Raw genomic sequence first — 141032 nt, forward strand, 5'->3', positions numbered from 1 at the left:
ATTGTACTGCGCCTAAATATTAATTTGTTTTCCTTTTCTATTAACTAAAATTTTCCTTTTCTTGATAAACTTGTTCATTTAATTATTTTAAGTAAAATAATACTAAATCGTCCAAATTCAAAAGTAAAAAATGATAATGACACGATGTATAAATAATAAATTTTGGGACTACTGGACATTTTTCTTTGGACTTGAGTTATAGAAAATTGGAATCATACGTGTTAAAACAAACATTGCCAACCCCATACTTTCTGTCCAAGCAGGGTATTGCTGCCAGGATTGCCGGGCTCTAGCTCGGCAATCAGGCACTTATTGGTAGTAAAAAATCCTAAAAATTGATCGCCATTCGAGACACAGGCAAATCTGTATATGATTATAACCAAAAGGAAGTGAGAAAACAGTGAAGCTTTTGGAGATAAATTTCACATATGACCTGCAATATCACCCTGTTAAAATGGATAGTGACAGAAAGCCTGTAAACCTATAATTTAGTGTCAAGGTTGTTAGTAACCGACATTATTTCCACAATTAGTCGCGAAAAATTATATGTTGATTGAGATTTATGATAAGAGAGAAAGCCAAGGAGAAGAGGAAGAAGGGAAAAGGTGGCAGACAGAAAAACCTGTACAGGCCATGCCACCAACTTAGCTGCGTCTGAATTAGTTCTGGCAAAGATATATTTCCATCTCTCTTGTCAGCCAGCTAATAAGAGTCGTATAACGCTAGAAAAGATTATGCAAGTAGAGACCCCATTTTTGCATAACGGAAACGTGCACAACTCAATCAAACAACAAGATTTCAGTGAGCAGCAGATAGGAATTTGTAAAACATAAAAAAGGGAGAAAAAAATTGGGAAAATTGATGCCTGTCTGTCTGTGCAGGGCAGGAAGCTGCCGAGCCAAGGTCTGGAGATGAGGATCTGCCAACACCAGCCACTCCTACCACCACCCGACCCATTCCTTTATTACCCTCCATTTCCCAATGTGTAAAATTTGCATCTTTGTTACAGAGTCCCATAACTAGGAAAGATATGTATGTCTTGGAAATATTGTTGAAAAGCAATTTATTATATGGACGGTGTTAAAATTGGCAGAGCTGTTTGCCTAAACTGCACAGATTTCTTGAACAGGTTGGTTTTTAATTTTGCTCAGGAGACGACTGTTGCTTTGCTTTGTCATGCAGGTTTCCTTTGGTTTTTTTACCATCTTTTGGTTTTCAAGTGAATAATATTAGTGGGAGAAGAAACTAACAAGATTTTCTTCTGCAAGTATAATTGAGGAAGCAAAACAGCCTGGACCGTCATGTTGGAATCTTCAAATGAAATGTATTCACATCTGAGATCAATACACAAATAAATCATAAAGGATAATATTTAATATGACTTGACATTTCTTATCTACATTTCTTTACTCTCTGTAATTCTCAAATAAAAAAAAAATCATCTATCACGTATAAATTCTCTCTCTCATAATTTTAACTGTTAAGACTTACTCCACATATATAAAACCTGATACTTGACCATCAAGAATCTCTAGCACCAAAACCTCTTACTTTTTAAAATATATTTATCTTTAAAATTGCGTACCACTTACCATGAGTAAATATAAATAAAAACCTTTTAGAGATTGCTAGAAAATTTCTAAATATTTGATGTGCTCTATTCCTTTAACCTAATGTCTGCACCTGCCTTAAAATCCTCCTGCTCCAGAATCTCGTTGAAGAGCCACTGAGTCAATCTAGAATTACTCTACCTGCAATTGCATCTTGTTATAGCAAATCTCCTCTTTCGTGCGTCTGATCCCTCGAACCATCACCTCTGCATTATTGTTCATGTTTCATGATCGTATATCATGATAATTCTCTGACCATAACTCTAATACAATTTGTTGATATTTTCAAGAAGAAACATACTCAATACCGAGATCAACACACAAATATAATACACAAGAGACAATATTTGACATGGTTCAACATCTTTGGCCTACATCCACGAACGAGAGAGAAGAATCCACTATAACCATAGAGATTGCAAAAAATACAAAATATCCAAAAACAAACACTAAATCCAAACCTCAGAACAAATCTAATTTCAGGCTCTCTAGTGTTGAAACTCAGGGAATAAACACTACCCCGAGGAACCCAATGTTTCCCTCACTCTTTCTCACATTTCTACAATTGATCTACGAAACAAAACTTATCTCTCACATAGAGATTACACCTCTCTCATAATTCTATGGTCAAAAAGAATCTCTATTGACTAAAACCTCAGACCTATTAAGTACATTTATCTCTTAAAGAACTTAATCACTAAATAATTTTCAACTAATAAAATTCCATCAGAATCTAAAATTGATTCTTAATTAAAATTTGGGTCAAATATCCAATATATATATATATATATATATATCAATCACCCCATTTGGTCAATTATAATGTTACCGTTTTGAAATTTTAATCAACTGGTAATCATAAAAGGGAAGATAATATTACTAGTAAAATGTTTGTGAGCTACTTAGATTTTTAGTTGATGAATTTATGAGGTCATACAAAATAAAGCATGTCTTTCTTGTCTATCCGTACGTACATGTGCAGGCACAATTCACACATAAAAAAATATTTTTTTCATTAAACATTTTGAAAAGAAAGCAAAAGAGAACAAACTAACGAGATTACAAAAAATCCAGAAACCGGAGAGAAGTAGCTTTCAAATCCCAAACTTAATATATATATATTTATTTATATATATTTGACATTTTGGTTCATATTTTCAAAAAGAAGCTTTCAGTTTCAAACTTTTCTTTTCTTTTTTTTTGTGTTTTTCCTTTCCAGTCTAGAAAATGGCAACTTGTTTTTGTCATCCAACACTCAACTTAAAGTGCACAATCAGATGCACTCATGTGCTTTTCCTCAGGGAAAAAGGAAAAGGCCTGCCAATTGAAATTTCTTTCCTCCATTGATCCTGCTGTCCAGTACCATCTTCTTCTTGTCCAATGACATAATTTGCTTCATCTCCCTGAGGTGACACGTGGCCCCAGGTTAGTGGATGTTGCACCCAGAACTGTTCCATTCCACTCATTATTTTCCACGAAGACTTATATTTCAGAATCAGATGAATGGACTGCTTTAATCCCATGTTCTGATGCCCACTTTACATACCTTATTATGGAGTGATTTGCATTCTGATTACCAATTAATTGGATTCAGTCGAAGTTTCATCGGTACTTATCGGTGAAATTTTATAATAGGAACTATTTGTTGGTAAAAACATTAATTTTAGCAGTGAGCTTACTCGAATTTTAATTTTAAAAGCAATGAATTAATTAATTAATTAAATCAATTGTTGTTTTATTATTAGCAGCAACCCAAAAAGGAATTGCATACAATACATTGATTTTCCATGTCTCTCTTTGCTTTGACTCCCCCAGCAGGAAGCGACATGTAGCACGTTACCCGATTGTGCTTTCCTTCAAGATTGTAGAATCCCTTTTTCCATCTTATCTTTTTCTTTCTTTCTTTTTTATTTGTTTTTTTCTCTTTTCAATGGTTTCAGAAAGTTGGAACAAATCAAGGGCCCCTTGGTCTCTCCCAAAAACAAAAGCATAAATTTTGAAATATATATATATATATATATATATATGAGTTTCATGTACTAATATGTATAATTGTTCACCATTCATTCAGTCGGTTAGTCCTTTTGACCTTTTCTTTTCCTCAACCAATTGACCCTACCCTTAACCGCTAAATCAAATTTCCAAGTACAAAATGATGTTAGCATTGTGCTTTCAAAAGTTGTGTGCTCATAATTTTCCTTTTTCGCAATCTTATTTTCACATTCTTTTCTTTTTCTCTACCAGATAATACACACCTCCGATTATAGTAACACGGTTTATTTCATTTCATATATTATTCATCAATATAGTATTACGGCTTTTTTTTTATAAGTAATGGACAAATAAGTGATTGAGACAACATTTTATTGGCATTAACAATCTTTAGGGTGACACTAGTTAAGTAGCTAGTTGACACAAACCGACCTATCCTTAAATGAACTTTTTGTTGATGATCAATGTCGAATACTGAAAAAGCATGCAAAGAGAGAGAGACAGGAGGGCTTGGAGGTGACCTAAACCTAACCTAAAACCGCGTTTGAGAAACATTAAATCCACTGCAAAACAAATGATCAAGAGGGGATATGAAGACAATAAGAAATGGTACATTTTGGACGTGGACAAGCACACAATTATTTGTGAGACTAAGCTAACGTGCATACCCTATTTGTAAATGTCAACCATGTCAACATTTACTATTGTTAGATCTAGAAAGGTTCCATGCATGGAGGCAAAATGTGAGAAATTCTCAATCAGATTTTTCATAAAATTAACTGAATGTATAATAGAGTTTTTATACTCTGTTAACCAACCAACTAAGCTTAGAAGGGAAAATTAGTTAAGCTTAATTGGATTGACAACTCTTTTATCACAAGTTAGAAAGTAAAAATGAAGTAACTAAACTAGATAAATAAACATGAGTCACTTTGTTTACAGTTTTGACATTGAACCAACCATGTGACAAACACGTCTTTCTTCTTCACAATCTTACTTTGTTTCAAGCTATCCCAGACTCAAACTAAGCTGCCATTTCAATCTGTAACCAGTCATCCTAGCTGATACTCCCCTTTAAGATGCATGTGTATATTATGAACATGCATCTTGCCAAGTAGTTTGTGGAACTGCTTTGGTAGCAAGGCTTTGGTAAACAAGTCTACAACTTAATCTTCAATTGAAATATGAATAGGTTCAATTACTTTGTTAGGCACCTGTTCCTGTATAAAGTGATTGTCCATTTCAATATGCTTAGTACGTTCAAGGAAAATTGGATTTTTTTACAAATATAAATGGTTGATAGGTTATCACAATAAAGCTTGACTGCTGAATCTTGAATCACTCCAAATCTATTAAAAGACTTTTCAACTATATCACTTCACAGCAAGTTAAGGCCATTGACCTATATACTCAACCTCAATTGCGCTACGAGCAACCATTGTCTGTTTCTTAGATTTCCAACTTATTAATAAATTTTTAAGAAAAATTCCATATCCAGTTACTGATTTTCTTGTGTCTGGGCATCCAGCCTAGTCACTATCACAATAAGCAGATATTTTTAAGTCTGCATCTAATTTTATTAAAACTCCTTCCTCTATGAAAACTTCAAATACTTCAAAACTTTGTGTGCTACAATTAAATGTTCTTCAATAGGCTTGTCCATGAATTGAGGCAATACTTGAATATCTTATGAGATGTCTGGCCTTGTGAAAGTTAAGTATCGTAGCTTCCCTATCAACTGCCTATGCCCTGTGGAATCCATTCCTTTATCTGTTTCTCCTATTTTCTTGAGTTTGTGATTATAGTCCATTGATGTTGTCACTAGTATGCTACTAAGTAAACTATATTCTTCCAACAAATCTAGTGCATACTTTCTCTGATATAAGGAAATTCTTTCATGAGACCTTACAATTTCAAGCTGTAGAAAATACTTTACTGTTCCAAGATCTTTGAGTTTAAATTGTGCACTCAAGTATGCTTTTGCATCAACTGTTGCCTTAACAGAAGTCTGCCTACTAGTATGTCATCCACATAAATCAACAGGGCAACAAAATCACCTTCATTTGTATGCAAAGCAAACAGTGAATAATATGATAATGATTGCTTTAAACCATATTGTATTAATGAAGTAGTAAACTTAGAATTCCACTACCTTGAAGCTTGATGGAAACCATATAACGACTTTTTAGCTTGCATACTAATTGAGTACCAAGTGGACACTCCCTCTTAATAGAAAAAACTTGATGCAGTTGCACATAGATAGTTTCTTTCAGGTCACCATTGAGGAATGCGTTATTGACATGTAATTAAGACAAATGCCAAAGTTTTGTTGCTGCTAGGGCCATAAAAGTGTTACTATAGTTTGTTTAGCAACATAACTAAATGTTACTTGATAATCAAAGCCTTCCCTTTGGTTATAACCATTAGCAACCAAGCATGCCTTGTACCTTTCCACACTACTATTAGCATTCATTTTGACCTTGTGTACCCACTTAAAGCCAATAGCATGAGAATTAGGAGGTAAAGGTACTATTTTTCATGTACCATTATCTTCACAAACTTTCAATTAATCAGTCATGGCATCTTACCAAAAAGAGTACTTAACAACTTCATGGTAGGATATAGGCTCAAAAAATTGTGATAAAGCTACAGTAAATACTTTGTGTGCAGGAGATAATTGGTGATTTGACAAATAATTGGTAGTAGGATGAGCTGTAACATGACTTACATGAGAAGGCAAATCAATTTTATAAGCATCTAAATGCCTAAAAATTTGCTTGACTCTAGTACTTCTTTTGAGATTAGTAGGATGATCATCCAGTATAGATGAACTAGAAAGAACAGGTTCTATGACATTGTCTTGAGCAAGTGAATTATGCAAAGAAACATCACACATGGTTGGTGAAACATCATTTATAGGTGAAGTAGGTTGAGAAGAAGATAATTCATCAGGTATTGAAGTTGGTAGAACTGAAGTGGTGAAATTGAGGTCAAGAAGACCAACAAAAGAGTCATGCATACCAACTATTTGAAAAATGGAAGTTGATCTATAGTTTGGTTAAAATGCTGGAATGGAAAGATATTTCATGAAAAACCACATTCTTGGAAACAAAGACTCTATGTGCATCAATGTCATACACTTCATAACCTTTGACACCATTAAACTAGCTAAAAAAGACACATTTATTAGCTCTCTTATCAAACTTGGTTCTATATTGTGTTAAAGTGGAGACATAGCATAAGCTCCCAAAGACTTTGAAATAAGTATAATAGGGTAGTTTATGAAAAGACACTCATATGGTGTTTTGTAATGGAGAATTTTAGAAGGTGTTCTATTTATAATGTGTTGTAGTAAGAACTGCATCCCTTAAAATTTTATAGGTAAGTTAGACCGGAAAAGAAAGGCCTTAGCCATAGCAACAAGGCGTTGATGTTTGCATTCAACAACACCATTTTGCTATGGTGTTTTATTGCAAGACAAATGATGTATAATGCCTATTGAGTTAAAAAAATCAGTAAGTCTGAACTCCTTACCATTATCAGACCTGATACACTTAATAGTAGTGGAGAATTGTGTTTTGACAAAATTATGAAAATATTGAATGATGACAAATATTTCATATTTGTTTCTCATTAAAAACAGCCAAGTAAAACTAGTACAGTCATTAAATAAAGTAAAAAAATAATGATGACCATCAAGAGTTGAAATTCTATATGGCCCCCAAATATTAGAAAATAATAATAACCATCAAGAGTTGGAATTTTGTATAGCCCCCAAACATTAGCATGTAAAATTTCAAAAGCATAGGTTGTGTTTGGAGTATGGACAAGAAAAGGCTTTTTTTTTTTTGTTTTGCCATAGGCAGACATCACATATCAAATTTTGTAAACAATGAATTTTAAGAAATTGTTCATGTGGTACATTTATTCTGTAAAGTGGTATGTGATCAAGCTTAAAGTTCCACACATTAAATTATTTTTGAATTGTTTTACAACCATTAACCAAGACTGAAGAAGGAATTTTACAATCTTGTCAATGTTGTAATTGGATAGATATTGATCATCTTGTTTGTCTTGAATGAAATACAATCCAGAAAAGACCTTAACAACTCCAATATCTTTCCAAGAGGTAAGGTCCTGAACAACACATGTATTAGTGAAAAAAAAAACACCATTCTTTTTTGAGCTAGTTAACTTGCTAACTGACTCAAGATTGAACTAAAAAGAAGGTACATAGAGAGCATTCTGTAAAACTAACAAAAAGGTTAACCTGATTGTCCCTACGTCTGTAACAACAACTTGAACATTATTAGGCAACTGAACAAAGCAATTATGCACACGGTGGGCTAAACTAAAATTATCTAAACAACAAAAGATGTGGTCACTAGCACTAATATCCATTATCCAAGAATTTGGTTTTATTAACATTAAAAGCACGACTATGATGATTGAAAGGCTTTTGAACTGTGCTAGAACAAAAATGGCTAAAAAGCAAACATCCAATTGTAGAATTCACTAGTGAAGGTTGAATCTGCTAAGTGTTTGACAAAATGTCTTGACCATAGTCACTATTAGAATTACCATCATTAATGAGTGCCATTAACTTGTGAAGCTACTGCTTGATAAGAGACATCTGTGACTTGGAATTCGTACCAATAAGATCATTTTCTTGGCTTGATTGAGCAACCTTCTTTACAGATGAAGTGAACATGTAGCTGCAACACTATTGGCAACAAGATTGTTAGCAGCAAAGTTGTGTTTCTTAAAATTTCCTTTGCCCTTAGTAAACTTAAAGTCTTCTAGAAAACCAATAAGCCTAAAACACTTATCTTTCAGATGACCCTTTTTGCCATAATGTGAGCAAGTTAGATCTGATTTTCCTTTACTTTTGCTATTTGCAAACATTACCATGGTAGAGGATTCAATTATTGGACTAGATTAAATTAACAAGCTTTTCTGATTCTTTTTTTTACAACACCAAATTATAAACCTTATCCAAAGTAGGAAATGAATCCATTATAATAACTTGAGACCTTAAGGATGAAAAAGATTCATTCAGTCCATTGATGAACCTAAACACCATATCTTTCGTATACTAATCAGAATATTTTTTAAAGCATATTGTATTGCATTCACCACATTCATATTATGGCAAAGGTCTGTAATTCTTAAGTTCTTTTCAAATTCCTTTAAGCTCCATGAAATATGAATCTATAGACTTATTTCCTTGAAAAACGTTGCCAAGATTATATTGAAGACTACACACCCTAGAGTCATCTAGTTGTGAAAAATTTTGCCTCAAAGTATTCTAATCATTAGTTGTAGAATCCATGTAAAACACAGTAAATGCTATAAGAGGTGAAATAGACTCTAATGGTCAAGCCAAAATCAAGTTATTACACCTAATCCACACTATAAATAAAAGATCCTTACTGTCCGATTTAGATATGGTTCCATATAAAAAGCTTACTTTATTTCTGATCGAAAGTCCTAACATAAAGGACTTACTCCAGGCCACATAATTGCTTAAAGTAAGTTTAGGATTTATCACAATTGATCCATGATGATTAGTGTGATGAAGATAATAAGAAGATTGAGTGTCTTCAACAAGTGATGTTGAAGATTTCTAAGTTAATATGGTTTCCATTATCAATTTCTAATCTCAAGATCCAAAAATATCAACATAAACTAGATTCAAGATTCGATCAAGCAAACAAATAAAGATGCTAGACAAGTAATCGAATTTGCCAATTCAACAATCTTCAAACAAATTTTAAAGAAAAGATAAAACTGAAAATCATACCAAGAATTGTAGCTTCCTGCTCTGATACCATGTTAGAATTAGAGAGTTTCCATGGAGGCAAAATGTGAGAAATTCTCAATCAAATTTTTCATAAAGGGAACTAAATGTACCATAGAGTTTTTATACTTTGTTAACCAACCAACTAAGCTAAGGAGGGAAAATTAATTAAGCCTAACTAAACTAACAACTCTTTTACAACAGGTAAAAAAGTAAAAATAAAGTAACTAAATTAAATAAATAAACTTGAGTCACTTTATTTACAATTTTGACATTGAACCAACCATGTGATAAACTAAGTTGCCATTTTAATCTGTAACTAGTCATCCTAGCTAATAACTATATAAATATTTTTACTTTGGTTAATTTTTATTTAAGATGATTTCTCTTAATTCATATGTTAATTTTTTTACATGATAATAAGATCACGCGTTTTAAATTATTTATATCATATTATATTAATTATCACAATGTGAATTCTATTTTAATATTTAAAATATAATCTTATATTTAAACTAATTGAATTGAATTTCAGAATTGGAATTTTTTCTCCTTTTTGGGTGGGGTTGGGGAAGGAGAGGAGCATGCATGGGAATAATGAACGTTCCCTCGTTTATTGGTTAGGACAAAATTTTTGCCTCTGTAGAGATCTTTTTGGGAAATTTACAACATATTTATTCCTTACTATCACTCAATTTGTCATTAACTTTTCATAGAGCAGGGTAGTACGTTTTGTCTCCATAGATATCCATAGGTTATAGGTCGACTTAAGTTTTTTAATTTCGTGAAGGAATATACTTTCTCCATATATTTGGAACATTAATCTCCACTGTTTTTGTATTAATTATTAATTCTTTCTTAAGAATTTAGGTTACCATTGAATAAAGGGAATAGCTTAATTATAGTCTGAATTCGTATGTAGTACTAGCTCATCATTCCACAACAATTTGTTTTGGTACAAAGAGTTAAAAAAAAAAAACTGAAAGATACTAGAGCAAAACAAAGCTAAAAGAACGAAAAAAGAAAAATAAGACAGAAGAAAGGAGGATGACAATTATTAATTTTACCAAAAGAAGCAATAATGTTTGATATTATTATTATCCAAAACTGTGTGCAACACACATGAAAGCGGTGGGTAGATAAGGATCTTTTCAAAGTTATTTGGCAAAGAGTTGTTGGCATCTTGCAGCAAAGAAGGGGATGCTCTTCGCTGTGGCAGAAGAAGACAGAATAAACTGTTGTGGTTTGAATTTCAAGTCCAATATTTCCATATCTTACCTCTATATGGGGAGATTGATCACTTTCCCCTCTCTCCCTTGTGCCCTTTTCAATAGGGTGTTTACACATGTCACACTGAGACAAGTATTAATTGTTTTCCTTGTCATGGCCATCGACTCATCTATTCCATGTCTTCTTCCACTTGGTTTTTTTTTCTTTTTCTGATATCATACTGATCTAGATTTTATTTCCTGCAATGTTTTTTTAAATATATAATAATCGTATATATATGTATGCATGTGTGTTATATATCATTAAAGTTTACATGTTCGTACGATTCATATAGGGATTATATATGAGAGGAGAAAATCAGTGTTCTGTCATGGCATATAGGTGCGGCGAGAAAAGGTTAGAAATTAGCTAGGCTAGGTTTGAAGGTGGAAAAACACCTTTGGAAATATCTGCATTCAAGCATGGTATAGAAAAGCCTGATTTCGAGGTGCTTTTGTAAGTTACTAATCCCTTTATACCGAATATGGCAAAGAGGGCCTTGATGCTAATTTCTTAAGACTTGGACAGTTCTGAAAAAGCAAAGAAATAAATGAATAAATAATGCCGGGATTGACTCTTGACTTTCATGCATGGAACCGAAAGTTTTCCTTTTGTTGCGAGGGAGGGGGAGGATTCATACATTTTGGGTTCAAACCCCATGCTAACACTTTCGTCTTTTTCATTTAAAGCTTTAAAAATATATATTGCTCAAGTTTTCTTTTGACTAAATATGTTTTGTTCATGGAAAAAGTGATCATGCAGCAAGCAAGCAAGCAAGCATGCATGAATGCATCCATGCATTTCTTTTCCTTTATGACTTAGACTTTCTTTGGTAAAGATTGGGATACGTAAAGCTAAATTGGGTCATGGTGAAGCTCATAATTTAGTTTCACTTGTCAAATTTGAATCTCAAAGCTTTTTTTCACCATTTCAATTACCCACTCTTATTTTTTTGTAGGGTTCAATTCGATTACTTTGAACAGAAGCTTAATTTTCATTTAGCTTTAATTGTTATTTTGGAATTTTTGGAAAGGATTTGATGGAAATGTAAAAGAGAAGGAAGCAATTTGGGATTTGCATGATTAGGTCCAAGAAGTATAGTTTATGAACGAATGCATGATTATTACTTAACACAATTGAGGAAAAGGTTAATAAAGATTCTATTGACCCTACCTTCCCCACAATCCATAACTAAACCGTTTCCCATCAATAGTTTATTTGACAACTACAGTTAGAGTTCGTTTTAGTCAAACTTAATCACAATCTTTAATTAACATGAAATTATTAGACGACCATTAATTAATCAAGCTCGTGAAGTTTTATTCTTATAATCAATAATCACTCGATTTGAAGAGATCCAAAGCTCGATATTTCAAGAAAATTATAAACAAACATTGCTTAATTTAAAAATAAAATCAAAAAGACGACCGACATCCGTCAACCTTCTTGTAAATAATTTTCTTTTATTAGATACTTGAAGTGGAGGGTAACTATAACTTGATCGTAACCTAATTCAAACAATGTCTTAATCCTGACTACATACTTGAAAGCAACCTTGATAGTGTTTTGACATTTTGTGAAACAAATGGAGAGAGAGATGCCGATCATTTCGCAGGGAGAAAAAGAAAAGAAAAACGTAGTAAGCAATAGGGTGGACACGAAGAGAAACCGATATGGTTTGGTTCAGGATCAATGTCCCCTGTTTTTGGAACACATATTGGCAACTCTTTGGACTTTCCATCATCCGCTGCTCCTCCCAGATGCTTCTACTAAACAAAAATGAAATATCATCATCACTTGCACTCAACCCTCCATCGCTTTTATCTGGTGGATTCTATAATTCTTGGGCGGTTTATGATATAATGAATGAGATTGGTAACTGAAATTGTCGAGTTTAATTGGAAAATGGGATTAAAACATGAATTATTATCTTATACACCGTCCGTCTACGTAACTCTAACGATAATTTTTCATTTAAAAAATTAACTTGAATGTATTTCAATAACTAAGAGTACATATATCTAGGAAATCATTAGCATTTCCTACACAATTTGCTTAATGGTATATCAACTATAAGAGAGTTTTGGGGGTTTGATGACATTGAAGATCAAATGATACAAGAGCATGCAAGAATGATGCTCCTAAAACTTTGTAGTCACTCATCACATGGCAAGAATTATGCAACTTTCCCCATAGATTAAGGGAAGGGGAAACCTTTTTTGAGGGAGAGATTTGAGTATGTTTGGTTTGCAAGATATAGAATTTTTTTTTTCTTAGTGTAATTGCAGGGAGTAGATTCTAATCATAAACATCATCCCAATTTCCAAAATGACGGCCATTGCTGTGGTCCAAGGCCATGATCAAACATTTGGCAGATATATATCTATATATATATAATTTCTTATCCCCTCTTTGTATAGCTTCCTTTCATGTCTACTTCCACAAAACATTATTATTCAGGGAGGTCTTGAAGAAGAGTGAGATTCCCGAATCAGTGGCCAGGGTGAACAGTTTCTGGTATAATTCCATTTGGACAACATAATAAATTTTTAAAACAATACTATGATGAAAAAGGAAGGAGACAAGCAGACTTTCTTTATTGAATGGCAATTGTTTGGTGTGCTTTTAAGTTGGAAAACTAAGAAATTTGGGCTTATCAAAGACACTAATTAAGTTAAAAACTGAATTAATCCTTTTGTGTTCAACTTCTACATTGTTGGTCAAAGACATAATGCAGATGCCATTGGGATTCCAAATTTTTAATGCCTTTTTTTGTTTCCCTTCACTACTCTTCACTCATTGCCTTATCCAACACTAATTGCTCCCCACACCTTCCATTGAAAACCCTGCAATGGAGTAATGCTGGCTGTGTGTGGGACCTTTGTTGGCTCCTAACCAGGGAGCTAGCTAGTACTCACTTGTTCAAATGCAGGTGTTAAAAAAACAAAAGGAGGTCATCAACTATGACTGAGGCTCTACAAAACCTTCCAATACCTAGTTTTTCCACCATGCTATCATGATGAAACAGCAAATGCTTCAAAGCACCATGGCCATCACTTTGGTATACAATTCCTACTTTTCTCTCCAGGCTATGGCTTTCAATTTCTCCTAATATTTAATTCTCTCATAGTTAAGGAATTAACTCCAACTCACCCTATTACCCTCTTAATTAGTTGTTTAATTGTCAATTTTCTATTTGCATTTTTCTCAAAAGGGGTACATTTGTTTGAAATAAATTATTAGGGTAGTTATTAATTTTGATTTTTCTTCCTTATTTTTATTTTCTGACCCAAGATGCATTTTGGGTATAGGCCACTAAGTAAAAGGTGGGCCTATCTCTGCTGAGGTAATGGCCACACAGTTCACTCCAAAGGCATATTTTGCTGGTAGTGACAACAAGGTGGATCCATGCCTAAAAGCAATCGTCATGCCAAGTAATTAACCTGTAATAAAAAAGTTCTATTAGAAAAAAGAAAAAAACAAAGCAAGAAAAGTTGTAAGAACAAAGAAATATGGAACTGCTGTCTGACTAGGTTTTGGGGTCCCATTGTCATCTCCCCTTTCACTGATCTTGTCCTCCTTTTGGTTGCTATTCTATGTTCCATGCTCACCCGTTTGTCTATCTCCCCCTCTCTGCCTTTCAGGTCAGAACTTCATGTTTAAAATAACCTTAGCTCGAAACACAAGAACCAGCAGCAGCACCAACAACATCAATTCAATTTCAATAAAGAATATGCAGAAATTAACTGGCCTCAATCATCCTTTTTTCCTTTCATTATTTTAACTTTTACTGCTTAAATTTTTCTTCCCATGCAAGAATTCAATTAGTTTTCTAGGATTCCTCAGCGTTGTGCTTAAAAAACATGATGACCAGTTGAGGGATATCCCATGTGGATCAATTCAAAAGGCATGCATATGAATATAAGATAAATATGACCTTGAAATTTAAGTAATGTCCTCATTTCTTAAGCCTTAGTTGGAAAGCTACCACACCCACTCAGACTTTGATATACAGCCCATCATTCCTTTCCACAATCCCCATTAGAAAATTAAAAAAAAAAAAAACCCAAAAAATAGAGGAAAAAGAAATGGTTACTAAATGGCTTAAAGGCAAGGTTTCCATTGGATCTTTTTCTTTCTTTCTTCCTTTTCTTCCTTCCCTGTTTGTTTTGATTAATATGAAGAAAAGTTGCCACTCATTCATTGCAAAAAGAAAACTAAATAAGGACAAAGGGAATATATGTTGAAGCAATAATATATATACATATAAGCTATGAAAAGATTAATACAGGCTCTGTTACTCAGCCTCAAACATGAAATCATGAAAACTTAAACTTTGTTAAGTTAATATAATACATCAGTTCTCTTAGGCTTCAAGTCAAAGGTTATGGAGTTCAAAAGTTGTGAATCATTAAGCTCGCAAATATTTTGTCTTTTGGTGGATATTAAAGTACTGATCTATAAAGCCTGCAACTTAAATATATATAAACAAAGGCTTCGCAAATGCACTATGCATTTGCACACGCATATAACTAAGTGATTCTTTAAGACTAAAACTCTTGATGCCATTGTCCATTTTCCAATGATATTTTTCTTCTACCCTTGCTAAAGTATAGCTTTGGATATAGGTTGGCAAAGTCAAGGAAAAGAGGGGGCCCGGAGGTGGGGGGGAGGGGGTGGGCGGTGAATGAAGTCTGTCACGGCTGTGTTGATAGGATAGTGAGTTTTATAAAGCCCATGGGTTCTGGCCTCTGGACCATGACCATGACCCAGAATTAAAATTGAAAAAAGGCTATGTTGGAGCTCTCCATGGACCGAAGAAGGTGAGGTTTTCCAGCCCCAAATACTGTCTAACCTAATAAGGCTCATCTGACGGGCTTTTATCATCCTTTGGGCTATGTATAGCTCGTTTTTCCTCTTCTTCCTGATGAAGAAAAGCCACAAAGGGTTCGGTTTAAGAGAAAAGAAAACGGAATTTCGGCTAACGAGCAATATTTTATTTGATCAATTAAGTATTGAAACCGAACTAATTCCTATCAAAGGTTAAAAAAGACTACTACGAGTAAACAATTGACAGTTGTTGCCAAAGACATTGTGAGAGTGTGGTTGCCTCCTACTTCCAGATTGGATGCTAAACCCTTATCAAATTTGAATTATTGTATACAATGTACACATTGATTTGATGATGCTATTCTCTTATCTATCTTCAACTGTAAAATCAGGTTCATTCGGCTTTTGCAAAGAGCCTAGTATGTCAAAGTCGGTTCCACACCGCATACTCCCACCTCTTGATCTGGTGCTTGCCGCCAGTTTTGCTGCGTATGAGGCAAAGCCTGAGGCTACTGGAGGAAGTGGCGGTGCACCCGTTTGTTCTGTTGCTTGTTCAGGTGAACTGGCTGCCATACTCTCCCATTTCTTGAGCTCAGCTACCCCTTTCCGTCTCTTATAGCGAAACCAGGCTGCTTGTATAAAGCATGCAGCCCATGTCCTCCATTGATGCGAGTGAAATCTGAATGTGTGCCTAAGTTGCTTGCTATGCAGTCTGCGAAACTGGGCGGCAACAAATTTCAAGTCCTCAGAAACAAGAGCAAAAGCTTCCACTTCAGTGATAGCCTTGACGGTGCGTGTAGACGATGGGAGGACAATATTTGGACGAGGGTCCAAGGCCCAAGTTAACAATTCCTCACCACAGAAATCACCTGGACCGATCCGGCTTGAATTGAAGAATCCTGTGCGTCCACCGTTGGTAGTGAAGGAATCTAGGTGGCCTCGGACAATGAAAAGCATCTCATTTAGAGGATCACCTTCACGAACAAGGCAAGTGGATGGGGTACGGAGACATGGTTTAAGCCTTTCACAAATTGCATCTAGCATCCGATCATCCATCAGATCAAAGAGTGGCACCTGTTGTACATTTACAATGAAAGTTCATAACCCCCATTAGTCCTAATTCAAAAGTTGAATAGAGAACTTGTCAAGAATATATAAAGCAAAGAGAGATAGTATCCTACTTGTCGAACTAAATCAAGGCAGAGGTGGCGTTTGATGTCTCGGCGAAGATCCATAGGGAGACTTTTCAGAATGGCTTCCTCATCAACACCCCGAGTTGCAACCCACTTGTATTGATCATAACTTCGAACACTCTGCTTTAGTTCATGAGGAAGCTGCCTGTGATGCATCCATTGTTCCGTATCAGTCCTCCTAATCCTCCATTCTTCCAGTCGAACAGTAGTAGATTGGAGATACGTCTGTCAATGTAAAAGATTAATTGAACAAACTACGACAATGGAGTATAAAAGAACACAGTTCTTCCAGAAGAACGATTAAGATGCTCTTCCAACAGGCATATCCTCCACATAAAGTTATGCTCAAACTGAAGGCGGAACAAAGTTCCCGGCTGTGTTCAAATAAAATCATCCTACTACATAACTGGAGGACTTACTTGCATATTTCCAATGAGAAGTGCAAAAAGCACTAATCCAACAATAGCAATGATGATAGCAAAAATTATTTCTCCAACATAAGTGCTTGTGAAGAGCCCCTGTCCCAATGAGCTGCAAAATGCAACAGGAAAATGCTTCCACTTCCACATACTTGAATGAAATGAAAAAATTCCTGCAAACGAAAGAATCAAATAAGGGTATAGAAAGACAGAATGAACACCTCATAAAAGTTAGGAATCCTAAACTGCATTGCTTAACCAAGTTTATCCAGTTCTGAATCGTATCTAAGAACAGTCTAAGCGTCTACTGCTTAACAGTCACCAGATGTCCTAAGAAATTTGGTGTAAAAACGGAAGTTTGAATCAGATTGTTTCTTTTTGTTCGACAACTACAAGGAACTGTCCTTTTTGTTCATGGCAGTTATAAAGCATCATTAACTTCTTCAAATAAAAATTAACAGGGATAACTATCTAGCTTCTATGGTATTTACCTCAAATTTCTCAGCCCCCACCAAAGGCAGTAGAGGTACTTCCTGATGAATCCTTCTGATGTGACTCCGAATTGTAATGCATCAGCATAAATGCCAAACGGGAAGAAATCACTTCTTGGATCACATAGGCCTGAGATATTGCTTGAATTGAACCAAGCAGCTCTGGCAGGATCACCAACAAAGCTGCAGTCAAAAAACTCATAGCGGCAATCTACGATGGGAAGACTACAAACTTTTCTCCAACATTCTTCTTGCCGTTCAAGTGATAAGAGGTACCAAGAGGCTCCTAAAACCTTTTTACAAACAGGGGAATGAACAGATTCAATTCACACGCAGTAAAATATACAAGTAGAATAAAGTGAACTGATTGTACTTTCAGGCTTTGACAATTATTTGATCAAGCTAATAAAGGACTTGATGATACAGACACCGGATCTTGATGTATAGAGAAAATGCAGAATGGCAAGAGCATTTTGATATAAAAACAAAAAACACTCTTGTTTATACAAGTTCCCATCTGAAAATCACAGCGTGTTAACATACATGACTTGCCAGCATATAGAGCATCAGGTTATAAGCAGCCCCTGCCCATGCTGTTTCTGTCACAACCCCTGAAGTCTTGATAATTTGAGATGAAAGTGGAAAGATAAGGTATAGCCTCAGGAGATACTGGAATATGATAATTAGGCGAACAATATTTTTCGTAGTAACCATGAATGAACCCCTTAATTTGGGGATTACAGCCCAAACCAAAACCTGCAATGTGGAAAACCAAGTGTTATTTCTAATGAGAACTGTAACCCTATAAACTTGTATGAACATTCATGAAATTTAAATCCATGACTATTTTTAAGTTGATGAACAACTTTTTGTTGTTTAAATTAGACTAGAACATTTTGAGGACAAAAAAAGAACCCAACATTCAATTTAATCACTTGCATACCTGTGGAAGGGGTTGTGCAGCGATTATATCAAGCCAGAAATCTTTGTGCAGGTACCTTGAAGCAATCTTTGTAGGGTCTATGACTAGTTCTCCTCTCCCAAACACACGAGAGGATGGAGCCACATAAGCTGTTCGAAATCTAACAAAAATCTGAATAATGTAAAAAGCATCAACTACTGACCGAGTAACTGTGAGATCAATTTCAAGAGGTAGAGAAACAGTAATGCACATGCTCTTCTTAGCCTGTGGCAGATAAAAGAACAAAGGGTCTACAAAAAGAGATATCAGACAAGCTACTAAGAAAAGCTTGTTCCATTTGTTTATGTCAGGCCCTCGAGGATCCAATATTGTCTTCTCCACTACCTCGTAGTCTTCTGAAAATACCCTGGAGAGTTCTTTCTTGTGAAAAGTCTTGCCAATTGCAGTCTTCTCAAACGTTTTGGTTCGCAGCTCAGGCACTTGATTGCAATTCATCTTGCTCATAAATTTTGAAAGATGACCTCCCTTGGTGGATGTAAAAGTGGTCTTCTCAGGATCATTTTGAAATCTGAAATTGATATCAGAAGATTTTAGTGAAGAATTTGATCAGCAATCATAAGTAGTAATTCACATTAAATTTTTTTTACACTACGACTACAGGAAAACGAAAACCAGTATCCTTGGTTTCAAAGCACTGAAAGAAGAAAGTAACGCAAAAAGCATCAGGCAAAACAGAACTGTAAAATCTTCTGAGAATAGTTAAAGTGAGTGGCAGGACAGACCTTACAGATTTTGAATTACCAGAAGCCATTGCTCTAGCAAATAAACTGCTGTAGTTTCAATCACTGGATATGATCTGTCATGAACAATTACAGAGCACTGAGCACTAAAACCAAGAAACTATCTCGTACTTAATTTGTCACCAAGGAAAAAAAATGCCTAAGAAAATGTATAGCAACTTCCATAAGTTAAAAGCACTGCTCCTCTAATTTCGTAGCAACTTTTGAGCAAAACTTTTTTGTTCCATTGGCGAATTAACTAGTCAAAAGGACCCAATTATTTTATCTGCGGCACAACAAGGTTCATAGAAACTCATCATATTGCCTTCACTTCAGGCGAAGAATGGCTGCTGAGCATTCATGTGGGCTCTATCATGAAATAGCATGAGTCAAGGAACAAAAAAAATAATAAACAGGACCACTGAATTGACCTGACCTCTCGTATTTTTTAAAGCAAAAGTATATTGATTTAACTGTAGCATCATTGACAAAAAGTTCTCACAGACTTGATGAACTTCTCAGTTGATGGTTGACATCATCAGCATATAGTCCAAGAAAGGACAAAAGGTTGGCAATTGTCATAAAGATTTCGAGAAGAAAATCAGGAAAAAAAATAATATATGGAAGCCTTTAAACCAAACTCAAAGTTAAAGACTAATGAAGAAAAAAGACAAGCAGTAGCAGTAGCAGTCGCAGTAGCAGCAGCAGCTATAAAAAACACGATTAGGCATGATAACCCCTAAATGGTTCTAGAAAGACAGGAGGAAAGAAAACGTTTTGAAGTTAAGTAGCCATCATACCATGCAGTCCCAGAACTTTTGGCTATATTTCTGCTTGTCCTCCTCTGATCCTCTCTGCTGAAATCTTTCAAGTTTCACGCCCAACTCTGAAATCTAAAAGTTAAGTGTGAACAATGTAATGTTTAGGATAGATATAGTAAAAATAGAACGAAGGAGGGCATATATATGGAATTGGCATGAAGCTGCAGTTTCACATTCCAAAGTTTAGACTCTTGCTTTTGAGTTTATTTTGGTTAAGCAACACACTTCCTGGTTTTTTGTCTCTTTCAAAATGCAAAGTTTTTCCATATTACGGAGTCATATGAAAGTGGCACTCCCCTATAAAGATCCGCCAAGAGAAATTATTTGAAGCTGTTGAAAGTTGGGGATGTTAACCAAAAGTCAGAACATTTGGATTGACAACTTATTATTTGTTAATTCCCTTCAAAGTATTAAACAGTTTATGTGGAAATATATGTATCTAGGATCCAGCTAAGAAGACTAGAGTAGACTGCTTGTTTGTTTGTAAAGAAAGAAAAAAAACAAGCAGGTCGCACATGGGGGTTGACTATGTTGATATTAGGACAAGGAGGATGAGTTTAACACCTTGCTAGAAAGCATAACGTTGGTTTGGTTCTCTCCATTTGTGCAGCATTGAGACAAACAAGTGAATAAAATCTATGAAAGAAGGACAGCAGGTCGTTCTACGTTGACTCCTACATTACAAGCTTTCCCAAGTGGCTATCCTAATTTTGCTTTCCATTTTGGAAAATTCTTGCTGCCAGAGAAAACAAATTTAGATTTGATGGACCTTAAGAGCAAACATTATTATAAAGTGGAAGAATATTGCATATTCTTAGAACTCAAGACCAGGAAAAGTCCAAAAAAATATTAACTATTAAGCAAAATTCAGAGTGGAGGACATTGAAGAGCTGCCTAACAAGAAACCAATTGAAAAAAAGAAGGGGAAATGAAAGACATGTTTACTCTTTGCAGTAAAGAAGAAAATTTATAGTAATCATTCAATTGATTGAGGTGGAAGCAGTAAAGAGACGCATCACAGTTTCATTTGGGCATTCCCCTGGCGAACGATTGCGTAGACACCATGAATCTGAACCTTAATGGATTTCAATTTCTTTGTAGCACAATAAAGTTGAGTGGGGTAGGTACCAAATATTTACTATGGTAAGCTTGGAGTTGGAGTAGAACCAATCTTCACTCTGGCTATGAGTTCTTTGTTTCTAGACATTCAAAAAAAGATAATTATAAGTAAGCATTAAAATCTCAAATTATAGGTTTAACACTTTTCTGTTTTTTGGTATCAGAGACAGATATGGTGCTCCTCCAACCTTCAGGGTAGGATATGGTGCTCCTCCTTCATCAAATAGTATCAAAAAAACAAGTCACAAGTAAGGTTGAATTAAGTTGAGGTAGATGACCCAATATGGTATTGTTCTCAATCCTTTTATCTGATGATAATTATAGGAATCACATGACCACTTTTGGACTCTCAAGAGGAGGTTGGTTTTTTGTTGTATTACAGGTCGAACAGTGGTGGATCTGTGTTGCAAAATTAAAGCAGTTTAATGGCAAACGGGTCTAAGCGTGAACAAGCAACGGCCAAATAGATTGCATTGGCGATCAGCAAAACCGCAAAAATTCACAAGAAAAACCTGTCTTGACATGCTATGGCTACCCAAGAGTTTATCCCCTTCCTGATTCAGGTCTGAAATCATCAAAACCACAAAACCTAAAGTCCTCCCCATAACTACAAGGCATGAAATAGCTGGTAATGCATCAGCATATACCTCCACAAAAACGTGTGCCAGAGTTCTATAGAGAACAGGAAAACAAAAAGGAAACCAACATGCATTAGTGGATATCGTTGTTCCTTGTGAGATGATCAGCCCATTAATGGGGTGCATAGAAAGTGAACCTGGGCATGAGGCAAGCCCACTCTAACGAGTTCCATAGCATATAACTATCCAAATTCCAAAGTCCAAACAATATGGAACTGCACTGAGCGAGGGGCCTAACATTGCTAGAAGTTCTAACCTCTAAAATGAACCTACCCAAGTCCAGTGTAGCATGTCCTCAATAAAACCCCAACCCGATATGACCCAATCATTTGAGCTCTTCTCCCAAGTCCCGAGCCATGGTCACCATCAGATCGTTGTTTTAATCACTTTGATATAACTTTTTTGTCAAAAAAACGATCATTTTGTTATACCTAACCTTGGAAAAATAGAATGACACATCTCCACACCCCACGAGAAAAGGGTTGTAAAGTTTGCTGCCACATCATTGTGCATGGAGGTCTCAAGCTTGAACAAGTTTCAAGCTCCCAATAAATTCATATTGCTCTCACAAATTCAAACATCTACAAATTTTAGAATCTAGGTTGTTATGTGACATTTCCAGGTTTAGCTTTTCCTGTAGTTAATGAACAAGCATAGACCTTCCAGAGCAGCATATACATACAACGGAGCCAAACAAGTCAATAATTTGAAGCAACTCTATCCAGTGAGGCAAAACATTAGGCTACATGTCAGTTACTGAATCATGATACTTAGAACATACAGCGAAAATATTTCAATGGATATCATTGGCTCTTTCCAATCTAGTGCGGAAGTCGAAAAGAACAAATGCAGCTGGTACAAGAAGGATGTTTGCAGATTCCCAAGAAGAGCACAAAGTTGCAACCGCCAGCTTCCAGCTGCATATTCTAGGTGTCCCTGATAAATAAGAATAATAAATCTTAACAATGCCGTCCAATCAAAACTTAAACTACTATAAGAAATGAACATTTAGCTCAAGACCAATTTTTCTAAACAAATAATTACTAGAGTCTATAGAATAAAACAAAAGGTAATTGAGCTTAACATAACATTTACATAGCACATTTTCAACCTAGAATGTGTGGATTCGTCAGATAAGATAAAGGTCAACAAGTAATTTCATGTGCTTTAGCTTGGAAAACCAAAGGCAAAGATCCCCAAGTACATGATGAAACGTAAAAATAGGAAGATAAATTATGGAAATAAAAATTCATGATAAAGAAAGTACAACATTGACCAAATGTAGCCTGGCAAGCAAATATTTTATAACAAAAAACCAATTAAATACCCAAAGACTAAAATTCATACCCAAAGAATTTTAGCAGTACTAGTATGAAACATTCACACTCAAAATTGACGCCTTGGCCTAGACTCTGCCACAGAGACTCGAATTGGTCTGCCATCCAAATCCTGCACCATTCAAAATTTTGAAATAATTCACAATCATTAATGAACTTATTAGATTCCTGGAAGTAGCAGTTTTGTACAAAATCATGCACATGAGAATTGACAGGTGCCCGGCATAGAATTATAGAAGCATGAATGATACTGAAAGTATAAATTCACCAAATAACCTATCTTATATATTCTATCACTTCAGTTCCATGATGCAGTAATTGATTCCATATAACTACAGGGATTCACACATAAAAAATCAAGGCAATGATCAACTTACAACACCATTCAAGGATTTAATGGCACTGTCAACCTCTTCAGCAGAATTGTAAGTTACAAAGCCAAAACCCCTTGATCTTCCACTTTCCCTGTCATAAACGACTTTCGCTTCCACAACCTTGCCTTGCTCGCTGAACAAGGTTTCAAGTGCTAAATCATCAACACCCCATGAAAGGTTACCAACATAGACACGATTTGAAGCACCCAAAGCTGGAGCACCTCTTGACCCTCTAGGAGAAAATTCTTCCCTACGAGGAGGAGGAGGTCCAGAGTTTACCCTCAATGCCCTCCCTTCCAATTCCTGCAACCAGTAAGTTCCTTATGATAAACTGCATACAAACTTCAGATAAAGACTATAGATTCATTATGTCTTGATGATTTTTATTGGGTGTTAGCCTAATACAGTCAAAACACGTTTACCCCACCCCCCCACTCTTTTCCCACCCACTCCACTATGCTGCAAAAGAGAATGCGGAAGAAAATAAAAGAAAGAAAGAAAGAATAAAGCTGTTTAGTTCTGATATTGATCAAATACATTTGCAACAATTGGTTTTAAAGCAAGAATGTGATGTCACCTCTCAAAACTGTTCTAATAATGACAATGAAGAAAATCAACATTTGAATGTGCTCCAAACCAGAAAAGGATAGTCGCATTTGTCTAAATAGAGATGTATAGAAAGCGAATCCAATTGCAAAATGTGCAAAGTACAATAAGTTCATAACACATGACACCAAAAAATGACTTACATAGCCATTGAACTGTTGAGCAGCAGCTTCAACTTCCTCAGCTGTGGACATGGTTACAAAACCAAATCCCCTGCTTCTCCCAGTTACCTTGTCATAAATCACCTGACAAAAGCAATCACTTCATCACATCAAACTGGAGACCATTCTGTTCAACTTTCCAAATGATTAAAATGATATGATAAGAACATACAGCTTCCATTCAAATCAAAGCTAAATTAAATCACCAAAGAACAAGTTATTTCATAACCCTTCAATTAGCAAAATGTCTTTTTCAACATTCAACATTCATCTCGAAATAAATTTGGAAAAAGAATACTAAAAACTCTTCCATAATGCCAAAAAAAAAAAGCATTGTTAAACGTACTGCTAAAATTGAACAGTTAAACAATAAGGTCCATATTGCTTTAATCCAAATAAATTCTTAATTAAACTACCAAAGAACAAGCATTTCTCTAAAGATTCATACTTTATATCATGATTAGCCTTCAATTACGCAACAATCCATTTCAATTTTTCAACAATCAATTCCAAAACATAATGAAAACAAAACAAGTAGAACTCCTTGAGAAATATAAACTCGGCAAATTACTAGTAAGAAAATAGAACCAAAAGTACCTCAACCATCTCAACATTTCCAGCACTTTCAAACAAGCCAGCGAGCTGGGCACTGTCCACGCTAAAAGGAAGATTACCCACAAAAAGTTTCAAGTCCGGGGAGAAACTAGGAGCCTCTTCTCCATCATCACTTCCAAATAGGTCTTCCTCCTGACCATACTCAGATGAAATGGCAACGTTTCGAACAAACCTAGAAGAAGAAGACTTCTTGGTTAAAAGCTCGAAGCTTTGAAGAGCAGAACAGAATAGAGGCTTTGCATGGAGCTTGTGAGAAAGAGAGAAGACGGAAAGTGATATGGATCTAGGGTTGGATAAAGATAAGGTCTTGGGATTGAGAGATGGGAGAATGAGAGATAAGGCAGATGTTGCAGACATGGCTTCCTTTCTTGTTAGCCTTTGCTTCCGCTTTGGTGAAAAGATAAGGTTTTTGAAATGGAAAGAAGGAGGGTTTAAGGGGAAGGGCTTCGATTAGATACTTACAAATACAAGAGGAATTGAAAGGAGAAGAGAGGCAACTTGCCTCCTGCCGCCCGTACTTTGGATTAAATGTTATGAGATCTGAACCGTCAGATTTTGTTGTCAAGAGATTAGATTAGGGTAGTAGATATTTACTGATAGTAAAGCTTTGGGCTTTGTCGGTTTCCTTCTCTTGCTGTTTTTCCTTGTCTCCATTTGATTCATAGCTTTGGGGCCTCAGGCCTAAAAGCCCACACAAAAGGTTACAGTTTTACTTGAATGGGCTCTGTCCTGTCCTTTGAGATGGCTCAGCCAACTGATTTTATGGGTTCAGGATGTCTTCGTGCATTTCAGGCCTATGCAACGGTTTTTCTGAAACGTTTCGTGCTCATGTCTAGTGTTTCCATGTTCATGTTCTTGCCCTAAGGTTGTTAACTTTGTTGCTATTTAGTTTAATTTCAATCATATTCTCCAACATTAAGAATTGTAAGCATGCTGGCCAAAATTTCACAAGTAGACTCATATTTTCTCTATATATAATATCAAATTTATTATATTTACTTACAAAATTACTAATAAAATTATAATATTAAGCATAGAGAACAAATCGATTTCTTTCCATTACTTTTCAATATACTCATCATCACTACTTCTATATGTAGCATTTATTCTATGTATTGTAAAAGCTATACATGTGAATAATGATTAAAAATATAAAAAAAATAATAAATATAAAAATATAGAGAGAACCAAACATATATAGACGTAAAAGTATTATTTATAATGATTCATTAAATTTTTCATTGTATTGTACTTGAGTTCAAACTCTGCACCTGTCTAGATTTTGTGTTCCTAAATTCCAAGGTTGAGCTCGAATTGGAACAGTACAAAAGAGATTAACACCAACCAGAGCTAATCCAAACATGAAGGGTCTTGTGGCTTTGTCTAGCAGGTATGCAGACCACAGAATCAGATTCAGCTACACATGACATGATGGTCTAGTCGTGGTGCATTACATTAAAATTACGTGGATTACATAGGATGAGTGATAGTACACTTGAAAATTTTAGTCATTTCAATACAGCACGCAACACCAAATTAAAGGGGTTGCCTTGCAACAATAAAAATGTATAAATTTGCACGATATCTTGTCACCATCTTGCGTATTGTAGTCACCGTACATATCGAAAGAATAAACCCATAAAGAGAAGAATGGCAAAGATCAAAGGCCATCTCTTGTTAACCTGATTCTTCTCAAGTCACCTCCCACCGTATCTCAATGCATATCACTCCATTTTTGGAATTGATAAGATCATACTTCTCGTTGATGCGTCCATTGTGAACCACATCATTGAGATTGATATCCACATGCCCCAATGATTCCTAGAGAAAACCACAGAGATCAGTGACTGTCTAGCATTGCAAGTACAGGAAAAGGGAAAGGTTGATGCCCCAACCTTCCGTCGTAGGAGACTGAAGTGTAGCCGCTTGCTTATAACTTCAATATGGATCATATCTTTCAAAGGTGCCTCTTCTAGTACAAACTGGAACTCTTCATTCCAACATGGATCCCTTGTTCTCTTGACCAGCTAGATGAAATTAAAGCGGGCCAAACAATAATAACTTGACCGTATTAATGTATATGAAAGCTTGTCTTTCTAACTTATGATGCTACATAGTCCTATGTCTGTGTACTTTGGGGTGTCACTTTCAACCCCTCATGCCATGTAAATGGAATTTGAGAATATATAAAAGTTCAAACTGACATATATATAGTATGGAAGGAAGCTATATATTCACCTTGGATTTCTTCTTTTCTCCTTTGAAGATAATAACAGCATAAGGGTTATTATGATACTTCCCTTCAACACCCTCAGCTCTTTGGAGGATAACTGAAAGCAAACCGGCTCCACAAATAGACCCATCATGTTTGGGTAGCCTACCGACACCACTTTCATTACTTGCGTATCTGTCCAAAGGTCCACTAAATCTTTCATAATCCTCTTTGAAAGGATTAAATGTCATCTGCACCACTAGCTGTCCTCTAGGTTTCTTGTTTTGAGGATCATTAGGATTTGTATTCTTGACTAAATCAAGTGAGAACTCTTGCGTTTCATGAGGGGCGAGTAATCTTAGTGGAACTACTTGCATTCCCAACTTATCATGTGTCCCGACCTGTTAAACCAGACAAAATCATTGCTAGTGATCAACAAAATCAGTTACATTAGCAAAGCAAAAAAAATGAGGTTGGCCTCGATATCAAATCCCGCTTAGAGTCTTTCGAGTCGAGGGACCCACTTATTGACAAATGTTTTAATCAGCAAAGGAACTTATCCTGTTTCATAGCATGTGCATTATTATGATGTTTGATCACATTGCACTTTGATAAAAATAAAGCAGAAAAGCATATATCTCAAACACTCCTTGCAATGAACTTCTCCAAGGAATATTTAGGGAGGTCATTCTCATAAAACAAAAAGTGACAAGGATCAACCTCACAAAATCACCTCCAACAACTGTGTTGATAGTTGTCTGGAATCATTACTTTAAATTTCTATAAACCATGTTGCCAAAACCTCAGTTAAATTTTCACTCAAGACAGTGCAGAAGTAACAAAAGGTTTAGTTTCTTATGCTGCCAATTCTAGCTACTGCAACTGAAAATATATAAATATATGAGTTATAAGAAACAGATAATATTAGACCTTTTCCCAATCATAAACATGCAGCTGAAGGACTTGAGACTGTGGATCCTTTACTGTAAGCTTGAAGTCCTCATTCCACAGAGGGTTGAGGTTCCTCATTTTAATAGACGTTTTCTTTGCCGGGAGCCTTTCCCCACTAAGGCTGAGTTTCACATAAGGGTCAGAGGATCCCAACAAGTCCATCTTTAAAAGTTTGAGCGCCCTAACAACCTTCACATGCAAAATGCCTACAGGCTTCTTCGTAGCTCCTCTATGCAGATGGGAAAAAAATAATCAAAGAAAAAGGTGAGTGATATACAGAATGGAGCTTGAAACTAAGAGGCATCAATTAGCTGTGTTGACAACATAACAGTTAAAGGAGGGTGCAACAGATGCTTCTGCTTTAGAACCCTTATCTCAGTAAGTAGAAATTAATTGACAGACTCTAATAGTAGTGAATAGCCAAGAAATAATGCAGAATCATATATCATTTTCTAACAATTTGACTGCACAGAAAATTAAAAAGGATAGGCATAGATAATCCACACAGAAATTAAGAAAGTAAGAAGATATAGTTCTCTTTTCCCGAAAGGTCATTTTCTTAGACCAAAGATCTAAGTCTCATTGGCTTGTATATCAGAACTAAAATCTAAATTTGATATCTATTATACATCATAGAAGAACTTACACTGAACCATCAAGAATCGGTATTTCAAGAGTTTGTGGCCAGAGATACAAGCTAGCAATTTGTTTGCTTATCATTTCCTGCTGGCAACATAAAGTTCATTGCACTAAGAATCTGAGATAGTGTATGCTAAAAGCAGATCACACAAGGTCTTGTATTCATAACCATACTTTCTCAATTTCAAAATTAAAGACTATAGTGTTTTCATTGCATATGCAAAAATTAAAAACAAAATTCTAAAAATCAAGCAAATGCATAGTTAAAAAAAATTAATGTAATTCGTTGATCGGAAGCCCTTAATATACACAAGTGTTCTTTTCAAATAAGTATTGTTGGATCTTAACAATAGCCATATATGAAGTACTTTCATGGTAAATGCAATTGCATCACTAGGTTTTGGATAGATTGCCTTTTTAGGATGTAAACATAAGCTTCTTTACTTACTTTTTTCTTAACTTAAAAGTTATTATGAAGTTTTTATAAAAAATAATAATTTTTAAAATTAAATTAAAACTGTTTAATAAACTATTTAGTAAAATAAATTATGTAAACTCTAATTTTAATTAAAATTACATAAAAAGTATTCATGACATCTTCAATCACTTAATAAACTAAGTAAAATAGGTCGGCTTTAAACTTATATACGATTTCAAATGTTAAAATCAAACAAATTTATACAAAAATGAAATAGCTCTCAAACTTTATATAATAGCAATAGTATTAGATTTTGTTAATCTAGCAAGCAATTGGATCATGATACTTCGATTCTTAAAAAAAAAAAACATGTATTTTACAGTAAAATCCCTTTTAATGAAGAAGGAAAAAAATATTTAAATAATATATAAATATAGTTTTGAATTTGGGTTTTTTCTCTTAATCTTTATAAAAATAAAAAAATTATAAATTTTACTATTTTATTTCTCAATCTTTTATTTTTTTAATAGTTTTTGTAAAGAGAAATAGATGAGAGTGAGATCGTGATTTACATTGATGAAAGGTGATTTGTAGAGAAAAAGAAAAGAGAGGGAGATCGATTAAAAGAGAATAAAGCTGACATGCTTTTTTTAAAAAAAAAAAAAAAAGTTCACAAGAGCTTTCTTGAAGCTTTTTTTAAAATTTTATTCTTTAATTGTTTTTTAAGAATTTCTTAAAATCTTGTTTGGTATGATTTCTGTTTTTAAAAAATAAATAAATTGAAAAAAAAATCAAACCATAACAAACACTAAATAACTAGCATGTGCAGTTAGTAACAGCTGTTCACAAATTAGCATGGCTTACAGGGTACCTTATGCTATCAAGTGAAACTGTGCCCAAATAGAAATAAGATAAGATTAAGAGATGTTAGGTGAACTGGTGGAACAATACAAATTAAAAAGTCAACGGGAAAAAGGTGTGTATAGTTTATCTGTTCTTTTCAAGGCTCAAGACAGAACTAATGGTTTGAATGCTCTATTTTACTCTTTGGTTATGACCATTTTAGCAGTTTTGCTATCAATTGAAACTTCAACTATAAACAATTAAAGTTAAAATATCTAATAAAAAAAGTCAACTTCTAGTTGGTTGTGCTGCTGGTCTCATCTAAGTGATTGATCTGGAAAAGGTAAGCAATCTACCAGAAATCAGACATTTGGCAATCCTAGAAAGAGTAAAGAGAGATACATGACACCTGAATATATTGATACAATCCTGGAATTGCCATAATATCAGCTCCCAATAATCTCAATCCGAAGTCAACTTGCGGCTGCATATTTGTTTAATCATTCATTCATCAAAGCTGGGTATTATAAGAGTTTCACTTCACTTGAAACTTTTAACTGGAAACCTCTAACACAAGCACCAAATAGAGTTCAAAGTTTTACTTTGTCAAATTTACATTACCAGTTACCTTCTCCATCAAAGACATTGATATTCTAGTGAAACAAGGGAATGTTGGCACCAGAGGTTTCAAAGCTATCCGAGGTGCAGCACATATTTGTACATCCAATAGCTGAGAACAAGCATGGGCACATTTTTAAGATACATCTAATGCAAGTACAAAAATTATAGTAATTAATATATTATCTAGTTCTACCACATGAGATGCCTGAAATGCTATCAATAAACAATGAAGAAAAAAAAAACTTGAGGTAGTTGATTCAGGTACTGTGATGACCTTGCTGCATTTTAATATCAAGAAAGAAATGTAGCTTATCTGGAATTTGTTGAAGACAAGGACTTGAGTCAAATGCTATTAAAATCGCAATGGAAAAACTTCAACATTTGTCATTTCATCATCTCAAGTTCTCAACACCTACTACAGTTAAGATATGGTTTAGAAACTCTTCTAACCTGAAGTGTGATTTTAAGCGACAATAAATTCAACACCAGAGTGATGTCAGGATTTCCAGCCCATCTAAGCACAGGCTCAAATACTAGTTCATTTTGATTGGTTTCGACAACTTTGATACCTGCCAGTTTGATGAATAAGATATCATAATCCCAATGAAGATCCAAACTCATACATATCTTTAGGATCATGACTCAGAGATAAAACTGTCTTATGCATTGTTTTGCAATTGGCACACCTCCCATGCTGGTATATTTTTATGTTTTATTAGGTAGAGTACATCAGCCAGCAGAATGGAATGGAAAGAAAAACTCTAAACACTAGGCTGTAGATTGTACTAATTAGATATTTCATCATCCCTTTGGAGACAATTCTTACCATGAATTGTAGGAGGAATAGTTCCAAGTCTCAAACTCTTAAAATATATGGATATTATCTGAAGCTTGCCAGTGTACTCTGCAAATATGGGCTCCACCGTGCTTCTTATAATACCACTAATTGCCTAGGAAGAAGTATACGCAAATTCTATGTTAATTGAATAGTTAATGATCAGTACCATTCCAGAACTTGAATGGCATTGTTTTATCATCAGACGACTTCAGTGTTTTCAAAGGAAAAAAAAATTGTGTTTCTGGACTCATCACCTTACTGAGGAAAGGCCACATGTCGGAGATAAACCTATTCAACCAGTCAATCTGCTCTTACAAGGATTAAAATTTAATAAAATCAAACCAAGAAAAACTGAAGAAACAAATGCTATTGGCAAAGCATGAACAGAACCAATCTTAGAACTCACTCGATCATAATCAGGATGCTTCATCCAGGAAGGAATCTCAGGCAAAATATCAAGCAGAGAGCTGGTATCCAAATCATGAAGTGGCCGGATTATTGGATCCTGCAAATTTAGGCTTAGAAACATTGCTCCTAAAGATATCTCAATGTTTTTTTTAAATTAGATATAGTGTTCCATCCATCAAACTCTAACAACATATCTATTAAGTTATACAAAAATATTAAAGAATAAGGTAGAATGCTTCCAAGAATGAGCTAATAACATGACTCAAATAGTTATTAAGCTAATTCAACTGAGAAACTGAGGGCCCGGGTTGGGAATGACATAACTAAAGCAAGGGCAGAAAAAGTAAAAGCAATAAATAACTCAAATGCAACAGTAAGAAAGGAAAAACTACTGAGGGATGGGGGAATCAATACTGGGAAATGTGATCAGGTACTTTCACCAAGAAAAATACAGAACATATTCGTTGACTTCTCCCAGAATGATTTGATTCGTCAATAGATCACCAAATGAAAGTTGCCTTTTACCAAAATGTCAACACAAAGAAGCATTTGCAAGAAACATGAAGATTGAAGAACTCCTTTATAAAGCCAAAAACCCAACATCAAAAAAGGCATCAAATCCAGCATGAAAGAGTGGATATTCGATAATAAAGGAAAATAAGAAATCCCCATCAAAGAATGAGTTACCTTTACATCTGCAGGCTCCTTGTATATGAACAAAAGAAAACCAATTAAAATACCAATGGGAACTCCAATTCCAAAGCCAATAATTCCTAGTAAACAACCCACCAATCCCATCATCACCTTGGATGAATCCTTTGACTACATGAGTTTGTGAGGGAATGCAGATCAAAAAAAGAAAGAAAGTAAGGTTAACAGTTTGAATGTTCAAAGAGATTGTAGTGGAAATTTAATATAAAACGTTGCTTTTTTGGCATAAGAGGACGTAGAAAGTAGCAACGAAAATGAAATCGGAAACTAACGGATGGTGGCGTTGCGGGAAACCGCCAAAACAGAGTTTCGTTATCGAGTACCCGCGTCAAACGTAGAGGCATTTTAGTCAATACACTATTAATTTTTTTAATCATTAAAAAAACCTAAGCCAATAACCAAAATAATTCAAAATTCCATAATGGGTAATAACATGAATTCGATACAATGTAGCCAACTTCGTAAAGTTACTCAGATTTTGCTGGATGAACATTCGAGTTCAACACAATTATTCTCCAGTCAAATTTGAGTTTTGTAATACTTAGTTTTGAGTGGTTCACAAATTTTATCGAATATTTTTAATAATAATATATATTACATCACATATTTAATTAATTGATTGACATATAATTTTTTATTTAAAAAATAAGATTCAAATTTATATTTTTTTAATTATAAAAAATAAATATAATATTTTAAAAAATCTTAAAATATTTATCAAAAATTAAATAACTTTTTATTTTTTATTACATAATTAATTAATTATTATTAATTAAAATATTATTTATTATTCTATACTACATGTCATTGATATGGCATACAAAATTTTTACTCTCCACCATTAGTGTCACGTAGATCTAAAACAACAAAAGATATTTTAATTAATAGTAATTAATAAAGTATTTATTTTAAAAACATATTTGATTCAAAATAAAAATATAAAAATTTGATAAAATTTAATAAAATAATAATATTATATTTATTTATCTATTTTAAATATTTATTCAAGTTTTAAATTCATGTTGGAGTTTAAATTAAATCGAGTTTTCAATTTTTTTAATCAAGTCAATAATCATCAAATTTAATTGAATAATTTGATTAATTTTTGAATAAAACTTATATATATAACAAAAAATTAAATCAAACTAAAATCTCAAGTTTTTCAATTGAATCAATCCAGTGTAATTTCGTTAACAACCCTAACCCTTTAGGAGGCTAACCGTACAACACCTAAGTTCTAAATTTGACACAAACCCAATATTCAACCATCTAAATCTAATTTAAAAAAATTATTTAATCAAAATTCAACTAGGAAATTTGACTCATCCAATCACTGTCTCCCAACCTTGTTTGGGTTAATTAGTTGGATCGAAAGTGTTTCACGTGACCCAATGGAAAAGCAATAGTGCGTCAAGTCAATGGTGGTGTTGTGTTCAAAGGGATTAAAGAGGCAAAGCTAACGTGGCACGATTTGTTAACTTGGTCACAATCAAATGGTTGTTCTCCTTCCTTTTCTGAATCAGCTTTGGTCACGTATCTTTTATCTGATTTCTGCCTTTTTCAATTTCCTCACATGAATTCCTTGTATCTAGCTTATAGGGGTAATGCTATCATTTCAAAGTCAATTCAATGTATGCTTATTTGGACTTCATGGATTTATTAGAAGCACTCTTATATTATATGCTGGTAAGTGTAAATTCGGCTTCACCCAAGCAGTCACAGTGTACGTAACATCATAAAATTTGATTTTACTGTAAGATCATTAAATAAGTATTAATATCAGTATTTGATTAAATTATTAGTGTAAGGAGTCGATTTTCTTATTTACAAAACATAAAAGAGTCACACTTCTAAACTTAACTGCTTGACAGGAGATTATAATTTGTCAAACGGTATGAGAAAATAGGAATAATTGAATAACCGTAAACTTTAAACATAACGGGTTTAAATGTTTTATTCAGACCATTAAGCTAAATTTTTTTATTATTGAAAAGAAATATTGAATAACCGTCAAAGTTATATATAAAATATAGTTTTTTTTCATGTTTGTACATGTTAATTTTACCAGATTTTAGATATACATTCCACAATTTAAGTTTATAATATATTCAATCAATTTGAAGTATGTCTACCAAATGTTGAAAACATGTTTTCAATAATTAAATACTATTTTTTTAAAGATTTTAATTAAATATTTGAAAATGTGTTACACATTTTTAATATCAGATATCATTTTGTGCAGGATTGAAAGTGGTGAAGAGAAGTGATGACCGTCACCTCTTAATTTTTAATTTTAAATTGTTAATGAAATTAATCCGATCTATGACGTTGTATGATTATTTTTAAATCATTTCTCATATGAAGTCCTAAGTCCAGCACTCATCTTATGGCATTATAAACTTATAGTTTAAAGTTTGAGTCTTCCAAATCTAACATCTTTAGATATCTTATATCCTTAATCAGTTCAAAATTCAATAATCATGATAAAATAAATTAAATCCAATTTGCTAGTGACACGTTTGATGGAAATATGTAACATAAGCATCATATTTAAATTGATTTTTTTTATTGTTTTTGGATTCTTAATTAACGAGTAGGATTGAAGGGGTTTTGAATTTGATAAACTTGACCCTTAAACTGATTTTGTTTGTTTGATTTTTGATCTAACATCATAAGTTTCTTCAAAGATGTGAACCACTCATATTGGTCCAAAAAACCTTTATCATTTTAACAAAATAACCATGATTCTCTTTATTCATAAATTAAAAGGAGTTAAAAAGATTCTCACTTGCCTTTTTTGTTCTTGAAATTTTCTCTTTTTTTTTATCTAAAGTAATTCTAGAATGTTTCACATGTTAATGGGTCATTTAAGAATAACAAATCAAAATTAATGACATGAAAAAGAAAAAAACAAAGGAAAGAATTAAACAATACTTGAATTGTTTAAGTTTAAACAATTAAAGATGCAATGAACCAAAGGCATGGGGTGGGGTTACCATTATTAATCATGATTAAGTTCATAACATCCCCTCAATGCTCCCAAAGTCCCAAAAATCTCAATCTAGTAAACAAAGATAGACAAACTAGATTCTTGGCAGTTTGGTGATCTGGACCCTGTTGCCTCTTTAGAGATTGGTCTCCCTTAAACTGCCAAAATTCATTCAGAAAATTGAGCGAATTGTTTTGTGATTTCAATGGTAATTGTTCTGTTTAAAAATGGCTATTAAACCCCCCCCTCCCCCACAACACCCCCCATCTGCTGAAATTGAATAATTAATTTAAACCGGGATTGTACCATCAATGTTCATTGAACATGTTCATCTTGCTTACAAATCTTGGTTGCTTGCTTCAGTTTGTCACGTTTACATGTTTGATTATTTTATATGTATTAATTTTATTTTAACTTGCACATTGAGAGGAAACAAAAACAGAGTTACATACAGGTAAACTGTAGCTGGATGCTTTGAATTCCCAAGGACTAGATCAGGCTGGCCTGTCCAGAGCGTTGGAGAGAAGAAGAAAGATGGTACTGACTCAGCTTTGCTGCTGCCTTTTTCTTGGGTCCATATCAAAATTATTATTACTATTATTATTTCTTTTTTATTTTTAAAAATAAAAAATAGTAATAAAATAACTTTTCCGTGGGTGGGTTAAGCAATTATAAACCTTATCACTTGAGTTGGGTGTGAGACTAAAATGGTACTGTACCTTTGTCTGCTGCTTTCTTTTCCTTCTCTACCCCAAGTTGCCCTTTCTCTCTGACTGAAACAGAATCATAACTGCTTAGCTAAAGGATGTTAGATCCTAAGTTCTTAGGTACCAAAGTACCCCTCAAGTCAGACTTTTAATTATTATTATTATTATTATTATTATTTTCACATTCAATTATTTTCATCTTTTTGACCAATTCATGTAAATGCAAATCAATACAACTTTCATATGAGTATAGTAATTAAATATAATTTTAAAACTAATTAAATTTCATAATTTTAATAAGAAAAAGTCTTTAATATAAAAAATAAATAATTACGAAAGGTTTTGCTCATCTTTTTATTTGAGTTTGACACTTCATGTTAGTTATTGTGTAAAAGTAATAGTATCATAAATAAATGTATTTATACAAACACATTACATTTATTGCACACAACTAACTTTTTTAATCATAATTAATCTATTTAAACACAAAATTAAGTTTTTTATAATATCAATAATTTAGTAAGTAAATTTAAACGAATTACATATACTAAATAATATAAAATAACTTAAATTTATTTAATTTTGATTTTATTTGTGTCTAAAACTACAAGTCTAAACTTAATAATTACCACCGTCGCTTTCCGCCACTTTGAACCTAAGAGGATCAAAATGTCTAACGCTTTGAATTCCTTGTCTTCCACAAATATCATCGTACGGTTTGAGTTAAACCTTGCTCTTATCAAGTGTGAAGGGAAAAAAAGAAAAAAAAGAAGTGAAGCTGACTATTTTTGCAATTGATAACGCCAAGATGGATAAACATCGAAAAAGGCTATATACATGTCTACATGTAACATGTACAACGTTTGATCATTAGGCCATTTTAAGGGATTCGATGGGGGGGTTGGGCGGGGGGTGGGGGTTGTGGACCCCATTTTTAATTAAACACCATGTGCTTTGATCACAAAATCAAGATTGGTAGTATCTTCACAAGTCAAAACAATAATGCATCAGCTAATTTGTCTTCTAAGTTATGTCTTTGGGTTCGGTAAGAATTACCTTATTTATTCCTTTCCTATTTATTTGCTGTAATAAATCCAGTTTTTCTTTTAAATCTTTTCATCTGTCTTAATTTGGGGTGTTTGATTATTACTAATATATATATAAATATATATATGTATAATTTTTCTTCTAATGTATAGTACAAATTCAAATGTGGAAAAAAGTTTTAAACTTTTTTTAGTTACTAAAATTGGTATCTTTTCTGTGGTGTTGCTATGATGAGAAAATCTTTTGCTTTGATTAATTACTTACTCAAAATGTAACTGTATATATATGTTATGTATCAAAATATCTACAGGATTCCAATCTTAATTAGGTATGTTTCTTTATTAATTACTTGTATTGGATAATTTAATTAAGAAAAATATCTTGATCTTAATTTAGAGTGTTATGAAAGTTGGAAAAATCTCGGTTTATTTACAATGAAAAAAACTTGTTTTTTAATTTACATTTTTGGGTTCTACAAATTAATCCTTTTTTTTTCAAAAAAGAAAGAAACCCATTATTCTTCAAATTATTTCAAAGAGGTTTAAGTTATATAGATTTGAAAATAGGATTCCAAATGGCCAAATCAGTAAACATGAGCAAACCAATTGAAGTCAAGAAATATATTAAAACCAAAAAACTTAATCTATTTTCAAATTAAAAAAAAATTCATTGAAAATGACTTTAATAAATAATTCACATTCAATGGGAACAATTTAGTACGAACCATCTATTTTTTATTCATTTTTTTAAATTTATGCCTTAAAATAATAATAATTAAAAGAAAGGGAATAAATCCTATGGAGGCGTGATAGTGCTAAAAAAAAGCCAAAAAAACTTTGGTTGGACTCAATTATTGTACATTTTACAAGTCAAAACTTGCATATTTCATCCACCATTATCATCTACTACAATTATATTTTTTAAAATATATCTTATTTTTCTTTATTATAAAATTCGATTGAATAAAAATAAATAATTTTCTCTTATCTTATAAATCTTTTTTTATGGCATATATTTTAAAAGACTTTTGAAATTAAAAAAAAGGAAAAATATAAAAAATAATACTATGATATTTTAGAGGGAAAAGAAAAGAAATGAAAGCATCCCTGTCCGTCTGTGGGGTTATATATATATATATATATGCACACACAAATGAAAAGGCAGGGAAAACGTTAACGCTCTTTTAGACCTTAGCCTTTCTTCTTCTGTCTTTAACATAAAAATTTGTTCTTTCATTTTCTTCTCTTTGATTACTACAAGTAATATTTTTCTTTTTAAATCTTTATTTCCTCTCTCTTCAACATGGCTTGAAAAGAGCCCACACCCTTGAAATATATAAATATATATGATCTATCTTTATCTCTCTCCCTCTCTCTCTCTCTCTCTCTTGAAACTGAGCTCTCTTTTTCTTTCTGTATATCTCTGTTTGTGAAAAAAAAAAAAGGCAATAGAAACCCCCGTGGTTTCATCAAAAAGCCCCTCAAGATCTACTTTGTTAAAACCCAAACTTTAGATAGAGATTGCAGAGAAAAGGATAGCAGATAAGGTCCAGAAACAATCTTCTCATAAACTTTACCACTAGGTAAAACCCAAAACATTTCTTTACCATCCACAAAACCCTAATCAAATACTAGTTTTATTTAGCTTTGGGTAGCTTCTTTTTTGTTTTTTGTTTTATTTTGTTTTGTTTTTTTTGGCTTTCTGGGTTTTCTTCCTTTATGTATAATCCACCTTGGAATTTGCGCAAACTGTTTTTTTTTTAATTTTCAAGTTTTTGAGCTGAATCAGATCCATGGAACTTGATTTGTATAATTTTAGCTTCCTGGGGGTTTACTTAATTTTTTTTTTTTTGCTTTTGTGTGTTTTTGCTTTGCTCTGTGGTATTTGAGTAAGATCTGAGCTGGGTTTTAAGTTTAAGGTGTTTACATATGCATTTTTTGTCTCTGGGGGTTTTGGGGATTTATGCTTTTGGATGGAGTTGTTATTAGATTCTTTGTTCTGGTTGTTTATTTTGGTTTATGTTTCGTTCTGGTCTCTGTTACTATTGATTAGCATTAATGGTGAAACTTAGTTTGGAAACTGAATTTGTGATGCCGTTGAATGCTCGCCAGGTTGAATTAATTCACTGTGCTTTTTGTGAATAACCTAGTTTACTATACCGGTTGGCAAAACTTATTAGGCTCACTGTACGTGGACCCTCTGACGATTTTGTCTCTTGATTTGGATCATGTATATATATATATTTGTTTTAAAGCTGGACTGAATGGCTTAATTGTGATTTTATACTATAGTTTAGTTAAATTTATTTTAGATGTTGATTTTGGAACTTTGATTTCTCTGTCTTGTATTTATGTTTAAAGTTTGATGTTAGTTTAGTTTACCCAGTTTGACTGATTTGAGTCGGGTTTTGACTTTGCAGGTGCCTAAGAGGAGGAATTTCTTTGGATTAATTGTTGTTTTCTCTTGGACTGCAGCTTAGAGTTTCTGTCATTTTATGCTGGTTCAAGCTATTGGTAGAAACCCTGCATGAATTTGAACGGTCAACTACTCGTAATTGGTAGATGACTGGGAAATTGCATAGGTCCACAACTGTAATGTGTTAGTAGATTGGATTGGAAGCAATAGATTGACATCTCATGATTGCATCTGGGTCTGGAATTTTGCTGTGTTAGCAGTCACCATAGCACTGATTGTGTTACAAGAGGCTATTAGGATTTATCTGGGAAAGTGCATTTTTAATGCCCGCTAGTACTGCAGTGCCAGGGCTACTGTTAGATGTACATTCCTTTGCTAGCAAGCTTAGGAGAAAATGGGGTGGACTGTTTGTTTTATCTTGGAAAATCTTGTTTAGTCAAAGAAGTTGCTGATGTCCTGCTGAATGTCTTCTGATGGGTAGTATCATGCCTCAGGTGATTCAGTCCTGTGAGCAACCATGTAATTGTGTAGCTTGTTGAGCATCAGAGGTTCTTTTGCTATTCTGAAAAGTTATTTAAATTCTGTATTGCACTGGAACTTGCATATTGTCTAAATTTCGACTTATCAACATGGAAGCTGAGATGGGGAATGCTAATCACAAACCAGCTGTTCTTCATCGGCTGCTCCCTGCTGCTTTACCTGTTCTTCTAATATCAATCGGATATGTTGACCCTGGAAAGTGGGTTGCAACTGTTGAAGGAGGTGCACGTTTTGGTTTTGATCTGGCAGCCCCCATGCTTCTTTTTAATTTTGCCGCCATTTTGTGTCAATACCTGTCAGCTCGAATTGGTGTTGTCACTGGAAAAGATCTTGCTCAGGTACAGTTCATTCTTTTCATGTTTGTGCTTATTGTGAGATTTTTTTTGCTTATCGTTGTTTGGTTGAATTAGGTTTTGGATTTCTTTATGAAGATCATCGTTAATATTTACTTTATTTTTTTATGATTGTTTCATGTGATTTTATCACTTATAAAGAAGAGAGAGGGTTAGAGAGCTTGTACCAGTATATTCTAATGAGTACTGTCTACAGCAAAAAATTTGTGACATATAGGAAATGGGAAAATATTGGAGAACAATATATGTAGAAGACAGAGCCAAGTTGGTTCCTTTTAATTATGGAACATGATAAAACACAATATCTTAGACAGCCTATTTACTCACCTACTTATAAAAGTGTTCCATAATAAAACACAATATCTTAGACAGCCTATTTACTCACCTACTTATAAAAGTGTACAAAAGTTAACAAAAATAAGTAATTATAATTGCAAATATAATTTTTTTAATTATTTTCCCACTAGATTAAGAAGCGTTCGAGCTCTTCTTTAATGAATGAATACTTATTTATTATTTTATCTACAATTAAGTGCTTATCTATAATCAAACACATCTGCACGTATGTGCTTAAGTGCGTGCGTAGGATAGGTGTGTGTATTTTCATGGATACCTCGATACTTATTTTTTTATTTTTGAATTTTTCTGTTGATGACAGATTTGCAATGATGAGTATGATAAGGCCACTTGTATATTCTTAGGAGTTCAAGCAGAGCTTTCTGTTCTTTTGTTGGACCTTACCATGGTAATTTGTTTCATTGATGAGCTTCCACAATGCTCAGCTGCCTATTCCAAATTATGATGGATCTAAGGCAGCTGTAACTTTTGTTTTTCACTTTATAGATATTTGTTTTATTCTCACAACAAATGTCCTCATTTTACCAGGTTTTGGGGGTTGCTCATGGGATTAATCTTCTCTTCGGGGTGGATCTATCCACTGGTGTTTTTTTAGCTGCTCTTGATGCTGTTTTATTCCCAGTTTTTGCCACCCTCCTGGTAAGCTGAACTGCTTCTTTTAATGCACAATCTCTTGCTTGCAACAACATCAACAATCTAATCAGTTTTTAATATTCAGGACCACTGCAGGGCAAGTTTCCTATGCATGTATGCAGTGGGCTTCATATTGCTTTCTTATATTTCTGGAGTGCTTATCAGTCAACCAGAAATTTCTCTTTCCATGACTGGGATGCTGACAAAGTTGAGCGGGGAAAGTGCATTTGCCCTGATGAGTCTCCTTGGAGCAAGCATTATGCCTCACAATTTTTATCTACATTCTTCTTTTGTCCAGGTATCTCTTACTGGAATGTATATATGTATGTACATGACTCTAGCGTGTGGCCCTCTTATTTTTAGTTTCAATGGATTGTGAATCCTATATAGATTGGAAATTGTTTTCACTATGAATTTGATAATCTTTTTTGACAATACTTAGATTCAGAAGCCATGTTAGAATCTTTGCACATGGATGATCCCCTTGTAATTTCTTGACTTCTTACATTCTTAATCAATGGTGTTTGTATTTGTATATGTTTTAACCTATGTTATCGATAAACATGTATATTTATTTTGTCATGCTTGAAGGTTTTTTTTTTTTTTTTGTATATTACGTTTTTCTTTGTTTCTTTGAATTTTTTATTCATTAAGCTAAATTGAACTTTAAGTTTGGCAAAGAATAATTTTCATATTGAGACAACAGTATCTGTGAGAACTTCATATCCAATTGGAATGTCTCTGCTGTAAAAATACCACTATCCACCTGAACAATTATCGGACCCAAATTCATATAATCTTTTAGCGGGTGTATATATGAAGGGGAAACAACACTAAAATATATCTGATAAGCAAGCAGTTGATTCTGGCTTAACTATGCTAATTTTCAACTTGATTTTTTCTTGTCAAGTCTTATGTTTTTTTTTGAGATTTTTAGCCTTCATTTTCTTGTCTAGTAGAAAGATATAATTCTTCAGTCCACTTGCTGTTGTCATAATTGCTTTAGCCTGAATTTGTTGAATGGTAGCATGTTTAGAATACGTGAATTTTACTTTTGACTGCATGTATTTCAAAATAATTGGTAATACGGTTTCTTCCAGTGTTCTTTCTTCCTGTTTACCAGTCACTTTTTCTAGATTATGTTGCATACCATGTTGTATTTGGGGTGTGGTTTTGCAAACAGTAAATGAGGTGGACTCTTGCCCATTGTTTGCTGGTACATGGAGTTTTTGCTGCTTTACTAGTGTTTTTGTTAAATGGCTGGGTTTTTTATACTTATGGCACCATTTTCAAATGTAGGGTACGTAATATTTATTACACCATGTTTAAATTTTATAGGCATACCATTCTCAGACTGTGGGGCAAATTAATGCACCTTATCTATTTTATGCTGGCAAACTCATTTGGTTTTATTTTATGCTGGTGCAATTTTTTAGAGTTTTAAGTTTTAATGTGATTCATTGTCAACTTTCTGAAATTTTGTTCTCATGTTCACAGCAGCATCAGGGGCCACCAAATATTTCTAAGAGTGCCTTATGTCATGACCAGTTATTTGCCATCTTATGCATCTTCAGTGGTATTTATCTAGTAAATTACGTGCTGATGAATTCAGCTGCAAATGTATTCTACAGTGCAGGCCTTGTCTTGGTTACTTTTCAGGATGCAATGTCACTAATGGAACAGGTTTTTTCTCTTCTTGATAACCTATTGATTATAATGGCTTTTAAGAATCATGCTCAAATATTTATTGACATTCAATATGCTGTTCTATATGTGGATATTGATATATTCTTCTTACAAATGATTTAAACAGGTGTTTAGGAATGGTGTACTGCCCTTAGTCTTTTTGCTGATTATGTTCTTATCTAATCAAATCACTGCATCAACCTGGAATCTTGGTGGGCATGTTGTCTTGCATGATTTCCTTGGTCTTGACATACCAGGTTGGCTTCATTGTGCAACAATCAGAATTATAGCAATGGTCCCAGCCCTTTATTGTGTGTGGACTTCCGGAGCTGAAGGGATATATCAGTTGCTTGTCTTCACTCAGGTTGTGGTAGCTCTTCTGCTTCCATCTTCAGTGATCCCCCTGTTCCGGATTGCCTCATCGAGACCAATTATGGGTGTCTATAAGATTTCTCCAATTGTGGAGTTCCTAGCGCTGTTAACGTTCATGGGGATGCTGGGCTTGAAGATAATTTTTGTAGTAGAAATGATATTTGGGAATAGTGATTGGGTTGGTAATTTGAGATTGAATGCTGGGATTAGCATGTCTGTTCCTTTCATTGTTCTTCTTGTTACTGCTTGTGCATCATTTTCTTTGATGCTTTGGCTAGCGGCTACTCCTTTAAAATCTGCTAGTGTCAGAATTGATGCACATGTATGGAAATGGGATTTGAATAGAACTGTTCCTGAGGCAGCTATAGGGACGGAGGAAAGTGATTTAAGTGAAACTAGATATCATGGAGAGGAACCTGTTAATAGGCAGGAAAGTTCATCAACGCCAGGGAAGTCTATTCAGAGTCATTCGGATTTATCTTTTACAAACTATGATCTGGATTTGCCTGACACAATTATGGAGTCTGACCAGGAAATACCTTTGACTACTGTTAATGAGAACTCTTCGAATAGTCTATATCCTAGCCCCTCGGTTTGCTACCCGGAGGAGTCAGCATCCATAATTGAGTCAGCTGCAACTCTAGTTAATGAGGTAGCAGATGATGATTTGTCAGGCACTAAGACAGTGACAATTGAATCAATGAACCCTGTGGAGAAAACAGTGAGTTTAGAGGGAGATCTGCAGATTGAAAAAGATGATGAAGATGGAGATACTTGGGAGCCTGAAGAGCCTTCCAAACCTCCTTCCGGAAGTATTTCCTCTTTGACACCAGATGGTCCTCCTTCATTGAGGAGCCTCAGTGGGAAAAGTGATGATGGAGGGAATGGTATTGGGAGTCTCTCTAGATTAGGTCGTGCTGCAAGGCGTCAATTAGCTGCCATTCTTGATGAATTTTGGGGGCGATTGTATGATTTTCACGGGCAACCTACTCAAGAAGCAAAGATAAGGAAACTAGATGTATTATTAGGTGTTGAAACAAAGCCACTGAAAGTGGATACTGCTGGGAAGGAATATGGTGGGTATTTCCCTTCGGTGGGAGGAAGAGGATCTGATCTGCTCATTAGTTCAAGTATGTATGACTCCCCAAAGCAACTAAAGGTGCAAAATAGTATTGATTTGCCGTATGGGTATTCGAGAGGATCTTCATCCTTGTGGTCAAATAACAGGCAGTTAGTGGATTCTTATGTTCAGACTTCAAGCCGTAATGTTGATTCTGGTGAGAGGAGGTATTCTAGTTTGCGTGCTGCACCATCTACTGATGCATGGGATTGTCAGCCAGCTACAGTACATGGATATCAGATTGCATCTTATCTCAGTCGAATTGCTAAGAATAGAAGCTCTGATTGCGTGAATGGTCAAATGGAGTTACCAGCATCACAATCTCCTGCCCTCGGCCCTACAAATTATAGAGATCCGCTGGCTTTCACATTAGGGCAAAAATTGCAAAATGGGATAACTGCTGTTCAAGCCCGTGGTTTTCAGAATGTTGCAGTTTCTAGAAATAGTCCATTACAATCTGAAAGATCATATTATGACATCAGCTCCCTTGGACCTAATGATAATTCTGGGATATCAGTCAATTCAAAGAAGTATCACAGCTTACCAGACATATCAGGGCTTTCGGTTCCGCATCGGGATTTATACATGTCTGAGAAGAGTGCTCAGTGGGACAGTTCCATTGGATATGGGTCATCTGTTGGTAGGACAAATTATGACACACCTATGTATCCGAACACTGGGTCAAGGGCTGGAGTTCCATTGGCCTTTGATGAGGTTTCTCAATCAAAGGGTTATAAAGATGCTTTTCCCTTACAGTTGAGTTCAAGTTCAGACACTGGATCCCTTTGGTCTAGACAGCCTTTTGAGCAGTTTGGTGTGGCTGAGAAAAGACGAACTGCTGGCATCGAAGCACTTGGAAGTGGGCTGAACTCAGGAACCTGGGATACTACTTCTGGAGTGGATTTAGAGTCCAAACTTCTTCAGTCTTTCCGACATTGTATAGTAAAGCTCTTCAAATTGGATGGGTCTGACTGGTTGTTTAGACAAAATGATGGAGCTGATGAGGATTTAATTGATCGTGTAGCAGCAAGGGAGAGGTTTCTTTATGATGCTGAAGCTAGAGAGATAAACCAGGCTGTTCACTTGGGTGAACCTCCATACATGTCTTCTGAAAGGAGGTATGGTTCTACAACGAGTGACGAGGCAAACTTAGTCAACGTTTCAATTTCATCAGTTCCTCATTGTGGGGAGGGCTGTGTTTATAAAGCGGATTTGGTAATAAGCTTTGGAGTGTGGTGCATTCACCGGATCCTTGATCTGTCACTGATGGAAAGCCGACCAGAGCTGTGGGGAAAATACACTTACGTGCTTAATCGTCTCCAGGTATATTTTTGTGTACTCGCTTCCTTGCTTGTTGATGCATGCATCAGTTGCTAAAATTGTCAACTGTTCCTCTATCAGTTTAATATTAAGGAGTGAGTGTTGTTGGCATGGTAGAATTACATGATTGGTTTATTTTTTCAAAATCGTTATGTTTGCTTCATCTGTTGACTTAGTGATCCAGATTAGTCTGGCTTTGCAAACAGTTTGGTAGGTTGAATTTTTCATACTTATTTCATCATTCTTGTCTTCAGTTAGCGGGAATTCCTTTCAATGACTGGCATTATTGCAAAAAATTTTGTACCTTGTGTGCCCTTAAGAAGAAAACTTATTTTGGTTGGTATTAATCCCGATCATGCAACTTTATTATATTTGTTGTTGTAATCATTACTTCAATTTAGCAGTGCATTTCCTTTTGCTTCACAGCTATAGCTGTTGTTTATGATGCATATGTAGGTTTCCTCATTGCAAAATTGATTTCAAGTGTCATTACACAGAGCCTAGGCCTGATCTGATTTTGGAACTCTTTTTTTCCTGGGCTGAAGACTCTACTTTTTCTGTTGGTTTGTCCTTTATTTTGATGACCTTAAAAAGTGATCTTTCCTCATTAACAGGGTGTCATAGACCTGGCATTTTCAAAGGCTCGAACCCCAATGACCCCATGCTTCTGCCTTCAAATCCCCGGGGAATATCAGCAGAGGTCAAGTCCTCCTATTTCAAATGGAATGTTGCCCCCAGCTTCAAAACCTGGCCGGGGTAAGTGTACAACTGCTGCTACGCTCTTGGAAATAATTAAGGATGTGGAGATTGCTATATCTAGCCGGAAGGGTCGAACAGGCACTGCTGCTGGTGATGTAGCTTTTCCAAAGGGAAAAGAGAATCTGGCATCTGTCCTTAAACGCTACAAGCGGCGATTGTCCAACAAACCAGTTGGCACCCATGAGGGGTCTGGGTCACGAAAGGTTCCAACATCGTCTCCAATGTTGGCTTCTTACAGTTCATAGCTTTCATTCCAGTTTTCCCTCTTATGGCTTCACTGTTGTTGAGCTGTTTGATTTTGAAAGGCAGCTCATACGCTAGCTCACTTCCCACAGGACTGTCAAAACCAACCGCCCTGCCGCCCTCCTTCGCCCTCCACTCTCTCTCATGTGTATTAAAAGTCCGCGCTGCAAATTGAATATCCATGTATGTTATATATTTACATAGGATAAAAGTTTACTGGATGTGCAATTGCAGCAGAATTAAAGAAAATGGGTTGACGAAAGGTGGAAATTGATCTTAATAGCAAATGTCATTCTTAGTTTTTAAGTCAGTCTGTCATCTCACTTGGCTTACTCTGTAACGGTACGGGGCTTGCGTTTGCATTGTTATATATTTGAACTGAACTTGTTGGATTATAGCTCTAACTTTGTCTCCCAATCGGAAAAGTTTTGTGGCCGAAATTCGGAACGCGGATTTTAACAACTTACCTAGAAGACAAAATTTAATAAATGAAAGAGGCCACGGATCGAGACCTGTGGATGGTCACTGACCTAAAAGGCTACTGCGGGGCCCACAGCTGCGATTGTTTGCATTTTCTAATCATTCATTTGCTCCTGCTTATGTTTATCATCATTCAATCACAGATTCATAGCATTTCATACCCATGATGCATCAGCTTCCACCACTCTCTGTTTAAAAGGAGAAGACAGTGCATCTTCATCGATTTCAAGAGGTACATAGCCCCTTCCATTGAAATCAATCTTAGTTTACTCTTCCCTTTGCAAGATGGGTTATGTTCTTGTCATAACTTTTCCATTGATCCTGCTCGTCTTGATCCTAGCCCTTGCATTTTATCTTCTGGGTAGAGCACAGGGCCGAAGTGAAAGACCTCCCCAGTACTTGGGGCCACCTGCTCCTCCGGCTTCAGCCTCAGCTCCAGTCTCACCTCCGCCACCCCAAGGAAAATCATCCGAGGTCTAAAGTTGCAGAAAAGTTTGCTTGTTTAATCAAAGTAACACTCTGGGTTTCGTCTGTCTTTGCTTAATATGTGATCATTTCCGCATCAATTTCCAGTTTCCACTGTATAATTTTGTAAAGCATTTGGAATGGCAATTAAATAATTTAATCGATAAATTCGTGCTAAATTATATCTGATGCTCCTGTATACTGCAATATTCGCCTGGTGAGTTGGTAGCCACGTGATGGTCACTGGTTATGTAGACATTCTCAAAGTGCAAACACTGAACATGTATAATTGTCAGAGTTTATTAAATTTATTATTTTATTTATAATTAATCATACAGCGTCTTAGTCTTTAATAATAAAACTTTCATTAAATGATATTTTTAAATTGAATTTAATATAAACTAAATCTGTTCGTCTCATCACTTGTCTCACTTAACGTGAAAATAATCTGTTTTTGATTGTACTATCTAATTTATAAATTAACTGATTTATCAATGATATTTGTGCGTGTCTGTGACAAGTATGAACAAATATTGAGTATCTTAGAAATATAATTGAATATTTTTGGTACAAGTCCCATTATCCTTTTTAAACACACTCATTCATATGAAATTTGAGTTCAGATATGCGCCTCCATCTGTTTTGGGGTGACTATGGTTTTATTATTATTATATAATTTTATTATTATTTTTATTAATTAAAAAAAAGACTCCCTATCTGGGGAGCCCAATTGGAGCACCCAGGTGCTCCCCTCCCTTGGAAGCACAGATCTCGTGCTTCCCTTAATCAGTGCTCCCCTCCCATCCCCTCTTTGGTGGGTTTTTTTTTTAAAATATAATTATAATTTTTTAAATTAATAAAAAAGTATTTTAATTTTTTTTATAATTTTTGTTAATGATGTTTGTATTTTTAAGTCAAAATATTTATTTTAAAAATTAATATAATTTTATGTAATTTTAATTAAAATTTATAAAATAAGTATATTTTATTCTCAAATCTATAATCTTAGTTTAATCAGGATAAGAACAGCAACAAGAAAGCACAGTAGCATGACCAGACATACTAAAAAAGGAAAAAAATTAACTGAGCGGAGAGAGGAATAAGTTGTATCGTGGACAACATTAGTAATTTCACTTCCAAGACATTGTAATGATGTTAGCCTCAGAGCTTTTCATTGCGCTGGTCGAGAACAGGAAAGACTTGTCCTCTCTCGACTGTTCATTTTTGGCTCTTCAATTCTGTACACTCGCATATGAGATATGTCTATATCAGTCCGTAACCATGACCGACAGACACAAGTACCATTCCACCGCTAACTCAGTAAATTCATTCAGCCTTAGCATTATGAATGCTCCTGGTAAACCTCAAACCTGTTGAAGACACTGATGATGCACAGCTTCAAAAGCCCTGGATTAAGTTGATTCCCACAGTAGAATTGAAGCTCTAGGCCAAGCGGGTGCTTAACATTATTCACAAATTCAAAGAAACGTAACACCCCTGAGGCTTTGAGATCCCAACAATTTGCTCTGTTGACAATTGGTGTCAATTTAAATTAGATAATTTTATATATGGCACGATAATATAATACTGATTTAAATGTGTTTGGATTTAAGTTGATAATTAATATCAATTTAAATTTGATAATTTTGTATATGACATGATAACATGATATTGATTTAAACATGTTTAGGTTTGTTAATTGTGTTTCGTGTATTAATTGTGCACACACGATTAAGACATACACAATTAATACACGAATAAATTATGTTTTTACCGTATCAAACTTACTTAATTAATTTAATACACGATTAATTAATCGTGTTATCATATATATATGTATAACTCGTGACTCATTTATTATCTATTTTTAAATTATGTTAACGTGTTAAGTAGATATGTTTAGTACACGGTTAAAACTCATTTATTGATCTATATAAATATTAATATTTTTATTATGATTAAAATTTATTATTATTAAATTTTGTTATATTTGATAAATGTTATAAAATTTATAATTTTTTGTTATAAATTTGAATAATAGACTTATATTTTATTAGTTCTTAATTTTTTTATATAATTAGAGAAAAAGAGATTTGAACCCTACTATTTTAAACAAGAACCAATAAATCAAATGCTAATGGTATGGGCAAATACGCTAATCTATTTAACTTTTGATTATAATTATACGCAAGTCTATTAGTATTCCAAATGATCAGTCTATCTTAAAAAAATTCTTTTACTGAATATATATGTCTTGCTATTAATTAATTGTTAATATTTTTATTAATTTGATTATGTAATAATATTTTTAAAATAATTTTATCTTTCATTAAATTTAAAAATTATCACTATATAAATTATAATTTTTTATTTTTTTCTCTGTATTTAAAAAAAAATTCTCTCACAGGCCAGCTACCTTGCAGTTGGATCTGGTCGAAGAATGCCAGATCTAGCCAAATTGAGAGAGTGCCGATCTAATGCTCTCCAAAGGAGCACAACCAGCATAAAGTTTTTGCAAGTAAAATAAAATAGAGTTTTAGCCTTACTAAAACTACCCGATGCGAGCAATCCTATTTGAACTTGGAACTTTTCACTCGAACTCCCTGTGTGGTCAGGCGGCTTGTGCGTGTCCTTTTGAGCATCCCACTGTGTTGGTCGAGTATGAACGACTCGCTTGAGTTTGGCCCAAATTTGAGCCAAGCTTCTTGGTGTGGCAAATTTTCGTCCTAATGGACTGTGTCCGAGGGGCCCGTGGCCTTTAAGCGTGCGTCGTTCCCACACAAGACCTTTTGGTGTGCGGCTTGTGTGTGCGAGGTCTTCTGAAGTGTGGGCCTCCAAGTTGAGGTTCATTGGTGCGACACTATCGTGTATGCGGCCCCTTCTTACTTGGTCAGGTTGTGCGTGACTAAGTAGCGTGCTACCCCCTATCTCGAGGTCAGGCTGTCTACGAGTAATGCGGCTTGTGTCCGCATAACTGACAATCAGGCAAGCTGTTGAAACACGCGGGTTCTCCATGCTTCTCACATGTGCGTGATGTTCTCGTCGGTAGCCTCGTGTTGTGCAATCTTTTTGTGCCGCTACAGCTCATGCGTGCGCTTAGCACGTTGTGCTAGTATGCCAAGCCTGTTGTTCTGTTGCCTGATGCTGGTGCTACTTAGACATTCAAATGTTGGGGTCCTTGGGGATATCTAGCAACTCCCTACTACGGATGGCTCGCTCACATTCGTCTACGAGCCTCCTAGTCCACTCGTCTGTGGACTGATAAGATCATCTTGGGGCTGAGAAATCCCTATAAGTGCTAGTGATTCGACAATCCTTGTAGGTTGGGCGTGCTACGGATTTGTAGACCGTGACAAAAAGTCATGAGTCATTTCATATGCACATAACATAATAAAAAAATCACATAACTTTATCATTATATTACATTATTATTTATTATAATATATAAATATATATAATGTGATTGAAAATGATAAATAATATTTTGATTAATAAGTATTAATTTATTATTAATTATAAATATTTATTTAATTTAAAATAAACATATAAAATTTTGACTAAATGTAAGTTAAATTTTTTTAAATAATTTAAGTTAAAATTGTTTTAAATATTATATTAAACATGTCTAACTTCTTTTAAAAGAAACAAAATGTCTGATTTCATAAATAAAACCGGTGACAAAGACAGAGATTTTTTGAAGGCTCCACTGATAGAGACCAATAATTGTTGTAATTATGAGTCCTCTCTTTGTCTTAGTTTTTTGGCTCCCCTTTTTCAAAGTATTTTTATGTTTTCTTTCACATTTTTACCATGTTCCGTGCGTTCTAGCCATGGCCCATACTATTGCTAGTTTTTAGGTTTTTAATTAACATAATTTTTAAAAAATTCTTATATTATTTTAAAAAATTTAAGTAAATATTTATTTTTTTATTATATTCATTCAAATTTTATATTTTTATTTTGAATCAAATATACTTTTATGAATAGTGATGACTTAGTAAAAATGTTGTTTATTATTTGATATCACAAAATATTGATGTGACATGATGACATATCATAATTGATGATAAGATGATATATTGACAATTTATAATTGATGATAACGTGTTATTTTAATATAGTATGCGGACATAGTATATAACATTTTTACCTTTTACACTAATGCCATGTTAATAACATAGAGATATAAAATAACAAATGATATTTTAATTATTAATAATTAATTAATTATTAATTATAAAAATTAATTTAATTTCAAATAAAATACAAAAAATTAGTTAAACATCATAAAAAAATAAAAATTTATTAAAATAGTTAACATACTTTTTAAAAGATTATGTCTTTTTAATTCTCTCTCTACTTAACATGATGCAAAAGGAGAGAAGATAGTACCACCGTCTCAGACTTGACTCACATGGTTAGGCAAGAATGTCATACCAAAAGACTTTTAAGTTTGAATTTCTTTATATGATTGGAAAAACGTGACAATCATATTTAAAAAATCTTGTTAAAAATGGGTTGTTTTATCTTCTCGAAAAGACGAAAGTATATAGTTTTTCATTTGTCTTATCGAGATTTATATTTTAAATAATATTAACAAAAATTTACCAATACTTTAATTTATTATATAAAAACGAATTTGTTATGAATATTTTTGTAAATATCCATTTATATTATCTATATCTAGATTTGATGTAAATTAGATTGGATTAGAATTTAATCTATCTAATCCCTAAGTGTTGTCTTCATCTTGTAAATTTAATCTAGATAAGGGGTTATTAGCCTATAAATAAGCCCCTTCACTTTATTTGTAAATATATACTTGAATAAAATCTTCTTATTCCCTGTAAATATTTTCTTTCCCTCTAAATACTTTCTCTTATAGTTGTTCTTTTAGATTTATTTCATAATACGTTATCAGCAGGATCCTCCCTGATCTCTCAAGTTTTGGAATTATTATATTTTCATCATCTTCAAGCTTCAAAAGTGGAATTATTATATTTTCATCATCTTCAAGCTTCAAAAGGGTTCCAGTGATTGGGTTTTGATTTCTGGTTTTAAAGAAAATCAGGTAAGTGACTTGATATCTCTTTAGTATTTCTATTCTCTTAAAATCAATTTTAATATGAATTTTACTATTATGTTGTATATATTATATTTTGTCTCTTAATTTGAAAGTGAATTTGCTATTATATAGCTATTAATAAAAAACTATGAATGTCCATTTCCTGAAGTGAATGTGACAAATGAGCTACTAATAAAAATTATGAATGTTCATTCCTGAAGTGAATGTGACAAACAAGATACTGATAAAAAAATTATAAATTCGTGCATTACTTGAAGTGAATGCGACATCATTATGGTCATAATCATGAATCCATCCATTCTTTGAAGTGAATGCAATATCATTTAATTATGATGGTCATAACAATTTAATATCATTTAATTATGATGGTCATAACAATTTACACAAGCACTATTTTAATTATTATTTTATCACCACAAGTGGATGGATATTTTATTATCTGAATTTAAGAATAATTTCATCAATAGAAGTGGATAGATAATTTTACCATAAAAAATAAATGGATGCCTATAATCCACCAGAAGTGGATAACCCATCATGTGTGAATCATCCACCAAAATTGGAAGTATATTTGTAACCTACCACAAATAGATGAACACTTTCAACGTATCAAAAGTAGATGAATACCTTAACCCACTAGCCCACAAGAAGTGGATAGCCCATCAAGAAGTTGATGAATAGTTGTAACCCATTAGAAGTGGTTAAATAATGAAAAGAATAAAATGAATATAGAAAACATATTGCTATTGATGTGGCATAAAAGATAATTGGTCATGTACCTGTTGTACGTCTTAAATTTTATCAAACATCACTAAAAATTGAAACATCTTGTGATAATTTTAATCATAGCTAAGTTGATATCGTACATTAAGATATTTTTCCATCTTGAAAGAGGAATTGATTATATGATTGGTAATAAATATATCTATTATTTGATTTTCTTGTCCTCAAAAAGGAATTGATCATTTGATTGATAATTGAAATATCTGAGAATGAACTTAATAGTAATTGGTATATTTAGTATAACTATATTATGAAGATGTTTTAATATGTTTTCCTTATATTTAAATGATATGTTCTTATTATGCATTTTAATTCTATATTTAATATTCTTTTATGTTAACTTGCAAGTTTCTTACTGTATATATTTTATTCTATTGAAGAAAATATGGATATTGATCTTGTTAGATCTAAGATCAATAATGTAAATATATATCTAACAGACATTGCTACAACACACACTATATTTAAAGATAATAAATATTTCTCCTACTTGACAAAAAAAATTAATGTCATTTCAATATCTGGTAGTACAAGATTAATTGGAAGTTTCAGAAGAGTTAATATTTTACTACCTTGAGAAATAAACTAATAGAGGATGTATTATTTTCTATTAAGTTTCAAAGAAGTTTATTAAATTTTAAAGATATTCATTTGGATAGATATCATATTGAGACAATAAATGAAAAAGACACTTAATACCTCTATATTACATTTATTATCTCAAATAGAAAGTATGTGTTGAAAAAAAAAATACTCGCTTATTTTTAGAATTAAATTATATAAATATTAGAATAATTAAAACTCATAGTAAATCAGAAGTTTACTAAGGATTTTAATGTTTGGCATAACCGGTTGGACCATCCCGGATCAATAGTGATGATAAAAAATGATTAAAAATTTTTATGATCATTCATTGAAAAACTAGAAGATTTTTCAATTTAAAGAATTTTATATGTTGCTTGCTCTGAAGGTAAATAAATTATAAGGCTATCACCAGCTAAAGTTGAGATTGAATTCTCTACGTTTTTGAATAATATTCAAGGATATATATGGATTTATACATCCATCATGTTAACTATTTAGATATTTTACGATTTTAATCGATGCATCGACTAGATGGTCACATGGGTGATTATTATGAGCTTGCAATTTGGCATTTGCAATCATTCGTTTGCAAGCACATCTTCCTAATTATATCATCAAAATTATTTGTCTTGATAATGCTGGTGGATTTACATATCAAGCCTTTAATATTGTATATTAGTTGGAATAACTATTGAGCAACCTGTTGCTTATGTTCACACACAAAACAATCTAACATAATCATTTATTAAATACTTCTAAATAATTGCAAGGCCATTACTTATGAAATTTAAACTCTTAATGTCTACTTGGGGTATGCCATTTGGGATGCAATAGCATTTGTATGCATCAGGCCAAATGAGTTATTATAAAGAAATTTTGAATGTACGGTATATGTTTCAATTATTTCATCACAACTCACAAAGATAGGTCCTCAAAAGAGGTTAGGAATATATGTTGGATACGAATCTCCATTTGTAATTAAATATTTATAATTATTAATAGGAGATTTATTCATAACAAAGTTTATCAATTGTCATATTGATGAAACAATTTGTCCAACATTAGGGGGAGAAAAATAAGCAGCTGTAAAAGAAAATTTTTTAGAATGAATATCATTATCTAGTTTTGATCATCGCATAAATTAATATGAACTTGAAGTTCAAAAGATTATTTTTTTGTAAAATATAGTAAATCAGCTATCAGACGTATTTATTGGCCTAAAAGAATAACTAAATCTTATCTACCAGCTGCGAATGCTCCTATTAGCATTAATGTCCTTATAGGATAAGGCACGCCAGAAACTTGGAGATCAAATAGTTCTAAATATAAAATCCTTGAAAAATAAAATGAGTAAAATATTTAAGATGGTCAAAAAGAGAAAGTAGAAACTCTAGAAGAGACCCTTGACATAATTGAAAAAAAATTCAGAAGAAATTCAAGTACCTAAAATCAGTGAAAATAAAAAGATCTCAATAAATTATATGATAATGGGAAAAGATGGAACCGGTAAATAAACATTGACTATATTTTGTATATAATATAGAGTTCAATATCATGAAAAAAAAAACAAGGATCTTGAACTTTTATTGAAGAATGTAAACATAGAAAAGATTGGCCAACGTGGAAAAACGCAATTAAAGTAGAATTGAATTTAATTACAAAACGTGAAATTTTTGAGCTTGTAGTCTATACATCAAATGATGTAAAACTAATGACATATAAATAGGTATTTGTACAAATATGAAATGAGAAACATGAGATTACGAAATATAAAGTACGGCTTGTCGCATAAAATTTTATCCAAAGATTTGGTATTAAATATGAAGTGATATTCTATATGGTGGATGCAATTACAATTCTATATTAACTAGTTTGGTAATAAATGAGAAAATTAAAATACATTTAATGAATGTAGTTACAGCCTATTTATATGGCTCACTTGATAACAATATTTATATAAAAATCTCTGAAGGATTTAAGTTGCCTAAAGCACAAAATTTAAATTCTTGAGAAATTTACTCGATTAAATTAAATAAATCTTTATATGGATTAAGGCAATCTAGACACGTGGTATAATTGTTTTAGTGCATTTTTATTGAAAGAAGGCTATAAAAATAATTCTATACACCCATGTATTTTATAAAAGGGTTTAGATATGAATTTATTATAATTGCTGTCTATGTTGATGACTTGAACATTATTGGAACTCTTGAAACGTTATCAAAAGCCGTAGATTACTTAAAGAAAGAATTTGAGATGAAAGATCTTAAAAAAACAAAGTTTTGTTTGGGTCTTCAGATTGAACACTTGATAAATTAAATATTATTGTCCATCAATCTAATTATATAGCAAAAGTGCTAAAACGATTTTACATGGACAAAATATATCTATGAGTTCACCAATGGTTGTAAGGTCACTAAATGTGAAAAAAAAAAAAACCCTTCCGACCTCGTGAGGATAATGAAGAACTTATTGGTTCTAAAGTACAGTATCTTATTGGAATTAAAGCACTAATGTATCTTGCTAATAATACATGACTTGATATATCATTTTTGTGAATTTATTAGTAAGAAATAGTTCTTCTTCAACTCGAAGACATTAGAATTGAATTAAATATATACTTCGATATCTCCGATGAACAATGGATATGGGCTCATATTATTCAAATGCATTAAAATCGAATTTAATTAGTTATGTAGATGCAAAATATTCATCTGATCCACATAAAGCTCGATCCCAAATAAATTACTTGTTCACATATCGAGGTATAACTATTTCATGACATTTTATAAAACAAACTATAGTTGCTACTTCTTCTAACCATATAGATATTTTAGCAACTTATGAGCAAATCGTGAATATATCTTATTGAGATTTGTAACTTGACATATTCGAGAAATGTTTGGCTTGTCAACCAAGAAAAAAATTCTTCTTCACTCATGATCTCCAAGAAAAATGGTGAAATAAGTGTTTAGTAAATTTCGCCAAGTGACAATCTAACAGATTTGTTCACTAAAGTCTTTTTACTGCAACATTCAAAAAGTTGGAATGCATCATTTTAAAGATCTCTATAATACAATCATCAGGGGAGTAAAATACTCACTGTACTCTTTTTCTTCATCAAGATTTTACCCACTAAGTTTTTCTTGGTAAAGTTTTTAATGAGCCAGTATTTCAAAAGTATATTCTTGAAAAAATTATGTACTCTTTTTTCTTCACTTAGATTCTTTTTTCATGAGGTTTTTTCTAAATAAGGTTTTAACGAGGCATATTCTTGATACAATGGATATTCAAGGGAGAGTGTTATAAATATTTTTATGAATATCCATTTATATTATTTATATCTAGATTTAATGTAAATTAGATTGGATTAGAATTCAATCCATCTCATCCCTAAGGGTTATCTTCATTTTGTAAATTCAATATAGATAGAGGGTTATTAGCCTATAAATAAGCCCATTTACTTCATTTGTAAATATATACTTGAATAAAATTTTCTTACTCCCTGTAAATACTTTTTTTCTCTCTAAATAATTTCTCTTATAATTGTTTTTTTAGATTTATTTCATAACACGTTATTCGCACGATCCTCTCTGATCTCTTTAATTTTGAAATTATTATGTTTTTATCATCTTCAAGCTTTAAAAGTTTTCGATTTAATTTTGAAATTATTATGTTTTCATCATCTTCAAGCTTTAAAAGTTTTCGATGATTGGGTTTTAAAAGATTATGCCTTTTTAATTCTTTCCCTCTACTTAACATGATACAAAAGGAGATAAGATAGTACCATCGCCTCAAACTTGACTCATATGATTAAGGCATAAATGTCATATTAAAAGACTTTTAAGTTTGAATTTCTTTATATGATTGGAAAAAACATGACAATCATTTTAAAAAATTCTTGTTAAAAATGGGTTGTTTAATCTTTTTGAAAAGACAAAAAGTATATAGTTTTTTATTTGTCTTATCGAGATTTATATTTTAAATAATATTAACAAAAATTTACAGATACTTTAATTTATTATAAAAAAGAAGGAATTAACTTTTTGTTATCTTTCTTAAAAATTATATATATTCAGACAAAATACAATCTAAATACAACAGTTAAAGCATAAAAAAACAAAAACAAAACTTACTCTTTGTTATCATCTCTTTCCCGAATCTGTTATCTTTTTCTTAAAATTACTGTATGACTATATATTTCATGGACAACCACATTTACTAATTGTTTTTGAGTTTTGACATGCGCTAGTCTTTCATGTTATAAAATTGCCCAATAAAAAGGATAATAAAATTTTATTTAGACCGTCAGAGCCTGTCTTGGAAGAAAATTAGAGAATATTCATTAACAAACTTAAAATATATCAAGTATTAATCATGAAAAAACAATCATTTGAATTTTGACAATTAAAATAAAAAAGAATTTTATTATTGATTAAAAAAGGCTTAGTTTTTTCTTCGTCAATCGAGTCGGATGGTATTGTTCTTTGACCCACTGTGGTATGAAATTAGGAAGAACATTTTAATTGTAATATATATATTTTTATTTTTCAATTATAAAAAGTAATCATTTATAATAAACATGAGTTTGATATAAATATTTTATTAAACTTTATTTTAATTGATTTATTGTGATCCGATAATGTAATCCACATTGGGATTGGATAATCTCATTGTATTAAAAACAATCACCGGAAAATTATACTCGAGTGACGGCCAGAAGGGCTGCCCTCTACCATTCCTCATACATGAATCTACCACTTAGTCCCCATGATTTTACCAACCAACCCCGTTATGGGTGGACTTTCCCTCACGGGACTCGGGTTTTAGGCTTAGCCCCAGGAGTCAGGACCTCAGAATATTCGAATTTTGACGGTGTTTGATAGTATCATCATTGCAGCCTTATAGTCGACCGTGCGCCCCATATATGAAAGCTCATGGACATGAAGCGAACTCAATTTGTAGCCATGTGATACTACTACTCACAACTGAAGCAAAAATGTTGGTATTCTCAGTTTTAAATGAAGTAAACAACCAGTGTTGAGAGCTTTGAAGTATGGATCAGGACCTTAGCTAGCAGAAGCTGGTAGGCCAAAGTCACATGAACCACAAGTTCCATACCTACCACTCTTTTTTGTTACTATCTCATGGGTAGGAATACATACAATAATATAAGACGTCTACTTAGTCACCTGCTGTTTTGTCTCTTCAGGATTTGTTAAACCTGAAAAAGTTAGTACTTCACATGTTGCTTAGCTTGGAAGAGCAAATTTTGCATCTCGCTTTATGAGATTTGCCAAACCATGTGCAACATGAGTATACTAATTTTTTTTATTAATTATTGCTGTTAAGATTAGATGTTGAAATCACCTCTCTCAACTCGATGAATAGCATCAAAGACATGCCGACGGTGACATTGAAAACTCCTCAATGTTAGTTACCATTGCACGATCTTTAAGACAAAATTGCTTTGTCACCGAAGTATCTGCAACTGCAGAAAACCAGACACAGAAAAAACACAGCCATGTTGTCATTTTCTTTTCTTTACTTGGTTATCCACAGCAGCCTTACTTATACTGACAGTGAAAGCGCAAATTCCTGCATGCAGGGGCAAACTGGGAAAATCAGATTCCGTGCGGGGTGGGGTGGGTTGGGTTGGGATGGGACCGGACCCTTTGGAGGTATGATGCATGCTTTGGAATAGGAAGAGAGGGGTTGGGGTAGGTGGGATATGAGGCCTCCGATCAAACTCCGAGTCTCGGTCTTGGCAATTGGGCCCCAAGCTTTTGTTGAAAGTAACACACCACGGCCCCATTCTTTCCAATCTGGAATGTGGAGAATTTCAATTTCCTTTTAGTATATGTTTTTTTTTCATGATTATAATAGTGAAGTAGTGGACCAAATTATTTTTGTTCTGCTCATAGCTAATTGATATTTTTTTATCTAATGTGTTGTATGTGATCATATTTATATTTTAATATAAGTAATAATTATATATAAATATAAATGTTTTTAATATGTAAAGTTAATTGTTTATAAAAAAAAATTATAATTGAAAGATAATTATATATAAAAAAATTGTGTTTAAATTATATATAATTTAAAATTTTTAATATTAATCTATAAAATCATTCAATACTCATTCAATACAAAACTCTTATTTATAAATTGGATATATCTTTGTATTAATATTTCTAATAAGAAAATACTTTTAAATGAAAGTGATTTCATGCAATTAAAATTTTTATATATTAACAAATTAGATGAATCTTGTTAATATTAATAATAAAAATATGTTAAAATCACACTTTAGAATTTGATGAATAAATAAATATATATGACCGTTTTCATTATTCAAAAAGTTTTTCAACATTTATATTTTTATGTATGTTATAAATATAGATATAAGTTATAAACGTAGATAACATTTTTCCTACAATTAATATTATACAAATTATTAAAATATTGATAAATATGTAAATATTTTTAAAATCTCAGTATATGTATAATTACATAAACGATTTCATTTGACAAAAAATAATTGTATTTATACATTATTAGGTTAATTCATCAATAATAATACTTGATAAAAAAAACAATTCTAAAATGAGTTATGTTTACAAATTTAAAAGTGAAGTGAGCTGCTTAAACTTATTTTTGAGTTATAAGAATAAGGTTAATTCTAAATTTAAGTTGTACTATTTCTTTTTGTACCAAAGGAAAAAAAAGCGAGAATTGTGCATAAGTGAAGTTGGATGGAAAATCATCAGAGTATTGAATGAATGGATGTATATATGATATTTGCTTGTAGCTAAGCTGCTTCTCCTTTGACCTACCATTAGGGGAAAAAGGGTGGAAGGAACATTGTGTGAACAAGACTAGTGTTAGCTCAACAAACCATGTTTGTTGCAGAGCTCTTCTGAATCTAACCCATATTTTTTTTTCTTTTTGTTTTATTTCTAGTAACTTTGCTTTTTATTAAAATGCACAAGCATGCTCCACTATAAAACAAAGCAGCTTTCAATCAAGGACCAATTAGACATGTGAATGGCTGGAAACTTCTCCACATGGGTTTATTTTTTTTGTTTTAAATAGTGATTTTATATGCAATAATGACAACATTATTATCCTTTTTTTATTATTTTCTTTGGAAGTTAAAGAGGAAAACCCAAGATTTATCCACCAATTTCAGCTTTTTCTAGTGAAATATTGTAACTTAAAATAGTTGAAGAATCTTAGCCACATATATCTCAATAATTCTGTGCTTAAAATGTGACCACTTGGAGAAAATGCCAGGAAGAACCTTACCAACCCCCCTCCTCCTCTCTCCAAAATGTAAAAAAGAAAAGGAAAACAAAAAGAAATTATAGATTCTATTAATTACTTGGATGAGATAATAAAATTATCTTAGACAGCAGTGCCAAAAGTCTTGAAACTTTTGAAACTGAATTAATGGGCTTTGACATTGTTGTTCAAGAGCAAGACCAATTTATCAAAATTGAAACACGTGTGCAAGACCAAAATCTGGTGTAATGTTATTGAGCTTTTAGCTAGTCTCCAACAGGCAGCATTTTTCTTGCTGTTTTTATTTAAATCAAAGAATTAATCTTTCCTTTTACCAAAATATCAGAGAATTGGGTTACTAATAACCAAATATCTTCACACCATAATATAATTGCTAACAACCCCTCCCCCCCCGCCAAAAAAAATTAATTTAACTTCAATTTTCAAATAATTAAAAGGGTCTCAAGGAAATAAATAAATACAGATAATTTCAAAGAGATTGAAAGAAAATGTAATTATGAAATTAAATACATAAAAAAAGCGAATTTTATTTTTTATATAAAAATGAAATATATTTTGTAATAATTAAACAATTATAGTCATACGTTATGTAAATATGAAAGTCTATTTTTAAAGTCACTATTATAATTTATTATTTTATTTGACTCTAGAAGGGCGAATTTGTAGTATTATTTGAAATTGTCAAAATTAATTTGTGTTGAAAAAAAAAAGGGTTGGTGAGTAGGAAAAAATGATTCCACGTTCATTGAATTTGAACTTTTTTTTACTTCTAGCTTCTTCCTTCTAAATAGTTGAATTAGTGCAAATGAAAAAGTGAAAAATTAGAAAGGACTACTAAAGGTTGGTGAGGTGGGAACAGTGGGGGGATACAAAATAAGAGTTGGTGAGGTTTGAACAAAAGTTTCAAATGGTTTTGAGGATAAGTTCAAAACAGGACACCTTTGTTGAAAATAAGTATACCACCAAACCCTATTTTTGTGAAGGGAATGTAAATTATAAGTGGCTGGTAAAAATATTGTTAAAGGTATTTATTTTACACCATAAGAGATAATTCTTACTCGTCTCATAAAATTAACAAAATCTGAATCTTTAAACGGGTAATTTGAAGTTTCGGATTTTTAATTAATTATTGGAGACTTATTTTAAGCTCATATGGACCATTAAATCATATATTAATTTATACTTTCAAGTTTATACAACATAGCAGTAAAGAAGAGATATAAAAAAAAAAAAATAAATCTTTGACATTAACGACACTATTTCAACAACCTAAACCTCTATTTCGAAAAAGTTAATAAATATTCTTACCAACCCAATTAATTGATAATCTTACTATTTATTTTTTATTTATTCTTACAAAAAATAATAAAAACATAAACCGAGTCTAAATAAACAAGCAGAAAAAGCTAGGAATATTGGTTTTAGCTGCTAATTTAGAGAATAATTTCATTTTGACTAAAACAAAAAGAGAGGATAATCGCATATTTTTAATAAATAATTATACCCTTGTGTTATAGTATATAGTATAGTCATTTTAAAAGGAATGGTCCATAGTGGGTTATTTTTTTGCCATCTGTTATAAATAAACTGTATGGCCTTTTATTAAGATTAGATTTGGACGAGATCAAATGGTATAGTAAAAGCTAAAACTCAACATGCACGTGCTAATAACATGCACATGGGTGTCTCTATACATGTAATGATTTCAGATTAATCGCAGACGATGAAGGGTCAAATATCGAAAACTTCAAGGAGAAATGAAAGTTTCGAGTTCTCTGCTGTTTTTTCTTTAACAAGTTTCATCTTCAAATTGATAAGAGAACCTTATAGTTATTTATATATCTTCATTACAGACAAAATACTAGGTAGACCAGTTCGCAGGTGATTTTGTTGGACCAAAGTGTTTTCTCAGGGGACGATTGTATAAATTATCCATAAAATAACAAAAACAATATAATAAATAAATAAAGGAATAAAATAATCTGAACGACTTGCTCACTGTCATGCTAAAAAAACTAACTATAGAACATGTCAAGATCGAAGAAGTTTTCAGAGTTGGAGAGTTAAATGTATAGTTAAATATTACTAGGAAATATTCCAAATGATTAAGTACAAAGCAACCGGCATTGCATCTGGCTTTCGCTAGCTGCACCCAAAAACCAAAGCATCATGTGGCCATGGTGATGATGCCGAATCCAATACTGTTGTGTCTATGAATTGGTTTTTGGCATCTTCCTGAAAAGGGGCACTTTTTTTCAGACAAAACATTGAAACATTAGCAAAAGCTAATAAGGTGAAACATCAAATGACTGAGATCATTTTGTAAATTAAGAAAAAGGGTTTTGATTAATTACATTTGAAAAAGAGTTTCGAATTTTATGTTTTAATCAAAATATCTTATATTAATTAATTAATTAAATATTGGAGTGTAGTTAAAAGCAAAGGAGTGTAATTATGAAAGAATTACGTGTGGCACAGTTGTTGCAATAATTTAAGGTACTTGTTGCGACGTAACCTAACCAATGGGCACGGGGTGGGGGGACTATAAGGTTACACGACTTTCTTCATTATTTCCTCCTCAATTCCCACCAACCACATCCTCTCCTCAAAGCTCCAGCCACCACCACTTTCACGAGTCAAATGTTTACCTTTCTTTCTTCATTTCGCCCGATGATCCAAATCTAGTCGACGCTCTTTTCTTTCAACCCTTGGATCATTTTAAAATCAACGGCCCTTGTTGAATCTCAACCAACACAAGCCCCGAACATTTCGCGTGCCTCTGCCACGCCTTATGCTCACGCTACCGCAACTCACATACAATCTATGTCTACTCACTAATCTTTCGTTATCTCACTTCTGCTTGATGATATCATTTTATCATATATAAAGGAAGATCTATTTCGCGCTGCCCCCCTTCCCTTCTCTTCTATATAAACCACCTTTCTTCTCCCCTCTCCTCAGGAAGGAAACGAAAGGGAAACAAATAAACTCTCATTTCCTCTCTCAACTGCAGAAAAAGACAGACATTGTAAATTAAGAAGTACTTCATCTTCTTTTCTGGGTCATTCTTCATTCTCAGTTTTCCTTGTTCAACATGGAGACGATCGCTCAAAATGGTCACCAGAACGGTTCTTTGGAGAGCTTTTGCACCACTACTTCCACTGCTACAAACGGTGCCGTCGTCGACCCTTTGAACTGGGGTGCTACAGCTGAGTCACTCAATGGAAGTCATTTGGATGAAGTGAAACGTATGGTTGCTGAGTATAGGAAGCCTTCGGTGAAGCTTGGTGGCGAGACCTTGACGATTCTCAAGTTGCAGCCATAGCTACGCGTGACTTGGGGGTCAAAGTTGAGCTCTCCGAGGATGCGAGCGGGCGTCAAGGCTAGTGCTGACTGGGTCCTTGATGCATGAACAAAGGCACCGACAGCTATGGTGTTACGACCGGTTTTGGTGCTACTTCTCACAGAAGAACCAAGCAAGGAGCTGCCCTTCAAAAAGAGCTAATTAGGTAAAGTTAAAAAACTTTCTTTCTCACTATGCCTACCAAATTAACTACAAACTGTCATCTGGAAATCAATACTACGTAGCATGCGGACTTTGGTTTCAAGCTGAGTTCATCCGCCCGAGTTGACTCAGTCCCATTATATTAAGGCAGGACAAATTGTGGGTTTTGGGGGGTGGGGGACCTTGCCATTTTGTCTGTGGGTTGAACATTGAAGTCAAACATCAACTATGCGCCCGAAGTAACTGGGCGGCGGTCGAGTTGACTCGGCCGTTGGGCCGAGTTATAACCGAGTTAAGTATAATAAATAATAGATTCTACCTATAACAACTTGTCCAGGTGGGCGGGCTATTTTTGGAAAGAAGGTGGAAGTAAGGCGGGGATGGAGCCAGATTTGAGGTTCCAAGGTTGATGGGGTGTCATCATAAAAGTAAAGGGGCAATTTATGGCAAATTTATTTACGATGAATGGGCCAATTGGACCACATTTGACCGTATCAACATAGTATGTTTCTTTCAGATAGGAAAATTATGGTTAAGGCAGATCGCTTAATCTAAGCATAGTTTTCTACGTTAATTAAATTTTAAAGTCACGAATTGGAAAATTGGTTTTATCAGTATAATTAAATTTGTTTTGTTGCTCCAGGTTCTTGAACGCTGGGATCTTTGGCAATGGAACCGAGTCATGCCACACACTCCCTCACTCAGCAACTAGAGCAGCTATGCTTGTTAGGATCAACACCCTCCTCCAGGGATACTCTGGCATCAGATTTGAAATCCTGGAGGCGATCACCAAGCTTCTCAACCACAACATCACCCCATGCCTGCCACTTCGTGGCACAATCACTGCATCTGGCGATCTTGTTCCTCTTTCCTACATTGCTGGATTGCTCACTGGCAGGCCTAATTCCAAGGCCGTTGGACCCAAGGGAGAATCGCTTGATGCCCAGGAAGCCTTCCGCGTAGCCGGTATTGATTCTGGGTTCTTCGTGTTGCAGCCTAAGGAAGGCCTTGCCCTGGTCAATGGCACTGCAGTTGGTTCAGGCTTGGCTTCCATGGTTCTTTTTGAAGCAAACATTTTGGCCGTTTTGTCAGAAATTTTATCAGCAATTTTTGCTGAAGTCATGAACGGTAAACCTGAGTTCACTGACCATTTGACACATAAATTGAAGCACCATCCAGGACAAATTGAGGCTGCAGCCATAATGGAACACATACTTGAGGGGAGCTCTTATGTTAAAGCAGCTAAGAAGTTGCACGAAATGGATCCCCTGCAAAAACCAAAACAAGATCGCTACGCTCTGAGGACTTCTCCGCAATGGCTTGGTCCACAGGTTGAAGTGATCAGATTCGCAACCAAATCAATTGAAAGAGAGATTAACTCTGTCAATGACAACCCTTTGATCGATGTTTCAAGGAACAAGGCATTACATGGTGGCAACTTCCAGGGTACCCCAATTGGTGTTTCAATGGATAATGCCCGTTTGGCTATTGCAGCTATCGGAAAACTTATGTTCGCTCAGTTCTCTGAACTTGTTAATGATTTCTACAACAATGGTCTCCCATCAAACCTCTCCGGTGGGAGGAACCCAAGTCTAGATTATGGTTTCAAGGGTGCTGAAATTGCGATGGCTTCCTATTGTTCTGAGCTCCAATACCTAGCTAATCCAGTCACTAACCATGTCCAGAGTGCCGAGCAGCACAACCAAGATGTGAACTCACTGGGACTAATCTCTTCGAGAAAAACTGCCGAGGCTGTTGATATATTGAAGCTCATGTCCTCTACATACTTGGTGGCTCTTTGCCAAGCTATTGATTTGAGGCATTTGGAAGAGAATTTGAGGAACACAGTGAAGAACACTGTGAGCCAGATAGCTAAGAAAATCCTCACCACCGGTGCCAATGGTGAACTTCACCCTTCAAGATTCAGTGAGAAGGATTTACTCAAAGCTGTGGATAGCGAATACGTCTTTGCCTACATTGATGACCCCTGCAGTGCTACCTACCCATTGATGCAAAAGCTAAGGCAAGTACTTGTTGAGCATGCATTGGCAAATGGTGAGAATGAGAAGAATGCAAGCACTTCAATCTTCCAAAAGATCGCAACTTTTGAAGAGGAGTTAAAGGCTACCTTGCCAAAGGAGGTCGAGAGTGCAAGGTTGTCACTTGAGAATGGAAATGCAGCAATTCCTAACAGGATCCAGGAATGCAGATCATATCCATTGTACAAGTTCGTGAGGGAGGAGCTTGGAACAGGGCTGCTAACTGGAGAAAATGTCAAGTCACCTGGTGAGGAGTTTGACAAGGTGTTCACAGCTATGTGCCAGGGGAAGATTATTGATCCAATGCTGGAATGCCTTAAGGAATGGAACGGTGCCCCTCTACCAATATGCTAGTTTGCTGTCATTTTGATCTTTGAAATTTGTTATCCAATCTTTTTCTTTGTTTTTCCACCTCTCTTTTGTTTGAATTTCCTTGTAAAAGAAGTTAATGATATGAACGCGTATGTAATATGTTTATTTCTCATTTCCATCTCTCTTTTCCCCTTGAAGTTACTATCACATGAGAGGTAGATGGTGGCATGACATTCTAGAATGGACCCTTCACTTTTGTCCCTTGCTACTCCTAAAACCTAATACTTACACTAGTAATATTTGGAATGAAATTGAAAATAACCCCTAGCTTGATCCCTAGGAATGTTGCAAAATGCTTGAAGTAACAACTTTTAACTGATTTTTTTTTGCTCCCCTTCCTCTTTATTACACTGTCATGAGAGCCACATGGGTTCCTTACAGACTCACCAACTCACCCACATTATTTAATGTTGGACCCTGATCAAGGCGTCATGCTTGGAAAGTCCTTGGCTACCCAAAAATGGACAGAAACGTGATAGTTGTGTTCATAATCCCAATAACAAAACTAGCCAAAACAACCAGAAAGAAATTCTAATAGCAGAAATTGAATGTCAGTGTGTGATATAGATTTTTAAACTTTATGCTATGTATGGGCGGTGGGTCCTTTGATCCTGGAAATCCTGAGTCATTATTGACATTCATGACGTGCAAAGATTTTGATAACAAAAACAAAAGAAGAAAAAAGACAGCTAATGTGAGCCCCAGAGGCCAGTGCAGCAAACCAAAGCACATTTACTTTGCTCATTTGCATTTGTTTCAGGCATTAACTGAAGCTGACATCAGCTACAACTGCACTCTGCCACTTTGCTTAACGTGGATTAGAATTGAAGAGCAAAGGGTATTGTTTTTTTCCTCTTCTTTCAAGCTTAAGAATGGCTGATTTCAGGTAAGAAAACATGGCCTGACTGAACAATTTCCCCAGTGAACATAGTCCAATGCCACTGCTAGTATTCTCTTATGGCAGACGGAGATGACCAAAAAGCAAGAAAGGAATTGCCGCCTTTAAGGACCAATTTTGGCAACTTGCACTGCTGACTTTGACACTGATGTTGGTCCCAAATTGCAAGTGGCTTCAAGGTTAAATTTTGGTGATTGAGGATTACAAATAATCCTGGTTTCTATGGATTTTACTCAGCCTGATAATGCTAGATGCAAATGGCAAATGCCCATTTTGAAGCTCTTCACAGAGCCATTTCCCCGTTTCCATTTTGTTTGGATGGGCAAGAAAGATGACTTCGGACGATCCAATTGGGCCTTAAGAGGTAGTGAGATAATATTTAGAAAGTCTCTTCGTCCCATCAGGCCTGAGTTACTTGGCTTCAAGAGAGAGCAATAGGACACTGCGGTGGACTCAATCTGTTAAATTTAAAAATTAAATAAATTTAATTTTTTTAAAAAATTGATCAAAAACGATTAAATATAAAAATATTAAATCAATCAAATAGTGAAATAATTCAATCAATTCAGTTTTGAACAAAAAGGACTAAAATTTTATCACTTTTTTTTTACAAATTACAATATTAAAATATATAAATTTCATTTATAATTATAAAATATGAAATAAAAATTAATTATAAAATATATATTTTATATAAATTTAAAAATAATATATATAAAAATATTGTATATATAATTAGTTTGATCTTTTGATAAGATCGATTCAAAAATTTGTAAATAAAAAATTAATTAAATAAATCAATTAAATCTAACTATTTTATCCAATCGTATTTAATTCGATTTAATCATTCGTTCGTTTTAATTTTACTCATTCTTACCTGACTTCTTTTGGCAGCCCATTCTTTGACGTTGTTGGACCATTGCACCTTATCTCAAAATGAGCTAGCTAATCTAATATAGATCCAAAAGTAACTAAATTTATTTTTCATAGTAAATATAAAAAAATTAGATAAATAATAAAAAATATCTTATAATTTGAGACATAATAAATTTAACTTAAGATATAATATTTGACACTTAATTATCCCTTTTGTTTTGTTAAATTCTTCTTGACACCATTAAAAATAAGGTGTTTAAATATCTCTTATTCCATTAAATTAATATTAATAATAAAATTAAAATATTCTTAAAAATAAAGTTAACTATGGTAAGTAAAAAGTAACCACTTTTCAACAATAAAAAATAAAAATTAGGCAATTAATGTCCAAATTTAAAATTTCAAGAGACATTTATTTTATTTTAAATTACAAAACATTTGTTTGGAATGTTAAGAAACTCATTTTTAATTAAACAAATAAAATGACTAAAAAAATTAAGATTTCATTTGGTTAATAATTTTATTATTCATTTTTTTAATAAAAATATATAAAAGTAACAAGTAAGTGACAATTTTTTGTTCTTTATAATTACAAAAGAAGAGTATTTCTATGTTCTAAATTATATAGTGGTACTTATTTGGGTTGACTTGTAATTACGAACTATGCCAAGTGGCCAAGTGGACTTTTCGAAATTTGACCATCTCCTAAGTGGAAATACACGTGGCATCTCATTTGCAAAAATAATAAATAAAAAAAAGAATGAGCACATCTGTCGTGACGGCCAAAATTTGGGAACAACAGAGCTTTATATGGCACAGAAAATATATTTTTAATTTAATTTTGCATTTTAACAGAGTCGACGGGTCGCAACCCAGCGCGGTCAATGGCGATGCAGCTCCTGAGACGGCGAGCCACTCAGATCCTTTCCCGCTCCGACCTTAACCCTAACCATACCTCGCCGCTATCCTTAGCTAGAGCTTTCTGTTCCGCCACCGCTACCATCCGAGCCACTCTCTTCCCTGGAGACGGCATCGGCCCCGAGATCGCGGAGTCCGTCAAACAGGTTCGTTCCCCCTATTTCCGAATTTTCGCTGCACCGAATTTTCGCTTGGAAAGTCTTGATTTTTCAGTTTCGTTTTATTTGTTTCGATGGATTGGATCTTAAGTATTAGAAATGAAAATTTTTGCTTTAAAAAGTTTTTAATTTAGGCGCAGTCTGTCAGAAATTAGATATTTTTAGTTTAAAAGAAGCTAATTTTATAGAATTATAAAAATATACATATTTGTATAAAAATATCATTATCAAGACCCAATTTTTATTTATATTTCGTGAAATTAGGGTGGGAACTGAGTAATTTTAATTGCTTCAGGTTTTTCAAGCAGCTGACGTGCCGATTGAATGGGAAGAACATTATGTTGGGGATCAAATTGATCCAAGAACTCAGAGTTTTCTAACTTGGGAAAGTTTAGAATCAGTAAGAAGGAATGGGGTAGGCTTGAAAGGTCCAATGGCTACACCTATTGGTAAAGGTCATCGGTCTTTGAACCTTACTCTAAGGAAAGAACTTAATCTGTATGCCAATGTCAGGCCGTGTTCTAGCCTTCCGGGATATAAGACTCGGTATGATAATGTAAATCTTATTACTATTCGTGAAAACACGGAAGGGGAGTACAGTGGACTCGAACATCAAGTAAGTTTGTTTCTATAGTTTGTATGCAATTTGATAGATGGGGTATTTACTATAAGTATGAGGAGGCAATTCTTTTGCTTTGGGTGGTAGGTGGTGAGAGGTGTGGTTGAAAGTCTCAAGATTATTACTCGTCAGGCAAGTTTGAGGGTGGCTGAATATGCTTTTCACTATGCCAAGACCCATGGAAGAGAGCGAGTTTCTGCTATTCATAAAGCCAATATTATGCAGAAAACAGATGGTCTTTTTCTTAAGGTCTGCCAATTTAAATGCCTAGTTTGTTGGTTCTTCATTAATTTCCTAGAGTCACTGTTTATTAAAGTTGGTTTGCTTTTCTGTTTCTAGTGCTGCCGTGAGGTTGCAGAGAAATACCCTGAGATAACATATGAGGAAGTAGTCATTGACAATTGCTGTATGATGGTATGACAGATTTCCTCCTATAAGTATTATGTTGTTCTTTTTTCCCCACTTTTGATGTGATGGGAGAGGTCAGATTTTGAATCAGCTGCTTTAAGGGCTACCTTTCTGCTTATATTACTTTTGACATCTGACAGAAAGAGTCCTTGTTTAGACATGCACAGAATTGCATTTTCATCTTTTATGGAAGTGAAAACTGATATTTAGAACTAATTTCATTTTGTACTACCCGCAGCTTGTGAAGAATCCAGCACTTTTTGATGTTTTGGTGATGCCTAACCTCTATGGTGACATTATCAGCGACCTTTGTGCTGGATTGGTTGGGGGCTTGGGTTTAACACCAAGGTAACTAAACCTTCCTAAGAATCACCAGTGACATACATTTAGATGGTTTAACAGCATTTATGTCTTCTGCAGTTGCAATATTGGTGAGGGAGGAATCGCCCTTGCTGAAGCTGTTCATGGTTCAGCACCTGATATTGCTGGAAAGGTTAGCCGTCAAATCTATCTTATGATTTCTAATGGAGTATCTGTTGTTCATTTATTTATGTGTTGCCATTCATTTTGCATAGACAAGGAGCACTTGTGAAAAATGTGAAGATTTGTCTAGGGATTGTTAGTCATGTAGTAATGGTTGAGAGTTGAGATTGGATATCTCAAGGAAGACTATTAAGGTGTAACTGTATGCATTATGCTAATTATCAAGCTGTGTCAGGTTTTCAATTTTGGATTCTCTGCTTGGTTATTGGAGTTTCTAGATTGTGGTTCTTTAAGTTTGGAGGAAATGGTGGTAGTTTGGAGTAAAAAACCCATTAGGGTCATGTTTTGCCTGTCATGATTTGTTAATTGCATCTGCCAAGTGCCTTCTGTCTTTTCTCTTTCAACTGTAATTTTCTGAGTTTAATTTCAATTCTCATTGCACCAGCTAATTATTTATATGGTTGACATTATTTAGAATTTGGCAAATCCAACTGCTTTACTATTGAGTGCGGTCTCAATGTTGCGCCACTTAAATCTTCATGACAAGGCCGACAGGATTCAGAATGCCATTCTCAAAACAATTGCTGAGGGGAATCATCGCACTGCTGACCTTGGTGGCTCTGCAACAACAACTGATTTTACCAACGCCATTTGTGATCACCTTTAGAGATTGTTTCTTTGCAGGCATTTCTAGTTTTGCATTGGATTTCTTTGCAACTTGTCTGCCTTGTTTTTCACCTCGGCTTAAATGTTTTCCTTCTTCTCTTATGAAGAGGAATAAAAATAACATCCCCTTGATGGCGAAGGGACGTATCTTCTTAACTCTTTGAGCTTCAGCCATGGAGAATATGTGGCGTCATTTAAATTTGCGAAGCAAACATTCAGCCTTACTGGGGCCTTTATAAGGAAATGTATACAGTGGTTTCACTAAGTAGTTTATCATAAAATAAACCATGAAGATGATGTGTTTCTTCTTCATGGTCTTTATTTCCCGACTTTGATGAGCTGTATTTTCACATATTGATGCGACTAAGGTGGAACATTGTTATATCCACAATTATTTATTTCATTGAAATTAAACAAGTTACAGCTTGCAGACTGTTGTGTTTCCTGCTGTCATGCCTTCCTAACAGTGCTTTTGATTAGTTCACTTATGAGAAAGCTTTTGGTTAGTCACAATTTGTTGAAGCGCAATTCGGATCTTTACTTTCGAATCAAAAGACCAATGGATGTCAATAGATAACGGTGCAGTTAAGATTCACTGCAGGCTTCGGTTTTTCCAAGACAAATTTCGAATACTATCGAGAATCCAAAATGTTTAAGCTATTCATAGTGTCTAGAATGTGTCTGAGACCTATACATTTATACATGAAATTTGGTCATGACTATGTCAAGAATTTGTAAAAGGATTCCCCATGCTGATCAATCATCATCTGATAAACAAATGGGTTCTACACCAAAAGCAGCTGGGACAACCGGAGAACCAGTGGCCACTCGGTCTGTTAGATTGGGTACGTGAGAAATCAATCCCAAGTTATGCCTAGGTCTTAACTGATGTTGTGGGTTAGGACCAGCATGATTGCCAATATCCAGAGGAACTTCTAGTGCTGAAACATAACTATTGAAAACTGGAAAATGAATACCAGATGATTCTCTTGGCAGCCTAGGTGTTCCATAAGGTAGGTATGGTGAAATTGGCTGTGGATTACTTGCCAATTGCTGAACGGGCATCTTTCCACGCAAGGCTGATATATGAGGTGTCGACATGGGTGGTGGATTTAAGGCTCGAAGGTGTGGAGCTGGTGCTCGTGCATTGCCAACCCAGCTGCTTCCACTAACACGGATTGCAGGACTGGAATGTGGTGCAACAACACCAGTGGGTGAATGGTTAGACATCTGTGCAGGTGCTGCTGCACCTAGGCCTGTCAATGATGGAATTTGTGGATCAAGCATCAGAGAAGGTTGCCGAATCAACTGATTAATGAAACTGTCAATCGCTGCAAGAACAAAATGTGGTCAGAAGCCAGATGAAGTTAAAGGCAGGAAACACCACAGGTATCACTTTATTTCTGCACAAAGATACACTTATAATACACGTGATATAACAAGCAAATTCATATAAATCTGCAATCATAACCATAAAGCTGAATGTGTCTTCCTTTCATTTGAAAGAGCATATACAAGTTGTAATACGGAACTAGTTGCATCAGATGAACGCTGCCTAAAATCATGAAACATGTGATTGATAGGTTTAGTGCAGAATTAGCAAACTTTAGAGCAGAATCTCTAGAATGAACAATGATACTTTATAATTACTCTAAGAACAAACAAGTCAAATATTTTCTAAAAGAGGTTTATTTCCTGCCATGTACCTGGTGATCCAGCTGCATTTTTTTCCAAATTAAATGTCAGTGTTTCTGCCAATATGTTATTTAAGCAAACTTTGCCGCAATAACTCTCAAGATCCTGTCCCTTTTGCATGAATGCTACTTCAGCATCTTGAAGAAGCATGTCATACTTTTTACATATTTCTTCCATCTCTTTATCACGCTCAGACTTCAGCCGTGATATCTGCTCAATTGGGAAAGAGATGCAATAATGCTCACATCATTTAGTTGACTAAACATGACATCAAAATGTAAAAGAGAAACTAAATTCATCTTGCACATACCATATCTTCATGTAGCTTCAAAGTTTGCTCCCTAAACTTTTGTATTCTCTCCAGCTCCATGCGAAGTGGGTTTGAGCAAGCAGGCTGAGGAGTCACACTCACAGGTCTCACAATGTTGACTTGATGAGGAAGATTGTTTGGAGATCTTAAAAGAGTAGTTGTGCTCCTTTGGTTCTCAATGCACATTTGACTTTCACCCACAGGTGTACTTGCAGATGGTTCTTGCGGCACAAGTGTAACTGAATGCATAACAGGAGGACCAGATGATTCATCTAGTGGAACCTCTAATACTGGTTTTCTTGGAACTGGAGCCTCTTGACACAAAGCATGCTGATTGCTGCTGAGAAGATGTTGTATCCCAGATGCAGGTATAGTAGATATACTGCTCTCAGAGGAAGATGACCTTATAGGAAGTAGTGAGGAGACAGCTGTCTGCAATTAAGATTAGAACAGAACAATTAGCAATTAGAGGCGCCATTTATCAATGAATTTATCAAAAAATATATCTGCTGGAACTTTAAACTTTTGCATGACTACACCTAATGGAGTAAAGTTTCTAGAAGTTCTGTACAGCCCTTATTAAGATAAACAGTCTTTCTCTCTCCATGTGCACGTTGGACAAGGGGGGTATTTATCATTGAATTTATCCAAAAACTATAATTGATGGCTGTAACTTCTTCTGTTTTTTTCAATACAGGGGATTGGATATCAATATACACAAAAATCAATCTAGTCATCTAACCTTTTCTTACCTCTTGGCATAGCAATGAATATGATTCAGCAGTGTTAACATCTGCCTCCACCAAGGATTGGCCAGTCCCAGTAAACTCCAAAGCATTCAAATCTCCAGGGAGATGAGTAACTGCACTATCATGTTGACTGATACTTGAAAGAGTTGCTCTTTCTAAGGACACTGCATCTGTTTCATCACTTTCTTCATTGGGATGGGCAGCATTGGTAGTTTTCACAAGGTCATTGCCTGTAACCATCGCATTATATTGGGCTTGGGGAACTTCAGAAGGCTCTGCTACAAAATCGGTGGCCAGCAGTCTAACAGGACTTCGGTGGTGTCGAGAATCTGATATAAGGGCATGATCTTTCGGTTGATCACTGGGACTACCAAAAACAGTTGCTCTTTCTAAGGTCACTGCATCTGTTTCATCACTTTCTTCATTGGGCTGAGTAGCATTGGTAGCTTTCACAAGTTCATTGCCTGTAACCATTTCATTACATTGGGCTTGGCGAACTTCAGAAGGCTCTGCTACAAAATCAGTGATCGGCAGTCTAACAGGACTTTGGTGGTGTCGAGAATCTGATATAAGGGCATAATCTTTTGGTTGATCACTGGGACTACCAACCTTAAAATGCTGCTTTCCATTAGTGGCTCTCACTCCTTCCAATACAATTACTTCTTTTCCACCATGCTCTGGGTCAGATCCAAAGTGACCAGCTACCAATCTCATAGGTAAACTGGATACTGTCTTCTCAGTAAGAGATTCATCAGGACCGTTAGATGATGTACTGTGTAAAGTTCCACTTTGACTACAACTAGGCATAGATGGTATAGTTTTAGGCACAGAATGTTGGGGGTTTACACAAACTCTCTTTGAACAATTTGACTTCTTGTAACCCTTTACATTCTCGGAACATTGAGCAAACTTTTTCGCAACACTCTGCAATTTGGAGTAAATATAATCTACCTCTTCCTCCCTGCAATCCAAATTTAAGCGTAGTTTTGCAAGTGCAAGTGATTTGTTCTGATTAATCTTATGTTCCAATAAATCAGCAGCTGTCCAACACTACAAATTACACAGTTCATTAGCAAACTGCATGTACAATGAATGTGAAACATGCTTGCAACAGCGGAATTGGGCATGCCCATGCAATGAGCGTGAAAACTTTGTAAAGTGCAGCAAAATCTGAAAAATAGCACTTGGCAAGCCAAAGTGTTTCTAGAGATGTATATGAGAAGAAAAAGACCAAAAAGAGGGGGGAAAATGAACCCAAATGAGCAAAAGAAGCAAGAGACAGGTCTTAAGCGCAATAGATGTTTGGGGACATTGACAAGCTTTCTATGTTACTGGGAGCTCTGTTTGGCAGCAAAGATGGTTCTGTGAATATAATTAAAGATGTGATAACAGGACCAACTTCCTGACAAAGTGAAAGTAATGAATCAAAGGGTATTTCACATGTATTTTAACATTTTATAAACAGGATGTGGTACTGCAGGAGAAATCCCAGAAAAGTAAATAAACATGCAAAAATTTAAGACCTTCTGGCAGCATAAAGTAATAAAATTTGCAAGATTTCTAGGTTGGTCATAACTCATAGGTTAGTTGAACAGTATTCAAGAAAAATACAAATTAGACGAGAATTTCATATCCCAGTAATCAACACTGTATGCACCTTAATGTCATCCGAACTGATACATCCATTTACACTGTATCAGAATCAATTTACTCTTAAATCTTGTCCAAGTATGAGCAAGCTTACACTCACATTCACATGTAAGCACACTAGAGCGAAAGAGAGATGATGCTTATGTATAGATAAATTCAATTATTTTTAGTTCCTAATGATAAATAATCATTCATACAACAAAGACAACATTCTACACTAAGTGTTAGAATCATTCTAACCAGAGATATCTGGTATGCCTGTGATGCAGAAACAGATTCCCAGCTAACATCATAATCTCGCATTATGTCCTCAAGAAATGCCACTGCAGTGCCTCTGACATTCTCCTACATTAAAGGTCAAAATGTAACTTTCCAAAATTTCATCAAATTTAGAAACAGATATAACAGAACTACTACCATTAGTGTTCACAGAACAATAATGCCAATTTGTTTCACAGCAAAGATTATTTACACATTTATCTGCTTAATTTGCCACTCCGATTCACAGGGCTTCTTTTTATTTTAATAGGAGTTTTTGGGGTTTTCATCTTAATTTCCAAAATTCAAATCTCACAGGGGAAATCAGTTTATTTTTGAGGGTCAAGGTTTATTATATTTAGAGCTGTCTCATGGAGAACCTATATAAGTTTCTATTTATTTTTTTACAACTCAATGAAATATTATCAGGATTTTGCAACTGGTTGGTCTTTCAAAAAGGTATTTCTTCTCTCCAAGTGTGATACCATAGCAGAAAAATCTTTTTTTTTTCTTTTGGTTGGGAGAGGGGTGGGGGGGGCGGGGGTGTCTGGGGGAGGGGGTGATGTTAAAGTAACAACTTCTCAAGACTTCTTTTATATTCACACTGGAGAGACAATGAATAATTCCAGGAACCTATATATAGAAGGCCAATACTAATCTTTTCCCCTTATTTGATAAAGTTATTTACCAAATAGACAAGTCAACCACAAATCCCGTTTCAAGCTGTACTTTTCAAGCCCCATACCTACTTTCCCCTTGTCCTACACTGCAGGTATATTACAGACTTATTTTTAAGCCCCATTAAATTTCAGAAAACAATTCATGTACAAATAATTAACTCATTCAGAGATTCCAATTTTCCCCCATTTATAGAAACTTAATGCCAGCCTTTCCTTAAGCAGGGAAATATAAGGAGATCCAAGCAAATACATTGCAATATCAAATGCAAACTTCACACTGCTTTGTATTGTGCATTAGAGAATGATATTTATACAGATCTGCATATTTGTGCACTGCATTGATGTATGTTGCCTTCTGAATCATCTAATCACCTTGTTATTTAATTTTCCACGCTAATTTACACAACATAGGAAAGGAAACGTATCACACTGAACAATGGATGCATAAAAGAATTTTAACTAATTTTTTTAATTGGTCAAAATCTACATGTAAATTTAATTTAAATTCATATAAAACAAACTCAAAGGTGTCGAAAGAGTGTACTGTACTGGAAGTAGCAGAGCTTCACAAAGTTTTGAGATCCCCAGCTTCAGCAACAATTGATTGTTCTGCCACATGATATATATATATATATATATATATATATATGTTTCATCTCTCAGATTAAATCAAGTTGACTTCAAATTACTCTTTTAGTATCATCAAGCAAGGAAGGCACCAATAGTAAGTATTTACCTGATTAACATCTTTCTTACCATCTGTTGAGCCAGGAAAATTTGTCTCACCTATGTCCTTTGATGCCGCTGTAGAAAGAAAAGCTAGCTTTAGAAAAGCGGAAAAGGAGAGACACTAAAATCTTGATTTTTTTCTCCGCAACAACCATCTTGACTTCATCATTTTCCACACAACTAGGAATCTTCCCAGTTAAAACATTTAAAAACTAACTAGCATTTTAGGAATTTGTCCATACCAGCCAGCTTTCTTTTCTTGTTTGCAACAGTTATTTTCCTTTTGCCTTTTAACTTCCAGTTTGGATATGTAGGATCATCCGTGCTGTTGACCACTGTCTGGCTTTTCTTTATAATACCACCATCTCCAAATTCAGATTTTCTTGGTGGATCATCAAGATATTGAAACTTCTTTCTTCTTGGAGAGGACTCAGATAACAATTTCCACTGCGGTTGCCTTCCTTCAAGCAGTTTTTGCCAAGAAAATGTTGATGGTTCATGGTTCATCAATCCTATTTCTTTTTCACCAAATAAAGAAATGTTTCCATCGTAGACAATGTTCTGAGGTACTTTTGTAATAAATGAACATTTGGCAGAATGATAGCTCTCACCTCTGCAAGGTAATTGCTTTAGCAACTCTAATAATACAGCATTCAGAAATGACTGTTCACAAGAAACATTTGAAACTGAGAACAACTTACTACAGCCATGAAATTCATCAAGCTTATTGAATAGATAAGAAGCACCCCAACTTAGCAATCTAAGGCAACTGTTCCTGTTTAAAGTTCGTATATTGCTATCTGCTCTTCTACCTTCCTTAGCAAGAATAAGAATTTTTTCTTCAACAGTAAAAGATGAATACAAACGAAATACTTTGAGCTGCTCAAACTGTGAACCAATAGAGATCCTATGCAGGGCCTTTATGTCATTCTGTGGCTCCCAATCACTGTCAAATAGAATGACAACGTCGACCGCTGAAAGTTTAATGCTTGGGAGACAAGCGCGATCTTCAAGCAAAAGAAAAAGTCTGCCACTTTCCTTATCGTTAAACATATTTACAACAGCTTTTTTCTTTGAATTGGCATATCCTCTACCATCAATGCGCACATAAGAATACTTACCAAATCTCTGACAGATAAAGTCATCCAGAATATTTCCTATTGAGTCTCGTCCAGAGCCACCAATTGACTGCACATCATAAATTTAAATGAAAGCATTCTAAACTGTTAATTAATAAACCCTATGCAATCAAGACAGATATATGTCATTGAGAAGTTGGAAACACAAACTTCTTCTTTATAGAAAAATACCAATCAACCACCACATCACAGTGTGATAAATGAGAACAGCGTCTCAAATTTTTCAAAGATAGAGGATGAAGAAACAAATAAACTAGTTAAAGGAGAAGCTGCAGGGACAAAGGCTAAATCATAGTTAAATTATATTTTAAAAAAAATTGCCAGTTAGTTGAAATCTTGCAATCTAACTGATTTCCTGGAAACTTTTGCATGCAAAGTGAAGCCAACCAAAAGGAACTAGTTGCTTAGAAGAATTTACACAGAAAACAATGACTCTTGTGCTAATAATCTTAATCATCAAGCTGCAAGCGACTTGGAGATGGGATGAAGTCAATGAAAATTCATAAATCTTCAAGTTCAGAAATATACAAAAAATGAAAAATCCAATATAGCAAAATAAAAGGCATGGCTCCAATCAGTGCAAGTTTTCCTCTACAAATTATTTACTAATACAAGACATGAATCTATATAGGCAACAAATGCTTAATAAATTCCTTAAAATTTTGATATGAAGATCTTCAATATACTAATTCCAACAACATGTTGAAGACTTCAGATGGTTACATCAAATTGAGGACATTGAAGTACATTCCACAATATTATTCAGAAGGTTTAATGAGGCAAATTCTATAAGGCACATGAAGTATCATATCATCAATTTAAACAATAACTGCTAGCAAGAAGTTTAGACTAATTCCTGATCAACCCCTCAAATGACATCTCATGATTCTGGCACATTATACTTCTCCCCCCCAACACCACACCACCACCACACACACCCCTCGCCCCCCCCCCCCCCCAAGCCCAAAAAAAATAAAAAAAGTCAATGTGGTCTGCCAGGCTACCTGAAAAAGGATTAATACTCGTAGGCCCCTGGCTTTAGTCTCCAAAAGGATTTTATCAAGAAGTTGCAGTTTTCCACTCACTTTTATTCCAACAGCCAAATTCTCTTCTGCAGAAAGACCTTTTGTGACAATGCTTTGCAAAGATTGATCAAGAAGATATGGGTGATCACAACACTGCAAAGAAACACAAAAAATGCATATCGCATGATATTGTCAGTTTAGACTCCACAGCAATAAATGCACTTTAAAGTGATAATTAAAACAACAGAATGCAAAACAGCAGCTAACTCTGAGTGCCATGATCTGGTTAGGCCAACCTTCCTGGTTGCAATGATAACCTCACGAAGAGCATCAGCTGGATCACTCTTCAAAGATGAAGAAAGAAACATTGAGTTTGAAAGCAATGTAGCACAGTACTGCTCAAGTTGCAGATAAGAAAGCTGGACTGGAACCCAATACTCAACAAACCTAGAAGACCCTGACTTGCACTCAAATGCAATATAACTAGCAAATGTTTCCTTTAGTTTGTAAACATTAGTATTAGAGTCAATCTTCAAATGGTCACCGCTTAGCTCATATCCAGAATCAAGGAGGGTCAGCAAATTCTGATAGTCAGCAGAGCAATCCTGAAAATGTGAGCAGTGGATGAGTAAATCTGAGATTGTAAAGAAGGAAGTGGTTATAGATTTAAATATACCTTGATTTGACCACTAACAAGAAGAAGCCTCATATCAGCTATCAGCCTCTTGATTTGTTCAAAATATCTAGACATTCTAGAGCTTTGGCACTCATCAATTACAACAGCTCCCCATTCCACAGATTTTAACATATCTAAGTCCTGCATACAATCACAGAAGACAAATTAAAGTATTTCCTGTGATTGTCTCCTATATCAGAGAAAGTTTGTATTTTAAGTCAGTTGTGACATGAAATAATATGGATTGGAAAAAAAAAAAAAAGGTACCTCAGCAACAACATCAGAAGAGGATAGAAGTATCTCAAACATGATGGAACTCCTTTCATTGTAGAATTCCAATGATCTAATACTACTCCGGACATCTTTGATCCCTTTATAAACTATGATATTGGCAGATGATGCCACACGTAAGAACTCAGATTCCCATACAGAAAGAGCAGTCGACCTTGAGATTATTAGAATAGGCTTCCGTGCAGTAAATTGCAGAGATAAAACAAACAATATCACCTTTATAACCCGCTCCTGAATAATGCAGTGTAATTTGGTCATTTCTTCTGGTCATAAAATATTTGTGTTTGTGCACGTGTGTGTGTGTGTGTGTGTGAAAATGAACTCACATCCATACAAGCAATCCAAGAGAGATTGAAAATGAAAACCTGACCTACACTGTAAAGCGTAAAAACATATGAGAAAATATTAAGAATGTCTGCAAGGGGTTAGTTGTGAAGGGACTATCTCTGGAAGAAAATTCTGAATCCTTCAACGATATCAGCTTCAGTTGATTTTAAATTCTCCATATATAAGTGTAGCCATCTGGCTAAAACTCATGATAAGCTTACTTTCTGGCATTGGGACCCTGGGCAAAGAAGATTCAATATAGTCATTCCAAATAATCTGTGCATATGTTAGCACACACCATCTGGAAAGCCTCTGTTGGAGAGTAATGCATATACCTTCCTAGAGCCCATAACTAACAATTAAGCTTCAACCCTTATTCTGTTGACTAAATTCCAATACAAGGTATTCATCGGGCCTGTGCATTGCCCATGATTCTAAGCACAACTTGCATTTTGAGGAGGTATGGTGGATATTTATTTAATAACATTCTTGAGCTCTTGCCTTTTAGACTAACTGTCCTATTAACAACACACAATTTATAACAAAGAACAACAAAGAATTCTCATATAGCATGCACAGATATATCCTATAATTTTGACAGCTGCCATTTGTAACTGCAAAAATAGAGCCTAATTAATCACTCACTCAAGCTTTGTTCGACAAAATGCTTTTGCAGTGACAAGAATAAAACTGATCTTTTGATTATAATTAACACCTCAAAAAGCTGCGCATTTGCAATAAATAAACAAATGAAAGCGAAGAAGAGGACACTCATGTAGTCAAAGTTCATTTACAATAGCAAATGCACACATACACAAATTTTTATAATAAAATCAAAGAGGATATTATGTTTCATGAAGCATCTCAGAAACAGGAACCAGAAGAAAAATAGGGACGGAAACAAGGTAAACAACCATCTACCTGATCAACCTGGTCATCATAGACAACAGCATTCTGACATTTGTTCCAATGTGCAAGAAGCTTATTAACATAACCTAGATAACGGTCATATTCTCCAGGTGAACCTCCAAATGACAACTGTGACAATTCAGAAACGCTGCATTTTTCCTTCTGCAGAACCAGCAAATTGTTTACAATAAATTCATAAGCCCATAATCTGAATACAAAATTAAAATACTCACCCAAGTAGCATTAGATTTAAGGCCCATATACAGAATAACAAACATCAGCAGCTAGCGAAAGAGGCATGAGTACACAAACACAGTATATGCTGAAGATAAGCACAAGCTCATAATCTAAGAACAGCAGCATACTGCAGCACAGTTATAAGAGACTAATACAAGTAAGACTTGAATATTATACAGAGTGATAATCATGATAAGACTGAAACAGGCATGAGTATTACACAAATAAACAAAAAATCCTATACTTTGCTCAAGCTCATGTATCTAAGAACAGATCTATACTGACTGAGAATAAACAGGCAGAAGGGACTTGAATAAAGCAACAGTAGGCTGAAATGGGCACTTTATATTCTTTTTCCATTCTTATCAATTGAAGTTCTTATAAACTATTCTCTCCAGCCTCTCATAACCTTTTTCAATTGAAATAAAATATTCATCTTAAACACTAACAATTGATTTTGCAATTTCACAAATTAATTCAAGATTCACCTTCTTTACTTTCAAGTCAGTTGCCTATTGGAAGTTTTATTTACACAAAGCACAAGCTCAAGGAGCACCAATCATACTAGAAAAGCACCCTCATGTTACTACGTTATTGGAGTGCCTTTCCAAAATCCCAGCTACCCTGGAATCCTACTGACAAAAAACTAACATTGCAGGATCGTAGCAGTAATAAAGTTCCATAACCTACTCGATAGCATCATCTACACCCCATCCAGCTCTTCTACTCTAATTTAGCACCCCAAGTTGAGGAAAATTTAAATCTGAATTTCTACTTAAACAACCAAATCCAACAAGTATACAGAGAAACCAAAGGATAAGAACAAAATGTAAAGGAAAGGGAAAAAATATAGCATCATTAAAACTTTTAAAACTACTCAGAACCAAAGGTAATTGTCATCGCAACAGCTATCAGGCAAACTCACTTCAAAACCATACTCTAAAGTTACAGCACCCCAAGTTCACAACCTTTTCCTCAATAAATACTTTGATTAGCTTCTGCATGCCATGGGACATGCTTTTGTTTAGCAATGAGTTTGCATGTTAAAGGGTGAATTTGTTACAGATGAAAAAAGACTCAGAAATTCAAAGGCATTGTATGAAAGAAACCATGTACATTTAGGTTATACCTATAAAGATGGAATAAATATGCAGTAAGTAAATAAGTACAATTTACATCTATTTGTCAGTTTTCCTATATTAGAAGCACCTTCTCTTCTTCAGAATGGGAAGACAATGTTTCGGACTTTAGGTGCCGAATTTCAAAATCTCTTATGAGCTTCATAGCTTCAGGTGATGTCAAAAATGAAGAATTCTCCAATTCCCATGTAGCATGCTCATAACCAAGGCCAGTCCATTTCACGAGCCACTCATAAGTGCAATCTAAATCATTCTCATCAGAATTTGTAGGAAACAATAACTTTCTCTTCTGTAGCAAACGATGTGGAACAGTCCACTCTGTTTTCCACCAAATCACCTGAAAGAACCACTCAACCCCCATGCCGGCCCACAATGAAAGTGAAAACATATATTAATATTGTTCTTCCCACTAAACCAGGAAGAGATATGCATCTCTTTTTCCTTGATTGGGACCATATAAAGTAAAACATGAAAAACTACTAAGAACCTGATTTTTGCTATTATATTTTGTAACAAGTCTTGGAGCCTCCAAAAGCAGCCTTTTTTCAGGAATCCAGCGGTTGTGAACATGAGAAAGACCTCGGTACTTTACAAAGTATTGCTTCTCCCACTGCATTGCTAACACCACAGAACCAACTAATCATTACCAAATTTTACTTCTTAAACATGGTAACACTGTATCCACTAATTAAAAAAGTAGAAAGCAAGCATTACAAGAGTATAATGAGTTGTACTTTTATTATCAGAAACTGCCTCTCTAGCATCCCAAATGGACTCTACTTCAGAGACAGAATGCACACCAAGTTCTTTCTTCTTTTTAACACACCAAATACAGTGCCACACTCCAGGAGGATAATTACTTAGAGCAGGGACAAGACAGGAAAGATGAAAAACCCTTTTGCACCCTTTTCCAATACAGGACCTGAAATTTAACAAATAAGATGCAAAGTTACTAAAATGAAATATATAGATAGAAGATGGACAAATGAAAGAAAAGATAATAGTAAAACGATTAACAACTTTAAATATGTGAACATATACACAACTCTACGGCAATATTTTACAAACCAATTATATCATATTAACAAATCAAATATCTAGTTCAAAAAAGGATAAAGAAAAACCAGGAAGGCTAGAAAAGGGGAGACGTAGGCGATCTGAAGAATAAAAAAATGCTACATTTTGAAAATTAGCCAAAGTTAACTTTAATAACCATCTGCATTTATTCTTGGCACAAATAATCCCCAATCAAACTGCATAAAATTGTAAGCTGCACATAAAGAAGACCATCCAATCAAACTCATTCAGCATGTTATGCTCCCCAGTTGTGACCAGTCACATGTTAGAATTTGTTTTGTTCTTTTACCCCCTCCTTAGCCCTTAATGTCATCTTTGCAAAGAAAGTATGCAACACCAAAATGGAGTTTCTAGTAGTAACATGGTTGGTGGCCATAAAACAGTTACATGATATTAACCATAAGTAATGGCCCAAGTTAATTACATGGTATTGTCCATCCAGGATCTTATCCAATCTAAGAAATGAGATATCAAGAAGAAACTAATTATATTTGAGTAACTCACAAAAGCTTTCCACCAAGCATGCAGGTGAAACATGCATTATGTCCACCACCAGATTTAATTTCTAGCTGAGATTCCTTGTCCAATACATCACTGGAATATTCTTCAGTTTGATCCATATTGAGCTCAGAAATCAATTCCTTTCCATCCTGGCATGATCGATAAGAAATAGGAAGAATAATGAACCTTAAGCTTATTGAGTCAGCATAAATGTCAATGGAGAAAAATTATGCGGGAAATAAAATATACTTAGTAAAAGTAAAGCAAGTTAACACTAAATGCTCTGAATAAAGACATTATATGCAAGCTAGAACCTCTAACATAGCATTTGCATTAGTTAGAACACTCCACAGAAATTTGCAAGAGAAAACAATTATTTGTAGGATAAAAATAAATAACAAGAGCTGCAACAGCAATTAGATACTAAGCAAATAACAAATCATCCTCTGTCAGCTTTAAAAACAATGATGAAGAAGTAGGATAATGCTGCAACATGGTAACAAGGAAAAGCATCTATGTTACAGGAAAACTGGAATCAAAACATATGTTTTCTTTAAAGACTACAGTCTCATTTCTCATGTTAATGCATGCATTTTCACCCCATTAGGAACTTGTTAAAGCAGATGCTTCTTCGAAATTGCCTAAAACATGCACATAAAGCTCTTACTTTGAAACTAACTCAGTAAAGCATGTGAAGGATGCAAATGGAAATATGATGTGCAAGAAAAAAAATAGAAAAAGGTCAAATTTTAAAGAATTTGAAGCAGATCGACCTGAACAGGAAAGACACTATGCAATGTGTTCCCCTGTTCTGCATTGCCAGAATAACATTGTTGTGTTGAATCAAAATCCACCCTTCAAAGGTAAAGAGAAGATTAATAGTCATTGATTACCATCAACATATAACAATATGCCTAGAAATTTCATCATCAAGATTCTTGCAGAACATACACGTACATTAACAATAGTCGTGAGCTTTAAGGCAACAAAACAACCAACATGTAAGTAGCCAAGCCAACAAAATGGAGTAGAACGATTTAAGTTAAGCAATGCTAAATTAAAATGAACAATTATCAGTCATTACAACATTTCAAACGCTTTTATCATTTCAATTATTTTACAACGGACACTTAAAGCAAAGTGGTGAAGCATACATGGTGGACACTTTCTAAACACAATTCCACTTTTATTTCCAACCAAAAGTAAAGATAGAGCCTGTATTTAGGCCCTTTGTACAATGGTCAGATCTTTTCTACAATTTGCATTAGTAAAACCCCTGTTCCATCACTAACCATTGGAGAAGAACTGTGGGACCAAAATGATAGTGCACTATCTTGCAATGAAATCATGCTTACAATTCCATCATAACTCATTTCAGGTCAACTAACCAAACATAATCATATATAGATTTCCTCTGGTTGATTGCTGCATTACCTACATGGTAAATACCCATAAGGTTAAATGTTTTTCCAATAATGGGGTTCTAAAAGTTTTTCTTCACAACCTTGGTATAAGAACATAGACATCAGGTATGAATCGTATGATCAATGAAATAATAAAAACTGCCTATAAGAATCAGGATCAAAACTGTAATATGAACATAATCATCAAATATTGAAGTTATGTTACTCAAGAAAAAGAGGCAAAGCATTATGGTAGTTAATGAAGAAATTCTTATCCAGTGGCCAGTAACAACATTTCTGTTTTTCCCATTTTGTGCCTTTCACTGTAACAGGGAGTAAGGAACAGGTATTAGCATGCTAGCTATTTTAGAAATAATAAGTTGCAAAAGCAGTACCTCTGCATTTTAGAACATAATAGGTGACTCTCAATAACTTCCTTCTTGACTTCCTTGCAAGCCTCAGCACTAGTGACGCTCAGTCTTCCATAGGATCCTTAACAAGATTACCAAGTTGATAAAAAAAATAAAAAACAACAACAAAAACCCAGATAATATGGTAAATAAATTATCATATCTTAACAAAACAAAGATTGCTTTTCACACGTAAAGTCCATCTCTAGAGAACTGAGATCTTTGCTGGCCAATGACAGCATTCAATGAGCTAACAAACAACAAATGCGTTTATTCTTTTGAAGCGAACATAAAACATACCTTTTCTGAATTTATAGATACATAAAAACATGCATGAGTGCAATAATAGTCACAAGCACTAGCGACTTATTTTGACCTACCTAGACCACCATCCCCCATTCCTTTCACAATACCAGCACCCGTATGCCCCTCAACACACACACAGAGAGAACAATTTGAATTAAAAATATAAAAGTTGCAGCTATAAGGAGGTTGCAAGTCACAGTATATCTAAGTTAAAATCCATAAATATTCCTGAATACCATTTATGGATACTTCTTGAACTATTGGTGGAGTGGAATAAGGCTGTTACCTGACACTTTATATTTGCTAGCTCGTGATCTCAGCCATTCTCTATAACTACGAGAATCACATCTCATCCTATTAGAAGGATTATCTTCACAGTCTGCAAACCGCTTTACATTGTCATGCGGTTTAACTAGTTCCTGAGGATTCACCAACTTAACTTTCTCATAGCGAAGTGAACTTGAAACTTTTTCATACATCTTTGAGACAGAAAAACATGAGAAGTACCGATCATTTTTGTCCAACCTTTTCATAGATCTTGTCATTCTTGTCTTCTCGAACCACTTTGGCGTCCTCTTTGTTTTGAACATTGGCTTCTCAAATTGCTTTTTGTTTCCACCGCTTGAAGGGCTTGGTGAAGTCAGTATGTTTTTGCACATTTCCCTGGTAAAATTTGTAGAGCAATTTGAATCCTTCCCAGCTGAGGCCAAGGAAGTCGAACCTTTGGCGGTAGTAGAAGTCATTGTTGAACTGTTTGCACCATTACCTTTGGGACTAGAACCAGATATACCACTATTACTTTCCATGGAGCCGACTGCAAACAATTGAAGTGAACAAAATAAGATCAAAATCAAATTTAAAAATAAGCACAGGTACAAGTAAAACAGAGAGGCTATCTGGTAAGTTCTTCCTCAAGTAATTAACTAGGCATTACACTTTGCTCCCTAATTTCTCTTTCAACCCCTTCACAAAATTCAACAATCAAATCAAGACCACTCTTCATCAAATCTACCTGAAATTCTTAATTTCTCCACAGGAATAAAATTTAAACAAAAGAAGAAGAAGAAGAAAGAAAGAAACGGCACAAAGAAATTAAAAAGAAAAAGTCACTCATAGTAGGATCAAAGCAACAGCCATCAACAGACAAAAACACATTCATAGTTATATAAGAACATATAAATACATTTTACTCAGTAAGACTACAAATTTCAAAAAATAAAAAAAAAATTATAAGAGATGAGCATGCAAACACGTGTTAGTGTGAAGTTTAAGGAAGAATACTACATTTTTTGTTCTTTCTATGATTTCTCGGCCAAAAAAAAAAACCAGAGCACTCTAGCTCAAACCGATCCTTAGGTACGAGAATCACAAAACGAAACAAATATTTAACTATGGAAAAAGAACAAAAAAAAACAAATAGCAACTTACGGGGATTTGTTTGGCTTATCGAGAAGTAACATATAACAAATCACAAAGCAAAATGTGAGAAATGTTCTTTGAAAGAGAGAAGAAGAAAATGCAGGAAATTTTGCAGAGGATTTTTTTTTTTTTTTTTTGTGGTGTGGTGGGGGTGCCTGGGTTAAGTGAAAGCAAGGAAGCAACAGTGTTTACAAGCATGGAAGATAGTGCCAGTGGTGGCAGTGGCAGAGTAAAATACAGTGTACGCTGGCACGTGTACAAGAAGACAAAATCGTTCTTTGTCGGTAATTAAGCATGGTTTAGGATTAACTACTCCTGATTAATTAATTGTAAAAATTTGGATTGTTTTCATTTGCGGTTTCGGTTTTTCAAATTTTGATAAGAAAAAAGTCCACTAAATCTTTATACTCATATATTTTATTTTATTTTATTTATGTACTCAAAATAAAAATAATTTATTTTTTATTTTAAAAATTATTATAATTTAATCTTTTTGTAATTCATTTTATCATTAAAAGTGTTGACATTTATACTGACACTTTTACTAACATAACAATGTCAGATGATATTAATGTGATGACGTGATAATATAACATGAAACTAACATAATGATGTAGTAATATTGACATAATACTAACATATCGATATATAAATATCGTGTGATAATACAAAAATGACAAATTAAGAAAAAAAATTTAAAAAAATCTGTATCACGTCATAGGAATTAAATTGAACAAAAATATATAATATAAAGATTAAATTGAACAAAATTAAGATGTTTAAATACTAAATAAAAATAAAATATTTAAAAAATATAAATATTTGAGTACATGATACATATACTTATTAATAAGTTAAATGTTTAAATGTAAACGATTTATGATATTAAATAAATATATAACACCTCAAATATATATATATATATATATATTTACTTAATTATTTAAATCTAGAATAGGTACATTAATTTATCTTATTTGTAAAAATTAAGTTGAAATTTCAATATTTCACAAAAAAATTCATATATAAAGTCGGATTTAGATGAATAATGTGTGTAATGTTGAAATAAAATAATATAAAAATATTAAATAATTTTTTTCTTCTATTTATAACAGTATAAAAATTTAAATTTATATTCTAATTTGATTTAGTTTTCAACTTGAGCAAAACTCAAATTGACGAAATAGGTTGATTTAGTTACAAGTTTCACAATTTACAAATATCTATTTTTTTGAATTATTCAACTCTTACACAATTTACTTTTTATTTAAATATACCCAAAGTTTCTCACAAAATGATTTTATTTAAATTCAAAAATCACAATCGAATTCTATTAAATTTAAATTATAATTTAGATTTATAGAAAATTTGTAAATACAAAACAAAATGGTATAAATATTTACAATTATATTTAAGACTATCAACCATAAATGCAATCTTTAATCTAAGAAATTTTAACCTAAAAAATGTAACAAGAAATATTCAAAAAATAAAAACATAGAAAAAAAAATTGAAAGGGTGAAATAACTCAGGGTGTAATAAGAGGTATGTTAGGCCTAAATGGAACAAGTCAAAACTAGGATTTATTTTTATAATCATTGCTAAAAGTGAAAAAAAAAAAAGAACAAGAACAATGAGACTCAGACACACACAAACGTTGTTATTTGAGAGCTATTTGATCTTTAAATTAAAAAAATTTTAAAAAAATCTAAATTAGAATGAAGAAACATAAATCGTCATTATTGCCCTAATTTCATAACAATTAATTGATGAATTAAACTTCTGTTGAGAGAAACAAAAAAAAACAAAAAATAGAATTGGACTGAAGAGTGGCTAAAGAGAAAAGTAGTTATTACCTTTTATAATTGTAAACACATAACCTTAATTTTTATTGAATTTTTTTTTATAAAAAGAAAATTTAAACTTAATTTTTATAAAAAAAATAAATTAATGTACTTATTTTAAAATTAAAGAATCAAGTAAGAAAATACTTATATATATTTTTTAATACCATAAATCTTTTACACTTAAACATTTAGCTTATTAATAAGTATATGTATCATTGTATTTTTCAAAAATCTTTTTCAATGTAGACCATAAACACTTCAATTTTATTCAATTTAGTCTATGTACTATACATTTTTATTTAATTTAGTCCTTATAACATAGCATAAATTATTTTTTTGAAATTTTTTTTTGATCTACCACATCATTATTGCCAAGTGGCATCGACACATTAACATTGCCATATCATCATATTAGTGCCACGTAGTACTACCATGCCATCACAATAAATGCTACGTGGAACTGTCACGTCACCAAAATTTCATATTAGCGCCATGTCAATGTTGACATGATCACCTTTAATGGTAAAATTAAATGCCATTAGGTGAAAAAATTAAATTGAAATAATTTTTAAAATTAAAAAATTAAATTATTTCAATTTTCAGTATAGGGACTAAATTAAATAAAATATATTAAAATAATAGCTTAGTAGATAGTTTGACCATAAGAAAAAAGAAAACGGTTTTAACAATGTTAGTTAACTTATGTCTATTTAACTAGAGAAGGAAAGAGATATTTTGTAACTTTCATAAATGATTATTCTAGGTTCACTTATGTCTATTTAATTAAAACAAAAGATGAAGGTTTTCAGAATTTTAAATAATATAAATCTATTGTGAAAAATAAAAAAAATAAGAAAATCAAAATACTAAAAAGTGATAGAAGAGGAGAATATTTTTGTACAAAATTTAATAATTTCTATGAAGAAAATAGTTTGATTTATAAAAAAAGTGCTCCTTATACACAACAACAAAATGGATTGGTTGAAATAAAACTTTGGTTGATATGCCTGATGCTGTGTTATTGAATGCACATCTATCATACAATTTATGAGGTGAAGCCTTATTAATAGCATATTATATATTGAATAGAGTTTGTTCCAAAAGTATTAAAGTCTTACCATATGAACTTTGTAATGAAAGAAAACCAAACTTGAAATATCTTAAAGTATGGGATACTTGGCCTTTTATAAAGTTCTTGAACCACAGAAAGCTTAGACCCAAAACAATGAAAGACGTTTTTGTTGGCTATGCCCAACATTCTAAAGCATATAGAATTTTAAATTTATTATCATATGGTATTATATAGTCTATATATGTTGAATTTTTTGAAAATAAAATTTTGTGTAACTCGAATAATAAATTCAATTGTGAACAAAATATCTTAAATTCCAAGTTATGACCAAAGTGATACGACTTCTCATTATACATCTATTAAAAGAAAAAGGGATGGTACTCAAATGAAGTCGAGAATAAATCAAAGAGCCATAAAAAGAAAGCACTTAGATTCAGATTTCATTGACTCGCAAGCATTAGCATTCCTTATGGAAGGAAGTAGAACCAAACTGCATAAAAAGATACCTATTTTGTTAAACATTAAAGATAATTTAAAAACTTTCAAAGAAGTTATGTCTTCAAGGAATGTAGTTTGTTGAAAAAAAACAATAAATGATTAAATGGATTCAATCTTATCAAACAAAATATGGGTTTTAGTTGATCTTCCTATTGAATCAAAACTCATAGGTTATAAATGGGTATTTAGAAGGAAACACAAATAGTTCAGTGCAAAACTTTAAGGCTAAACTAGTTGCCAAAGGTTTCACACAAAAAAAAGTATTTATTATTTTGATACTTACACTCCGGTAGCAAAAATAACATCAATAAGAATGCCTTTAACTTTGACATCTATTCATAAATTACATGTATATCAAATGAATGTTAAAACTGCTTTTTAAATGGAAATCTTATGAAAAAAATATATATGGAGCAACTTGAAGGTTGTTTACTTCGTGAAAATGAAATGAAGGTTTGTGAACTAATCAAATCTCTTTATGGACTAAAACAAGCTCTAAAGAAATTACATGAAAAGTTTGATAGTACTATACTTTCAAACGGTTTTGTACATAATAATGTAGATAAGCTCATTTACTCTAAATTTTCAAAAGACTATGATATAGTCATATTTCTTTATGTAGATGATTTGTTAATATTTGATACAAATATGCTTGAACTTGTTGAAATCAAGAAATAATTGACTTCAGTTTTCAAAATGAAAGATTTCAATAAAGTTGATACAATCTTGAGAATTAAAGTCCAAATAGATTAAAAAATAATTTCATTAAATCAATCGCATTACATGGAGAAAATTTTTCACAAAATTAGTCATTTGGAAATAAAAAAGTGTAATACTCTTTATGATTCTAGTATAAAACTGAATAAGAATTGTGAAAGAATTATGGTATGATTAGAATATGTATGTGTCATAGGTACCATTATGCATGTTGCACATTGTACCAGATACAGCTTTTATTGTTAGCAAACTTTCAAAATTTACAAGAAAACCTATAAAAGATCATTGAAAGGTTATTACTAGAGTACTTAAATATTTAAAGAAAGCCAAAAATTTGAAAAATAGTTATAGTGGTTTTTCAAATACTTTAGAAGGATTTTCTTATGCCAGTCGGAAAACTAGTATTGGTGACAATAAATCCACATCAGAATGAATTTTTATTTTAGGAGATGGTACCATTAGTTGGGCATCTAATAAACAGACTTGTAGTACGCATTCTACAATAGAATCAAAATTTTTAACGTTAACAACTATTGAAAAAGAATAAAAATGTCAACAGGTAGGATATCCACTAATTTTGTGATATCCAAACATGAACCCTATAAAAAATAAACTACCCGAACCCTATTGACTACTTGAATATTTTTTAAAATTACTACCTTAATCCTAACCCTAATACATCTTCACTACCTTATAATTACCCTAACTAGTTTAAAAACTCGATTAAGTAAAAAAACTATTAAAATACTATTCATGGGTACCTAATTACTCCAATCCGAATTTGTATCCATATACAATAATATTTCTCTTACATATTTCGTATAATTTACTAATACTTAAATTAATTAAAATGCACAACTAATAAAATTTAAATTTAAATAATCAAAAACAAATATCTCAAACATAATCAATAAATTTATTAGTTATAATTTTGTTAATGTTAACACAAAATAAAAAGTAATATTATTTATATTTAAAGTGTATATATGCTAAAAGTTTTAATATATATAATAGTAATTATATTTCTTATAAATGAATTCAATGTATATAAAGTATATATATTTTAAAAGACAATATAAGTCAATTAATAATCATAGTTTCATTAATTAACTTAATTAAATATATAGGTTTATCCTTAACTACAAAAAATTTAAAAAAATAACTAAGTTTCCAAACTATTCTAATCTCACAACTTCCTTTTAGATTTATATATTATAAGTTTATATAAACAAAGGTATATATATTGTAATTAATAATATTATGATTTATTGTTTTTGTAATGTTAACATAAAATAGAAAATAAATATATTTATATTTAAAGTACATACACACACACATGTACTCATATACATATATATAATAGTAATTACATTCCTTATAAATGAACTTAATATATATAAAGTATACATATTAAAAGACATTACAAGATAATTAATAATTATAGTTTTATGAATTAATTTAATTAATTATATGAGTTTATTCTTAATTATATGAAATTAAAAAAAATAACTACATTTCAGAATTATTCTAATCTTACAACTTCTCTTTAAGTTTATATAAATAAAGTTATATAAATTATAATTAATAATTTTATAAGTTATAATTTTGTAACATTAATACAAAATAAAAAGTAAATATGTTTATATTTAAAGTATATATATACTAAAAATATTTTAATATATATAATAGAAATTATATTTCTTATAAATTAACACAATATATAAACTATATATATTGAAGGCATTATAAGTTAATTAATAATAATAGTTTCATGAATTAATTTAATAACTCTATGGATTTGTCCTTAATTTCATGAAATTAAAAAAAATAGTTAGGCTTCAAAACTATTCTAATATTAAAAGTTTTCTTTAAGTATATATGTTATAAGTTTATATAAATAATGGTATATATATTATAATTAATAATTTTACAAGCCATAATTTTTGTAATGTTAAAACACAAAATTGAAAGTAAATATATCTATTTTAAAAGTATAGATATATAATAGTAATTATATTCCTTTATAATATAATATGATATTCACATTATTTAAACATGATTAATAATTTAATAACTTTTTAATTTAGATATATTAATATTATCATATTAATAATTAGAGTAATCATACTTTTCATATATTTGTTAGTTTTTAACAAAAAGAATTACTTGTAAAGTTGCTAAAAATTATATATTTTTAATTTAATTATTAAAATAATAATAAAATTTTTATAAATGATAATCTAGTTAGGGAACGGATACCCAAAAGGTGGTACTCGAATCCTACCCGAACCGGATTCAAGTAGTGAAATCAGTACCCGAATCATTCCAAACTCGATTATCGAATACCTAACCCTATATAATTAGATCGAATATCCGCAAGTATCCTATAATAAGATACTTATTGCCATCCTTACAAAAAAAGCGAAATAGTTGAGAAATTTGTTATTAAATATAAAGTTGTGGCCACAACCAATTTTAGCCATTTCTATTTATTGTGATAGTGAGGCTATAATGTGTGTAGCCCATAATAAGATTTATAATGAAAAATCTAGACACAAAAGTCAGCAACATACCTACATAAGAGAATTAATGCAAATGGCGTTATAATAATAGTTTATGTTAAATCTTGCAAGAATTTGATTGATCCACTTACCAAAACTTTGCTAAAAGAGATTGTAAAGTTAACTTCTGATGGAATAGGGCTAAAACCCTTAACCCAAAAGCACTACTAATGAAAACCTAACTTTAAGTTAGAAAAACTAATAATAAAAGTTTAATAGGTAATAACAAGTTACTATATGCTGCCATTATACACTGAATTTTTATATTAAATAGCTTCATTTTAGAATATTTAAATAACCTCATTTTAAAATATTCAGTGTGACAACTACGAGGAGAGGATGAGCAAAAGCTTGTTAATGAAAATGTCAAATGCTTCTAGTAACAGGGGTATAATTACAAATTTCACTAATATGAATATTGTAGTAATGCCGCTTCAAACCAGAATTAAAAGGTTTACTATTGTAAATATTTATGAAACTAGAATTAGCACAAGGTCATATAAGTGCTAAAGCAATTGGTAAAACCTTAAAGCAATTAAATAATGCTATGTGTGTGATATTTTTGATTATGACATTAGGAGTTGTGGTTTAATCTTCGTGATACTAATAACTTTATTTTAACCTTAAAATTTTTACACTAATAGAAAATTCAAATCTTTAAGGTACTCTCTACTATGCATAATATTGTTAATATTACAAACTAGTAGTAGATTGTTACGGTTCCTTCCTCCTGCAATGAGGCAGATCGCTGAGGTTGCTCTGCTGCCTAACCAGAAAACGAGAAAGGGAGCGAGAAGAAAAGAAAAAGAACAGAAAGACAAGGAGTTTTATCATACTCGGAAAAACCAATTCAAAAAAGAAAAAAAGACGATAGGCCGATGATCTACTCATACCCCTCTTGCCGAGGTATGGGGAATCCCATCTAGCCAGGGTTGTCGACTGCAAACTCTTTTAGACTGAACCGAGGAGAAGGTGCTGCATAAGATAATTTGTAATATAAAAAAATCTTATTCAGATGTGATTATTTAAATTAAAGTATTTATTTAAATTAAATGTATATTTAGATTAAGACATAACTCTTAAATAAAAAGAAGTATTTTCAAACACATCTATTGAAAAATGTTAATTAATTATGTAATATTTTCAACAAACATATTTTTTAAAACTTAACAAGACATATTTACTAAAACAAATTAGATACAATCTTTCAGTGTTTATAAAAGGAGCATATATTTAACCAGACTTACAATAAGCTTGTTATATACCAAAGAGTCATTATCTATAAATTCTCATAATAAACAATAACTTTTAAAAGAAAGTATTAATACACCTTAAATCTCCTTTTTTTTTTTATTTTGTTTTTTAACAAGGGATATTGGAACGTCTACCCCACGACGGGGCACACTATCCAATATTCCTGGTTTGCTTCGGGGCTGCTGCTTGTTCTTTTGTTAGGGAAACTTTTTCTTGAATGAAATTTTTTATTTTCCTTTTAAATGTTTTTTCAATGTTTTGAAATTGTTTTTGATAAAATAATTTATTATTAATTAATATATAAATTATTAAATTAACAATTTATTAATTAAATAATATTTTAATTAATTCATAAAATTTTTATAATTTTTAAATAATAATTCATAAAAATTTACTGTGCAAAAAGAAGACGGGATTCATAAAAGACACATGATTTTTGGCCCAAAATGCCTACGCCCGCAAGGCCTACCCCTCAGCAAGGAGGGTCATGGCTACTACTAAGCAGCTAAGCCCAAGTCCAAACGAAGTTCCTATTTTTATTCAACTGAAAATAATTAAATTAACCTCATAATATAGTAATTTTTATATTTAAAAAATGAAAAAAATCTATTTCTTTTAACTAAATAAATGTATCTTTAACAATGGAAAAAAAAGAAAAAAACGGAGTTTGTGGTCAGAGTTAAACAGGGCTTTCATTTACCTACCATAGAGTGAGGAAAATGTCCAAAGCTTGAAAGGTGGCGACAGAAATGGGGGACTTTCTTTTAAATAAAGACTGAATAGCTGCTAATTGGGCAAGTGGGTTGGTGAGGTGGGGACACGCCAGTCTCAGTATGGGCCTATAAACTTTGAATAACACAGATCCTTTTCCCAACCAAGATCTACGAATCTCCTACTCTCACTCCAACCTCTTGTTTGATTTCCCCTCACCAAACGATCGCCGACAACCCAAAAAATGGCCTACGAAAGAATTCTGTTGGGGATGGGCAATCCTCTCCTTGACATTTCAGCTGTCGTGGACGAAGATTTCTTGAAAAAGTACGGTTGGAACAATTTTGGATGGTTTTATTGTTTTATGGGATATGTTTTGTAATGTTGGGACTTGGGATTGGCTTTTGCTGTGGAATCTAAAGTTGGGTTTTGGCTTTGGTTTGGTTTGGTTTCAGGTACGATATCAAGTTAAACAATGCAATTCTGGCTGAGGAGAAACACATACCCATGTAAGCAAAAATTTTGTCTCTGTTTTCAAGGTCAAATGATTTGTTTTTGTTAACTTCTGTTAATTACCATTTCTGTGTAAACAGATCAACTGGAAGCTGTAATTTGTTATTTATAGTGTTAGTTTATCTATTTAAACATTTCCTTCACCTGACTTGCGCGCGTGTACACACGGGCTTATTTGATATTATAGATCAAGTTTTTTTATTTATTTCCAGCCGTTGATTTGCAGCTTTAGCTAGTTGTGCGTGTTGACTAATTGATGGTCAATCTACATGAAAGAAACTTAATGATATTTTGGGAAAGATTATATGTGTTCCTTTGTAGTTTAGAGTGAAGGTAGGTAAGTGTAAGAATTAAACACCATCAATATAGAGTAAAATCTGAACCTATAACAAAAGAGTGGGTTGAAAGACATGTTGATCATCCAATATTTAGGGCGAATTTGACTTCTTGCCATGCAGTTTAAGATGCAAAACTATAGTATTTCGTTTTAGAATCAATTTTGTTAAGGAGAAGGCTAATTCTGTCGTGCTCCTTTAGAAAATAGATAGAGCTTTTGGGGTCTCACTTGACCTAGTAGGTTTGGAATGATATGATCTGTTGGATGAAAATTTGAGGTTCAAGCGTGTTGTTGGGTTCAACATTATGCAGTTTCCACCTTCCTCAGGATACATTTATCCTTGTTAATCACTCTTGTTTACAAGCACAATATGCACCATTCTCAATGGCTCTCTATGACAGGTATGAAGAAATGGCTTCAAACTCCAACGTAGAGTATATTGCTGGAGGTAATGCATAGATTGCCTTGGTATATGATTTTGAAAGAAAGAAAAAAAGATGTTGGAATATGAATTTTCAATCAGACCTTGGTGGACAATAATGATTCTACTCACTTTTATCATGTGCAGGTGCTACTCAAAATTCAATCAAAGTTGCACAGGTAAATCATAGTGCCTTTTTATTTTGGTTGGACCTTTGGAAAAATGCAGTCATAACATTCATTGTTACCATAGATTGAGTTTCTTTTTACCTCATGCAGTGGATGCTTCAAATTCATGGTGCAACTAGTTACATGGGTTGCATTGGGAAGGACAAGTTTGGGGAGGAAATGAAGAAGAACTCAACAGCTGCTGGTGTTAATGTGAGCCCTGTTTCTGAACCATTTTCCTTTAACCTCTGAAAGAGTTGAAAAGAAAAGTGAGAAAAGGAAAAAAAAGGGAGCATCATATTGTTTTCTGATTTCAGTTCCACACAGCTTTAAGCATAGTAGATTATTCTCCTTTTTCTATTTCCTTCCACCTTACTTCTGGATGCATAATTATTTTGAGTTGCATTTTTGCACTTCTTAATCTTGGGAATTGAAAATAATATATTGTTAATGTTTTGTGATGCACATTAAATCAGGTTCAATATCTTGAGGATGAATCTGCACCAACAGGAACTTGTGCTGTTTGTGTTGTGGGTGGTGAAAGGTCAGTTTCACAATGAGCTTGCTTTTTCTTATTTCCTCTATGCTGCCAATTCGCTGTTGTACTTTCTTTTGTTTGCTCCAATTATTATGATGTAATAGAACCATTTATGTTTTATCTACTGGAGTAGCAAGATTCACTGTTAGAACTATCTGTAGGTCACTCATTGCAAATTTATCAGCTGCAAATTGCTACAAGTCCGAGCATTTGAAGAGGCCTGAGAATTGGGCGTTGGGTACTCTCTTCTTTTATTTTCTTGGATTTGGCTTTCTTTTTCTTATTTTGGTCTAACTGTACATTAACTTACTCATTTGGGAGAATCCAATGAGAATAATTGAAATGAACAATTTGATTTCTGTCTGTTATTCCTTCTAGGGACTAACTTGTTCATAAAATGTTTTTGTGCAGTTGAGAAGGCCAAGTACTTCTATATTGCTGGATTTTTTCTCACCGTATCTCCTGATTCCATCCAGCTTGTTGCTGAACATGCAGCTGCGAATAACAAGGTATATATGTTTACACAACTGAAATCCCTCTTTATGCTTCTGCTCACTGGCTTGGTGGCCTGACATGTTAATTTTGTCTGCAGGTGTTCTCAATGAATCTTTCTGCTCCATTTATTTGTGAGTTCTTCAAGGACGCACAGGAGAAATTTTTACCGTAAGCATTCTATCATATTTTTCTATAGTGGAAGTTAATGAACATGTACTGAAAAAAAATCTGTGGACTTATTGTTGCTCAGGTATATGGACTTTGTCTTTGGCAATGAGACAGAGGCAAGAACCTTCTCCAAGGTTCATGGCTGGGAGGTAATAGCTGTTAACTAGTAGATTCTATGATGGATGCTTTATGTTTCATATTTGACCTGTTTGGGCTGCTTTTGCTGTCCAGACTGATGATGTTGCGGAGATAGCCTTGAAGATTTCTCAGTGGCCAAAAGCATCTGGAACATTCAAGAGGATTACTGTTATTACTCAGGGTGCAGATCCTGTTGTTGTTGCTGAGGATGGGAAAGTGAAGCAATTCCCTGTAATATTGTTACCTAAGGAAAAACTTGTTGATACAAATGGTGCAGGTATACGGTCTTTCACTTTTTCTTCCAATACTTGAAAACCGTAAATGCTAAAATGAACTACAATATGAGACATTCCTAGGAAAGAGAAGGGTAGGGAGAGGAGGTTGGGGAGGGTGGAAGAGTGGATGCAAGAAGAAATAATTATGATTAGTTGTGATATGCTCTACTTTTGGTTCTATTTGGCATATTAGTGAGTCAAAAAATACAATCATACCCTTGTGATGGGGTCAGTGTTAACAATTTTCTGCTACTTTCTGCAGGTGATGCATTTGTTGGAGGCTTTCTTTCACAATTGGTTCAAGGGAAGCCCATTGATGTCTGTGTAAAAGCTGGCTGCTATGCATCCAATGTTGTCATCCAAAGGTCTGGCTGCACATATCCAGAAAAGCCCGACTTTAACTAAGCTATTCCACTTAATTGGCCTCCTTTCCGGTTGTTTTAAATTTTGATTGTTGAGAACCCTCTTGCTAATGTGCGTTCTTTGTACTGTGCTTTTTATTTGCTGGTCATTACCACGGCTGTTTCTGGGAAAATTACTATATGAGAATAACATTTTATCCCCACGTTGAAATTTGAGGACAAGAAAGGCAAAAGGTAGAGAGCTCAACTATTTTACCCTATCATTGTCATTTCTACATTCTTGCATTTGAGAGCAGGCTACAAGTCTTGTTAGGACTTTAATTTTTGTTCCATGTGCTTGCATTAAGGGTTAAGCACCCTTCAAGACCTTATTTAAACCATGCAGTAGAATATCAAACCATACCCGTGCTACAGTCTACGTCAAACGGTACTAGCTGAAGAAAGAGTTCATATTACGTCCTATAAGCCAGTCAGTTGGATATAGGGCTATATTATTGTTATTTTTAGCATTGCATTTAATAAAAGCTTTCTCTATCTTTATGTTTATAATTGTTATTTTTATGGAATTAGATGCAAAGAGTTATAAAGCGATATAATTGTGAGATTTGTATTATATCAAAGCATAATTCTTAAACGTTTTTAGTTAATGTTTTATCAAGATTGGATATCTATTGGTAAAGTTGCAGACTTGTATGATCAACCCATGCCTCTAAAACCCAAGGGCAGAATATGGGCATGAACCCATTCTGAACCCACCATTTCTCCACCATCATGATCAAATAGAAGGGATCTGGTTTGGGTGCAGTCGTTGAGAGTAAATAAATGTTGTAATGTTCAAGTCATCATCAGATTCATCTCTTTCAAGCCTTATTTGACAATCAGGGTCCAAGGAGAACCCTGTCTCAACTGTCAACGGATGCAGTTTGTTCCAAAGTGAAATGCAATTTACCCTAACCTTGATCTTATCCATAACTGGATGACCCTTTGTGGAAGGGAAGAATAATGGAAATAAGGATCGAAATTTACCTATTTGATCTTGGCCTTTGCTGCCAGTCCTTCAGAAAAGGTGAAAGGAATCAGATTCACTTGGTCGGAACCAATTGTTTCCCGAATTCTTGGAATCTTTCTATTTGTAACTGCAAGCCAAAGTAAAATCAACAAGTACATATTACAAGTTTCATTTTATTTTTTTTACTTAAAATTTTTTAAAATTATTTAAGAAATTTAAATAAATTTTTATTTTTTATTATATATAATTACATTTTTTATTTTTATTTTAAATCAAATGAGTTTTATATATTATAATAAATAATAACATGATATGTTGATGTGATATGATAATATGATCATGTGTGATTTTTCATTATGTGGATAAAAAAGATAAATAAAGTTTTGACTAATAATAATTAATTAACTGTTAATCAGTACAGAAATTGGAGTAAATGTAATTCAATTTACTGTAATTTCTTTTAAAAAAATTGAGATAAAAAGTACTGTCCTTTAGCATACCTTTACTTAGCATGGATCCATCTGGGCCCTAGTGTGGACCCAACAATTAAAGACAGGCCCATGATAATTTTCCAGGGCCGGGCCATTTCCAAGCCGCGCTCCTTTCCTCTTACTTTCCACCCAATTCCAACGAACCCAAAAGAACATGGAAAAGAACGAAAATTCTTAAAACCGAAAAAGGAAACAGAAATACAGGATCCCTTTCTCTCAATTCTCACACCTATGCTTCACTTCACACAAATCTGAACCCAAACCCAAAAGAAAAAAAGAAAAAAACCGCCATGACCGATCATCACCACCGGTTCGGCCAGCTACGGTCCACATCCCAGATCCTAAAAAAAACCGCCGTGCAATTCGCCGCCCACCCTTTCGCATTCCTCTTCCTTTCTTTCCTCCTCCTCTCTTTCCGTTCCTTTGTTGAATCCGGTTCGCTGCTCCTCACCTCCTTCATCGACCGCGATCCTTCTTTCAAATCCCTCCTTTCCCGCCTCGACCTCCACCCTTCTCACCCACACGCGCGTCTCCACCCCACTCGTCGCCCCACGCGCCGCCCTTTCCTCCACCTCACACGCGTCGGCACTCTCGACGATGACTTCTTTTCTTCCGACGACGATCACCGCGACCGCTCCCCCTTCGGTTCTTTCCCTAAACGCCCCCTCAATGGCACGCCCGTAATTCTTTCCAACTTCGACACTAAATTGGGGTTTTCGGATTTCGTTGCCGATAATGGAATTCTGCTACCAGAAATTGTTCGTTATGGAGTCAAATTTAAAGCAGCCTCGTTTGACTACGAAAATAACGAAGGGGAACAACAAGAAGAAAGAATTGTGGATTTTCAGTTCGTTTATAAAGGATTGGAGTTGGGCCGACGTGACGCGGCGGCGCTGTTCTTTCTCGTCAGCTTTTTATCGGCAGCTTATGGATGGGTAATTCTAGGGTTTACAGCGATTTACTCTTTGGTCTTGGGTGTTCTTTTTGTTACAGTTGTTAATGACTTGATTGGAAGATTTGTTTCCTTTTTTGGGGCTTTTTGGGATGGGTCGAAAATGGGTTTGAAAAGACTCACTGGGTTCGTTTTAATGAAATGGGCGGTGAGAGACGCGGTGACTCAGCTTCTTGGATTATGGTATTTCGGAGAAATTGAGGATCATTACTCGTTTTTCAAGCTTTTTGTTAGGTTAAAGTTGATGCCTTTTTCAGTTATGTCACCGTGGATTAGGGGTTTCGAGAAGGAGATTTCAGGGTTTTTATTTACGTGGTTTTTGGTGGATACTTTAGTTTCATTTGCATTTTCATTAGCTGCTTGGATTGCTATTGTGGATTCGAGGAGAACCGGGAGGGAAATTATTAAAGAAGGTTGTTATTTGATGTCAACAATGTTGAACCAAGCGATACAGATTAAGTGTTACGAAGCTATCTTAGGTGGGTCTCTTGCGAGATGGATTTTGACTTATATAGGTGGGGAATTTTTCGCCACCGTTATTCAGGCAGCTTTGGAGGTGTACTTCATGTTAGCTTGGTTGATATTTTACTTTGTCGCTAGGTGTAGGGAAGCTACTGCAGAGGGTAGGAGGTATGGGAGGAGAGAATTGGAGGCTTTGATTGATGGACTTAGATGATACTCAAGTGGGAAAAAAATGGGTGAAAGTTACTTTTGCTGCTAGAATTTTCGATTGTGACGCTGAAGATAGCTGAAGATGGTGGCAATCTTTCAATGCTTAGAGTCTTCCTGTTTTTGCAGTGCTAGCGATGCAATACTGCCATTGTTTGTTGTAAGAACCTGCCAATGCATTGCATGTACTTTTATCACGAGGCAATATGTTACTTGTGTATATTTTCCACAACATTGCTTCTCTGTGTATATTCTGTTGCAATCAATTGTTTTTTACTGCTTTGCAGTACTTGTTCCTTGCTGGTATCAATGAGAATGGTAATGGTTTCCCATTCCCCAAGTAGCGTTTATCCTGTTGTACATAAGACCATTATCTTTGTGCTGTGGCTGTTGTCCCTTTCCTCTTTGTGCTTATGATAACGTTATGAATTTCTCTATTTGCACTGAATGAGCCTTTTCTTGTTCCCACTTTTGATGGGAAAATTTTGTTAGTAAGATGCCATCTCGCATATGTTATCTTGTAGTCCATTTAAATTATTAAACGAGAAAAAAGTAAAGGCTTTAAGTTTGGAATGCTGGATAACCTTAGTGAGTGTGCATTCTACTGTCTTGTAGAGTTAATTTGATGAGCTTTAGGAACGAGACAATCTTAGACAACTGCATCAGACTGACAAGGTTATTTATGAGAGACATGATGAATGCAAAGTTGGTTGGTGAAGAGAAGTAAATAAGAGTTTACTTATGAAAGGTGCACTTCTGGTCTTGCCTAAATATCCTACCTGCTTGCTTTTGCTGTGAGTTTTTTCCTTTTCCATTTTATCGGCGTGATAGTATAAGAGGTTGTAGAAATTGAGTGGGAGGCATGCTGGTAATATGGGTTTCATGATGTAATGGGCAGATTATTGGAATGTGACATGCAATTTTAGCAAATATTGGATGATGTTTCTATGTCATGGTTTCAGAAGGAGAGAAAACCTGAGTTGGAAATGATGTGTTTTGACATGGGCCGAGATGAGAAGTCAGATAAAAGAATGCAACACTGCCTAGATTATGGCGGGTTCTGCTTGTTTTTAGCCTTTTTGTATTTATGATTATTTAAGGTTATAAAAAGTTGCTTGTAGTTGTGAAATTGCAGAGGGTTGTGGAAGTTTATTCAAGCTGGCTTGGTGAATCAAGATTTAAGGGGATCTTTAGAAAACTGAATGTTGAAGACCCTCTTTTATCTTTACAAATTTTAAATCACTAAAATGATGTAAGATAGATTTAAATTGTGAACATTATCCTCTAAATGGGTCTCGTTATTCCAATATTTTTGGCTGTTGAATAGCAGCAGGTATGAAGCGGCACTTTGACCATTATTGTTGCGCTGCTCCAGTGGTATTGGATTGGATTTTAAGACAAGCTTTTGGGCTTTGGCCTTCAAAATACATTTACCTCTATGCTGGTGGCAATCTGATGGCTGTCAATATTGTTTCTCATATGGCTGAGGATCTTATCATAAGCCTTATCTGTGCATGTGCTCCTACTAAGTGTTGTGACAGAGTGTTTGTAGGATGTTTTTATGATTTTCAGACTATTTGATAGTTTTTCAAATTTAAATGCATTTTAGTTGAGAGAGTTTTATCATTCTGATGACTCCACTATTATGCTGTGAGTGCTTTGGACAAGTCTACTTTGGTCCTTTGCATGCACACTTGAGCGAGTTTGGATTAATGATGTGTAGATTTGTTGTTATACGAAGACTGAGTTTGTTTCTGTATCTATTCATCTTGTTGTTATAGACAATTTGACATCTGATGCTAATGTGCAAAGAATACTCTTCAAGAATCAATTGCATGTCTATTGGTGTATGATTTTTAGCTCAATATTTTGAGAAATTTATCATTTCACCACTGTTCCTGTACTTTTAAGATGTCAAAACTATCAGTGCCCCATGCAGAATTGTTGTCCACTAGTTGATTGCCTTCTCTTTTAGCTTAATATTTTTGTAGCACAAGTGTCTGGTAGGAAAGAATTACTTAATGGAAGTGTTGGTGAATGAAAAAGTTGGGAAGCAGGGAATATGCAAGAGCTACTGGAGATTATAATAATTATGTGAAATCTGTGAAAAAGTGCACGGTGGAACACTTAAGTGCTAGTTGTTATGTTATGCCCTAAAATTGCTTTGGCTCTTTGTTTGTCTATTTGTAGCATCATGCCACATTGAAGTATGGTTTGTTTTACTTTGCTTATTTTTCACCCTGCTAGCCTTCATCATGTAATCTTAAGTTAGTGCTTGAACCATCTCTCGGCTTTTGTATGGTGTTTCTTGTTGAGAGCATTTCCGAGAATCTTAAAATGGAAGCAAATTGCTAAAACTTGCTTTCCCAGTGTCAATCTGACTTTCTTTTGAGGACCAAAGCTGAAGAAATGCTTTGACTTTGATCTTGCATTAAATGTTTCCCATAGCTGAGGATCGTAACTTTCTCATTTTTTGACTTGTAACCGTGCATCATGCATGTTACGAGCTAACATTATGTGATCGGCTGGGATTTGATTCTGTTCTGACTTCCAAGCATTTTACTTGCCAATCTAGTCAAATATTTGCTTTTAAACACTTTTCCTCTAAAGTTCTGTTCATTCTTCCTGCAGCATTAACTGCTGACATTGTTAACCTGGACAAATCACAAAGAATCCTGCTTTCATAATCCTGGCAACACCTTGAGTGATTGATTCGTCTTGATAAATTACCTGCTTTGGGCATGTATCTGTTTAATATGTAGCCTGCTGAATGGTAAATATTACGGGTAAATATAAGGGACACTGGCCTTGAGGAGAGTAAGCCGTAAGGAACATGATCTCACTCTCAGTGACGGCAATTTTCTATGATAGAAATATAAACATAATCTATAGTTGTATACTTCCTTAGCTGTTATTATTGTTTAAGTTTCAAAGATATGGAGAGTGGTAGGGGAAGGCCAGAGCTAATGAATCTGCCAGTTTGGCCCAACTGGAACTGTCAGAATGCTGTCAGCTGGTGGGGTGTGGTACAGCTTCTTGTTCAGTGTTGATCTGGTATCGTACCGTGTGTATAACTCTGCTCTACATGCGCCAAGAGCTTTCAAATTTTCACATGCCCTGAGGGGTTGAGGCTCTTAGAAACATAACTTACAAACGAGCAAAAACAGAAGTTAAAACATTTTTCAATTGAATGACATTTATAAGCTACAGAATTTATGTTACGAATGTCTTCTCAGTATAGTACACACTAGCGTTCTGACTAGGACTGGAACCTCGTGAATCAATCAAATTTCTAGCATGAATTCCTAAAGACAATAGCAGAGCTTCCCAACTTCGGGAGAGCTAGCACAACGAACAACATCAAGGAACAGGCTTTCATCGCAAGGAATGCAGAGTTTGGAGTCAGTGGTAAAATCGTATTCATCTTCAGCTTGATCCAGCAATGCCTTGAAAAGTGGGTGCTTGAGCAAGGTGATTTTAATTACAAACCTCTTATAGTTTTCACCAACATACACTACCAAGTGACCCTTGGGCACATCCCTAGGGATTGAGCTCTCTTGGTGCATGGAAGGCCACTTTGCCCACTGATAGCGGTACTCGCAACTGCCACAAGGTATGACTCTACTCCCCATCTTCCTCCATTTGAGGCATGCCCTTAGAGAATTCCCCTTCATTGTCTCCCAAGGAAATGAAAAGTAGATGATGGGGGGAAAAGAAGCTGCATATATCTATCTGGAATGGAGAAGTGTGTAGTGGGTTGGATGGTGAAACAGAAGTGAAAGAAAGGGTTATATAGCAGTAGAATAGAAAAAGAGGCAGTGTCATTAAATGGTTGACATGACAGGTTGATAGGAGATGGTGAGCTGAGCGATGATGTATAAGATGGTTGCCGCGCTTTGTCGTGCTGTAGTTGTACCCTTCTTTTTTACTTTATAGTATTTGCGTCTTGATACGAAAGTGTACGAACATGCATCTGCTGATATAAAAGCTATACAAAGTAGAGTTATTGCTTCTAAGGTCAGACAGGAAGTCTCTCTCCTGCTCTGTTCAGAGAGAGAGAGAGAGAGAGAGAGGATGGTGGTTGATCAGTGATCTTTCGAAGTTCTCGAAGAGAAGACCCCACAACTTGCGAGCAGAAAAGATAAGATATGAAAGGGGGATGGGGATAAGCTTCTCGGGCAAAGTGCGATCCCACTTAAATTTTGGTACTCCATGGTAGTAGTAGAGTATTAATGGATATTGTAAAATATACACCAGTTTGCCCAGACTGAAAGGTAGGGAAAAACGAAAGGCTTCATTAATCCTTCCTGTTTCAGTCATGTAAACCATTCATTGTTTTAGACAATATATTGCTTCTCTTCTGTAAGTTGAGCTTTGCTGGAAATCACATTTGGTGAAAAATGATGTAAGATGAGCTAAGCCCTCCCCCACTAACACCAACATCTGTCCAGATTTTCTCTTGATGGAAGCAGCAATTTCTTGCTTTTGTGTTTCCAATGGCTGGTTTGCTCACTTTTCGGCTACAAAAGTTATCTTAGATCTTGGATTGCAGGGGTTTGGGAAAATCCGTGTACAATTTTAGTACCATGGTCAAATAGACTTTCCTTTATAGCAGGGCATGCTGCAGCTGTGCTCTGCAGCTGGATTTGGGATAAGTTTTGCGTATCTCTGCCACCCTGTCTGTGCATGCATGTAATGGGCTATTTACTGCAAAACAAGGATGGAGAGAAGCCACTTTAGGTTGCAGTCTCTGCACAAGGACAAACCAAATAAAAAAACAGAGAATGGAAGTCGCACATCGAATCTTACAATGATCCTTCCAACGGTTGATAGTTGGAAACATTCCATACTTAAATTTCTTTGGCTTCATATCTTACCGACCAAACCAATAGTTTATAGGCTCTCTTAGCTTGAAAATATCCCTCCATTAATATATTCATGATTTGTTCTAATGCACTTGAATTCTGCTTAATGGATTCCAGACTTTGAGCAAGTCAAAAGAAGAAGAAACATGGGTCATAAAGATTGACAAAGACGAGTGAAGATAACTGTGCTTCCTTTTTCTTAATTTCCCTTGTTCTCTTAGGTTCATTTGTTGAAGTTATAGTTTTCTGAGACTGAGAGAGAGATGATTGGAAAAGCCAGCGCAGGGTTCATCCCCTGAAGACAAGATGTGCTGTGCTGCACTCGGTCGTCTGAAGGGAAAAAGCGTCCCTCAGTTGTTCACATCCTTCGAGTTAAGCTGCCATCAGTTCTGCGGCCATGGTGAGAGAGACATAGAGAACGAGGGAGGAAAGAGGAGTTCAATTAATTTTTTGGTTATGGTGGAAGGGAACTGTGAATAGATATTTCCCTTTAGCTAACCTTAGGCCTAACAGTTCGTAAATGTGAATGGAAGTCCCATACATCCTTGAGTGGAATTTCCATTAAAATCAAATGGGAACAAGTTCACGTTACCAATGCATTGCGGTGGCGGCACCAAGAAAAACAAGAAGCTCTTTTAAATGCCTAACCACTAGTGGAGTTTTAATGGCGGTAAAGGTACTAGGCATTTCGTTGACTTGGGAGTCGGTGCCAACTTAATTAATTATTCATCATGATTCACAAGGGATTAATTACTATTCCCTTCTTTCTTATGCAAATTAATCAAGATGATAGTTTTTATGTCAAATAATAAATGAGATAAGTTTCAATATTTTTTCAAAAAAAATAAAGATTTTGGATTTACAAGTAAGGGTTTTCTCTGGTTAATAAACATAATAATTTAAACTAAAATCATGAATCCGTGATAAACGGTATCATAATTTATTTAATTTTTTATATAGTGTAGAATCTCTCACGATAAATATCAATACTAAGGTCGAGAGGAGACCCTTTCCTCTATCAACGAAGTGATTGGTCTTAGTTTATATACCTAATAGACTTGTCAATTATTACAAATCTTATATATCTTAAGTTAATGATAAATGAGTTGAAAATGTGAATTGGTGATTTAACGCCTATATACTTATCTCAATGAATGTTTAGATTTTAGATCTTTAGAACCACAACATTTATACAAAAATAAACAACTTTTGATCTTATAAGTGTAAAAAAAAATTATCTGATAATAAATAAATATATATATATATTTCTATTCAAAAATTAAATTTGAATCTTATTTTTCTAGATTATAACCTTAATGATGTGGTTGTGTTTATAATCATTTGAAGTGTCTATTTTCAACACCAAGAAAACAGTTTTACAGTCACTAGAGAATTAATATTGTATAGTGAAAACATTGGCAGGTGTCAGTGGTAACATGGGGCATTCTCTAAAAAAAAGAAACCACCTCCATGAAAGAGTGACATTAAGCTTAGTAAAGATTAACCATTGGAGAGGGAGGGGGTGAAACATTGTCTGAAGATGTAGGGAAGGTTGTCGTAGCTGGTGACAAAAGAGTCTCGATAGGGTGGGAGTGGGGTGCACATGAGGGTCGGGCCACCACACCCCATTCCGGGCTCGGTGGCTTACTCACCAGACGAACCAAACAGCTCAAACAGAAAGTTGGTGACACATCAAACCACTCATACTATTATGCATCGCCTCCCTAAGACTTTACCCATGGCCATGTGTTCCCCAAACTCCCAATGATTTGATTGGACTTCCCTCTCAATTTGTTTTTTAAATCCAGCTCTTACACGTGCATTCTCCCGTTTCTCTTAGCTGTCATCCTCCCTTTACTATAATTTACAATCATATCTTTTCAATTCCCTCAACTGCCTTCTCATGGCTCCCCCACTTCCCATTAATTCCCTTCCCATGCTTCCCATTGGGAAGCAACAAGTTGAAAGATATTTTCCACCCTTTCCCTAAATCCCTTTTATAAACTATTAAGTTACATAATTTTATAATAAAATATAAGCTAAATCTCTTTCTTTTAAATATAAAAAAAATCTTTTACGTCGAGTTGGGTTTTATTTTTTAGAGCCCAATTCCGCCTTGATTTATTAAAGTCAACGATAAGATGGGCTTGGGCTCAACTATCAGCCTACTATCTTCAATAAGTAGCCCAATCCACTCAGCTTTCATTGTCTTGAGTAACCCATTGTCTTTTTTTCTTTATTTATTTATTTATTAATTGGGTTTATATTTGATATACTGTCACCTCACCAAATGTTGTCAACCCATTTGTGAAGTAAAATTTTAATTTTTTAAAAATTTAAATGTAAATATTAAATTTTTTTAATAATTAATTAAATCAAAAATAAAAAATATTCTTCTTTTGTTTTTCTCTTAACTTCATTATGAAAATCTTATTTTTTTGCATGTTATTTAATATATTGAAAATTTTATAAGATATATGATGTAAAATTATAAAAAAAAAATTACAAAAATGGGAAGAGAATATTTCTATTATAATGAAATTGAGTTAAAATTTGTAGAATTCTCCAACCATTTTATACAAAGTATACACATACAGCTTGGTTAGGTTCCAAATATAGAGCAGGCAGATACTTATTTTACAAATGAATTGGAAGCTTGAAAGTGAGTGCTTTGTGGTGGGTTAGGACATCAGTGACACTTGTTAGAAAAATGGCCTGATCACAGGCTAGCCAATTAATGGAAATTTTGGAAAATTACTTCTCAACCACTTGCTTTAGGTAGAAGCTTCTGGTAACTAAGATGCTTTATTGCAACAATTTTCAATGGTTAGCAGCCCCACTAAAATCTTAAGGCTTGGGGCTGGTTGGTGTAGATAGTTCTACCTGTTATATGCCAGATTATTATGTATGTTCATCACTTAGCTATGGTAGGCACAAGCCTAAAGTTTTGACAATGATATTTATGGTAAGGACAATAGTGCCTTTCAGAATTAGTAAGATCAAGAGGATAGAGTTTGTGTGATTTTCTTTCTCATAGGTTATTTATATATTTGGTATCTGAAAAGATAATTGAATGATTTGTCTAAAGATTAGTTATTAATAAAAACATGTTATGTGTCTCAAAAATATCATGTCAACATATTACGTATTGTAATTTTATTAAATATTTTAGATACATCACTTATTTAGTTAAAAAAAATGATAGTTTCGTTTCTAAATTAATGAATACAAATAAAATTTGAATATTTAATTGTGAAATTTAATTATAATTTGAGTATAAAATGTGTAATTAATTCTAGTTTCTTTTAAATTTTATTTTATCAAAATATCTTTCGTAAACTCTTGTTACTTTTTAATAAAAGAAAAAAAATAATGTTTTAAAAAGTTCCCAAATTACTCAAAAAAATTTAAATAAAACTTTATTCATTTATTATATTTAATCAAATTCTTATAGTTTTATTTTGGATCAAATAGACCCTTTATAAACAACGATTAACTAATTATCATTAATCAAAATACTATTTTTTAATTTTATATTCATGTAAAGCTGAAATGAAAAAGGTAAAAATATCATATGACCATATTATTATATTATAAAAAATATCATGATATCATCTATTATAACATATTAACATATATAAAAATAAAAAAAAATCAGTTATAGTTAAGTGCTTCACCCGTAACCTATCCGACAATCATCACGTAACAGATGAAAGTAACATATCGATAAACCTAATCTTAGGTATTTAGTACAGAGCAAGCTAAACTTACAATGCCCACATGTTTGCAGGGCATTTTAATTGATATGTGTTTGATGTCTCTGCCCTGCCTTGTCTGCATGAGGTGTGCAAAACAGCCACCATAAGAAAAAGAATTACAGAGAAAGACCTAGCTCATAAACTAAAACTGAAATGGACAGATGGGTTCTTATTAGGTTGCACATCCTTAAACAACAAAAGAAATTCAGCTTCCTTTAATTTGCATTAACATTGTGTCATAGATAAATGCAAAGCTGCTTTCTACGATTTGTCATCATAAAGCAACTCTTAACACATATGAAGACAATTATGTCTCATTGACTTGGTGTATAGCCATTATGTTTCCACTAACAAGGTGGAACTTCCCTATTAAGGCTGCTAATACAGCCAAAACTCTTCTCTCAAACTTTGGTTAGAGTGATTCTGGATGTTAGATCTTTCTTCGGATTTATATTAAATTAATTTTACATTAAAAACTTATTTATGTAGCTTGAAATCTTATAAATTCCACTAAAATCTCTTTTCTTTTTGGGTGGAGACCCTGTTCGTCGTTTATATCAACATTGGCTGATCCGTCTATAAAATGCACCTAAGCCCAACTGACTCCTATAGCTAACCAGCTTCCACGTACACTCAAAAGTACTTGAGGCGATTCCTTTTGGGGGCCTGAACTAATACGCAATGAAGCTCTTGGTGCTGTTTCTGGTTGTGGTGATGGTAAGTTCTAGTTGCATGGCGGGGACAAGGAGAGCCGTGATCGGTGGAATATACGGGCAAGAGCAAGGACATCACGTCGGGAAAGGAAAAGCCGTTGAAGGAAGGAGGAACACAGTCGAGGACACGGACAAGAACATAGACAACCACCACAACATTCCTAGACAAGAGTACGGTAATTGGGAGAGCAATTCTCCGGACAATGGTGGTAACGGTGACGATGGAAGTGGATAAAGAGAATAATGTTTTAATTTAAGTGCTATGCATGATGCGAATATCGTATTTACTCTGATATCTACATATCTGATATAGTATCTGTGCTATACGAACTTGTGCTGTTCATAACATCGTAGGGTACCACACCAGGAAGGGAGTTGGCTGTACTTTGTCTCGCAGCATAACCTTTGAATACTTTTCTTCTTTTAACTTGTGTTTGTGAATTAATACGTGTGTTATTTGTGGTATTTCGCTTTTATGTTCAAGGTAAGAAGTGATTCTTGTAGAAATAACTTGATGCGGAGATGGAGCAAATCAGCCTAGGAACCTTATCAAAAGCAAGGACAAGTAGAGTTTTGTGTTTGTTTGCTTTCTGTTTTCAAACCTTTCATTAATTTTAATCCTCAGAAACGAGACCCAGCCACCAAATCCAGTTCTCCCGCACCTGACTTTGTCCAGTCTTATGCTGACACTTAAAGCCTGGGCCTACCACAATGGAAGAACATAACAGGTAAATTTGTTTGGACCAACCCCAAGAGGGGGAGACTCTCTGAGGCCTTGGCCCACAGGCTTGGGTCTGGGAACATAGGAGTTGGGGCAGCCACTACACTTCCTTTCCCCTACAAATCCTAGAATGGCTACGTCACAGCCCCCCAGGGAGGGGGTCAATGGTAGTCCCAGGAAATATTTCAATACGGATGCAGACACGGGGGTAACACTAGTGAAAGTCAAGAACATGGATAGAAGGAAAACTTACACTTTAAACATCAGTTAGCCAATATTCCTGGCTATTAAAATTGTAAAATTTGGATTTTACTTGTGCAACATGTACCAGATATTTCCTAATGATCTGAGAACATTCATATGTGCAGATCACGGTCGGTGTTAAGGGGACTGTAGGGATAACACAGCTTCTTTACAACTGAGCCTGAATTACAGTTTGCTTTAACTGCAAGTACACAAATGCTTCTTCAACTACACTTCTTCCTACGTAAATTTCTAGCATGAGGGTAAACTGGAGCTCCCTTCGTTGTCGGGTGCTTGGATGAAGGGGCATCAACAGGTGAAATTTTTGGGCTGCGAACCCTTGGATATGGATGAATGGTGGCCAGTTCACGGATTCGGCGCACCACAGGCTTTGGTAGGGGACGTACAGCATGCTTCAAATCATTATCAACCTGCAACAAACATTTTAATTATGATTATACCATAAGATGCACTATAAACTCTCACTCTTAATGAACATACTCTGATCGTTACTGATTTTGATATGCAGAAGACCATGAGTAAATATTTGTCCTACTGATATATATTTAAACAGTCAACCCAGCATCCCATATCATTTCATATTTTATCAGAAGGGGGAGTTTCGAACATGTAGCTCTTGATGCATTATAGCTGGGGTAATGTTTACTAGAATCGACAATTCTGCATCCTTAAGAATCCAGGCTCAGCAGCAAGCTCTTAGGCCACTTGGTGATATAAATACAAGGACTCCGAGCATTTGCAATTCAAATTCTGATCTCTAAGTAATCTTAAAGAAATAGTTGTAATTAAAAGAATAAAAATTAAACAAATAGAATGATCTATAGATACAAACAATTGACGTGATCAATACCATCTCATTCAGGTGGAAGCAGACGAAAGTGAAAATAGAGAAGGAAAACAACAGAAGGCTAACCTCTCTCCTGTTGTGTTTAAGTGCAGAGCTAGATCTTAGAAGATTTCGCCATTTGTCCTGTAGAAAGCATCCACATTTAAAAAATAATTCAAGTATTAACACAAGAGGAAACGATAATATTGGGTACGGCAGTAAGGTACCCTCAGATCAACAGGTGTTCGATAAGCAGATGATGCAAATAGAAGCCTTTTTATATCAGTCCATCTTCCAACACCATACTGAGCAATTCCATCAACCAACTTAATCACCTCAGCAAGGGTCCACATCCTTTGATGCTTCCTCCTATCACAAGCCGTTTTGGATCTTTTGCTTTTCTCAAGCTCATCTTCAGATTCAGATGCAGAAAGCTCATAATCAGATTCAAGCTCCTGCATAGAGAGCAAGAAAAATAATTTTAAAATTTTAAGTTATCATGCTTAAGAAAATTATTCAGTCAACTACTTCCAAAGAGAAAAATGACTAATCAAGGAACAAGAATGCTATTTTTGTGCAAGTAAGAACAAAAGGATACATCCTTGACAGTCAGTTGTCTTCTGTTCTGACTCCTAGTTTTCATATAAAAAGACCACACATCATCAATATAGTCCATACAAAAAATTCCATGCAGGGAAAGCATCAGTTCAAATATGATATCATAACTAATTCCTATACTAAGATGCAGCAAAAAATCCCTACCAAGATGTCAACAAATGTGTTACCAGCAAGCAGAGAGGAATATGAAATAACTATTGCCTTATGCCTAATATTTCTATTGTATTTGTGGCAAATATCACTGATCTGCAGCTAGCATTTATCAATATTTGTTTTTCTTCTCGTGAGTCTTTCTGGTTGTCATAGCCACACAATATTCAAGGACAATATCTACACAAATGGAAGTGATGAATAGAAAAATAAACAAGCAACTGAACAGAAGGTGAGAGGCTCGGAGGTAAGAGGAAACTATTTCCAGATGGGATAATGGAACTTCTACCAATTGTGGCACAATTTTCCTAGGACGTCCTCTCCGTGGCCGGGATTCAGATGGGTCTTGAGGAAGTTCTTGTGATCTGACTTTAAGGCGCTTATTCTTTCCAGAAGCAGTAGAATTTCTAGAAAATTCCTCAATATACCTCCTTGTAGGCTTCCGCAGTCTCTTCTGTCTGAGAAGAGTGCCACCTCTTGTTACTTTAACGGAGCTTTTTACTTTCTTATTAGACAATATGAAACTTACTAAAGGTTTTTCATCATCATCAGACTGATCAAGATCTTGCACGTTTTCTATAGTAGGATGTATGGTGTCCATAACTGGAGCCTGACACCCACATTTGCTCCAAAAGGTCTGATGTACATCACAATTGACCATCTTCCCAAGCACACCATTCCTGCCGTTGGATTCTTGAACAGCTGCAATTGATGATTCTGATATGCCACCAGCACTATTACTACTTCCACTAAATCCAGGAGAATGACTTTCTGAACTTGAGTTGTGCAAATTTGATCCTTCACAAGGTTCCAATTCAGCAAACTTTTCTGGAAATTCAATATCTGCACTTGAAACAAAAACAGAGGGAAAAAAAGGAAAAAAAAAACATGAGAATCATGTGTTACAGCACACAACTGGTAGGCAATTAAGACAGGTACAGACAAGACTCACCCAAAAGAAAATCTTCACATGCACCAGAAAGATCATGGGCTGCATGAATATCATCCACTTCATCAACTTCATCCAGCAATCCATCAAGAACCTACTAAAGCAGTATTTTGTAAGGTATCACCTATGCATGTTTGCATTCAGTAAAAAAAATATTCAACACAAAACCCTAAACAAAAAAATAAAAGGAAAAGCAACAACAAGCACTATAAAGCATAAGACAGAAAAGTTAAAGAAAAGAATGCATCAAACAATGACTTGGAGATGACCTGAAAGCTTCAAGAATAAGCAATACTTACTTCAAGCTTCAAATCGTCTCCTCCTTGACCATGAATAGAATCCAGCCCACCTTAACAAGAATCACAAGAATATAACAGCATCAGAAGGATAACTATAGAAATTGCAAAATAAAACCTCAAAACAATAGCATTCCTGAGTTCAACAAGGAAGTTAGTTTCTAGTTTTAAACTATTGCATTGTTTCATTCATAGTGCAATATTTGGGAAACACTTTTCAACCACAAAAAGGAATAAAATCTAAGAACACTACTCAAAGACTGTCCCCGCATCCTTGTGTGACTCATAACTTTCATCTCTTGAAATGATTATGACAATTCATGACTTACGCTTGAGTCTTAGAGCACCTAGTCCAAGACTGTCCCGAAATTCATGCAGGACACATGGGAAAAAAAGTGACCTTCCAACAAAGGAGACAGATAATGAGCAGGATTATATTAGTTTAAACAACTCAAAGGTAAAAGCTCAATATCACCAGAAATGCTTATTTTAACCGGTTTAAAGCACAATAGATGTTGTTTGTGAATGTGCCAAACCAATGACAGAGCAAATTTACACTCAATCATTCTACAAAAGCATGTTAACAAGTTCAAGCATCTAAAATGCATGCTCTTTGCTCCTACTATATTGTTTTGTCCCCCCCCCCCACCTGGAAATAGTTTGCAACGAAGAGGGGACCTATGCAGTTTGCTTTAAAGGGATGACAATGACCATCATATAGTACTTATCAAACACTCTAGATGCCTCTGCACGCTACCATTCACAAATTAGAAGTACATCAAAGATCATTTTCTTTTTCTTTTGCTTTTCAATTTTTGAAGTGAAAGCATCAGCAAAAAGAAGAGTGACAAGCTGTTAGAGTAGTACCACAATTGATTTTCCAGCCATAATCAAAAGCACACGAGAAGTCCTCCATTTTCAAGTGCTTCTCTAAATTCTCCTTCCCAAGACATAGGACTCCATCTACTGAAACATGCTCACTTTTAGGTTCCGCAAGCAAATGCTCAACTTCAGTTGCTTCATCTTCCAAGCCAGGAACGATGGATTCATCTACCTATATCCAGAGAGGAAAAGCAAGGGAACGAGGGCAGAGGGAGCAATGTAGTACTTATCAAATTTATAAACTTATTTAAGGAGAATGCCACAAGCAAAATATGTGGAGGGGCAGCATGAGACTGTAAAAGTAACTAAGCATCAATGACAAAAGGCAGGCAAAACAGAGAAACATAAACAGAGTTAACTGAAAATTGATTTTTTCTTTGAAGACAGTATAACAGGCAGCCTAAACTTAAAAGAGACAAATGGGGACCTACCCAAAACAAGGAAAAAAAAAGGGAAATATTTAATATGGAAAAGGCTTATAACTATTCAAATCCATTAGCTTGATTCACGTATGATTGACCTTCTATATTTTGTAGTTACTCCCACAATTTAGTAGATCAAAATCATGATTAAATAAACAACATATATGCATTATAAGTTGCAAAAGCAAAGGATAAGGAAGCCATGCCATGCATAAGAACTTCAAATATTGAAGAGAATGATAAATCAACAATTCAAAAGATTGAAGAAAAGTTTCTAACCCTTTGACGTTTCATGTCAGAAAGCTTCTTTATCAAATGTGGTTTCCGATCTGTTTTCATGTTATGACCTTAACTTGTATTATCCAAACCTGCTTTCATGTGTCCAATTTTCACTACAATTACATGGAAGAAGATATTTATAAAACTATTGTCTGCTGAACATCATAAAATGACTAGCTTAATACACCCAGACAAACAAACATTTGTGATTCCATTGATCAACCCAAAGAAGGATTTTAAAACAAAGAAATAAACAATTTTGCCCGCGATCGTCAATATAGAAAATTGATAAATCAAACTTATTTTCACCTTCATCCAAATTTTTAACTTTTGAAGGCACCAAGAGTAGTATAAAATATCAACAAGACAATGCAGATTCTAGCCATATTACAACTAAGAAACCAATTAACAGACAATACATTTTTCTTCCTTCTTATTTTTGGGTTGCAAGGGGTTGTCCAAATTGACCTTAAACATAGACTCACAATAACAAAAGAATCTCTAGTTCTTCTTCATGTTCCCTTAACATTCTTGGGTCATTATTGCATCTCTTGCTTCTTGCGCTTGCATTTTGCCTCATGAGCAAACAACATAACATAGTCAGTTCTACTTTCAACTCAATAGTCATTTACCTTTAAAACACAACCAAACAGAACGCATTTTAGTTTTAAGAAACATTTACAATGATTTTTCCAGGAGCTCTAAGAATTCCATTCACACATCCAAACAAGAACCTTTTAACGAAAAATAAAAAGGAAAATAAGGACTTTCACGTTTATAAGAAAAATTGAAAAAGGTAAAATCAAGTCTACGGAATTTCAACTAGGATTTAACATTAAAAAAAAGAGAAAAATGAGTTTTTTTTATCTGATAAACTGCGGGTAAAATTTTATAAAAAAATAATTTTTCAATTTTCTACTTATATTTCCTAAAGAAAAAAAGATATATTTAGAGTGAAGGGGGCCTACTCTATCTGTTCAGTTCATCTAAATTTTTCTTTTTTATAATCTCAGCAGGAAAAAGAAAGAAAAACAAAAATCGGATAAGCTTATCCATTTTATAAGAAAACAGAACAGACAAAAAAAAAACCAAACATTTTTCGTTTCCTTTCCGATGTTTTCTCACTAACCAAACAGACACTACAACACAACTCCAACTAAAGAAACATAAAACAAAACAAAAACCAGACATACCTCATTCATCCGTAAACCAAACGCCAACCACTTGTCACTCTCCGATCTACTTAATTTCCAGCTAAACAAAACCTTAAAAATTAAAAAAAAAATCAAGATCTGGTAAAATCTAGAAAAACAGATATAAAATCTAGATTAAAGAGAAAAAGATCTGACCTTAGAGAGAGTGTGAGTGCTAAGTGAAAAAAAAAATTTGAGCGAATGTTCGAAAGAGAAAAGCTCAAAACCGCCAAAAAACGACAGGAGATGGAGAGGAATAGAGGGAAATAGAGGCTTCTTTTTTCTATCAGACGGAATCCAAATAGATTTTATAATTACTACAATTTTTATTTTATTCTTCTATGGGGATGTGTTTTTTTTTTTGGTTTTTCGTCAAAGTGGTAATATAATGTGTCTGTCATGTCCGGGCAGCCTCGTCTGTGACCTAAGACAAGCAAAGAAATAAATAAATAAAAATGATTTGTGTGTGGTTTTTTGTGGATTGTCCACGTAGGAATTCTTTGACGGTGATATGAGGCGGGCGTTACTCGTTTGACGTGATAAAGGCATGTTTGGAAGCGAGTAAATGGGTGGGTGTTTGGTCGTGCGCTTTGGGATTGGTAATAACTAATTAAGTCGGTTGGCTCGGCCCATAGATTAGGATTAGGAATAGCGTTTCTTCGGATTCCAAACCTGAGCTTGGATGTAGCCAGCCACTTGCCAACTCAGTAGCTCGATCCTAGGCCTTTTGGGGTTGTGGACCCAACTCGAGGGAACCTATGGTCCACACCATGGGACACGGTAATAAATCAAACGATAATAGATCTAACGATACGTGGGGAGTTTTCTTTTCCTTTTTTTTTCTCAAGTATTTCCTGCCGAGTTGGCTTGAAAAATACTTTCCATGTTTCTTTAATGGGTTTGGTACACGAAAGACTTTTGGAGAAACACAGTCAATCATTGGTTTTCAGTATCCAATGAAAATATCATCTTAAATACGATCAATTATCAATCGTAAGGTTGATAAAGCCACTGTACGGGTTGAGATCATCTGCTAACGGTAATCGGCGATCACCGATGATTAATAATTGTTAAGCAAAAAGGTTGCGAGCATTATCAAGTATTCATGTGACAGACTGACAGTTCCGTACAAAGATTACATACGAAAATTAAATCATGCAGAGCCTGATACCAAGTTTAACCATGAAAGGCAGGGCCAGGGCATCACAGTCTATTTCAGACCTAGTCATAAAGACTGACCTAACAATGGCAGAAGCAACTAATTTGACGGAATACCAGAAAAGACTAACTTGAGCAGAAGATAGAATAGACAAACTGAAAAGTACTAGGATTGTCAAGTATGCTTCCATGACAACTATTTAACCCTCTTTCCCTTGTTTAGCTAGCAAAATTTTGGCCTTAAACCATGCGGTGAAGGATCACAAACTCTCTCAAGCATTGCCATCTGCAAAGAAGATTGAAAGTAACCCACTTCCAAGCAGTCAAGAAAAATCGAAGAGTTACTAGTTGTTAAATACTACTTTTGCAACCTATGATTGTCCTTGGGTTCCTTGATCTTCCACTGAATCTCCACTGGCTGCTAATCCTCGAATCTTAACATCATAATAGACCTCTTCAACTCTTCTTAGGTCATACTTCATACCTGCCACAATAAGAAAGCATTTCAAAATCTAAATCTATGATAAGAAGTTGGCTTAAAACACCAGATTAGCAAGGAACAAATTAAGAAGATTAAGCTTACTATCAAACTTCTTGCGCAGGAAATCATTTCGAAGATTAAGCATCCGGAAGGCTGCATGAAGATCTGTCAAGAACTTCAGCACCTTTCTTGGGCAATCATAGTCCCCAGCAGTCACTTGGTTCACCACATATCTTGGCTGTGAAAACGAAAACAAGAAAATAACATGATAAGCCAATATGATAAAATTTCCCAATTACATCAATGGCTGGTAATTACATCCACCAAAACACCATATGTGGGGTCAGGGGTACATTCAACTACTTGCTCAATTTCCGTAATATCTCATTCCAAATGATCACATTCTCACGAGTTTACTTTAATCTGTAGTTTCTCCAAATATCTGACTAAAATGTATGTGAAGAATAGAGTAGGAAGAATGCATTTGCCAATTGGAAAAAGCAAGAGACAGCGTGCTTCTGACATAGTTCTTACCATTTCATTGGACATAAAGCAAATACCTGCATGATAGAGAAAATGTTCCCAGATCAGTATACTCAACTAGGAGAAAGATAATACTCCCCCAAGTTCAAAAATAAATAATAGTCATGTCCGGTCTCTGGCACAAAAAGACTCAAACACTAAAGAATAAAAATAACCAGAAACCGACAACAATCAACAACTCTTCAGTTGAATTCATAAGTGCAAACAGCATATGTGACTGATTTAATTCCATCAAAGTATCTTAATAAAACTTTCAACCTGTATGATGAGGAGATCTTCTCTTCAACAAAAAATTAAAAAAAAAAAAGGAAAAATGCCCCTGCCTTTTGAACAAAGAAAATTGAACTGTTTATCAGGTCTAAGAAGATTGAAGCTTCCTAGAACTAGAGACATAACACTACAACCCATTAGATAATAAAACTCAACAACATCTTCTTCAACACTTACCAACAAGATAGTCCTCCACATCTAAACCAAAATCCGAATCATTCACTGCCAGAACAACCAATTTTCTCAATTAAACAGATCATTAACAAGAACAAAAAATACTCACAAACCTGGAAAAATATTCATTACTAAAACATACATCCAAGTTTTTCCTCAGCTTCAGTATGCATAAGAAGAGTTCCTGTTTCCAACCAACGCATAAAAGCAAGCAACGAAACTACCATTTGAGTTTCACTCCTCCAATCCCCATGATACCTATACACACCAAACACCAAACCAAAAAACCAACTCACAAAACTTTTTGTATACAGTAAAATTGGAAATAATCAAAATCTTAACTCAATCTCACCTATAATATTGTCCAGGGCATTCCCTAACAACTTCAGCAAGTTTATTAAAAAGATCCTTTAGCACATTAATCTGAGTCTTTGCCTTCTCTAAAACCTCTATTTATATATAAAAAAACAATTTTAGATAATATTTCAAAAATCAAATAAATTAGGGGGAAATGAAAAAGAAGAAACGTTACCGGGTATTGGTTTAGATTGGTGAACGAGGAGGAGACTAGCTTGCATGAGTCGAGTCGCCGACTCGATTTCCAAAACAACGGCGCGTATACGTTCCCGTAGGCTTCCAGAGTCTTCTAGCTGCACTCGGAACTTCTCGAACTGCTTCTCCAAGGAAGGAGATGTTTGTGGCGCGTCGGAGTCACCGCCGGCCATGGAAGTGGAACAGAGAGTGGCCTTCACAGGGGTACGGAAAGGAAGGTTTTTGAAAACACCTGAGGGAAGTGAAGGAAAAGTGGAAATGGCGGGAACAAGGTGAAGAATGGTCGGGTTAGGGTTTATGGAGTAGCGAGAGAGTGTGAAGCAGTAAGCGTTTCGAAACGCCGCTTTCATATTTGCATTGGCGTTTTTTTTTTTTGACCTTTTTCTTCTTTTTGGTTTTGTTTTTTTATGTCCTCTTTGCCGGGTGCATCAAACACCCAACACCTAAGTAATTTTTTTTTTGTTTTTTTGTTTTTTGCACATGAGTATTTTATTTTCTTGCATACTTATAATAAATAGTTTTATTCCATAAAAAATAAACAATTTTCTGTTCTAGAATAATTTCCTTATGATTTTTGCATTTATAGATATTTAAATAAGTAATTTAAATACATAATTTTATTTAAAAAATAATTGAACTATTAAAGAAATTTAATAACTTTTTATTTTTTATTATGATAAATCAAGTTTTTGTATTTTTTTATCAAACAAATTTTTATAATTAAAAATTTATTAATTATTGTTAATCAAAACACCACTTAATACTTTGTATCACATATTATTATTGTGGTATGATGACATATCATAATAATACATAACATGTTGATATATTATAGTAATATTATCATTTAGTAGTATGAATATCATATCAGCACTTAATGACAATTAATTAATATTAATTATAAAATTTTATTTAATTAAAAATAAAAATAAAGTAACTTAATTAAATGTAATAGAATAAAAAGAACTTATTTGAATTTTCTTAAACAGTTTAAGAGATTTTTAAAAATATAATACCTAATTTAAATCTTAAAGAGCTTAAATGTGATCTAAATACCGGAATACTTTATTAATTATTGGTTTTACTTTATTAAACATGAATTAAATACATGAAAAGCATATTCCTTGAATGGAATGGTTGGTTTTACATTATTAAACATGAACTAAATACATGAAAAACATATTCGTTGAATGGAATCATCGGTTTTACATTACTAAACATGAATTAAATACGTGAATAACATATTCCTTGAATGGAATCTGGCCTTTCATTCACCTCCAAACAGTTCACTGTAACCATACTAATGAACTGAACAAATTTTCTGACTCTTTTTTTCCTCAGAAATCTGTTTAAGGAACAGATCATAGGACCTGTAAATTCAGCTAATTATGTCAGTTAAAGGGTTTGCCATAAAAATAAAGCCTCAGCCCATCATAACCAGAATTTCAGACCATGAAACCACGATGCAAGAATGGTCATTGGTTACTGACAAAGGTGGATAATGTGAGGGAACTAGTGAAGAAATTCTCTCCTCTCTTCTCTTTTCTGTTTGTGTTTACAGGCAGCATGATGTAGTAATGTGTCAGTTTTCTAACTTGCCTACAAATAGTCATACAGCATACACAATTCAGTTGACCACAAAAGCCCAAGAAATGGACATTACATGTTTTCAACTGATCTACCAAGATGATTGAGCCTTGACTGCTAGCCATCAATTCCCATGTTGTTTAGAGGGAATTTTGTATCACTTTTTTAGTGGTGGTATAATTCAATGTTGAGTTTGTTTTGATACAAAATGTATGGACTACAGATTTGTGCACCAAAAGAAAATCTAAGAAAAAAATATAACTTCTCCTAACTCATTTCTTCCTGAAGGTAACCAGCATGAAAAAGGCCAAGATGCGAGCGACAATGCCATTGATAACAAGGATGATTAGACAAAGATTCCAGTCATGAAGATCGTAGCCACTTTGATTCAATGAACCACAACGAGTTATTAGCCACACTCCTGAGTACCTGAGGAACAAGAGAATGAGGAGAAGGATGCTCTCAGTAGGCAAGGATTTTGTGCTTATGACTACTGCTCAGTTACAGACAAGGATAACATATATGGCAAGAAAACAGAAAGGAAGAATGAATCAGCTAGTAGAAGCTAACCTTTCAGCATTTGCAATGACAAAAGCTTCTAGAGCCCACTTTGTGTAGCAAAAATTCCCAAAATATTTCACAATTGCACTATCTTTATTCTGGTTCGCAATTAGAGTCAAAACAACAGGAAGAAGCACTGCCCACTGAAGAAGAAATAAATGAGGCTCATTAGCTAAAAGAATTCAGAAAAAAGTACGTTAATAGTTTATGAATTGATGAATAGTAACTTTTAGTACATACCAGTTGGGCAAGACTAGGTGCAAGGAAAATGGCCAATATATACGCCATGCCCGTGACACAGTAAACAAGGCAGAGCAAGACAATGTAGTTATCTTGAAAGGTTGATCTAGGATTGCTGAAGAAATAGAACATGGATAAATACGCCACTGGTTTGAAGATTGTATTAAAATGATCAACTGTATCTTTGGATAGAAAATAAGCTAGACTGCTGATCCCAGATGCGCTCTCCCTTTGATATTGTAATTTATCCAGAGAAAATGATCTCAATGCTGCGATCTTGCATAGTAGTGCTGCAAACAAGGTGGTTAAGTCTATATACAGTGACTAAAGAAATAAAGAATGATAGGCATGGAATCACTGTGTCCCTGACAACTTGTTTATGGAACCTACTGCAAATACTGATCTAAGTATATGACCCAATGATAACATAAGCATGTCAGCCAAGCTTGATTTTTCAACTTACAAATAGCAATGACTGTATATGTGTAGCCAAGGGACCCAAATGTTTCATCATTCACTTTAGCAAGAGTCCCTAAGCAGGCTCCAGCAAGTAGTAGAATCATTAAATCAACTGCTTGCATCTGAGCTTCTCGTAGTCGCTGTTTAGTAACCCTGAAATATTGCCATATAATAAGTAATTTGGGAAATAAAATTGAAGAGTTCATGTATTTGCCCAGCGGTGGAGAGGAAAGAAAGTGCAGCCGTTCCAAAGTCAAAACTTGAAGAAGTTTAATCTACAATAACAGTTATTACCACGCAGGTGTCTGGACTAAGCTCAAACAATTTGGTCCTTGATAAATATTCATATATATTATGGAACAAGATAAGGCAACTGGAGGGAGATCACCGTGCTACTGTGATACTATGGTGCCAAAAAATACTATCCTTTTAAATTGTAAGTTACAAGCTCTAATGTGAGACTAAAAAGGTTCACTCTAGGCAACAATTAAGACTTTTCTGGAAACACTAGCAAAGCTGCCATAAATGTGTGAACGATTTAGCTACTTTTATCTGGGTATATAATTAGTTTACTTGCCATTAATGGTATCAAAGCGTAGAGGAGAAAATGTTTTATATGCTTCTGAAATGGGAATACAGGTGTTGGCTTATACCTCCCAAGGAAGTATCTATACTGGCGAGCTATACCCGGCGTTCTCCGGTTTGATAAGTCCTTAGATTTTGAGTAGTCATTCTGTATCTGGTCTCGCTTTACTTCAACATTAAACTTTACATCCTCCCACAGTTCTCCAGCAAATGATTGGCCAACAGCTGCAGCACCAGAAGTACTTGGATTTGAGCCAGCAGAGGGTGTTGTAAGTCCATCAGCCAACTGAAGCATGTCTGAGGGTATCGGGTAGCCATTGTGTAGCATCCATCTGATAGGAAGCTGTTCACGAGTCACTCCCGTTGGCTTCACAATACCTTCCAGAATGTCAATGAAGTGGTCCGGAGGATTGACACGATCTGGCACATTGATCCCCATGCCAGCAAAGTATTCTTCAACTTTCTTCACTGATCCATGATATGCAGTGAGACCACCTTTCGCTAGAAGAATTAAATCATCAAACATCTTGAACAAGGCATAGCTGAATCAGAAGAAACTAACAATTACCCTCAAGAAAAATATAAAACACAAATTGCAAGCTCAAGATGCAGCCATATTTATCTTACAGTCAATTCATCCTTCAAAAGCATTGATATACACAAGAAGCTCTAAACAGACAAACACATACTTTTTTTCAATTTATCTTTTCCACACAAGCGTAGTCCTATCAAAATGCTTGTGCTTAAATATTCTAGAAGCCACACTGATGAATTTGTCTTATTTTAATAAAAGACAAGGCGTAAAATTTAGTACTCAGCTTGACACCACAACCAGATGTAACTATCAATGGAGCAGCAACATGGATAGCAATGCACTATCATATCATAAAGAATCAATTTGCTCTAAAATTAATAGAGAAGTAACTAATGGGAAAATGCAACTCAAGTAAGCACCTGCTTGGGACCTGGTTTGCAACAATTCAGCCAATTCAAAGGTTATTTTTTCTTTCTCTAATTTTTGAGTTTAAATAGAACATCTGATTGTTTACTGTCAAGTTGTTAAATAAAGACAACAGGAAAATTAACAGCCACTGAAATGGAAGAAACATAGTTCATTTGTTTGTTTATCATATGAGGCAATAGGTCAAGGTCATAGATATTTTTGGGAGAGAAAGAGAGAGAGTATCAGACCTTGGTTGATGAAGTACCATGCAGATATTTACCCCTTCAAGAGCTTCACGTCGAAGTGCTCGAAGAAGCAACTGTGAAGATGAACTGTCTAAACCAGTAGTAGGCTCATCCAAGATCAATAGAGAAGGTTCCATAACCATCTCTAGTCCAACATTTACACGTTTTCTCTGGCCTCCAGAGATCCCTCGCTTCTCCACTGTCCCAACAACTGAATCCCTAACTGCCTGTAGTCCCAAGGACTCAATAACCCTTTCAATAACCAACACTTTATCGGGTTTTGCCATGTCAGCAGATAGCCTTTGGTAGTATGGCATACACCAAAAATAATAAAGTCAGAATGAAACTTACAGGACATGAGGTATCAAACACAAAGAAAATAAATTATGGTCTAGAAGGATGTTAAGATTACACAATATTTCTGATTTATTGCCCCTTCCCTCTGCCAGAGGTGGGAGGAATTACAACATAAAAGCATGCAAAATAATACTAGTTCTTTACAACTTGACCTTTAGTGAAGTAGTCTGTCGGAAGTTTAGAACACTTGTTTCTTTCCTATCATGACATGCTTCGGTTAACAAGTGATTATTTCATGATTTTATACAAATTCTTCTTGATTTTCACGTTTTTCTTTTACTCTCTATTCCATGAAGCACATAAACTGCAGAAAACCTAACAATTAGAACTAATAGCAACATGACTATGACCATTAAACTTCTGATTATAACTAGGGCAGGGTTTCTTAAAGTTACATAAAATGCACGAATACATTCAATAATTCAAAATCCATCAGAAAGATGTCCAGATAAAAGATGAACTGTCTAACCAACCAATCTTCTAAAATGATGAGTGATGATGATTGCAGTTAGCTTGCATACATGATAAGTTTGAGACCACATACCTGCACCTCGCACTGAACCGGAGATTCTCCTCTACTGTCAAGTTTCCATGCACTATATCATCTTGTGGCACAAATCCAATAATTTTCTTATATGATTGGATAGGTTCATTTTTTCCATTTACAAGAATTAAACCTGTCACATTGCATCCGGTGGCTTTTCCTGTCAAGGCAGAGAGAAATGTAGTTTTCCCAGCTCCTGATGGGCCCATAACTGCAGATACTCGACCAGGCATGAGTTTCCCAGTGACACACCTGAGCAAATGTTTCTGTTTCCCCTTCAAAGTGAGGGTTAAATCCTTAAAAGAAATCTCAATCACAGGCCTGGTCCTGATATCATTATCAGTAGCCATTGAAATTATTCCTGAGAAGGTCAAGTTCTTGTTCTGTTGTGCTTTCTCCTTCTCAATTTGACCATATGCATACTTAAAAATTTGACTTTGAGTATGCAATTGTTTACCCCTTGGTGCTTGTTTTTTTATATTTTTGTCTCCAATATTCAGATTAAAACCTTCATGACTTTTGGGGTCCTCAAGGGAATGCAACATCTTTGTGAGGCTGCTTGGTTCCTTTTTCTTTGCTTTTGAATCTGTAGATGATTGCGCCAATACCCTAGGTGGCATAGGTGGCGAATGAGTATCAATTTTAACAGATTTACCTAGACCAAAATTCTTCTGCTGTTCCTGTCTCCTTGTCGATTTTGCCCGAGAAAATGTCCGTGAAAGCTGTTGCTGCCAACCCCCTTTCTTGGCAATATTTTTTGCTGCTTTCCACCTTTCACGTGCTTGTGCAGTTTCTCGTGCATGTCTTGCGGCTGCTTCTCTGGATTTAGCCTGTCTTCTTTCCCGAGTACTAAGTACTTGATCAGAGCAATTATAAATAATGAGCAGCAGAAGACTCATTCCAACCTACTTATGCAACAGAAAGTGCAAAAGTCAACTGGTTGAAACTAGAGCAACAAGAAAGCTAAAATAGATCAAATGGAGAGAAAAAAAAAAACACAATTTAATTTTGCATAAGCATGCTGAAGAAATCCTTCAGTGGACATAAGCTTAATGGGGAATGCTTGAAAGAGTTATCGAAAATGCATATAAATTGAAAGACATGGCAGATGAGCAACCCTGTATTCCAATTAATGAGGCACAGAGGCCAGCTCAATGATAATAATCAAATTATTGGTCTATGACAAGTTTGTAAACCACTTACAAAAAGCATGATTCCATAACCGTGAATATCCTGGTTCGAAGTATTTGGATTGCAGGTAGTTAACTTGAAGCAAGCTGCAAATTATTCATAAAAATCCCATAAAAGAAGACATTCATTCTTTTTGAATGAACTAAGAGCATTGAGAAAACTTTGCTGCATATGCAGCAATGGTAAATAAGACACCTTAAGAGCAAGAAAAGATTGACTGAATAACGGTATGCAGTTACAAATAATTATGTTAGTTCATCATATCATATATTTGCAACAAATATTCCATCATGTGATTCAAACAATCTACTTTCGAGCTACTTTCACTCAATGGGATTTCACACTTAAAACATTTCGATATTTTCACTCAGGCTGCATGAACAGTGTTTGCATGCATTGAATTTAAATTTGAATACATTGGATGTAATACACAGAGACCAATTAAGCCAGTGCATCTAATCCTTTTTATTATAATTTTGGTGAACTTTGTCAACTAGTCAAAATGGATTGTTAAATTTTATCTGTTAGTGTTCCATAAATTCTTCTTCCTAATAACCCTGAGAGTTCTATAGCATTAAGCTATATGTATTGCAAGCTTTGAAAGGAAATATGAACAAAGAGGAATTCAAAGCAAGCTTTGAGGAAATCAAACTGATAAAAGAAAACTTACGCAGTTGAGAAGTGGAACCCATTCTGCAGTAATGTCTGAAATATCATCAAAGAACTTATCAGTAAACATAAATTCCTAGCATGGAGTACTTGCACAATATCATCAAATCATGTATATGGTATCCTGAGATATATTACAGGTTCTGCAAACAATTATGTTGATGCTAAGAGTTATGGGATAAAAATCAATACCCACTACTGCAAGTAACTCTATCTATGGTAGAAGGGCAGTATGATCCTGGTGAACAGAAAATCTCACTACTACTTGTAACATCAGCCCACATATCAGCGCCACCACAACTGTGATTCGGCTGTCCAGGAGGAATTTGGTAATTATATCTGCAAATTTTCTCTACCAATAAATATTAATGGCTATTGTACACAATAAGAAACTGAGAACAGAAGAAAAGAAAATTTTGCAATCTAGGATATGAACTTACGGGTCACAAACTCCAGATGATGTATTCAGCTTTGCAAGTGGACAATAAGAACCTAAAGGGCATGCTTCATTTTGCAAGAACATGAAAGACAATAAATGTATTTCATTCAGTTCCATTTCTATCAATAAAATAATTCCATAGTTTGAAATTTCCACCAGTAATTATTATCTTTATCATAGAATTCCATTGCCTTTCAAATATGAACTAATTACATGACCTTAAATTACTTCAAGATGAAAGGAAAATAGATTCCTTTGGATCAAGCTTGGTTTTTCTTTTCAACAAACAAATAGATTCATACCAAAAAGTTAATACTAGCATCAGGGTATACTTATCCACATAACAAAACTTGAAGGTATGAATATTTATGCTACACCATCCATATCCTCTCAATTGTTGAATGTAAAAGGAATCCTACCCATACTCTTTGATTTATCATGGATTTACCACATAAGATTTGCTCAGCGATGAAAGATGTATCATTAAACAAACTATAAACCAAATCTTGCATTACAGATTGCAATGTTACCGCAAAGAATTTCACCAAATTATTGCTGAAATGGGTTTATGAATCTATGAAATATCATGATTCAACTATCATTAGGAGTTCTACATCTTTTTCCTGTGGTTATTGACTCTACACAGACAGGAAATAGTTTGTGTCGCACCTCTGCCAATGCAATAAGATATGGCCAACTTGGTAACCCACCCCATACATCCATATGCCTTTTCCATCACTATTTTGCCATGCTGTGAAATCAGTCAAGACCACATTATGTAGATATTTAGCTCTGCTATTTTTAAAAAATAGTCTTTCCATTACCTAAGCCACTTATTTTGTACAATTAAAGTGTGCAAACTTCTTTTCTAACAGAGAAAAAATGAATAGAGCAGGATTTCCTTTTGCACTTTGTGATTACCACCAGAGAAAACAGAAAGCAATCAACCACACAGAGTAGAAGAAAGAGAAGAACCAATTATGTGCCTAAAAATTGTAATTGATTTATTATAAAGTACGTACCTATCATGCAAGCAAGACCCCTAGGGCAAAAGAATCCTTCACAACATGGTTGACAGTTTTGAGTCCTGGTTGGCATGTAAGTTGAATTTTTGAGTTCAAAACGCTGGTTTTGGTCAGCATAGCAACCCCATCCCGGTTCACATCCAGAGACCCAAGTTGTCAAATTGCAGTTCTTGTTAGGTTTTACATAATTGATAGTTTCAGTCCCCTTTGCAAATAAACTACTGAAGTAAAATTTTATTTCTGCTGCTGTACATAGTCGATGGGTGAGATCTCCTGTTAAATTATACCACATTCATCATCAGGTCCTTGGTGACAAATATGATAATACATTGGAAGAATGGAAAAAAAACTACAACAGAAAAACTTGAATAATGGTAGATACTGCCATCAGATGGCTCAGACTATTAATTTTATCACCCATTTACTTCATTTATCACTTTTAAGTTTGCTGAATTCATCAAACTGATGCCTAAATTGCCCAAACCATTTCATGCCAACAGTAGAATTGAAAAAAAGACAAAAGTATCATCTGATTTATCTCATTTACAATAATAGAGTTATTATTTAACAGCATCTCCTCGTGCTATTGGTGTGCTTGAGTCATGGTCTTCTTGTTTTTATTTTTCAAATTTCCTCAATTTATAGAAGTTTAAAAAAAAATCCTCTTATTCCTTAGGATAATGCAAGTATCAATTATGAGTACATATTAAATCACAATTTTTCAGTAGACATAAAAGCAAAAATTCTGAATCATCAGGGATGTCACCAGTTCGAATAAATATACCATTTGAATTGGCTAAAGATTCATACCTTTTGTCTTCTTGACACAATTAGTCAAGAAATTAAAATTTCTAGAAAAATTAAAAGCTCCATTCCAGTCAGCTTTCCTGAAAAGGAAGAACATGCATTCACCAGTTACAAAAATTCCTCTAGGAATAAAAAAAAAAAATGAAGAGTGACGTGCATGATACAGAGAGAAAACAGCAGAAAATTTTAAATTACTTACGCATTCTTTATGCAGAAGCCCAAATTATGACTAACATCATTGCTTAATGTAACAGTAAGATTCGAAAGCCTTCTATAGATAAGGTCCGTTACAAGGGGAAGATAGGCAGGGTTTTTCGTTTGACTGTAATCATCCCCATCCACAGAGAGTGCAAAAGGAAACAAACTTAAAACAACAAGAAGAAAAAGCAAAGTATGGGGTCTAACTTCTCTCATGATGATCAGCTGAAGCTCTAGAACTCACAAATCCTAGGAAAAACATAAAAAAACTAACTATAATTGCATTCTGTGAATTAACCATGGCGTCATCACTGTTAAGCTGCCTTAATCTTTCATGGTCCTGAGTTTTTATCCAACTTTCAAATAAAACAAGACCATGAACATTCATGGGCCAAAACCAAAAAATAAAAATAAAAACTTGGAAATGGGGTAGTTGAAATTTTGCAGACCAACTATGAATTGACGACAGGGAAGATTAGAGAGCTGTAGACCCTTGAGAGAAAAACAAAAGATTTTTCGGTCAAAAGGGTTGAGTGAATGTGTCTTTGGCTTTGGAAGGAGGCCCTTGGTTTTGGGATGAAGAAATGGCGGGGAGAAATGGGTGGCTACATTGAAGGTGAAACTATGTGCGCTGTGCATGGCTCGCGAAATAACTAACACTTCCTAAGTGTACGTTTCACGTTTGCAGTTAACAGATCATTTACAACTTACATCAAACGGTTAATCTGCTAAGCCAATTTAAACATACCTTTACCTTTCCTCGTTAAAGACACAGACACTGTACCAAGGACAAGGAGGCTTGGATTCAACTCAACTCAACAGTAGAGGTTCATTTAATCTCGGCACGCCACCAAGTGATATTTGTGAACCACGGATCTTGTTTTGATTTTCCAACTAAACAACCTCTGTACCCAATTGTTTTAACCCAAAGAACTTAACACTAGTAACAACAACAGTGACTTTACGGATCAATGTTTCGATGTTGCTGCGCCATGTTGGCCCTTTCAATCTCCTGTGCCCCAGCACAACTGAAAAACATTGGATGTCAGATAGTAACAATTAGTGACAACTAGCAAGGTATATAGCTTAAAAATAGTATATATTATATCACTACATCCTAAAAGTGTTGAACTTTAAATAATTCAGAAACAAGTCTAAATATTTATGGTGTTTATATCAACATTTTTGGGTAAAGATTAAATATTTATGGATGTTGCAAATATCCGCAGCAATGGGGTTCATCCATTCAATCATAAAAGGATGTAAAAGGGTGTAAACAAAGAGATAATGTACTTAATGGTTCCAACGATTCGTATTTCAGACCACCTTGACTTTGGAGGACTCCACATCCATCGTGAGCATCACGGAACAAGACTTTTCTACTCTCCTTAATAAACGCTAAAGCAGCACACTCTTTTCTGTCTGTTGTTTTGTCTCTCATTTTCAAAGTACCCGTTCACACATAATTAGCATCTCTTCAAAAAATTGAAGTAGATTTATGTTCTTATTCATTGTTATGCAGCATATCCTTTTGTGCTTTTTTTTCTCCTTTTTTACTAAAATTTTGGTTGGTGAGATGACTTGTTGCCCCAGCTGGTGAGCTGCCGTGTTCAGACTTCCTCTTTACAGTTGAACACTGTTCATCAAAATTCCAAGCATTTTGAGGTCTTTTGGGGGCACTGGACTAATGGGTTTCTCTTAAAATTCGTTAAGAATTTTGAAGCTAATTCAAGTTGAGTAGCCATATTTCTGCATTTCCATCCAAGAAAATTAAAGGTAAGCTTAAGACAATTTTCGTCGTTTTTGGCTTATAATCAGATTTTGGCTTTTAGAAATAATTTTGTTATGAAATAAGGGGCGGGAATTTGTGGGTTTTGCTTTTGTGTTCTTGACTTGTGGATTGTGATCCAAGAAGGCAGTTTTTGGAAACTGGGTTGCTCAGAAAATTGATGATATCTGTAAAACTAAGATGTTGGATTCCTTGGAGTGATTAGTAGAATTTAGTACCTTTTTGCTTTCTTTTGCCTTTTCACTGTGTATGATATAGTTTTGGAAACGATAGGTTCTAAATTAATTTGTTTAATCCAGTTGGCTGTAAACTCTTGCATTTTCATTTCTTCACCATGACTTAAAATGTGAATTTGAGCTTTCCTTGGAATTTGTTGCTCATGGTATGTTTTTTTCTTATTGGCATGCAAAGATATTAACTTTGACTTCCCTGGTCTTTTAACTTATAGCGTCATAATATTCCTGCAGAAACAAGCTTTCTACTAATATATAGCTCTTGACTTTGCAGGTGTTGTAGGTAGTCTTTGTTTTGCTTCATCATATCTTCTTATCTCTTTCTTCGGATCTGGATCTGTACTGTGGAATTTACTGTGTTTCAATTCTTTGAGAGCTATGAAGTGTTTTATATTCCCCAGTTGGGATAAAAAAGATGAATCAAAGACCCCCAAATCAATTTCAACTCGGTCTATGAATTCTATATTCACTGATCGTGAAATAGGGCGATCTGGGTCTGAATTAAACTCTCAGAATGTCTCAGGAGTCAGCAATGAGTCCATGGGGAGGTCCTCTTTTCCTAGCATGTCTCAGAGACCTAGCAATCTAAGAGTGTTCACAGTTTCTGAACTTAAATCTGCCACCAGGAACTTTAGCCGCTCTGTCGTGATTGGAGAGGGTGGATTTGGTTGTGTGTACAAGGGGTTTCTCAAGAGTCCTGATGATTCATGTCAAAAGATTGAAGTAGCAGTAAAACAGCTCGGTAAAAGGGGGTTGCAGGCAAGGCTTCTTGACATGTCAACATATTGAAATTTTCTCTTCTGAATTAAGTTACCTTCTTTCATTTATCTTTTTAAAAAGTCATAGGTAAAGATCATTGATATTCTCAGTTGTTGTAATGGAGAACATTTTGATATCATATGCATATTCATGTGTCTGGATCCTATGCAAAATTAGGTTCCATCCAAGTCATTTATACTATAGTGATCTTGCATATTCACAAAAATCTGCATGGTTTATTTAAATCTATATGAATTAAATTTGCTGGCCTGGAACATTCTAGTAACAAAATTTAGCGGAAATAAATTCTCTAACAAGTATCAGGTGGAGCTGGAAGTTTTAATCACTCAATGAATTTGACTAAGTTCAAATAAAAACTGATACAGTTTTTTGGTAATGATATTACACAAAGATTAGGAAAAGTGTATATTTCTCCAGAAATCCTGTTTGAATTTGCTCTGCTGTTGGTGATGCTGCATATGGATGTTCTTGTTCCCCTTCTGTTGGCTCTATCTAATGCTTATGATGCTTAAATGCAAAATACTGAAATAAGATGGCTCCTGTGACTTTTCAAATAATAATAAAAAAAAAGATGTCTTCTGTGACATTGAGCTGAGAACTAACTTTTATAACCTTGGCATCCCCACTATTAATCAATAGGGGCACAAGGAGTGGGTGACAGAAGTGAATGTCCTTGGGGTGGTTGAGCATCCAAATCTTGTAAAGCTACTGGGCTACTGTGCTGAAGATGATGAAAGAGGTATCCAAAGGCTTTTGATATATGAGTATATGCCCAATGGAAGTGTGGAAAACTATTTATCTGTTCGGTCAGAGTCAACTCTTTCCTGGGAAATGAGATTGAAAATAGCCCAAGATGCTGCTCGTGGCTTAGCATACCTACATGAAGGAATGGATTTCCAGGTATAATGCTACAATTAAGTTTCCATTTCAGATATAAATTGCTTTTCCACCTGTTTCTTTCCAATGCACTGAGCTTTTGCATGATATTTTGTGTATTTTACATATTTTCTTCTCCTACATTATTCTTTTCTTTCCACTAAAATTCCCTTCCAAGGGAAAAAAAGGATTAAGGGGAACCGGAGTTGAGGTTCTAAGCTCATTGTTGGTACAACCAGTAATTATTAAATTTTTTTCAGATTATTTTGGATGATACTTATCTAGGTTTTCTTTATCATATTTGACTACAGATCATCTTCAGGGATTTTAAGTCTTCTAATATCCTTCTGGATGAGCAATGGAATGCCAAGCTATCAGACTTTGGATTAGCCAGATTGGGCCCGTCAGAAGGATTAACTCATGTCTCAACAGCGGTATGTTCAGGCTATTTGACCAACCTATTACTTGAAGCTATCCCTTTAGTCACAGCTCATCTTTATTCCTCTAGTAATGTAAACCAAGGTTCACATGGTAGTGGAATTTTCTTATCTTCTTTAGTAGGTATCTTACTGGTAAAAACCTCCAAAAGTTTCTAAGTCTCATGACCCAAATGTCCAAATAGGTCCTTGATGTCATTGACCCAAATGTCTTTTTGATCAATGATTCATTTCAATGTAATTATTCTATTCATGCTGTTGGATTTGCCTTGAAAAGATATTTGAAACAAATGGACAGCTTAAACCTTGTAGGATTGTGGAACTTGCCCTTAGGTTCTCAATGAAAACTCTACAATGTTTATTCAAATTATATAAGAAAGAAATGGTTTTTGTTTCTTGTTAGGTGTTTAAAATTCAGTTTATGCAGTGAAAATTGATTGTTATAGAGTCAAGAGTAACATTTCCCCTATCTACTTATCAACCTATTTACAAGCATCAAACTGGTGATCTCCAGGTCGTTGGAACAATGGGATATGCTGCTCCTGAATACATCCAGACCGGACGTCTCACATCCAAGATTGATGTGTGGAGCTATGGGGTCTTCCTCTACGAACTCATTACTGGTAGGCGCCCTTTAGACAAAAACCGCCCAAAGAATGAGCAAAAGCTCTTGGAATGGGTAAAGCCATACCTATCTGATGCGAAGAAATTCCAGTTTATATTGGACCCAAGACTGAAAGGTAAATGCCAACTCAAGTCTGCCCAAAGGCTTGCAATTGTGGCCAACCGATGCTTAGTCAGAAATCCAAAGTCACGCCCTAAGATGAGTGAGGTGTTAGAAATGGTGAATCGGGTTGTAGAGGCATCAGCAGGATCGGGAAGTCCTGAACCACTATTGAAGACTTTGCCATCTGTGGAAACCTCCAGGGAAGCTGGAAGAAAACATAAAAGAAGGATTATAGATTTCAGAAGTGGTGAAAAGTTTGTGTGGCCGTGGACTCCAAAGATTGTAAGAACATGTTAACAGCAGTGACGTCAAGGTTTAAGCGAACCAGACCTGCAGCCATCTCAGGTGGTTAGATATAACTCGAACAAACCTCACAGAGCTTTGAAGGGTTTTTAGCATGATCTTGACTGAGCAATGCAATCAAATTTCCCACACAAATTATACATAGGGAATATTGTCATGAAATTTTCTCCTTTGTCAATATGTATAAAGCTACTCTCTGATCATAGATGTGAAAACCTTCAGATACTGCAACTTCTGATGGGAACCATTGAACATTCTCATTTTGGTAACAAGAGGCTATTAATGGTGCTCAGAGGAAGATGCTTATAGATGTAGAATTTGGGTGTTGTACCTGAAAATGGATTGAGTGGTTCTTTTTACCCTTTTTTTTTCTTTTTTTTCTTCTTGGATTTTATGATGTCATTTCCTCCATTTAGGATCACCATCCCATGCAAGCTTTCTGAAAATAACATAATATATTTGGTTTTTCCTATCTTTGTTGACACTTGACAAGATTCAATGGTGCATGCCTTTTCATAGCATGTTAAGGGCCTCCATATCATATGTTAGAAAATTGGATTAACCCTTTTGTCTCATTAAAAGTAACCCTTGGCTATGTGTACAAAACAGAATGTCATATTAAAATCATAATCAAACAGACATTTTGAATTTCATGAAATAAAATTGATCTCAGCCATGAATATGTTCCTTAGTAGTACCACAATGTCTATGTCACTGCCACGTGCACTGTTTTTTGGACAATAACAAATCTTTGGACGGTCATTAGTCATTTGCTGCCACGTGTTTGTTGCGGCCTTTGGCCCACCATCAATTTCAGGGCCGCCCTGCGTACCCTATAAAAATCTTGATCGAAAATTAAATAAATAATAAATCTTTTTGGTGGCGGCAAATTTTTAATTCTATTAAATAAAAAATACCATGAAGCATAATTTAAATTTTTTTAAAAAATTAATGGAGTATAATTGCTGCAATTTTTTTGCATCCGTTAAATTTTATTAAATTAAATGCAAATGGCGACTTGGACTGTTTGGTCCATATTGGTCGCTAATTGAATTCTCGGATGATGGCGGATTTATTAAAATTTATTTTCAAGGTAAAGGTCAGAACCGTCATTTTCACAGCACCCAATCAGGACCAAAATCACGCAATCTCAGCCGTGGATCTCGTAATCTGCCGTTTAGTAAAAGAATAGCAACGCTTCATATTTCATACTCTGTAAGTCAAACAAAATTATTCGAAGAATCATTTAATAAAGATTTTTACAAAATGCCGCTTAAAATCAAAAGAAAATCATGTCCGCTCGAATTTCGGATCCAACGGTTCAAAAGGCCGTCCGTGTTGAATCTGGTAGGGGCTTGCTTGTCGTTTTGACGTCCGCGGGAAACATTTTACATATAAATGCGTGAAATAAGGGTAGTCTCTTTTTTTGTAAATTTTTTTGGGTTTCAAAAAGTTTCAACGTTTTGATCGTTATCTTATGTCACTCGTGTACTCCATTAAAGCACAATAGTTCCTTGTTTGCTTTTCTGTCTTGCTTTTTTTTTTTTTTTCTGTTGGAACCTAGGTTTCGAACTTTCTGGGTTTGGTGAGTACTTTAAATTCCATATGTTTTTGGGTTTTTTTTTTTTAAAAAAATTCGTTTGATTGAATTGGACTTGGAATGATCATATATTTCTGGGGTTTGATTGATAAATTTTATCTTCTTTTTTCAAATTCTGGGTCCTTCTTGTTTGTCATTTTTGAGGTTGCTTGATGCTAAAGTTTGGCCTTTTCATTGAATCTTTGTAGGTGTTTCTTTGTTTGATAGGATATATCAAGTTTTTGGTTTGAATTAATGTGTTCTTTTTTTATGGAAATTTAGCTTCTTTGATTTGTGATTTCCATGTTCTTTGTATTGGTTATTACTAAGAACTAATTTATGTGGAGAAACGTAAGTTATGTCTCTGCATGGAAAAGAGAGTTTTTAAACAATTAACAGAGGTTTTAGCCATTAA

The 141032-nt window shown here is 34.2% G+C and overlaps 15 protein-coding genes across 22 annotated transcripts in view; 7 read left to right on the forward strand and 8 right to left on the reverse strand.

The window, feature by feature from the left end:
- Positions 1 to 15862: 15862 nt before the first annotated feature.
- LOC110420228 (protein CNGC15b-like) lies at positions 15863 to 20757 on the reverse strand. Of its 2 annotated transcripts, XM_021433464.1 has the most exons (9): positions 20691 to 20757; positions 20106 to 20198; positions 19309 to 19382; positions 18548 to 19094; positions 18148 to 18360; positions 17605 to 17897; positions 17114 to 17225; positions 16683 to 16919; positions 15863 to 16575 (listed from the first exon to the last, which is right to left on the reverse strand). In XM_021433464.1, the coding sequence occupies exons 3-9, from the start codon at positions 19335 to 19337 to the stop codon at positions 15868 to 15870; spliced, it is 2139 nt and encodes a 712-aa protein (XP_021289139.1). In that variant the 5' UTR covers positions 19338 to 19382; positions 20106 to 20198; positions 20691 to 20757; the 3' UTR covers positions 15863 to 15867. The 2 variants fall into 2 exon arrangements, with proteins under 2 accessions (XP_021289139.1, XP_021289140.1); XM_021433465.1 differs by lacking the exons at positions 20106 to 20198; positions 20691 to 20757 and having other exon boundaries at positions 18548 to 18697; positions 18932 to 19094; positions 19309 to 19574.
- Positions 20758 to 22558: 1801 nt separating this feature from the next.
- LOC110420563 (RNA-binding (RRM/RBD/RNP motifs) family protein) lies at positions 22559 to 25461 on the reverse strand. The gene is made up of 5 exons (XM_021433923.2): positions 24959 to 25461; positions 24344 to 24445; positions 23598 to 23897; positions 23231 to 23332; positions 22559 to 22819 (listed from the first exon to the last, which is right to left on the reverse strand). The coding sequence occupies exons 1-4, from the start codon at positions 25331 to 25333 to the stop codon at positions 23270 to 23272; spliced, it is 840 nt and encodes a 279-aa protein (XP_021289598.1). The 5' UTR covers positions 25334 to 25461; the 3' UTR covers positions 22559 to 22819; positions 23231 to 23269.
- A 791-nt stretch (positions 25462 to 26252) lies between these two features.
- On the reverse strand, positions 26253 to 32822 carry LOC110420562 (synaptotagmin-3-like). Of its 3 annotated transcripts, XM_021433919.1 has the most exons (12): positions 32594 to 32822; positions 31905 to 32003; positions 31753 to 31803; positions 31487 to 31610; positions 31111 to 31229; positions 30668 to 30769; positions 30449 to 30523; positions 28786 to 28862; positions 28119 to 28368; positions 27215 to 27589; positions 26872 to 27003; positions 26253 to 26797 (listed from the first exon to the last, which is right to left on the reverse strand). In XM_021433919.1, exons 1-12 carry the CDS (start codon positions 32705 to 32707, stop codon positions 26669 to 26671), a joined length of 1647 nt encoding a protein of 548 aa, XP_021289594.1. In that variant the 5' UTR covers positions 32708 to 32822; the 3' UTR covers positions 26253 to 26668. The 3 variants fall into 3 exon arrangements, with proteins under 3 accessions (XP_021289594.1, XP_021289595.1, XP_021289597.1); XM_021433920.1 differs by lacking the exons at positions 31111 to 31229; positions 31487 to 31610; positions 31753 to 31803; XM_021433922.1 differs by lacking the exons at positions 31111 to 31229; positions 31487 to 31610; positions 31753 to 31803; positions 31905 to 32003; positions 32594 to 32822 and having other exon boundaries at positions 30661 to 30710.
- A 5715-nt stretch (positions 32823 to 38537) lies between these two features.
- Positions 38538 to 47562, forward strand: EIN2 (NRAMP metal ion transporter family protein). 2 transcript variants are annotated; one of them, XM_021434398.2, is made up of 8 exons: positions 38538 to 38942; positions 39780 to 40653; positions 41327 to 41413; positions 41554 to 41664; positions 41744 to 41956; positions 43159 to 43341; positions 43472 to 46159; positions 46771 to 47562. In XM_021434398.2, the coding sequence occupies exons 2-8, from the start codon at positions 40405 to 40407 to the stop codon at positions 47158 to 47160; spliced, it is 3921 nt and encodes a 1306-aa protein (XP_021290073.1). In that variant the 5' UTR covers positions 38538 to 38942; positions 39780 to 40404; the 3' UTR covers positions 47161 to 47562. The 2 variants fall into 2 exon arrangements, with proteins under 2 accessions (XP_021290073.1, XP_021290072.1); XM_021434397.2 differs by having other exon boundaries at positions 38539 to 38942; positions 43156 to 43341.
- A 17471-nt stretch (positions 47563 to 65033) lies between these two features.
- Positions 65034 to 67890, forward strand: PAL1 (PHE ammonia lyase 1). The gene is made up of 2 exons (XM_021433564.2): positions 65034 to 65371; positions 66011 to 67890. The coding sequence occupies exons 1-2, from the start codon at positions 65271 to 65273 to the stop codon at positions 67758 to 67760; spliced, it is 1851 nt and encodes a 616-aa protein (XP_021289239.2). The 5' UTR covers positions 65034 to 65270; the 3' UTR covers positions 67761 to 67890.
- Positions 67891 to 70335: 2445 nt separating this feature from the next.
- IDH-V (isocitrate dehydrogenase V) lies at positions 70336 to 73020 on the forward strand. The gene is made up of 7 exons (XM_021433269.2): positions 70336 to 70616; positions 70924 to 71244; positions 71335 to 71496; positions 71587 to 71661; positions 71894 to 72003; positions 72076 to 72148; positions 72614 to 73020. The coding sequence occupies exons 1-7, from the start codon at positions 70437 to 70439 to the stop codon at positions 72803 to 72805; spliced, it is 1113 nt and encodes a 370-aa protein (XP_021288944.1). The 5' UTR covers positions 70336 to 70436; the 3' UTR covers positions 72806 to 73020.
- On the reverse strand, positions 72964 to 89918 carry LOC110420095 (uncharacterized). 2 transcript variants are annotated; one of them, XM_021433267.2, is made up of 21 exons: positions 89744 to 89918; positions 88602 to 89129; positions 87995 to 88091; positions 86970 to 87051; positions 86200 to 86345; positions 85353 to 85540; positions 85106 to 85236; positions 84689 to 84955; positions 83255 to 83404; positions 81983 to 82237; positions 81716 to 81856; positions 81336 to 81644; positions 81019 to 81192; positions 79118 to 80063; positions 78883 to 78950; positions 78696 to 78755; positions 77449 to 77553; positions 75562 to 76608; positions 74810 to 75241; positions 74511 to 74709; positions 72964 to 74135 (listed from the first exon to the last, which is right to left on the reverse strand). In XM_021433267.2, the coding sequence occupies exons 2-21, from the start codon at positions 89119 to 89121 to the stop codon at positions 73561 to 73563; spliced, it is 5892 nt and encodes a 1963-aa protein (XP_021288942.1). In that variant the 5' UTR covers positions 89122 to 89129; positions 89744 to 89918; the 3' UTR covers positions 72964 to 73560. The 2 variants fall into 2 exon arrangements, with proteins under 2 accessions (XP_021288942.1, XP_021288943.1); XM_021433268.2 differs by lacking the exons at positions 86200 to 86345; positions 86970 to 87051; positions 87995 to 88091; positions 88602 to 89129; positions 89744 to 89918 and having other exon boundaries at positions 85106 to 85228; positions 85353 to 85524.
- Positions 89919 to 98468: 8550 nt separating this feature from the next.
- On the forward strand, positions 98469 to 102081 carry ADK2 (adenosine kinase 2). The gene is made up of 12 exons (XM_021433446.2): positions 98469 to 98721; positions 98850 to 98903; positions 99646 to 99692; positions 99813 to 99844; positions 99944 to 100045; positions 100309 to 100376; positions 100532 to 100608; positions 100782 to 100879; positions 100963 to 101033; positions 101116 to 101182; positions 101265 to 101448; positions 101709 to 102081. Exons 1-12 carry the CDS (start codon positions 98639 to 98641, stop codon positions 101849 to 101851), a joined length of 1026 nt encoding a protein of 341 aa, XP_021289121.1. The 5' UTR covers positions 98469 to 98638; the 3' UTR covers positions 101852 to 102081.
- Positions 102082 to 103471: 1390 nt separating this feature from the next.
- LOC110420910 (uncharacterized) lies at positions 103472 to 106691 on the forward strand. 2 transcript variants are annotated; one of them, XR_002445594.2, is made up of 3 exons: positions 103472 to 105089; positions 105545 to 105677; positions 105828 to 106691. XR_002445594.2 is itself a non-coding variant. In XM_021434313.1 (1 exon), exon 1 carries the CDS (start codon positions 103599 to 103601, stop codon positions 104934 to 104936), a length of 1338 nt encoding a protein of 445 aa, XP_021289988.1. In that variant the 5' UTR covers positions 103472 to 103598; the 3' UTR covers positions 104937 to 105424. The 2 variants fall into 2 exon arrangements, 1 of the variants encoding a protein (XP_021289988.1); XM_021434313.1 differs by lacking the exons at positions 105545 to 105677; positions 105828 to 106691 and having other exon boundaries at positions 103472 to 105424.
- Positions 106692 to 107569: 878 nt separating this feature from the next.
- Positions 107570 to 110522, reverse strand: LOC110420519 (SAUR-like auxin-responsive protein family). 2 transcript variants are annotated; one of them, XM_021433871.1, is made up of 2 exons: positions 109739 to 110522; positions 107570 to 109636 (listed from the first exon to the last, which is right to left on the reverse strand). In XM_021433871.1, exon 2 carries the CDS (start codon positions 108601 to 108603, stop codon positions 108235 to 108237), a length of 369 nt encoding a protein of 122 aa, XP_021289546.1. In that variant the 5' UTR covers positions 108604 to 109636; positions 109739 to 110522; the 3' UTR covers positions 107570 to 108234. The 2 variants fall into 2 exon arrangements, with proteins under 2 accessions (XP_021289546.1, XP_021289545.1); XM_021433870.1 differs by having other exon boundaries at positions 109727 to 110522.
- Positions 110523 to 115195: 4673 nt separating this feature from the next.
- On the reverse strand, positions 115196 to 121264 carry TRFL8 (TRF-like 8). Its single transcript, XM_021433292.2, has 10 exons — positions 121022 to 121264; positions 120866 to 120937; positions 119673 to 119785; positions 118957 to 119143; positions 118093 to 118142; positions 117797 to 117887; positions 117134 to 117687; positions 116304 to 116531; positions 116164 to 116220; positions 115196 to 115660 (listed from the first exon to the last, which is right to left on the reverse strand). The coding sequence occupies exons 3-10, from the start codon at positions 119730 to 119732 to the stop codon at positions 115454 to 115456; spliced, it is 1434 nt and encodes a 477-aa protein (XP_021288967.1). The 5' UTR covers positions 119733 to 119785; positions 120866 to 120937; positions 121022 to 121264; the 3' UTR covers positions 115196 to 115453.
- Positions 121265 to 121869: 605 nt separating this feature from the next.
- On the reverse strand, positions 121870 to 124444 carry LOC110420117 (Translin family protein). The gene is made up of 7 exons (XM_021433297.2): positions 124024 to 124444; positions 123844 to 123940; positions 123634 to 123749; positions 123495 to 123539; positions 123039 to 123064; positions 122607 to 122742; positions 121870 to 122507 (listed from the first exon to the last, which is right to left on the reverse strand). Exons 1-7 carry the CDS (start codon positions 124391 to 124393, stop codon positions 122395 to 122397), a joined length of 903 nt encoding a protein of 300 aa, XP_021288972.1. The 5' UTR covers positions 124394 to 124444; the 3' UTR covers positions 121870 to 122394.
- Positions 124445 to 125426: 982 nt separating this feature from the next.
- On the reverse strand, positions 125427 to 134473 carry NAP12 (non-intrinsic ABC protein 12). The gene is made up of 14 exons (XM_021433649.1): positions 133895 to 134473; positions 133699 to 133775; positions 132886 to 133161; positions 131865 to 131928; positions 131617 to 131763; positions 131426 to 131460; positions 130768 to 130841; positions 129565 to 130469; positions 128667 to 128963; positions 127544 to 128017; positions 126895 to 127043; positions 126432 to 126721; positions 126201 to 126334; positions 125427 to 126059 (listed from the first exon to the last, which is right to left on the reverse strand). The coding sequence occupies exons 1-14, from the start codon at positions 134107 to 134109 to the stop codon at positions 125903 to 125905; spliced, it is 3294 nt and encodes a 1097-aa protein (XP_021289324.1). The 5' UTR covers positions 134110 to 134473; the 3' UTR covers positions 125427 to 125902.
- Positions 134474 to 135267: 794 nt separating this feature from the next.
- LOC110420479 (serine/threonine-protein kinase PCRK1-like) lies at positions 135268 to 139510 on the forward strand. Its single transcript, XM_021433804.2, has 5 exons — positions 135268 to 135669; positions 136190 to 136674; positions 137335 to 137595; positions 137883 to 138005; positions 138523 to 139510. The coding sequence occupies exons 2-5, from the start codon at positions 136294 to 136296 to the stop codon at positions 139030 to 139032; spliced, it is 1275 nt and encodes a 424-aa protein (XP_021289479.1). The 5' UTR covers positions 135268 to 135669; positions 136190 to 136293; the 3' UTR covers positions 139033 to 139510.
- A 951-nt stretch (positions 139511 to 140461) lies between these two features.
- LOC110420309 (Cysteine proteinases superfamily protein) overlaps positions 140462 to 141032 on the forward strand; it is a 4614-nt gene continuing 4043 nt past the window's right edge. Inside the window, exon 1 of the mRNA XM_021433577.2 lies at positions 140462 to 140623. The gene's annotated coding sequence lies outside the window, so the exon portion shown is untranslated. The remainder of the gene's footprint in view (positions 140624 to 141032) is intronic.

This window comes from Theobroma umbraticum, unplaced genomic scaffold, assembly GCF_002168275.2.
Source record: "Theobroma umbraticum cultivar Fairchild unplaced genomic scaffold, ASM216827v3 scaffold_86.0, whole genome shotgun sequence".
In the NCBI taxonomy this organism is placed as follows: Eukaryota; Viridiplantae; Streptophyta; class Magnoliopsida; order Malvales; family Malvaceae; genus Theobroma; species Theobroma umbraticum.

Excerpts from the sequence above, each read along its gene's own strand:
- LOC110420228 (XM_021433464.1), bottom strand. The coding sequence starts at position 19,337 with ATGGCTTCTGGTAATTCAAAATCTGTAAG. Across the intron at positions 19,095-19,308 it reads GGTAATTCAAAATCTGTAAG|ATTTCAAAATGATCCTGAGA; the intron begins GTCTGTCCTGCC and ends TATCAATTTCAG. Across the intron at positions 18,361-18,547 it reads CTGCACAACCCCTTCCACAG|GTTTTGGTTTGGGCTGTAAT; the intron begins GTATGCAAGTGA and ends TCCACATTGCAG.
- LOC110420563 (XM_021433923.2), bottom strand. The coding sequence starts at position 25,333 with ATGTCTGCAACATCTGCCTTATCTCTCATTCTCCCATCTCTCAATCCC. Across the intron at positions 24,446-24,958 it reads GAAATGTTGAGATGGTTGAG|GTGATTTATGACAAGGTAAC; the intron begins GTACTTTTGGTT and ends TGCTTTTGTCAG. Across the intron at positions 23,898-24,343 it reads CTCAACAGTTCAATGGCTAT|GAATTGGAAGGGAGGGCATT; the intron begins GTAAGTCATTTT and ends TACTGGTTGCAG.
- LOC110420562 (XM_021433919.1), bottom strand. The coding sequence starts at position 32,707 with ATGATGGGATTGGTGGGTTGTTTACTAGGAATTATTGGCTTTGGAATT. Across the intron at positions 31,804-31,904 it reads AGCATCCTGATTATGATCGA|ATTGACTGGTTGAATAGGTT; the intron begins GTGAGTTCTAAG and ends TTGTAAGAGCAG. Across the intron at positions 26,798-26,871 it reads TCAGTCTCCTACGACGGAAG|GAATCATTGGGGCATGTGGA; the intron begins GTTGGGGCATCA and ends GGTTTTCTCTAG.
- EIN2 (XM_021434397.2), top strand. The coding sequence starts at position 40,405 with ATGGAAGCTGAGATGGGGAATGCTAATCACAAACCAGCTGTTCTTCAT. Across the intron at positions 41,665-41,743 it reads CAGTTTTTGCCACCCTCCTG|GACCACTGCAGGGCAAGTTT; the intron begins GTAAGCTGAACT and ends TTTAATATTCAG. Across the intron at positions 43,342-43,471 it reads CAATGTCACTAATGGAACAG|GTGTTTAGGAATGGTGTACT; the intron begins GTTTTTTCTCTT and ends TGATTTAAACAG.
- PAL1 (XM_021433564.2), top strand. The coding sequence starts at position 65,271 with ATGAACAAAGGCACCGACAGCTATGGTGTTACGACCGGTTTTGGTGCT. Across the intron at positions 65,372-66,010 it reads CTTCAAAAAGAGCTAATTAG|GTTCTTGAACGCTGGGATCT; the intron begins GTAAAGTTAAAA and ends TTGTTGCTCCAG.
- IDH-V (XM_021433269.2), top strand. The coding sequence starts at position 70,437 with ATGGCGATGCAGCTCCTGAGACGGCGAGCCACTCAGATCCTTTCCCGC. Across the intron at positions 71,497-71,586 it reads CAGATGGTCTTTTTCTTAAG|TGCTGCCGTGAGGTTGCAGA; the intron begins GTCTGCCAATTT and ends TTCTGTTTCTAG. Across the intron at positions 72,004-72,075 it reads GGCTTGGGTTTAACACCAAG|TTGCAATATTGGTGAGGGAG; the intron begins GTAACTAAACCT and ends TGTCTTCTGCAG.
- LOC110420095 (XM_021433267.2), bottom strand. The coding sequence starts at position 89,121 with ATGGAAAGTAATAGTGGTATATCTGGTTCTAGTCCCAAAGGTAATGGT. Across the intron at positions 82,238-83,254 it reads ATGATGACCAGGTTGATCAG|GAGCGGGTTATAAAGGTGAT; the intron begins GTAGATGGTTGT and ends TGCATTATTCAG. Across the intron at positions 81,857-81,982 it reads CTTCTGATGTTGTTGCTGAG|GACTTAGATATGTTAAAATC; the intron begins GTACCTTTTTTT and ends GATTGTATGCAG.
- ADK2 (XM_021433446.2), top strand. The coding sequence starts at position 98,639 with ATGGCCTACGAAAGAATTCTGTTGGGGATGGGCAATCCTCTCCTTGAC. Across the intron at positions 99,845-99,943 it reads ATTCAATCAAAGTTGCACAG|TGGATGCTTCAAATTCATGG; the intron begins GTAAATCATAGT and ends TACCTCATGCAG. Across the intron at positions 101,449-101,708 it reads TGTTGATACAAATGGTGCAG|GTGATGCATTTGTTGGAGGC; the intron begins GTATACGGTCTT and ends TACTTTCTGCAG.
- LOC110420910 (XM_021434313.1), top strand. The coding sequence starts at position 103,599 with ATGACCGATCATCACCACCGGTTCGGCCAGCTACGGTCCACATCCCAG.
- LOC110420519 (XM_021433871.1), bottom strand. The coding sequence starts at position 108,603 with ATGAAGGGGAATTCTCTAAGGGCATGCCTCAAATGGAGGAAGATGGGG.
- TRFL8 (XM_021433292.2), bottom strand. The coding sequence starts at position 119,732 with ATGAAAACAGATCGGAAACCACATTTGATAAAGAAGCTTTCTGACATG. Across the intron at positions 117,888-118,092 it reads GAGACGATTTGAAGCTTGAA|GTTCTTGATGGATTGCTGGA; the intron begins GTAAGTATTGCT and ends CTGCTTTAGTAG. Across the intron at positions 116,221-116,303 it reads GAACACCTGTTGATCTGAGG|GACAAATGGCGAAATCTTCT; the intron begins GTACCTTACTGC and ends TGCTTTCTACAG.
- LOC110420117 (XM_021433297.2), bottom strand. The coding sequence starts at position 124,393 with ATGAAAGCGGCGTTTCGAAACGCTTACTGCTTCACACTCTCTCGCTAC. Across the intron at positions 122,743-123,038 it reads GCTTTATGTCCAATGAAATG|CCAAGATATGTGGTGAACCA; the intron begins GTAAGAACTATG and ends TCGTTTTCACAG. Across the intron at positions 122,508-122,606 it reads CCTGCGCAAGAAGTTTGATA|GTATGAAGTATGACCTAAGA; the intron begins GTAAGCTTAATC and ends TTATTGTGGCAG.
- NAP12 (XM_021433649.1), bottom strand. The coding sequence starts at position 134,109 with ATGAGAGAAGTTAGACCCCATACTTTGCTTTTTCTTCTTGTTGTTTTA. Across the intron at positions 133,776-133,894 it reads GGCTTCTGCATAAAGAATGC|GAAAGCTGACTGGAATGGAG; the intron begins GTAAGTAATTTA and ends CTTCCTTTTCAG. Across the intron at positions 126,060-126,200 it reads GTCATTGCAAATGCTGAAAG|GTACTCAGGAGTGTGGCTAA; the intron begins GTTAGCTTCTAC and ends CTTGTTCCTCAG.
- LOC110420479 (XM_021433804.2), top strand. The coding sequence starts at position 136,294 with ATGAAGTGTTTTATATTCCCCAGTTGGGATAAAAAAGATGAATCAAAG. Across the intron at positions 136,675-137,334 it reads TCGGTAAAAGGGGGTTGCAG|GGGCACAAGGAGTGGGTGAC; the intron begins GCAAGGCTTCTT and ends ATTAATCAATAG. Across the intron at positions 137,596-137,882 it reads ATGAAGGAATGGATTTCCAG|ATCATCTTCAGGGATTTTAA; the intron begins GTATAATGCTAC and ends ATTTGACTACAG.